The 103178-nt window shown below is 36.4% G+C and overlaps 2 protein-coding genes across 2 annotated transcripts; both read left to right on the forward strand.

The window, feature by feature from the left end:
- The first annotated feature begins 3358 nt into the window (after window positions 1-3358).
- Window positions 3359-5494, forward strand: LOC125241930 (DNA-directed RNA polymerase I subunit RPA12). Its single transcript, XM_048150646.1, has 4 exons — window positions 3359-3492; window positions 3606-3735; window positions 4149-4359; window positions 5094-5494. Exons 2-4 carry the CDS (start codon window positions 3609-3611, stop codon window positions 5116-5118), a joined length of 363 nt encoding a protein of 120 aa, XP_048006603.1. The 5' UTR covers window positions 3359-3492; window positions 3606-3608; the 3' UTR covers window positions 5119-5494.
- A 9493-nt stretch (window positions 5495-14987) lies between these two features.
- LOC125240794 (cuticlin-1) lies at window positions 14988-101239 on the forward strand. Its single transcript, XM_048148883.1, has 12 exons — window positions 14988-15117; window positions 37288-37475; window positions 56541-56616; window positions 81030-81177; window positions 83319-83417; window positions 88269-88445; window positions 89161-89283; window positions 97557-97665; window positions 98231-98455; window positions 98992-99199; window positions 99925-100200; window positions 101009-101239. The coding sequence occupies exons 2-12, from the start codon at window positions 37426-37428 to the stop codon at window positions 101237-101239; spliced, it is 1722 nt and encodes a 573-aa protein (XP_048004840.1). The 5' UTR covers window positions 14988-15117; window positions 37288-37425.
- The last annotated feature ends 1939 nt before the right edge of the window (window positions 101240-103178 follow it).

Raw genomic sequence — 103178 nt, forward strand, 5'->3', positions numbered from 1 at the left:
TAGTAAACCCTTATTCATTTTTAAATACCTATCCAACAATATATCGTTGGGGTTGAAATGTAACCGGCCAAAAAAAATCAGTAAACAACCCTACTTTACGTGTAGCAATAGAATGGGCACGTAAAAAATAACTAATAATACTAATTTAAATAAAAATATTACCCCCATCAAGATATAGCTCAATCGATTCCCCTACACGTAAAGCTCTCAGTCCCTACTTTACGTGTAGCCCCCACCCCTAACAAAACATTTTTTTTTTCACTTTTTATTTTACCACTTTGTCGGCGTGATTGATATACATATTGGTACCAAATTTCAGCTTTCTAGTGCTAACGGTCACTGAGATTATCCGTGGACGGACGGACGGACGGACGAACGGACGGACAGACAGACATGGCGAAACTATAAGGGTTCCTAGTTGACTACGGAACCCTAAAAAAGACGGCAATTTGAAAAATGTAGAGCTCACTCACAGCTTTCTTTGTCTTCATAAATTGTTCATAAAAAAGTGTTTATGTAAACCGCTTTGCATGTGGCAACTATTTTGACACTTCTTCCAGTAGAATTGTTCTACGTTTTGTGGTTTTAAGGCCGGCAACAGACAGTCTTAAATTTCATAATCTTATGAAACAGGTCGAGTGCTCGGATTTCCATACAATTTTGCAACTGTCCACACATTCTTATTTTTTAAGATTATGCATTTTTTCAGATTGATCTGACAGATTGCGAATAATCTGAATTTTAAGAATGTGTGTGGGTGTGGCAAGGTAGTCGATTCGTAGTGATTCAATGCTCTTTGGATCTAATTTTATAAAATTAGATCTAATTCTATAAATAATAATGATTTTTTAAGATTATGAAATTTGACTGTCTGTTGTGGGCCACTTTAACTTCTTCACTGAAACGTAAGTGTTGCTATGATGAAAAAAAGCAGTGCGTGAAGATTATTATGTTCCAGATTTGTAAGTTCACATTTTTGACACGTTTTGAAGTATGTTGCGATGTGGCTAAGACGTATTGTTTGCCAAATCTAACGATTAATTTCGAATTGGTTGAATCGATAAGGCAAGGCCCTATGTACAAGGAGGTGCTTTAACAAATAATATACGATTTCTGACGATTTCTATCAACTTAGTGAAATGTCATTTGAATCGAAATGACAGATTCTGCCATAGCACTAGATTAAAAATAAAAATGAATGATAAATGGCACAGAACTAAATCAAGATAGTAGGAAAATGCTCGGCGATTAACAGCGAAACCGAGCGTGTAACGTTTTGTGTCGAGCCTATGACGTCACGAGTGTACTTTAGTGATGGAAACGTTGTCGCCGCGTAACCCATTCGATCGATTGTGGAGGTTGCGCGCGGGATGCCCGCCGAAGTTAAAAATATCGGATGTTCATCTTCGTTGTGAAATGAAGTAAGTATATACCTGTATTCGTGTGATGACAAACAATTCACTAGTAGGTATATAATTTACCTAAGGCCAGGAACAAAGATTTTAGTAGGTAGGTATTAATACTAGTTAATATTTCGTAATATTTTTAAGAAAATCGACCATGTACTCACAGCATTATCCTCATGTTATTTGTTACAACTTTTAGTAATATCTAAATATAATTAACCATTAACACATTTTTAGAGTTATTTTTATTCATAATAAATATAGAGCGTATTATGTTTGTATTTGTTTTTCTGCCGACCACAAATTCAACGTTAATATCGTAAACTGTAACCTATTTTAAAGTTAAATTTACTTTTCACTCGTACTTTATATGTATAGTTTCATAACAATATAAAAACATAATTATTTTATAATTTCCACTGCTTCGCAAAATCGATTTAAATCGAATAAGGAAATCGCAGCGTACATGACGATATAGTTCCGTGGTGCACCACTATTCTTAAGTTCGACGTGAGTTCGACGGACAAAATAACAAATCTACCTTCACTTTGTCTCGACAGTTTGAATAGCCTATTTTTATATCGCTTGTTTTAAACGCACGCCAAGTCGGACTCGTCAAATTAAAGCCGCAATGGAAAACTAGTTTGACGGCCGTACGTCAGCTAATGTTTTGATGATAAAAATAGGAAAATCGTGTTTTTTATTTAATAAAAAATATTTTAGGACAAATGGTACTTACCGATGATAGGAAACACTTTGTTTAACACCCTTGCTTTTATTGGTGGTGTTTGAACAGTTAATTATCGAATACCGACCCATTTTGTATTTTTCACTGTATGTCACTCGCGGGCAGCGGTCGGGAGCAGACTGACTTGCGCGGCGAACAATGTTGCTCGCTATTTAACTTTTCCGCACGCGAAGTAGATACACTTTTTCCTTCTATCTTGATTTAGTTCTGTGATAAATGGCATAATAAGTAAATCCTGGGTGATAAATGAATATCGTAAAATACTCACTTACGAAGATCCGCTAAAATGTAACATGTGTTAGATTATGTTTAAAGTAAGCGAAATATTGTTTTTAAGTACTTGATTTTTTTTAAATATTATTACAGGATTTTATTTAAAATTTCATTAGGTTGCGCGAGTTTACGTATTGTGGACGCTGTCATGTGTCAAAAAGAGGTTCTTACAATACATTCGTGACGCCAGGCTTCATTCGCCTTCTGCATTTATTACGAAACTGCGTTCATTAGTGACGCGTCGATTCGAATTCACCGTTAATAGTAAATGTATGGAGGACTCGATTCGACGCGGGTCGATACCGCGTAAGTGGACGCCAGACTTTAAATAAAGCTAGGAACACACTACGCGGACGTCCGTCGTGAATCGACCGCGGACGGGAATCTGGACAATGACATTACACATAACCGTGCAAACTATCAGTCGACGGACGCGTACGTGGCCTGGAGCGCACGGACGTCCGATCGAAATCTGGCTCTCTGGATGTTTTGTTCCGTGCACACTGATAGGTCGCGGTCGCGGTCGTTTTACGACGGACGTCCGCGTAGTATGTTCCTAGCTTAAAGCTGCCAATTGATGGCCACTAAAGCTAGGAACACACTACGCGGACGTCCGTCGTGAATCGACCGCGGACGGGAATCTGGACAATGACATTACACATAACCGTGCAAACTATCGGTCGACGGACGCGGACGTGGCCTTGAGCGCACGGACGTCCGATCGAAATCTGGCTCTCTGGATGTTTTGTTCCGTGCACACTGATAGGTCGCGGTCGCGGTCGTTTTACGACGGACGTCCGCGTAGTATGTTCCTAGCTTCATTGTCAATGTCAATTGTCACTTCTGACATGCTTCAAAAATAAACTAATATCTCACTCAAGACGAGGCGGTATGGCCTATGGTCCTAGCCTGTCCAGAAGGACGAAGAAAAAAAAAAAAAAAAAAAAAAACTAATATCATAACCTATAAGTTCGTACGTTGTACTGTAATTCTAAACTAAATAAATAAAAAAAAGCATAAATAACTCCTATTCACTTAATAAAAACACTACGCTATACACTTTTGGTAAGTTAGTTAGGTAAAACTTATTTTAGTACTTACATCTAATAAAATATTTACAATATATGAAAGTTAGCGAAGAGCAAAATCTAATGTATTCTTATTTTTCTGTACCTCAGACGATGGCGAGTCGAGTTCCATTCCAAAGCACAACAGGTTTTTGCGCCAGGTGTGGCTCCATCCTTCCCTTGTTGCAGGAATTTGGTTCTGTAAAATGTTACGCTTGCAAAGCCGTGTATGGCGCTGAAAGTAAGTAAATCAAGATTCATATAGTTTACGATGTAGAATAAATAATTAAATATGTATTATTAAAATGTTAATTTCTTGGTATAAATCAGTGGTGGGCAAATTTTTTACATTGTGGGCTAAAATTTTAAGAAGTTTTAGAAGAGCATCAGGGGTACATCAAAAAATTGCATACAAATGCATTATTTTTATTACATTGCTGGACATATAACACACTATGTCAAAGGACTTGTGGAGAGCTAAATGAAATCCTTCCACAGGTTGTTTTTGATCCGCAGGCCGAACTTTTTCCACCACTGGTGTAAATCGTCAGCCATTGCTAGATAATATTAAGTGCAATAACCTACCATAGTGTGGCATTCATGTAACTGCAGTCAACTTTCTTTCATTCATACTCTTGCTCATTTTTTTTACAGAATTCAACAATATAAAATTTAAATACACAATTCACTTCAACACAGTATCAGTACTGCCCACTGAAAATATACTGAATATGGACAACCCGGAAGGCCCAGTTGTTGAAAGAAAATGTCCAAAGTGTGGCAACGACAGAATGTCATATGCAACGCTACAACTGAGATCTGCAGATGAAGGGCAGACTGTGTTCTACACATGTACAAGTTGCAAGTAAGTTGTATAGTTATACATCGTTGTCCAAGTACCCACAACACAAGCCATCTTGAGCTGAGCTGAGCAAGAACAATGAAATAAAGAATAAAGAATAAAGCTTACCGTGGGACTCAGTCAATCTGTGTAAGGGCATTTTCAGAATTTGGGTCCCCCAAAAGTTGTTATCAAAAATTATCTCACTGTCAGTGTGACGACAATTAAGCATAAAATCTGTCTAAAAATTTACTTTTTTCACATTCTGAATGTAGATTATCGCTTAAAGTTTATGTAATTAACACAAAAACAATAGTTTTATTGAAATTTTATGCTTAGTTATAGTCACAAAACTGACAGTGAGTTAATTTTTGTTAACAATTTACGCTAATTGGGGGGGTCCCAAATTCTGAAAATGCCTGTAAGATTGCCCTTTATTGTGTCAAAATGTGGTTGTGGTTATCATACAATCAAATTTATTTTATCGCAACTAATAATTGCATTATGCAACTAATATGGACCAACATTTTCCCGACCTTTAGTGCAGGTCATATAATACTAGCTCTATAGGTAGTTTCATCCATTACATGCAGATTTGTCAAATCTAACATTTAATAATGTGATATTACTAGTTATGGTGCTTTTTTGTGAATGATGCAACAAGTTTTTACAGTTATTTTTATGTTATATGTATGGAAAGTAATGTAATTCTATTATGTTTAATCATTGTTCAACACACACACTGTTTTTTTTTTCAGATACAAGGAAACAGAAAATTCGTAATGGGGACTGCAGAATCTTCAGATTGTTATGGGTTACTATTTAATTATAAGATATTTCAATATTATTATAGGATACTTTATATAATTTAAGTTTATTGTAATGTGGCACTGTCCCAATTTTTTCCTAACCTATCTCTTTTGGATCCACTTTAGCAACTGCAGTATCCATAAAAAATCCCTCAAATGCATTTTTCTAGTCATCAGAAACACACTTTAATGTGACATACCTTTTAAAATATTGAGTAAAGTTTAAAATTTTAAAAAAGCCACCCACACCATCTATTCTACAAATTTATTTATGTATAATCAAAAATCACACCTTTACCACCCTTTACAATTTACATTTAAATACAGTAATAAAGCTTAAATTCATAGTAGCTATGTATTCATATTGAGTATGGTTGTCGTGACTGATGTCTGAATCTAGCTAAAATGTCAGTTGATTATAAACGCCCGTCAGCTTAGGGTCTCCACTACATCTACATCTAGGGTCTCCTCCAACCAGACAACGTCCCCCTATTAACAACCTTTTGAATGATAGTTACAAAAGTTTAAGAAATATAGGTAGTCAATTAAAATTAAGTACTTAAACAGTTAGCACGATCAGTTAGGCCGTTTGTGAGTTACCACAGACCACAGCCTTCTTTTCTTAGAAAATAGAGGTTAAAATTTTTCATAACTATTCCGAATTTTAAATCGATAACACGAGTAGTTCTTGAGATATTTAGTAATGGGCCAGACAGACGGACAGAGTTGTACCATAAGGGTTCCTTTTGTACCTACCTTTTCAAAAAGACGTAGTAAGAATCGACGTACGAGACATCATCATCATTATGCCCTACACTGAGCATGTTTCAACATGGTTTTGAGCGCTTTCTGATAGTATAGTAAGTAGAGTCCAAGATAAGCCGGCAACAATTTTGACAGCCTCGTCGGTAACTTCGACGAATTTATAAAGTTTACTTAATTCTTGCCGAATATAATTATTAAATATTTCCCAACTTCTCTTCGCCTTACTGTAGAAACCTGGGCTAATTAGATACAATATGTTAAGCTTTTTATTTTCTATATAATATTATTATTTGAAAGTTGCGTGCCTGCTAGAAATAACTTTGGAGGTTTGATTCGGTGAGTGTGTGACGTTTTTTGGCAAATTCGCTGAATTCATGTGCATTCAAGCAAGGTTTGGATATCGCGCGTTCTTTCCCTTCCCCTCCCGCCAGCTTTACACGCGAATTCTTTCACACGCTATTGCTGTATCACGCGCGATAGAGCGTGTGTGTAACGGCCCAGCCACGACATTGGTCTAAGCGCGACAGCGGTGAGCGGCAGCCATACGTGCGAATGAAAAGTCCCATCGCTGTGTCTCGCTCCTATGTATGGCCGCCGCCAGTGTTGCCAGACGGAATCTGAAGTATACAGTAGAAAAATAAAAAAAAAACCAGTAGATCGGGAGAAAAAGCAGTAGACTACAAATATTGATACCAAGTGAAGAAGAATGAAAGAAAAAATATGCTGTTACACGAAAACGGTCCTGGAACTCTTTTAGACTTCTCGCGATTTCAAATTCCGCCACACTATTTTATTAATGTTTATACCCTCCTGTACGATTGACATGTTTAGCTAGGCTGTTAATGTTAATGTAAGGAATAAATAAATAATAAATTCATGAAGATTGGCGTTTATAGGTTTTGGAAAAAACATACAAAGGTCATTTTTGACAAACTTTTTTTCTTTCTTATCCATGACCAAATGGGCCACGCTCAGTCTAGGGTTCCGTAGTTTCCCGTATTTTTCTCAAAAATTTTTTTAAACATATGGTTCAAAAGTTAGAGGGGGGTGGACATTTTTTTCCTTTAGGAGCGATTATTTCCGAAACTATTAATATTATCGAAAAACAGTTTTAGTAAACCCCTATTCATTTTTAAATACCTATCTAACAACATATTACACGTTGGGGTTAGAATGAAAAAAAAAAACAGTCCCCACTTTACATGTAGAGAGGGGGGTACCCTAATAAAACATTATTTTCCTTTTTTTATTTTTGCACTTCGTCGGCGTGATTAATACAAATATTTGTAACAAATTTCAGCTTTCTAGTGCTAACGGTCACTGAGATTATCCGCGGACGGATCCCATACAATTTTTACGAAGATAAACTTATTCGACACTAGCGGCCGCCCCAGCTTCGCATGGGGATTAAAAATAGTTATACATAGTAAGTTATCCGTAAAAAAATAGACATATTATGCTTTTGTGGACTTTTATGTAAACCTATGAGAGATACACTATTTCGCCATACAGCTCATTGATATAGCTCAAACTGTTTGGGCAGCGTTTTCAGTTAAGGCTCAGCCAGTGGGATTTTGTCCGAGTTGTCCGACTTGTTTAGCAAATATCGTCATATTTCAAACAAAGTCTCAACAAATTATATGCTTAAACTTTCCCCAAGAATCACTTATTCATAGGTGAAAACCGCATGAAAATCCGTTCAGTAGTTTTTGAGTTTATCTCGAACACACATAGACATACGCGAAGTAAAGCACCCTCTATTTGTTTCTAAACGTCAAATGCTGACACTACACCACGACATTTAGTAATCAGAAAAAAAAAACATTAATAGTACTAAGTTAATGCACCTGAATGTCACCGTTTAATAAGAGTCAAAAAAAAATCAGAGTTAAAAAAAAATTTGGCGCGAAATTAGAAAAGTTTTCTTTTTGCCCAGTTTTATCAAAACTATCAAGAGATTTTTTTTTTTTCATTTCATTGCAAGTTTGAGAAAAGTACTATACATGCCTCGCCGTGAAATGGGCTTACAGGCTTCGTATCACTATCCCACTCAGATGGATATACCTGCACAGCATGTAAGCCCTTCTTTCCCGGCACCTGAAGTAATGTGATATGAACACATAATAAACCAGTTAGTATACAAACATCAAACTTCTTGCACCCACCTAAATCGCTATTGCTAATACAAAGCTACCACTACATTACGAACAATCACAGATATAAAGTCTGTCAAGCGATTTCTGTCACTAGAAAAAAGCAGCAACTTTAAAAAATTACGGGATGAAAGTTAGCCCATAGAGTTGTTGGAGTGCCTACAGTACAAACTTGAAGCCAATCCAATTGTTTATACCAAAAAATATCGATTTGGAAAAAAGCAGGTAGATTTCTTGAAAAATTACAAAAAAAGCAGTAGATCAGTAGATTTTATCAAAATCAGGTAGATCTACTGCTAAATCAGTAGATCTGGCAACACTGGCCGCCGCTCATCGCTGTCGCGCTTAGACCAATGTCGTGGCTGGGCCGTAAAGGCGGCTAATGTCGACATTCCCACAGCGGGACATATAAGGTCTGAGTGGACGTTCGGAGCGGAGCGTTCGGCGGGGCGGGCGAGCGCGCGTCCACCCTATGCAGCGTCGACTCAGGCAGGTCACCTGTATGAGCTTCAATTGTTTGACTTGCACGCCGCATGCCCGATATGATCGCGCACTCGGGCCTTGCACTAAGGGTGGGTGGCACCAAACCTTTTATCAGTGCTAAAGCGTTCGCCAACTTTTATTATACGGGAAGTTTCATAGTAAACCGCTCGTTAACGTTGATCATGATCAGTCTGTTAAATACATGGTGCAACTGGCATTAACTGATGTTATCCGACCTTTTCAAAGCTTCTACCATGAATTTTTGACGGTTTAGAATACTAAACCAAAATTATGTAACTTTTGGTTCTGGTAAGTAACCGTTGGGGGGCGCTGTTCACTTTCTCGCGGCTCATTTTGTACCTATTTGGAACGGAATCCCAAAAACGTACCTTGAAACTGTAATGATAAACCGGAGGTTTAATTTTTTCATCACACTCGCTCGTAAACGGTATTATTACATGCCTGCATAATCGAAATGTCAGCGTAGGCATTTCAATACATTTAGTTTAAAATTTGGTTATTACCACGGGCGGCTGAAGGATTACAAACTCAAATTATTAAATTCAAACAGCCTCTCGTTCTTAGTCCTTCACTTTCCGCCCTTAATACACAATGTACCTACTATTAAACCCTGTGTCGAGAGATGGTTGTAGTATGCGCTATGAGGCTATTATGACTACACATTTTATTTTGACAGTCATTCCCTATATTATGAACTCGATTCTCTTTGGCTTTGACAATAAAAATTCGCGAACACTAATGTTGACAAGGCGATTAAACTTCTTCTAGCGAGAAAATGATTAGATATTGGATATAATTTCAAAGCTAGTGCATTTATGTTGGAGGAATAGTAGTCGGTGTGGCTGACTGGCCATTTTTATATGCCGGGCGATGTCTATATATTATACATACCCAACTAGCAAAAGTCGCGCTTACAACGATCTCAAGACTACATTTTTTTGGTTTTATATTGATTCTATATCATCGTATAATCCTGGATTTGGGCACAATTATAAGCGTATTTATTTTAATATCGTTCTAATATCACTTTTCTTGCATACTGTTTGCTTTTACAGTAATCATGCCAAAACTAATTTAAGCCTCCTTAGGCTAATATCGCTTTCAGGTAAGTATTTTATAAGCCTGCATAGGCTTATTTTGGTCCAACGTTAGACTCTTATGAGCCTAAACAAGCTTATTTTGATTTTTGTACGACAACACGGTATTTGAAACATTCTAAGGCTATCCGCTTGGTCTGTAGCGTGATAATATAAAAATAATATTTGACAAAATAAACACGGAAGATACGAATTACCATTTAGTAATACTTATAAACTTATAATAGCGTGTTTATTATCCTTGGTGCTTCTTCATATTGCGCAATAAGTATTTGGAAAATATTATTTACTGTAAAATGGACCCTTATTTACACTTCAAATTTCATGCGCCCACTCAAATAATAGTATTTTGTATCCTCGTTAATTATTTTATTTCTATATTTGCAGTAAAAAGACGCCATTGTTATAGTTGCATTTTCTCAGTGCGCTATTAGACTATTATAAGATCATTTACTTAATATTAGCATTCTTGAATACCAATGACACGGCCATGTTTAATTAATTTAGGGTTCCTTGCTTTACCTATATAAAACCTCATTTTCTTTATCTTGACCTGATTTTATATCACTTGACCCTATAAAAACAAATATACTTATTGTTTTTACTTTTTATTCAAATGGCAATGTTGGTGATATGAAATGGTTGTATACTTAGAATTGTGTTCCCAAAATCTATATAAGGTCTAATCACTTTATATTGATCCCATCTATTGTTTATTTAAGTATGTTTATTCTATATTACGCTAATATCGAACTAAATTACTGCTATTGATCTCATAATAGCTTTAAATAAGGTCACAAAAAGATGCACTATTGTATTTTTATGTTATGCTGATATTAGTCTGAAGTTCTTACAAAAGCATTTATTAAGGCTATTATAACATCAAATGATCCAATATCGCTCTAATATCTTACTAAACTACTGCTATTGATCTTATAATAGTTTTGAATAAGATGAAAAAAGCATGTACTTATAGTGTTTTTAGGTTATGCAGATATTAGCCTGACATTCTTACAAGAGCATTTATTAGGACCATTATAAAATCAAATAAACTTAGAGAAGGGGACTATAAGAACATTTACTCTCAAGAGCAATTAATCTACGTAAATGTTATTGTAGGAGTAAGAGGCTTATAATAGTATTATAAAATGCGCTTATATACACATATGAGACTAAGTAATGAGACAGAGAGTTCTAGAGTGCGTACTAGCTTGTCTAAGGCTAATATAAGAGCGTAACATTTTATAAAACAAATATTAGAGTGCTATAAGCCCACTACACTTATAAAGTGCGCAATCCAAGACTATTTTGCTAGTTGGGTATATTCCGTCACTGCTGTAATTAGCTCAATTAGCCTAGCTTTATGGTTATACATGCGTCTTATTAGTATCCAACCATGACGAATGGGTGTCATTAAAACACAGTCCGCTTTAACTTTTATGACATTGAAATTATAACCCTCTTACATTAAAATCATTAGCGCGGGGTATAATGAATTGTCAAAATTAATGATACACTCATTGTAGTCTATTAAGATGCTAATGCAAGTCCTCGGCCCATTTCCTTATCAAACATCAACGGTGTTCTGACATCAAACGGTACCGCGACCACTCATTCACAACACAACACTATCGCGCGCACCAACTTAGCCACGTCATACCAAAGCTCTTACTTCATTGACAAACAGACCATAATTGTCGGATCTATGTTACAAATAACTTGGTAGGTGGTACAGGTGAAACCTTCGTTTCACATTCGGCACGCGCTACCGCCAAAGATTTCAAGCATTTTTTTATGACAACAGAAAGAGAAAGATACACGATTGTGAGAGTTTTACTACATGATAGAGAGGGAGGGCGGATAGTTTTTTCAACGAGCGTGGCTCGGCGTTGAGATGAGGCGGTAATTAATTTGATCAGTCGGTGTACGTTGTAACCGTGTGGCTAAGGAGGGATGCTGCTACGATTTCAGTTTGTCGATGAACAGAAAGTGTGTCAGCTGATCTTGTTTCCGATCGCAAATTGTAAGTATTTCTGAAATAAAAAAAATAAAATGTGGAATTTGTAAGATTGTATGCTTATTGAGGGAGTTAACAGTTAAATTTGGAGCTTAAAGAAAAAAGGACACAAAGCCAAGGAAAGGAGGGTCTTTTAACAGGATAGGACTTGTGTATGTACCTTGTAGTCTTTGTATTTGTATGTTTCATTATAAAACACATATATTAATATACATATTATACATCTTTAGCTCCTTACAAATACATTCTTACTTATACCTAATAATCTAGTGAAAAGTAACATATTCGTACACAAGTCATACCTACAGACTATTTCGTTTAGAATATATAATTTGAGTCTTCATCCATACTAATATTCAGAGGGCGGAATTGCTCATGGAAAAAATCAAACGTCAATAGAGTTGGAATGTTAAATTTTATCGACATTTTCAGCTATCGATAAATTCAGTCTCCTTTTACATTTCTGACTTTAACATTAACCTCTTTGATTAGCTATTCGACCATTTGATTTTGACCTCTTTGATTAAATTAAAAGTAAATTGTATGACATATAATTACCATTTCTGTCACTAGTCCTTTTGAAACTAATTCACGTTTGAAAAAAATGGTTAATCCAAAACGAAAAACAGTCAACAAATGGATAAAGAAGTATCCTTGTCGTACTTACGTCGAAAACAACTCAACAATATACCTAATATTATAAATGGGAAAGTGTGTGTGTCTATTTGTTTGTCCGTCTTTCACGGCAAAACGGAGCGACGAATTGACGTGATTTTTTATTAGGGATAGTTGAACGGATGGAGAGTCACATAGGCTACTTTTTGTCTCTTTCTAACCCCCCACTTCCCTGAAATGGGGGTTGGGAATTTGTATGCAGAATCCTTCAATTTTAGAATTTAACGCGAGCGAAGCCGCGGGGATAAGCTAGTTTAAGTATATTTTAAAACGTCATTGAACTTTTTAAGGCCTAAGTAATGGGTATGTATGTGCACAACACAATATATTGGGTTGGCACAAAAGTAATGACACACTCTACAAAACTCTACTCTATACATTTCCTTTCTTAAGTTAATTGTTTTCGATAATATTCTAGTATGTTGTAGAACATTCTAGGTACTTCTAATGTGAGTGTATATAAAGCCGCCCTCGTGATTGGTTTAGTTAGATTGAAATAAAATGGACGAGCGACAAGTTCGAACACTTTACTTATACGAGTACTTGTTATATTGATTTAAACTAACACGATCTTCACTCATATTATTAAATTAAAACGGGACTTAATCAATTTGTCGGCAACCAAGACGAAAGCCTGCGAAGAAGCATCCGAATGTTGCAAGACGACCGGCATTTATGCCCTATGTCAAGGGAGTGACAGACAAGGTTGGTACCATACTAAAGAAGTATTCGATACAGACTGTGTACATGCCGTTGTCGAAGGTGGCGGGGCAACTAAGGTCAGCAAAGGATGTTATTCCATATCAGACGCCAGGCGTTTATAAGATTGACTGTAGCTGTGGTAGTTCTTATATTGGAGAAACCAAACGCACCATAGCGGAAAGGGTCAAAGAACATATCGCGGCGGTCAAAAAACGACAAATAAATAAGTCTGCGGTTGCCGAGCATTTGGTAGAGTCAGGACCGAACCACTGGATTGAACTGCATAATCCCAAAGTCCTTTCAACTGAACGTCTTTACTATAGCAGGAAAGTACGTGAAGCGATTGAAATCAGGAAACATCGTAATTTCAATCAAAATGAAGGGCAAGGGATTTCATCTTCGTGGAATCCAGTGATTAGCAAGTGTAAACGTGAGAAAACTTCCCGTCTCATACCATCGGATGTCGTGAGTGTTGTATGTAGGCAGAGTGGCAACCCTAGCGTAAAAGTGACTGATGACAATCAAGTGCGGGTAGTTCGAAAAACTCGTACAGCTAGAAGATGTTGATACAACTCCCAGCCAGTCTACCCGTGACCACGGACGTAATGTCATGTCCGAAACGTCGGGTTAAATATAAAACGTAAGTTTTACGCGATTAAGTCCCGTTTTAATTTAATAATACGAGTACTTGTTAGGCCACAGTGCGCGGGCTGCGGCTGACAATATCAACACTGCATTGGGCGCTGGAAGTACAAGCCATGCCACGGTGTCCAGATGGTTTGACCGTTTTAAATCAGGAGACAGGAGCCTTGAAAGTCAGTCACGCTCAGGGCGACCACCTGCATTCAATGATGACGATTTACGCTGCGAACTACAGTCGAATCCTGATGCTACTACTCGTGTATTAGCGGAAGCACTTAACTGCAGTCACCACGCTGTGGAATACCATCTGCATGAGCTTGGGTATCGAAAAGTTTTGGCTCGATGGGTACCGCACATCCTTACCGACGCCAGTTGTGCAGTCCGTGTCGCCATCTGTCAATCACTTTTGCTGCGACCCCGACGTAAAGAGTTTTTGACTGATCTGGTTACGGGAGATGAATCATGGATTTATTATGAGAACGATACACGTCGTGCTTTTTGGCTGCCTCGAGAAGAAACGCCACCAACTCAACCGAAGCTGAGTCAAAAGAACCGCTTAAAAGTTTTGCTTTGTTGTTTCTGGGACTCGCAAGGCATGCTGTTTCATGAACTATTACACAATGAAACTGTAAACGCTAACAAATATTCAACACAGCTCACCGAACTATCTTCTGCTGTCAAGAAAAAACGACGAAGACGAGCCACTGTAATTTTACTACATGATAACGCTCGACCTCATGTCGCATCTACCGTTCGCCAACAGCTGCAAAACTTGGGCTGGGAGACGATACCCCACCCACCTTATTTGCCAGACCTCGCACCATCAGACTTTCATTTGTTTAGAGCCCTGAAACGACATTTGCGGGGTAAACAATTCAATGATTTCCATGATGTTCAGGTGGAGATGAACAACGTTTTCGAGGCACAGCCATCAGAGTTCTGGGCGAAAGGCATCCAAACTTTGCCGGATCGTTGGCAAGAAGTCATAGTTACATCATCGACTAAGCTTTTTGTATTGTAATAATAATAAAGAATATAAAACGTAAACCAATTGTCTCATTACTTTTGTGCCAACCCAATATCTTCTCTGGTATAGTCTGTCCTCTTTTCTAATAGCACGTCTGCTATAGTACCTAAATGTATGGCGAACTTGATCTCGGTAATCGGATCCATCAATCAGGATTTTGGCAATATATCGATATATCGACATGCACCTGTCCCTAGCCGCGGGGTCCGGGGCAGGTGCCTCGAGACGCGGCGGCGCGCCAGTCTCCCGCGCCCACCGCCGCGACCACACGTCGCGATCATCGACAATCGAGATAACACACGTGCGCGCAACCCTATTCGTTCTAATTTCGAAGTAACCAAAATAGAACAGTGCAGTGCTCGCGGATTTTAATCGACTATTTTGTTTCAAGGTAAGATATTTTTATGTGACAACTTGTTTGTGAAAGAATTTAGCGGTTATACACTAAAGTGTGCCAGTTGTGCGTTTTCTAAAAAATGCGTTTTGTTTGTTATCTGGTTGAGATATGTTTACGAGATAACTTTGATTGTACAATCAGATTCGTACCTTTTATATAAAAGCTCTTTACAAAAGACATCAACGCGCCGTGTGCTGAATTTTTGTGTCAGTGGTATCAAGTTTGGCTTTTAAAGTCTTTATTTGATTGGTGATCGGATAAAAGTAGACAGTTACTTTCTTTAATGAATGGCTTTCAATTAAGAGTTATGTCCTGTTATGTACCTATTTACTGCGAATTCTAAGAAACTGACCTGACTTGGAAATTAATTTTGATTTGCATTCGAATAGCATATTAAAAATAGTGACATTACATTAATGCAATGTAATTAACATATGAATGTATTAAATGTAGAATAACTCAAGTATAATATAAGACCTTAACATTATTTAGGGTAACGACTACGTAGTCATGACACATATACCAATTCGTTTCAAAATGTCACCACTCGGCTATAAACTGCGATTTTCAGCGAGTATCCATGACAGGTAAACTGTAACGTACCGTTAGCGTCATACCTGTTAAGGAACGAGAAAAACTAGCATTTATCTGCAAATGACACAGAAACCTGCCTTTCAGAGACCGAGTGTTTCCTGCTGGTTGTTTCAGCCATCTTCTAGGTACATATGTGGCCTGTTTCGCCAAGGTGACTTTGGTACTTAGCGCTGCCAATTTGGTGCCTATTTCTGGGTTTTTAGTAGTAATTTACATTACTACTTAGCTACTTACCTACTCTTAATTTTTACTTGTTGGACAGGCAATGTATGGTGAAGTGTCACTGTCGGGGGACAATTGAAAAAGGTTGTAGACAGGGTAGTTGCTCTAATAATGAATGCAACTCTACAAAGCTATGCATTTGATTGGTGCATTCCCCTCGCATTCCCATTTGTTCCCAAGGCGTGACAGCCGCCACACACGAGGCTGGGACAAATGTACAAGTATATACACATTTACAAATTTTCCCAGAAAAACGAAGCAGGGAACATGCAGTTTGGTGGTCTTATAATCCCACTAAAAGGAAAACAGTTGCCTATAGAAAATAACCATAAAATTACACGATGTAGTCGCTCCAACGCTGTTTATGGAAGTCAATCAGCCAAAACGAAACCTAACAGATCTGGTTCATAACTAGACGGATATAAGCATTTTCGTTATAACTGGTACTTGTAAACTTGAGTAGTTTTTGATATTATAACTATACGTGGCTCTACTATCGATTCTGTGATTGATAACTTGATCAAAATATACTTAAATACATTACCCGGTTCCACTATAGGTACATGTTAAATCAACCCCTTTAGTCATAGACGCGCTACAATCCTCATCTTGATAATACTCATTTATCTTAGGTACACCATTTTAACATTTGTATTTATTTGTGAGAAATAATAAACATAAATAAATTGGTTAGTAATTAACAAAGGCCTTGAGACTCAAAGCACATATTTAAGGGAGTTATGAAGTATCTGTTGGCCACTCCCGCTCCCCACTGAAAGTGCCGCCCACTCCCTCTCGGTTACCTCACAGTTACCCTTTGTCAAAAACGCGAACAGTTGATCTGCCATGTCTCACTCATACAAGCATGGTACGCGTTCACCTACACGAGCTTAGAGTGTGTGCTAGGAACGCGCCTCTTTCATATATTTGTTCACCAGTGTCCGAGGTGTGGTGTGCTGAATGCAGTCGATGATAAATTGTACTCTGTGTTGTCATATCTGTGAATTCTGTGATGCTATGACAAATACTACCGCTTCGAAACTATTGTTTACCTAATTTTGGCAAAAGATTCATCAATGAACTACCACAATGAATCAAGTAATAACCACAAAATTAAAATTAAAAAAAAAACCCCGACCGCGGCATATTGGACCGATTTTCATGAAACATGGCTAAGAATACTCCCGACTAACTCAGCTTTCTAACAAAAAAAAATCTAAATCGGTTCATCCGTTCGGGAGCTACGATGCCACAGAAAGACACACACAGACGGACAGACAGAGAGACACGTCAAACTTATAACACCCCGTCGTTTTTGCGTCGGGGGTTAAAACGTAAATCGGAGACAGTGTAGATTATTGTTTCTAAAATCTATAACTTTGTTGTAAAGCGGTTAGATTTATATGTTATGGTGTGTTATAAAGGCGATCGTCGTACATACTAATAGACTAACAGTAAAACCATAGTCAATTAAGGACGGTGTAGACAAAATTGTTAGCAAAGAATAAAAACACGTTGGCCTGAGGGTTTAATCGATAGTTTATACATAAAATCCAAAACCAGGTAGGCAAAGTACATGAAACTGCTCAAGTTTCAATGCCATTCTTGGCAGTTAAGGTGTTGAAAGAAGAACATATAGCGGTAGTTTATATCATGTCTTTACATCCAAAGGGATAAATCCTTAGTTGAAATAGCGTTAAGATTTTTGCCAATATCATATGGCCACACCTAGCTGATGCGTCACCACCGACTGAGTGGTGTTGTTCGTGAATTTTAATCACATTTTATGACCCTTAATTGCTTTCATAGATATTTACGAGTATAAGCAGCATTTTTTTTAAATGAAAGTTTGAACCTTAAATTCAAAATAGTTACTTCTCTCAAAGCAAAGGTATTTATGTGTAGATAAGATCATCATCATCATTTTAGCCATTAATCGCCCACTACTGAGTATAGGCCTCCCTTCGTTTACGCCACTTATCCCGGTCCTGGGATAATCTCATCCAGAAGTGCGCTGCAGTTTTTTGAATGTCGTCCACCCAATGAGCCAAAGGGGTTAGCAATTTGATTTGTTCTTTCCAGGCGATTAAATACTTCTGTAACTATCTAATCATTTTATGAACAAATACTCAAAAATAAAACACTGATTTGAACTTTCACGATTATTACACATAATTATTTTTAAAATCGGGACTTAATCGCGTATGACTACATATTAAACTGCGGCTACATAACCATTACATTAACCCGTGGTCTCGGAGAAGTCTCCGAGACCACGGGGACAACGCCGTCCCTGAAACGTTGGAGGTCAGTTTAATATGTAGTCATACGCGATAAATCCCGATTTTAAAAATAATTACTCAAAAATATATCAGGGGCTAGGTGGTAATTATTTGTTTTTTCATAAGTACTACTAAAGCATGCGTTCTTAGCTTAGGAAAACTTTGTGTTCAATATCATACCAAACTTATTCTATAAAGACAACAATATAAAAGTAAGTAACGCGCATCGCATCGTTAAGTTGACTGAATGACTAACACCGCGAGTCTCTCATTGGAAAATAGGTTCGCCGCTCATTTTCCTATTATAACACTCGCGTTATAAGTGCAATCGAAAGAAAGTGGCAACGACTGAAGCCTCCGAGTCAGTGCTCGCACAGAACTGGGTTACTCGTACGCGAAAATATAATTGGCTTTATTTCTCCGTGTATCGTTCACGCGGACTGAACATCTGTGGACGACGCACTTATATGTCGACCACACGCTAAAATAGACCTTGAAACGTGAAATATGATGTTCAAGATTGTGTTTAGTTAGTAGACTCGTTCATTATAAAAGATTAACGTAAGGAAATAGTGCTTGGATGTCGGATCTAATTACTGAGAGAGATTTGATGATCACCACGTTTTTATGATATAGGAGGTAAACTAGCAAACGAATCTTCTGATGATAAGAACATTCAAGACTATGATGATGGGTGACCAACATGCCACGGATGATGGTTTTATTAAAAGGTGTTGCGGCACCGGAACTGCCTGCTTTTCATTAAAGTTTAAAGGCCGCATTAGTTCGGTAGCACTCAAGTTTATTACTGAACAGCTTAATTAGCTCTAGTTTATGACCAATAGCCGTAGTCACTAGCTGTATAGTGGAAGCTCAAGATAGGCTTGCGGATAAGTGTTGTATACGTTGTAAAGTTTTACATTGAGATGTTTTCCTTTATTGGGCTTAATTGTTCCTTGTAAACCCTTTAAACGTCAGCAGCGCTAAACGCGTCCTCGTCGTCTGTTAAGCCTGCGGCGCCAGTGCCCACTAAAAGTGATATAGCGGACGTTGTTAAAGCGACTCTACAGTCAGTTATGTTTATACCTAGATATTTTTCTGGCACGAACGTCGTTGTAAGTGCTTGACAAAATAAAAACATCGACAATCCTTATATCGATAAATAGCCTTACATAAGGGTGTTAATTACCCCTAAAAATAAAATCTTGAATAATAATGTAAGAAATTATGTAAACTATTAAAATAAATGAACAATAATAATAAAACGAACCATTTTTATTATTATTGTCAATTTATTTTCAAACATCTGACATTTGTATAAAACATTAATGATATGACACATACATTCAAGCCTATATTCCCTAAACTGGGTAGACAGAGGACATGAAACTAATACGCAAGATTCAGTGCCACGTCAATAATTAATGACCTAATTTTAATAATTAATGACATATTATAATGTATGTTATCGATGAACTAAATATTGGAAAGCAGTCACTATCAGTGTCACTTCGTTCGTGCTAGAAAAATATCTAGGTATAGTTATGTCTTGTATTCGCTCTTCACCAGTCGACATTTTGCTGACACTTATTCGCGTTCAAAAGGTTTTTAAGCAATATTTTATTCTCGTGTTGGAATATTCTGAACATTGCAAAAAAGTCCAACTTACAAACAATGTTAAGTTTATAGATGTTACGGTTAAATATACTGTTTTCCTCAAGGTGCACAATCGGATATTCAAACGGACCTATCCTACATATATGAATATTTCCTGATACTTTATACACCATGGACCTAATACTGAGGACTCACATGCGATGCGTTAGTGTATCGGCCGGATATGCGGTAATCGTCCACAAACAGTTGCTACAGTGCAAACCAAAGATGCAAAGGCCTCTTCAGGTGGTAACACATCACACACATTGCGTTTACACCCGGAGATTGATAAAACCTGCGAATTTACCCTTCAACCGTAATGATTATTAAACAGGCCAAGAGCTCCGCCGTAGCCGCTACCCAGTTATATTATAATAAATAGTTACACCCGATTCTCGTTATTAACGATGTCGTTATACTTACATACATTCTTGTTTGTCACTCCCGTATTGGAATACACAGCCATGAAAAACCTTGTCCCCTCTCCCGACACTGCTTTTATAGTCTGTTTTATGTAGACTTGAAGGCCAATGATGATGATGATTTTTTTTGAAATTTTCCGTGTAACTAAAACGTTAACAGAAGTAGTAGCGTAGTAGCCAGAACCGTAATAAATACTTTCATTAAGTTTCACAATATTTCCCTTTTTTTTTTCGTCATAATCGCATAAGAAACTCATACAATGTAAATGGGAAATGGACATTAATTCAGGCTCGCTCTGCCTGACCCACTCACTAAGGCATGCGACTAGTCTCACACTCTTACATCAATAAATTAAACTTATCTAAATGAGTTATTATATCTCCTGGTTCCTTCTAATAAATCACTCGCTATTAAATTATGAAACGTGTCGAATTCGGGCTGCGAGCTAATGAGAAGATATGTAGTTATTTCAGTTAGAGGTTGTATTATAGTTAAATAAGCGATTTTTAAATAGGATATTTGTTAAAACTCCTCCTGTGAGCTATACAACCATTAATCATAATCATCATAAAAATTAATGATGATGGAAATGACTATATCTTACTAGTTACCACAATAAGTACCTACTTAGCCAAGTAAGTAACAAGTCATATCCAATATTCATGTGCCTCTAAGGGCCACATGCACCAACGAAAATGGAGGGTTAACCCACCATTTTATATGGAATTTGATTTGACAGATGACAGCCCACTAACCCTGAGTTAAGTGGTTGGTGCAAGTGAAGTTTGAAATTGGGAATAAAATTGAACGAAGTTCTTTACATTCGACTTTTCAGAGTTCAGAGTGAAATAGAAGTTGTAAATAGACCTTTAAAATATGTATAAGTAGGTGCCTAAGTTGTTTCGGTTTTCCTGATATTTATTGGCATTATTCTGTTTCTTTTCTGAGCGACATTGACCTCCAAAATCACAACTCAATCGTAAAACTTTGACCCGCCACAAGTTTCCTTTAAAACCCACATCCTTAAGCCCAACTCTCACTCTACCGCAAGATAGCGGAATTCCATAGAATCATTATTAATTTATTAATTTATACGCTCTCTCCGCACGGTCGGGTGCGCAGCATCCCCGCCGGATAACGCCACTACGTGATGGATTAACTACGGTTAGACGTGCTTATGATTCTGACGTACGTGATCGGGTGTTCGTTTTTTATTGATTCAGTCTGCTCAATTGTTGACCCTTGATTGTTTATTGTTCATTTGCCGTTTTCGTCCACAGTTGCGAAATATTCCTAATTAGGTACCGCGCTTACCGTTAGACGATCCGTCAGTTAATTTGCGTGCATTTCTTATATAAGATGTATGAAATTCGACCCCGGAAGGACCGAAGAACATTGTAAATTTCAGTGTCAAAATAGAGGTTGTAAATACTTTCGTGAACCAATTTGATCTTTACTAGATACAAATTTTTACTAGATAGCTGGGCAATTTCAACTGATTAATTTTATCCATGTTTTAAACTATTAACTTCCATATGTATCCACTGAACACGCGTGCCATATATCACCTATATTAAATAATGCAAAAATTGTAAAACATGGAAAAAATCGATTAGTTAAAATCACCTCTGTTCCTTAACACTTTACGAATCGTCAAGTAAGTGTGGTGTAAATTTAATGACCGATACGATTTGTTAGCGAGATCATCCACTTAGCGCTAATCGACAACAGAGAAAGGTAGTTACTCAATTCCCGTGACAAACAAGCGTGTCTACAAACCTACATCTGCGGTAATGAGCCCTCCTCAAGTCCTCATACATAATGAGTATTGTGTTAGATCTTTAATGGAATATACACACAAAGCTGACAAATGCATATATAATTATATGTATAAGTATTTACATTGTATGTGAGCTTTGTTAAATTACGACATACAAAATCTGAAGAATTGGATGATGCATCGTGAAATTTTTGAACATTATCATTTCCGTTGTAACTACTACACCTTTTTCAAAAAATATACATTTCTACATAATCGAACATTCGCAAGTATCTTTCACCAGAATCCCAAAAGCGGCGGTTATTATTTCTTCATTTTTAACCGTCGCCTCAAATCTCTCAAGAAGGACGGTTCTCAAGTCGTCTGTATGTTTTTTTTTTTTCTTATGTTTGTTCCTCGATATCTCCGTCGTTACTGGACCGATTTTGAAAATTTTTTTTTTATTGAATGTATATGCATACAGATTGGTCCCATTTTTCTCAGAACCCAGTTCTGATGATGGGATCCTGGAGAAATCGAGGGAACTCCTCGAATCTGAAAGGCATACATATGGTGATTTTTGTGTTTTTAAAGGAATGACATGCATTTAGGTACGGAACAGTGACATTTGGTGCAGTGGAACTGCTGATGATGGCCAGAACGGAACTCTTCAAATCTGAACGGCACGCTTATAGTGACTTTGGTATTTTTATAAGAACAGCATGCACTTACGTCCAGAACAGTGAAATTTGGTGCAGTGGAACTGCTGATGATAGTCAGAACCGAACTCCTCAAATCTGAACGGCACACTCATAATGACTTTGGTATTTTTGTAAGAAAAGCATGCATTGAAGTTCAGAACAGTGACATTTATTTAGTTATGTTTGTTAAGCATTGTACGGATGGCATTAGAGAAACAACAGCTTCGATGAATATATGATTTATTCTGACTGATATTAGGCAAGGTACACGATTATATAGGCAGTGCTTACGTACTACTGACATAGGTAAATACATACTACATCACTCTACATCAGCATATTGAGTTTTCAAGTCAAAGTTTGTCAAGCTTCGATTTCTTATAATCGGATTCATGAGGAATTGAGGAAACTCCCCAATCCTTAACGTTATACGTATATTCATTTGTGTTGCCATCTAATAATTAAAGCATTAAAAGCAGTTTTAAAAAATACCTACACATTTCTACATAATCCAACATTCGCAAGTAGCTTTCACCAGAACCCGAAAGGCGACTTTTTTTTTTTCTTAAAAATTATGTTTATTGTATTGCGGCCATGTTTACCTACTGCAAAGGTCCTTATCAATGATCAGTCATAGCCGTGATACCTACAATACTTTTTTTTATCCATTTCACATTCTACATTCAGTAGTAGGTACCCTTACCATCAGGATCTCTTAATTGATACTAAATCGATGTCTGTTTCCATAAATAATGTAAACGTAATAGACAATTAAAATAACCATGTTGCTATTAAGTTAATGCGTCAAAGTCTGTGTTTAACCTCGTTTAAATGTCACCAAAAATGTCAATTTTCCTAAGAATTCTTGCGGCAAATGAATTTCGTGCGGCAAAGTGCGATCTTGCGCACACGCAAACGCGATGTACCGTACGATGCGGTAACTTGGGAACGCGCAGACCCGGCACTAGGGCTTGCAATATCGGACGATTTTCAATTCCGGAACTGGTTTTCGAGATTGGCCTTCAATTCCGGAATTCCGGAACTAGTTCCGGAATTGAACAATTTTTTTTAATTTTGTTTTCTGGTGGATTTCTGATGAAATAATACTATTTTAAATTGAAATTTATTATTAATCGACGTTTAAGACAATAACTTCGTACCTGAAAGGCATATAACAACTGCAATTTTCATTTTTGTAATTTTACAGGAGAGTCCATTTTGTGTCAAAATCGGTCTTGCTAAGTATTTCGAACAACAGCAAACGATACAAACGAGGTTTTAGTGCCAGTTTTGTGATAGTAATTAACAATAAAGTAAATATATTTAGCATTATTATTTAATAGTACATATTTGACACATCATTCAGTATTAAAAACTACATATTTTAGACAAAAACTAAATAAAAGTACCCCAAATACAGTGTTTTCCTTCTGAACTTATTTCATATTTGAAGATTTACAGCAATATGGACGAGGACAACATTATTGTTTTATCAAATTAATCTAATAAAAACAAGGGTTTTAAATGCATATGCATCGATTGTCCACCGAAATAATGTAAAAGTAATAATTAACAACAATGGCAAAACGTCTTATTCACATAAATGTAATAAAATAAATATTGAATTACCTGTATCAGACTCGAGGCCCAAAAAGTCAGATTTCCTGATTTATACCTAGGTACATGTACAATTGTACATGTACACCTTGAATTTTTGTAAAAAATAAAGCAAACATTTTCCATACATTGCAGTAAAGTCCACCAGTTCAGTAAAACATAAATAAATAAATAAATATTGGGGACACCTTACACAGATCAACTTAGCCCCAAACTAAGCAAAGCTTGTACAATGGGTGCTAAGCGACGATATACATACTTAAATTGATAAATACATACATATATACATAGAAAACATCCATGACTGAGGAACAAAATAAATATCTGTGCTCATTACACAAATAAATGCTCTTACCGGGATTCGAACCCAGGACCGCGGCTTAGCAGGCAGGGTCATTACCAACTACGCCAGACTGGTCGTCAATATGCACACGTCTTTGTGAAAAGTGTATAAGTACCTAACTACGACGTTATGCTTGTGAATGAATGTAATTCCAAATACTACGATTTGCATCTGAATTTAAGTTCGCAAAACCAGAAAGTGACAATGGTTAATATTAGAGGGTTAAAATTTAAAATTACACTATCTCGCTCTAACTAGCCCCTTTGGCCATAAAATAGGGTACTACCTGAGTCCGAGCAGTGTCTAAATTATGAATTTACATATTTCTTATACATTCTGTGGTAATTTTGTAAAACAACCAGGCTGATATTACACGTTTTCATCTAAAAATATATATTTTTTCAATTCCGGAATTTTCGAGATTATGTGTTTCAATTCCGGAACTGTAATATCGGAAAAATTGTCCGAAATTCCGGAATTTCGAGATTCCGGAATTCCAGAATGCAAGCCCTACCCGGCACCGAGGCGGTTACGGCCGAATATAGAAGCTTGCTACGTCTTAATAGCGAGAACCGAGCTGTCGGGTTTGTGAGACGACTTTTTTCGAGTTGTTTGAACGGTTTCATCTCTGGCGGACGTATAGGGCGTATTTAGTTGACAATATTATAGTTATATGAGATAATTTAAAAGCAAATTATTGAAAAATACTCTTTAGAATGCTAATCTCCTCTCAATAAGCTCTTAATACGTACATAAGTAGTTAATACTTATATTCCATTCAAGCTAAACCTAGGATTAATTAAAATTGAAATTACCTACTTACATTAATACAATAGTTAGGCACACAAAACAATACAGCAAATAAAATCATATGACGTCATAAATAGAATTAATTTCCAGCCACAAAGCAGTTTCCAGTTTTGCAATAAATAATCATAATACCCACATTAAAATTGAAATTAATTATTTTAATTAATGATTGAATTACAGACCATGAACGTCATCGATAGAAAATTATTTAGTAGTCGGTACATAATTTACAAATTCATCTTACTTTTAACTTAAAGTCGTCATTTCGGGATGAAATATGAAATCTTAAAATTATAGTTGTTATAAATTCTTCAACAGAGCCTCTGCCTTGAGTTTTTGCCGTTTTTGAATATGTTACTCTGTCTTAATCATATATGGTTAAAGTGTAGGAGGATAAGAGGTGCCGTAGCCGAATGGCATATCTGCGACGCGAAACGAAAACGAAACGCCGCGAAAGGTAGTCTGGCTCTGTCGCGCCAATACGCAAGAGCGATAGCGATAGATAGCTACGAGCGTTTCGTTTCGTGAACGTTTATGCCATTCGGCTACGTACCCAGACCAGAGGTCCCCCAAACGTTTAGTTACTAGAACCAAAAGTGTTTGGTCGATAGATACTATATACTGAGTAACGTTTTCTAAAACTTATATTGACCGGGTTACAGACCGTGAATACGTACCTTTTTCATCTTTGTCGAACTTTCGATGTCTTGAAGCAGTTACATGCATCAGGATCACGCAAAGAGTGCTGCGACTGCGTCGAAATATCGGGAGCTCGACAATAATCAAAAAGGTAATCACGGTCTACAACCTAGTCAATATAAGTCTAATAAAACTAACCGTGATACCGTGAATCATAAAAAACTCGTATCATAATATGTTTCCTCACATGTAGATACACCTACTGTGTAGAGGTTTTGAGCAGTACCTAAGGCTTCTCACTGCCAATTCTGCGAGACTTTCGCGGCGACTCGCAGCGGACCGCGACATTTGAAATTAAAAATATAACGGACGCGCGATCTCTTATAAACAATTGTTCCGATTTTCCTCAGAAATTAATGCAACTTCGCTCTCATTATCAAGTAGAGGAGGCACGATAAGTGTTCGAACATAAACGACTCACAAGCACGTACGCTCTGAGCAGGTTGTATGCGTTACAATACACATAGTTGCACACAACTATAATATGTATTTGTTTTACCAGAAATGTGAGAATTATGGCGTATTTAGTATATCTTATTATTTACATATACAGACATACTGTGTACATATAAACACTGTAGAAGTACTATGTAAATTAATATGGAACCGTAAACTATATGGCAAAATGATTGGTCACTTGATACGACATGATACCTTCTTTAAAAATATCCTAGAAGGAAAGGTGAAAGGAAGAAGAGGGCGCGGAAGACCCAGGAGGAGTTTTGTTGACCAGCTCAAGGAGAAGGCCGGTGTCATGTCGTATCAAGAACTAATAAAAAGAAAAGCGGAGAATAGGGAAATATGGCGCATACTCCACCGACAAGAGCTACATTAGCTCTTAAATAAGAAGAAAAACTATATGGAATAGAGTTACCTATAAACACTTACATAATTAATTACATATCCAAAAAACCCAAATACTTAGTTATACTGCTCACACATAGGCATACAAGTAAATATATATGTCTTAAGACCAACACTCCCGTATGTATGTACTGAAATAGTTATTACAATATAATTAACTTAACCAAACAATTTGGATAACAAACAGATAATTGTATACTTACTATTGTAATATCCATACTAATATTACTAATATTATAAATGGGAAAGTGTGTGTGTCTGTTTGTTTGTCCGTCTTTCATTGGCCATGGCTAAACGGAGCAACGATTTGACGTGATTTTTTTAAGTGGAGATAGTTGAAGGGACGGAGACTGGAAAGTGACATAGGCTACTTTTTGTCCTCTTTCTAACCCCCCACTTACCTAAAACGGGGGGCGGAGGGGGGGGGGGGATGTTTGTATGGAGCACTGCGCAATTGCTGCTGTGTGGTAGTGGGATGTTTGTATCGAGCACTGCGCAATTTTTGCGAATTTAACGCCATGTCCTATAATATTTATTTATTTATTTATTTAATTTTTGCGAAGCCAGCGAAGCCGCGGGCAATAGCTAGTATATCATAATTCAATATTTATATTCATAATCATAATAAAAATTCCTTTCCGTTAGCAAGAGTAGTCAAATTTTCGTTCGGGACTTTGTAGATTTGTGAGTTTGAGTCAATTACTTGGCGAGAACGAGGTTAACGCGCAACGTATGGTTTGATGTGGTATGAAATTTCTTGAGAAGTTAAAACGTTGTAATGTTTGTATTGAATGTATAGTTGTTAGTTGTATTTGAATTCATAAATATTGCGATTTCATGGCGCTTACGTACGCTTATATTTAAGTTTAAACAAAGAAGTGATGGTATAGGCAAGTGAAGATGGTAACGGTATTTGAGATAGATATTATATAAATTAATAATAGCTATGTATTACTGTTGTATTGCATAATTCGTTAAGTAGATAAATAAATGAATGTTACTTACCATACTTACCTACCAGTATGGAAGAGAAAGACATGCTGCGCCGACCCCGCGTGTTTGGGATAAGGGCAAGGGAATGATGACTTACCTATACAAGTTATTCTACTATTTGGTGCACATACCTACTATAAAACATATCTAATTATATTGTGTGACACGGATATCAGATTATGATGACTCCGATAAAATTGAGAGCAATAGAAGAAAAGGCTAAGGCACTGTTGATAGTGTTGATGTTGTGATGATCAAACATTCTGAATGATGTGTCTGAAGAATCACCTATTTTTTTCTTAATATTAAATATATACATAAATATTTTATAACGAACATGTGACTTGTAATTTTATTATCAATTATAAATTAGAGAGCGGATTTCAGGTAGCGATTTAAATATTAATATAGATATGACTGGCATAATTTATTACTTTTTTTATACACAAAAATGTATCGGAACATTTTTTTAATTGTTTTATTACTTAAGTTCTTCTTCTTTAGTACCTATTTATTCTGCATTACGACTCAAAGAATAAAAAATGAAAATCAGTATAACTTTTATTACGACTCAAAGAATCCGCGGACGGACGGACGGACGGACGGACGGACGGACGGACAGACAGACAGACATGGCGAAACTATAAGGGTTCCTAGTTGACTACGGAACCCTAAAAATGAAAATAAGTCGCTTCCTGTATAGAAACTCCTATAAGTATACTTTTCTTTAAATAAATGTCGTTTGTTGCATAAATAACATTAATTTAATCTAATTATTCAGCGAAGTTTGCGGTGGGCGATGCAATAATAATAGATTGTAAGACCTTATTATAAACCACATGAAATGTATTTAAAAAATTGCACTAGTCACATCCATATTAATATTTAAATCGCTACCTGAAATCAGCTCTCTGATTATAATATGTTGTAAGTATTTACACACAATCTGCGGGTTTGATGGACAGTAACCAGAAATTCGCCATGCCCACTTGTCTTGCCCAGGATGTCGGAGCGAGATTTTCGAGAGCTGATGAATAATGCAACGAACGGGCTAACTGTAAATAAAGAATATGACAATGTTTTTGGTAACTGCCGTCCAAGTTCGTATAAGCACATACATATTACATATTTGTTCGCGTTAGCCCGTTTTCACATTATCCGATCCGATATTGGATGTCGGAAGGATTTCAATGGAAAAAACCGAAGATGGCGCCTGTAATGTATGGGATATCGGTCCGACATCCGATATCGGATCTGAAAATGTGAAAACGCACTTATTTGGACATGCACATTTAAAGTATTGATATTAATTTCAACATTATTTTGCCACGTAGGTATTGGCTACGTGCACGACAATTACGCCCACTACCATGTGAATTTGAAGTGGAAAATGTCAAAAAATGACATGTAAACAAACACTATATTTTAACGATTTTTCGTTAATTTTAAATAAATCGAATAACAAGAGCTACTATTTCAAGTGTAATTTAGGTAGATAGATTATAAAGACAAGGATATAATACAAAAAATCAGTTTCCAAAGCATTACTCACGGTATAAACTTCTAACCCCAGACTACAGAAAGAGTCAATAAATTGGTGCTGGCAGGGCATATAAGGAATCTTGAAGAACATAGGAGTAATGGTACAAGTTCTTCGAGCTAGTGATATGGTATTCGCTAAACCTCCGTCGCGTTAATGCCATATAAAACAAATCTAAACGTAAGTACGTAGTCATGTCCGCGGCCGCAGAAATATCCGACACGGGCCTATTCCCAGGCTAGGCCTGAATCTTTAAACATAATCTTTTACGGTAGGAAAAATACTAACAGCGTATTGAACAATATTAGGTAAAGAAAGCTTAAATATAATTTATTATCATGTTTTGTTTTGACATGTCACTTACGTTTTCTTTTCACCGTAGCTATCCATTTAGTTCTTTGATCCAATTTCCAGTGTGCTCTAAGAAACGCATAGAACGTGGAACGACTATTTATGTCATTATTTTTACAATTAACAACGAAACAACATTGAAACCCCATATCAAACATTACACCACATTGTATTATATTTTATGAGTTTTGATAGATGACAACCACAATCAGTGTCGATTTTGACCACCGCAAGCACTGCGATCGCTTTGCTTACCCCCTCCATGCACTTCGCACGAAGCCAATAAGTACCTACCTAGGTACCTAGACGCGCTAATTGTATTAAATATTGCACATTTCAATAGACATGGACATGATGAGGCTTACAATACATATAACAACTTATAAAATGTAGAAAGCACGAAAACAATGAGTTTTCGCGTTTAAATAGAACACCATATCGAGCATTTTTTTAATCAAACGTTTTACGCGTAGGTTGCAAGGTTAATCATTGAAAGATATTCGGCTAGATAAGAACATTTCAGCATTTTACGCACAATGAGATTACAATGAATAAAGTGCCTAGTGAATGATGACAATGATAAGACATTAAGAAAAAGAATTACACAAATGATCACTCATTAAACAACGCCTTACAGCTGTGCCACCCACTTCATTATAATAAATTGTTACAATGTTCCTCCATATATCTTACTGTTCTTTTAATTTAAATAGTAGGTATCAACGTTACAAAAGCATTCTTATACAGACGGCATAAGAAACAATATTATAACTCTAGTAAACGTTCTTATATGGCCACGGCTGACAGAAAGACAGTAAATTTAAAATCGTTATGGATTGTGGCAGCTTATCAAAAGTTTTACAAATTCTATTTGTCATTTATAATAGTAATGCCACCATCATTCTGAGTGCCGCGTGTCAACGTTCATCTTTGTGTCACGTATAAGGAGGCTGAAGCCATACAAATATCATTCATTCATCCAGGCCGTGCAACTAAATAGTTACAATGTAAAGTGCTTCTGTTATGACTACTGACTACCTTAGACAACCTGCAGGGTTAGCACATGATTGCCTCGAGAGTATGTCGCCGCGAGATAGACTACCCGTCCTTATGTCTTTAATACAGTCAGAAGAAGACGTGTGATCTATCTCGCGGCGACATACTCTCGCGGCCATCATGTGCTAGGCCTACTGCAGCATGTCCGGCTTTGAATAAAAACGTATTTGGATTTTGTGTTTTGTTTTTTTCCCCCTTCTCATGGGTTTGGACTTGAGAAAATAAATCGTCTTATATATTGCGTGATGTCACGGAATACTGAGAAAACATGATTCATTCTAGACAAATTTCTTATTGTTAAATCTTGCCTAACAGAAATTATAATTAAATAAAATCGTATTAGATTAAACCAAATGAACTCTATAGATGTCGTCGTTAAAATCTTATTAATAATTCATCCATTACAAACCATTAGCCTTTAAACAGACAAGCTCGCGGCTCAACTTTGAATATCAAGGATGCCCTAAGGTGTTCAAACAAAACATGCTGACCAGTTTAAACAGAACTCTCTTTTCCGACTAGAGTTCATAAGACAATGGGACTTTAGAAGAAGGGGCAGGGGTCACGAGAACTGGTAATAGCAGATGATTACACGTTCGGATAGTAATTTTGACTCCAACACACCCACGCACAGGAGCGGCATTTGATTAGAAAAAATAATGACCGTCAGTAAAAACGTCCAAGAAAGGATTCGTGAGATTTGCTATGCTCTGACTTGAATACGGCCGCGCCGTGGTGTCCCATTAAGTTGAGTGAATAAATTAGAGTACGACTTACGAGTATGCGTTAGTGGATATTCTGATTATATTCGTACTATCAATAATAATGTCTGTTGTCTGTTTTTTTCTTATCATATATGTTTAATAATAATTTTGATCATTTAAAAAAAAAACAATATTTGTATCCATTGTGTGTTGTTGGCGTAAGTGCCGCCATTTAACCTAGTGTAAGTCAGGTCCCCGCAGAAAACCAGCGCTGCGGATGTCCGCGCGGCATTATGCTGAGTGGGGGTCCTATTTTAGCGTCTAATGTTTTTTGTTTGCATGACTTCTGTTTTATTTGTACTTTGTGGCGTTAAATAAATGTTTTTTTCTATTCTATTCTATTCTATTCTATCGAGCAGTAACTTCAGAGACATAAACCACACTACGGCTGAGTCACGTTTGACCGGGCCGGAGCTTCCGGGGCTTCGTTTTCTCTGAAAAGCATCACTTGTCATAGAAAATAAAATGCCGGAAGCTCCGACCCTGTCCGGGGTTTTAGTCTTTAGAAAAATGTCTTGAAGAGCGCTACTGAAGAGCGTCCACACACAGACAGCCGTCCTTCATATAGGTGTATCGTATGACAAAGAAGAAGAAACCTGTAAATTAGAAATCTCACGCCATATCTTATACAGGTACAATAAAGTAGTGCCTAAAGTAACATACTTTAAGCACTGCTCGCTTTAAAAGACATAAATTTTCATTTCCATCATACAAAACAATACCCGACTTCATAGCTCTAAGGAGCACACTGAAGATTTTCTCACATCGTTAATGCAAATAAAAACAAAACGTCAATCGATAGTATCGAGTTAACGGCTCTAAAGTACCGGAAACGACGTCCAATTACGTACGAAAGATGCGAATTGAAGTCGAATCGAGCCGCCGGTCGTAGATTATTGATAGGCTCCGGAGATGTTTGATTCCAATATGTATCGAATCGACCTTATTATTCGCAACGGACCATAAATTATTTATAGTAAACTACTTGCGTGACTATTGAGACCAGCAAGGATAAAATTTAACATATTTTTAAGAATATTCTATACGCATTTTTTTATACTCTGAAATACCTACTCGGATAAGCTTTATGATTTACATATTTGCATAATTTAACCTGCATGTCAAAAACATCATAAATTTGATCTGGATATGATATAGATTGGATCTGCCAATATTGACAGTTTTTGGTTAAAGAAACGCTAATTTTAACACTGAATTTTCCATACCATATCCAGATTTTCTGTTAAACCTAGCTTTCGCTTCATAATATAAGTACAAAATTTTAACTGTCAAATATTAGTTATTAGTGTTATTACGCTGCGACTACAGTAATATTAGCTTAATTTAAAACGTGATCGGCTGGATAAGTCGCAAGTGGGGACCTTTGGCTGCAATATCGCATTATTCAATGCTAGGTTGCTAAGGCCAGCAACAGTGCCTGTCTTATTAACCCAAGAGGCCAAACTCGTCTGCCACTGCGTGCAGACAGACAGGGCTCTTGTATAACAGCAATTCCCGTCAACTTTGTACAAAAATTAAGGGAAAAGTTAAATTTGTTTTTATTAATTCCTATTTTGTTACCAAGATTTTATTGATGAATTGAGATTTTATTAAGTTTTATTTCGTCATTAAGGTTCTCTAGTATCTATATTTTCTTAATTATAACAATTATCCTGTATATATCTTACGAAAGTCGAATTATATTACTAAATGTTGGTAACAAAATAGGATCAATTAAAATTTGCTGACGTGGCATTGTACAAAGTTGACGGGAATTGCTGATAAATAAAGTCACATAAAGTAGGTATGTAACTACCTACTACTATATACAAGTTTAAAGTCTGACCAGAAATATATGATTATTGTCAAGAGGGCGCTGTTATTCTCAATGCACCTATGCAGTTCAGTATAAATAAAAAAAGTTCTACTGGAATTCTGCAACAGACGTCTCGTCATATACAGAGTGGAGCCTGTAACAAAGGCGAAGAATTGAACTGTAGGCTATTCTCCTTATACTGATCAACATTTGTTCAGTGACTTTTAAAAATTATGAAGTATTTAAATTTTTAATTTTTCATACAAAATAAATATTAGCTTCAATGTACGCCATTATTGTTGTCATTGACGTTGTCTGTCACACTTAAGACTTAACAGAATTCGCAATACATTACGGCTCACCTTTTAGAAAAAACTTTCAAGGGTGATAAAAATCAAAATACATGTTATTTTTAAAAGTCGCCGAACAAATGTTGATCAGTATAAGGAGAATAGCCTAGAGTTCAATTCTTCGCCTTTGTTACAGGCCCCACTCTGTATATCTGGTCAGGGTGCGTAGCCGAATGGCACAAACTCTCACGAAACGCTCACGAAACGAAACGCTCGTAGATATCTATCTCTATCGCTCGTGCATATTGGTGCGACAGAGCCAGACTATAGATGTAGTGCGAAAAGGGTTTCCTTCGGAAATGTTCGTATTTGTCATGCTAGTTCAGTCAATGTCAGTACATCTTGTACTGACACTGACTGAAATAGCATGACACGTTCGTACGTCTCTGTAACAATTCGAAGGCAAATCTTTTCGCACTACATCTGTACCTTTCGTGGCGTTTCGTTTCGCGTCGCAGAAATGACATTCGGCTACGGCACCAGGCTTTAATTTTAAATTTAAGATGCGTCAAATAATATCTCTTGATTCAAAATGATATCGATTTGATGTGTCCGTGTCAAAAATTTCGTTTTTTTTTAAATAGGCGCATTTTACACTGACCTATCCAATACATATCGTATCTAGAGCTAACTTAAGTAGCGTAAAAAGTTCGAATTGGTTTGTCAGTCATGATTGAAGCATTTTTTAGCTTGCTTATTTTTTATCACATATAAGTACTTAGAGTAGATTTACAACGACGTGATCTAGTAAAAATGTATAATTATGATCAGTATTACATTTCATACAGGTGTTCAGCATGATTATGGGTTTGCGAACTTATTTTAACGCTATCATAAATTATAGAGATGCTAATTTCGGCAATTAGGAGTAAAAATGTAGGTATGCATTATTTTTTAGAAAGATCATAACATACTTAACATGGCAAGCTTAGGTATGTTAAAATGTTAGACTGTTAGTTTTTAGGTTTTGCCTTTTACATATTTTATTATATCAAACTTCAAATATTAACCAGTTTATTCAAACATTCTGGGTATACTCGTACTTATATACTATTATGTTATTTCCATTATGTGCCATGTAACTGACACCTCAATAAAATCCCCACAGCTATGTCATTTCAAACAATGACTGGCAGACATTTTTAGCAGCCGATGAAAGTAGAAATTACCTTGTTTAGCGGCGATGTCGCTCGGAGTGGGTGTAAACTATACTGTATTGTTGCTTGCTAATTAATATGTCTTTCCACGCCTTTAGGGTTCTTAATTTTAGATAGAAGAAATAATTTTATCTATAATCTAGGTATATTTGTATAGGGGCCTAATGTGTCGCTTACAATTTTTTTACGAGTATTGTGTACTATTTTAATTACTTATTTTGAAATTTAAACACGTTCTCTCACTAAAAGCAGCATGTTGAACCTCGTGGTACAAATGTACCGTGAGTATTACACGACTTTAACAAATTTTACATCCCCAACTGTTTCTTAGTCCAGTCGAGAGGCGGCCTTAAACTGTAGTGAGTAAGGTTTACCACAGGTTATCGTTCGCGATATCAAGTTGTAAGGTGCGTACTCGATGGCTCGTAACACTTACCGTTATCGCGGTACCGTCCGTCTGACGGTCACTCGGTCTCTGCGTTTTCATTTCCACGTCGAACGGTATTCAATTTTCGAATTTCGCGCAGCAATCTTATCACTCTTCTTGGTCCTCTTTATTAATTTATTTACATAAAAAATAAGGAATAAAATAAATCAACAGCTCAGGACTTTTTCATAGTATGTACTTATATAAATACTAGCTTCTTCCCGCGGCTTCTCCCGCGTACGGCGTACCTACTAAACGTAATCTCTTTCGAAATTTGGAATAAAATATCCAAACTAATCTTGCTTTCCCATAAAAACTTTGGACCCCCATCACCCCCATAGGAGGTGAATTTTGAAAATCCTTTCTTAGTGCTCCTCTACATTTTATAAGGAACCTACGTGCCAAATTTGGAATCTCCAGTGTTAGCGGTTTCGGCAGTGCGTTGATACGGGCCCATTTAGACGGTACGAGAACTCGCATACGAGTTTTATTACATTGCGTTATTTGATGGCTGTGCAAAATTTTATGTAACCTCAACAGCCCGCAATGTAACTAAAATCGCATGCGAGTTCGGACGCCGTCTAAATCAGGCCTAAGTCAGTCAGTCAGTCAGTTACTTCTTTTATATACTCGTATTTAGATAAATGTTTGTCTAAATATCAGATCTATCTTTCTAATCTATATCTTTTCTTTCATAAGAACATGCGTGACAATAACAAACATAATAAAAAGTACCTAATTAGCGAAATTGGCCCGCGGTTCTCACGTGATGCCGTGACTAAGGGAAATAGGGATTGATTTTTATTATGCATTATACTGCATTTAATTACCGTATGAATTGTAAAGTTGTTCCGAATACCGTTTTTATTTGTGTTTATACCTATCAACGGGTTAGTACTTATCTACACCTTTTTTGCGCACCGATACCAATACCGTTGAAATGATCAAATGGAAAGATTATACATTTTTATCATTATTACCAATAATCAATATCAAATTAGCTTTTAAAATTTCAAATACGGCTCAAGTGCATTCAGTTGAGCCCGCGACCTAATCGTGATATTCGTGATATCAGAACAAAACATGACCTACAATTTGTAGTCGGTTTGTAGTCACAACAGAACATCAATGAATTGCGTTTATTTTTTGTTACAAATTAAGAGTGTAGCTACAAATTCCGTTACCCGAGGCGTGGCACACTTTACAAACATGTTCGGACAGAAAAAAACCCTCTGTCCGTGCTCGTGTCCGATAATTTCAGGACAAACGAGCCCTTTTGTATCGACTCGACTTTGCTTTGAATAAAACTTTGTATTTTACTATCGGTAGAAACATGACCATATTGTTTTGTATTCCTTTTATTACATATTATACGGCACTTTAGTAATTTTCATGTGTACCTACTTCCAGATTCCTATGATTATTATGCTGAGAAGTGTACCTACGGGCAGTAGTACACTTCTCAGCACATGGGATAGAAAATTACTACAGTCCAATTTAGTTCGTCCTCGATTTCGAGACGAAAAATCTCGAGATTTATGTCATAACAATCCAATTTGACAGATTTTGCTCTGACTGTCTAATATAAATTGCTGTCAATTTAGCTGTACTGTTAATGTGACTTGATTTTCCAAGGCCTGTTTTGAAATTTGTACATGATACTTTACCATGTGATTGAGGTATGGTACATCTGTTTAATAAATAAAACAAATAAATAATATGTGATGCCCATTGTTTCAGATAACAAATATAAAATCATTGGGACGAGCAAGTGCAGTGCGGTGACACAAAGGATTATGTTCAGTGCCAAAACTATTCTTGTGGCCAAAAACAGAAGGTGACAATCGTGCTGTTCATGTCAGTTTAGTGTTGTGAACAATGATAATTTGGCGAACGAAGAACCCTAGTCGTCGGAAAATAAGTGGCTGGTAAGTTTTGAGCCTTTTCAGTAACACTCATAGTAGTCATATTTAGTAGTCGTAGTATACTCATAGTAGTCACAAGGTAATAAATGTGGAAAACACAGAAGCCTTCTCACGCTTCGTGTAATGATCGTTTTTATAGGATATCTCTAGTGATTTCAAATCTAAAGTATATTATTGCACAAAACAAAGGGGTGGTGACGGGTTAAAAATTTCACCACCCGCCGTCTTCCCGTGGGTGTCAATGTCGTACAAGTCGACTGTGGGACATGGGTTGAATTGTGGCGTAGGCAAGAGGCTGGCAACCTGTCACTGCAATGTCGCAATTTCGTTTTCTTTCAATCCTTAATTGTCAAGAGTGGCACTGACACTTGAGTAGTTTCATGTGCTCCGTGGCACTTTGTAGGACACAGGCGTGAATCGTGATTGTATGTTTGTAAAACAAGGGTCTTTCAGTATGGAAAGCTTCTTTTATATAAATAAGATAATAAGGCTCAACGCAGATGACGCCGCAGTGCAAATTTGAATGAATATTTTGAGATAAAGAATGTTTCGAGATTAAATTAATCAATTATTGTCAATGGAACTTACATTGAATAGGGGTCCAGCAACTAGATTGTTCCATAAATTTTATTCTCTGTATTACGGGTAAAGAAGTGATTGCACTTTGGTTTTGTAATACCTATTATTTACTTAAGCGCAATCACATCTAAAAGGCAGAGGTACAATATTTTATGGAAGACTTCGATTACAGTAGAAGATATCTATAGGCAAAGTGAAAAACAGGCTTTTTAATAATAACCTTGTATCACGCTCTTACTATTAAGTTCAAAAATCACAATTTTTGTTGACTTTCAGTTCTTGAAATAACTGTCCTCTATTTGTATTTTAAATAAATACTTAGTACTTACTTAAGAAAATTGCACAGTTTATAGGTGCAAGCCACAAAAACCAATGTTGTTTTTTGCTAAAACTGTGTCCTATTCCTAAGTATGGTCCGCGGGGCATCGTCGCAGTTAACTATGTGCGCAGACGCAGTCCATGTATCTTCATCATGTGTTATTGCATAGTTGCAAACGTCCGTCGAGTAGAGAACTCGCAGGAGAATACCTCGTATATATTGATTTAGAATACCTCTGGTTAGAATTTGAAAGGGTTGTCAATTTGTACATGATTTGTGGCGCGAAGTAAAAAGCGTGATGTTATAAGACTAGCGTTGAGTATAACTTGCTTAGTATCGTGTACAAGCCAAATGCGTTACGTATGGACAAGATTTTACTATAAAGGAGAAACTATGCACAGATATTATTTAAAAATAATAAGTTAAATTCTCGAATGCCTAAGTCCCGTATCCGTCACAGACAATTTGGTCTTTATTTGAAAATCCTAACGTTATTAATTCCCAAGAAAATTTTGGTCATCGGCGTTCCAGGGGTAAAATGGGTCTTGTGCAGTTAATTCAAATTTTTATGCGTCGATTCATGTATTGTTTAACTTCTTGTTCACTACTTGCTTCTCCGTCGTTATTATCGACGGGAGGCCCGCTGGCTCGCTTATCTAGCTCGAAATAGCGGAGTAATTTCATAGGTCGTGTATCTACTTAACAACCAGGAATATACAGATATTATTATATATATCCACTTTAAGAAAAGTAAATGTAAAATATTCCAGCAAACAAATCCAACTTTCTTCTCCGTCGACTTCTTTGCAGTCGTTATCCACGGGAGGCCCGCTGGCTGGCTTATCTATCACGAAATAGCAGAGTAATTTAGCACTAGCACTACACTAGCACTACCCACTAGTCGCGTAGGTATCTAACAGGAATATGATCCCTACCTATATTGATTATTGTTATGGTGGCAGGACTCCCGCCAACTAGCCATAACAATATCAATATATTCCTACATAAGAAAATCAATAAAATTTAGTTATCTAAAATTTACATTCAGCTTTATTGGTAAATTATAATGAGTATAAGTACTAAGTACATGAACAAGTGATTCAACATACGATTGTTTTTTTTTAATTAAAAAATATTTTTTTAGCAAATAACTAAAAGTACTGATTTTTTATTTTATTTATATTATTCACGAACTTCACTCATAACTAGGTATTTGGTACAATTATTAAATTAATTATTCAAAACATTAGGTACCTTATTAATTATTAAGTTTGTGTATCGTAATAAACCCAAATTCACTCAACTTCTTTTACAAACGAGCAGACAGGTCGCCACCACAAACATCATTTTAAAAGTATTCGAAAGATTTACTTTTATTTATTAATTTATCTGGCTAAACATTAGATTTTAAATTAACTAAGTATTTAACGCACCTAGGTACGTAAACGCTGTCATTAAGTCACGTGAGGAAGTCACTACTAAGGAAACAATATAAATTCTAATAAATAAGAATTAAATTTCTTCTTAATAGATACAAGTAGGATGGAGGAGGCTCATTCATTAGGAAGCTAAGTAATTGTGGTGCAAATGACACTTAATTAGCTCTTTAATTAGTAATTAAGCTTTATGTTTGTCTAGGAAAGTTTTGTTTCTGTGTGCATCTTGCTTCACTACTAAAATGTAGGTAAACATGTGCATATATGTATATAATCTTATACTTTTAAACGAGCAATTCTTGTATATTTATTTATTTATACCGACGATCTCGGAAACCGCTCTAACGATTTCGCTGAAATTTGTTATGTGGGGGTTTTCGGGGGTGAAAAATCGATCTAGCCTTAGATTCCGGAAAACGCGAATTTTCGAGTTTTCATGAGTTTTTCTTTCGCGTTAGTAAACGTAAAATATGGTCGTTAATTTCGCCGCGCGCGAATCGATTCCGCTTAGCTCAGTCGTACGAGGTCGGTCTAATGTACGCAGATAGATCGTAGGTTGAGTCAGGGTTTCGAATCCCGGCCAGAAATTAAGTTTTTGTTTTTTGTCTTTTTTTTGTTTTTGTATTTTTTTTTGTTTTTGTATTTTTAAGAGTTTTTTTTTTATCTAAAGACGTGATATATTAAAATAGAACCGAGCGAAGCTCGGTCGCCCAGATATTATAGGTATTATATGACTTAGACATTAAGCTCATTAACATGAGATACACTGGGACAAATCTCGACTGGGGGGCAAATGTAAGTGGTCCATTTTTTCCATGTTTTACATTGTTTACATTATTAAATAAAGTTTCCACCGATTATATATGGTAGGCGTGTTCAGTTCAGTGGATACATGTAGAACTCAACATCATAGTGTAAAATGGAGTAGTTACAATTTGCCCCCCGAGTAGAGATTTGCCCCGCTGTACCTCACTCTTACAGTACAGGAATCAAAATTTCAGTAGGTAATTTATGTTGATGGGTTGCACTTCAGATATTAGTAATTACCTAACTTATTGCACTTAGCATTATTACCCCCTTTTTCACGTGAGATGTAAAACCTATAGTTGTGTAAATAATTTCTGTTTTCAACGAATAAATGATATTCTACGGCCCAGATTTTAGGGTTCCGTAGTCAACTAGGAACCCTTATAGTTTCGCCATGTCTACCTGTCCGTCCGTCCTCGCAGGTTAAGAAAGCTGAAGAGTACCACCTCTAGCTCGTGAATGCGAATGTACGCGCTGGTTGTCGCTGCCTCATGCAGATGTATACCAATTTTGGATCCTCAAGTCTTGATATTGATTGTCCGTCTTTAACTCTCTGCGACAATCCGAAAACTTTCTATAATCATCCTCCGATTTACCTTATGTAATGAATATTTTAATTTAATATTTAGAATAATTTCCGCCGTGTACCATTCCCATAATTAGATTTTACACTATTATTTATTTTGCGAGGAACACAACTATCCAACCCCTCTAAATATTGAACCATATGTTTAAAAAATATTAAAAAAATCACAAAAGTAGAACTTTATAAAGACTTTCTAGGAAAATTGTTTTGAACTTGATAGGTTCAGCAGTTTTTGAGAAAAACTACGGAAAACTACGGAACCCTACACTGAGCGTGGCCCGACACGCTCTTGGCCGGTTTTCATGTTTTCCCTTTCTTGCACTGACGATAGAGCAGTGTCATGTGTTCTGTCCGCTCTTTTTGGGAATACAGGCATGACATTAGGTATGCAGCTTTTATTTCTATAGGTCAAAGCTTTGTTTGTCCAGCTCGCTTGATTTATAGCGTCATAATGTGATTTCGGAACTCCAACTATGAATGATGCGTAGCCCCTATCCGTCTTATGCTTTATTTTTTCTACTATGATGCTTACTTCATTACCACAAATGGTTGAACATGAGATTTTATTTGCTCAGCAGTAGTTTCTGACATCAAACGCCAAACATGCAGGTGCCTTTTCTTTCCCATAGCTTTTATTTCCAAAGTAGTATTTTCACCTCTAATGACATTTGTTAGTTTCTGCCTACGGTTTTTATTATTAGGAACCTCCTTCCAGTCGTTATGAGGGCCTGATGAATCCCTTCCTGTTGGAGAAATATGAGAGTTGACCTCAGTTACAACAGGGTTTTTCGCTACAAGCGGTGAAGTCTCGGTTTTCGTGGCCCCAATTTTATCAGCTGTAGACGATGTATTCTTTGTTTCCTTAGCCGGTTTGCTAGCCTTTTCGGCATAGGTTTGAGCGTTTTCAGATCGCGGTAAGGTATGTAACTCCTGTTGCTGGCACGAATCATCATCGGATGCAGATATTTTAGGAGATGATTGGTATGCGAGTTTTTGCTCAAGTACCCTCATTTTATTATCTATTTCCCGTATCTCATTTCTGGTCTCACCGAACGAATTCAATAATTGTTGAAGTTGCACGGCCTGCGCGTCCAGTCGAGCCGTGACCTCGGTGTAACAGTTTCATCTCGTTGATAAGCTGATGAACACTATGTCGATCGGTATCATCGTCCTCAGAAGTGACGTTCGATCGGGGACGGCTGCCCCGTTGTGTGTTTACGAAATGAGTGTTTGTGGATGTGTACGTGTTATTCAGGTTGCTTCGAACTGGTGTAGAACTGTTATTAGATTTCGGCTTCATACACGCGCACTCAGGGCAAATCCAATTGTCTTTAAAGTCTTGGGAGAAATGTTCAAACTCCGTCGGTTGTAACGCGAGACACTTTAAATCGTAAGTCTTTTTACACTTATCATTTGAACATTCCATGTATTGAAGACTGAAAATATTTAACCCGCAGCCACTGCACGTAGATGCCATTTTAATAGTACTTTATAAATATGTAAATATGTAATTTTACTTTATTAAATTCGCACAAGATACAAAAACACGTCCGTTTTGTTGAACTTGACAGCTGTCATGCATGAAACTACTCAACTTTCAGTGCCACTCTTGGCAAATAAGGGGTTGAAAGAAAACGAAACTGACATTGCAGTGACAGGTTGCCATCAGCCTCTCACCTATACGCCACAATTTAAGCTATATCCTACAGTCGACTTCTACGACACTCACTGGAAGAAGAAGGGGGTGGTGAAATTCTTAACCCATCACCACACGGGGCGATTATGTGTATTAAAAATGTAACTACATACCTCCGTCATTACCGACAGCTGTGTTCAAAGCCTGCAAATCAGGCCCGGCGCCGGCGCATTGATTGATGAACGCGGCCCACATACCGCACGCCTTCCAGGAACAGTTAACAAGTGGCCCGTTTTGGTGCAATCATTAAGATACCCTTGTGAAGTCGGGTTATGAAATTCATCACCTCCCTTTCATTCCGTGGGCGCCGTAGAACATTGGGATATGGGTTCAATATGGTGTAGGCAATTGGCTTGCACTAGCAACCTATAACTGCATATTTAATTTCACAATTTAGTTTTCTTTCCCCTACATTGCTAAAAGTGGCACTAGGACAGCTGCATCCGCTCTGCCTACGCTTTTTGGAATATGTAATTAATATATACAAATAATAATATATTTTATGGTGTAATCTGTAACACGAGAAATAAATTATGTGCTCTCCAAACTGTCCAACATTTATTGAGCAATTTACTCAAATGCACTTAAATCTGTCAATTAGATTATTGTCAGCGGTATATGATTTGATAACGATAAGAAAGTCTATTTGTCTATAGGTTATGATACATTACAAAGAAATTATAATACATATCTACTATGTACCTAATAAAAAAAATTCTCAGATAAATAAAGTTTAACACGGAAACTAATAGATCGGTGTTTCGCATTCCGAAATTACTTATTTATACTTTTTATCAGTGGGGAAAAACACATTATGAGTCAAGTATGGACTGTAAACTATATAGAAGTTTAACTGTTAAGTGAAATTAATTTTATTATTTAGAATGAGTAGGATTTAAAGGTGCGCGCGGTGAATCAAAGACACTTTTCATATTGATAGGGCGGGCATTCTGTCCTCGTAATATTAAGAAACATGATGTGAAAGTATATTGTACTTACTGGTCCAAACATAGAGCAGTGTTTTGTTTTGCTATAAAATGATATGCATTATATCAGTCGGTTCACAGTTGTGAACTTGCGAAAAACATTTTTTTCTAAACTTACCTTAACTAAAGTATTTTCGTTGAAGTTTCTATGGTATTTACCTGTTTGTTTAAATTTATTTATATAAACTAAACGATTCAACATACTTACCTAAGTATTAGTCAAATTTGCGACATAACGATTTTAGCTCCCAGTGAACGTTTCTGGAAATTTCCGAGAAGTTTCCGTTAGATTTCTCTGTTCTCGGGAAAATTTCGGCAACGCCACATAGCTACTTCGGCCCCTTACCCCGCTGCTGGTAGTATCATGTTATGTTAGGTTTTTTATAATGTGTTAATTCGTTGTGTATGTATTTTGTTTGATAAATTTTATAATATATTTCTATTAAATTACGCATGTATAAAGACATTTATTTCACAACAAAATAGGCTTAAGTGTAGGAAAATAAATAGAAAAATCTAGACAGTAAAGATTAAATTACAGAATTGATCATGTATTGTCAGGGGCGGCTCACTCCACGATTCTATTCTACGATTCTATCGCGCGATTCTATTCAGTGGTGACACCTTCGCGCGGCGCAATAAAATTAAATGTCGGCTGCTCGCGTGCGGTCCGTTTGTTAATGTAGGTGACGAATTTAGAATGGCGCATTCTGTGAACATCTAATGAGTGAAACTATTATTATAAGTCATGAGTCGTGAGCAGGAGAACAGGCTCGCGTGCGGTAATGGGGCAACCGATTTTTTTTTCTTAACTATGACTTAATTGATAGTTAATCATCAATTATAATTAGAACGTAATTGATAATTAGCTATCAATTAAGTACTTATCAAATAAGTCATAGTTAAGAAAATAATCACAATTCAGTGTTGCCCCATTATGAGTTGAGCCTTACCCTGTTACTCCTGCTACTCATGAATCATTCTGTATATTCTGTGTTATTGTAGAAATCTAAACAGAACTAAAATACTTAACTAAATAATATTTATTAATAACAGTAATATACGTAGCTTATCTATAATAACCTACAAACCGTATATCTGTAAATTAAGCTTGCCAGGATACTCGTAATATTTATTCTTTCTAATATCATTATTAACGATAATGCAAAGCGATTACATGCAGTATGGAGTTACTTGACATGCATTACCTACTTACGTAATTTACGATCAATAAAATAATTAAGAGAGCTCTATTAGTAGCATGGTATGTGCATAAGCACTATTATTTATAATAAATATAGAATAGTCTTGACTGTTCTTAAAATAAAATATTTTATGCCATGCACGAAATAAGCAAGTTGTTCAAATTCGTTTTGACCGTTCTTAAACTTCTTAAAAATAACCTGATTTGATTAGGAGGCAAGTAGCCTATTGAGCCTATAGACGGATTGAGGACTTCACATACACATTTGAATTTCTTCGCAGATGTATGCAGGTTACGTAAGTTCCGAAAAACTCATTGGTACGAGCCAGGATTTGAACCCACGACTTCCGGATTGAAGACAGTCATGCTGAGTGTCTAAATATACGTTTTTGACGTTCTAGAATAATCGATAGCATAAATTTCAGGGAAAATGTATGCAATTTTGGTTGCGATAACCATTTGGCGGTAACCAAGAACGTTTTAATACTGCACTGACAAAGCCCATATAAAAAAGCGTACCCCTGAAATGTATGGGCCTTTTAGGCTTAAAACTAGATGGCGCTGTTTCGCAGCCTGAAAGTGGCCAAAATCATATTTTCCCCAAATATTTTTGCGTGTTTTTCATTTTTTATAAGAACAAATGACATATTTCTTTATTTTAAAATCATGATATCACGTCAATACACATTTTGAAAAAAATAATTTGTAGGCATCATTAGTGTAGTTATGATAGTATTTAATAGGTGGCACTAAAAATCGAGGTATGATTCTTATTACGAAGTATGTAAATCCTAAATAAATAATCCTTGGGGGTAACTACCTATCTTATTCATGCAATAAGATAAATGCCATTTTCCGTGACATTTAAAACTCATAAGACGTTAAATATCACCAATCAAGTTTAAATTGTGTGGTGTTAATTGCCTTCGAGTATCCATATAAATACTTTCAAATGTTGGATTAAGTTATCAATTCGTCTGTATATTTTTAATGTTTGTTATTCGATATCTCCGTCATTTCTGAACCAATTTTGAAATTTGGATGATTCTGAAGTACTTACAGATGAGAATGATTTTCAGAACGGAACTCTAACCAGGAGCGGCTCACTCTTCATCAGCAGTTCCACTGCACCAAATGTCACTGTTCTGGTCGTAAGTGCATGCTGTTCTTATAAAAATACCAAAGTCACTATAAGTGTGCCGTTCAGATTTGAGAAGTTCCGTTCTGACCATCATGAGCAGTTCCACTGCACCAAATGTCACTGTTCTGGACGTAAGTGCATGCTGTTCTTATAAAAATACCAAAGTCACTATAAGTGAGCCGTTCAGATTTGAGGAGTTCCATTCTGACCATCATCAGGAGTTCCACTGCACCAAATGTCACTGTTCCGTACGTAAATGTATGCTGTTCCTTTAAAAACACAAAAATCACCATATGTATGCAAAATGCATAATTTCTTATGTCTGTATTGTTGGCCGTTACTAGCGAACAAATGTTCGTTATCAGTTAGATACTTCTTTGTAATGCAAATATTTTATTGTTGTTTCAACTTGCATAAGCTTCTAAATTTAACTGAGTATTTTTATTACAACTGCGGATAACACATTTTTACTATTTAAAAAAAAACTACCTTGTTACTATTTATAGGTATACTACGTACAATGTACATACCTATTTAATGTAAACTAAAGATATCGAAAGAATTAAACTAAATATTGTAGGATATATTATACATACATAGAGTTTTCTTGATGACGGTTGTAGATAATTCTCTAATACTTCGGTCTTTATTATTTTAAATATAAAATAGTATAACTTACTTTTAAAAAGTGAAAAATAATATGATTATAAAATATTGTAAAGACAAAATTCTATAAAAAAATCTTAAAATATTTCCATTAACCTACAATGTAAGTTAAACCCAAGCTATGCAAATTAACAAACTAACCAGCTTTCTAACTAGGCTTTAATGGCCTAGGACTTGTGACACTAATAATACTCGAATGAAATGACGGTTCGCAGACACAGGGGCTATATTCGACACGCTTAAATGTCTGTTTATACGGGAAATGCTCGAGTGACAGATTAAGAATTTCACCACCCTTTTTCTTCTTGTCGGCGTCGTAGAAGTCGACCGTGGGATATGGATTCAATTGTGGTGTGGCTGGAAACACCTTAATTGGTAAGAGCGGCACTGAAACGTGAACAGTTTCACATGCTGTTCCTACCCCTTTTGACAATACAGTACCTAGGCCTAGCACATGGTTGGCTCGAGAGTATGTCGCCGGGAGATAGACTACTCGTCCTTATGTCATTAATACAGTTAGATTAGATTAGATATATTTATTTCACAACATGATTACACTACAAATTACATTTAAGTCAATTTATAAGAATCTATATTGTGATCGTCAAAAAAATTATAGAAAATAGTAGCAATATAATTAAAATAAGTTAAATTTACATAATATGAAATGATCACCAAAAAAGGATCGTCAAGTAATATCAATAAAAATAAACACAACAATGTAAGAATAACAATAGGATAGTGAGTATAATAAATTATGCAGTTATGTCAAAAAATTCACTTATTGAATACAGAAGAAGATACTATTCTTATTAGAAGAAGACGTGTGATCTATCTCGCGGCAATCACGTGCTAGGCCTAATACTGACGTGAGTTTGTATGTGTAACAATCGAGTATCATCATTTTAAAACCAATAGTGGATTTTGTTTCCATGTTGATTTTTAGGGTTCCGTAGCCAAAATGGCAAAAACGGAACCCTTATAGTTTCGTCATGTCCGTCTGTCCGTCTGTCCGTCTGTCCGTCTGTCCGTCTGTCACAGCCGATTTACTCGGAAACTATAAGTACTACAGTGATGAAATTTGATGGGAATATGTGTTGTATGAACCGCTACAAAATTATGACACTAAATAGTAAAAAAAAAGAATTGGGGGTGGGGCCCCCATACATGTAACTGAGGGATGAAAATTTTTTTTTTCGGTGTACATACCCGTGTGGGGTATCAATGGAAAGGTCTTTTAAAATGATATAAAGTTTTCTAAAAAACATTTTTCTTAAAGTGAACGGTTTTTGAGATATCAGCTCTCAAAGTCGTAAAAAGTATGTCCCCCCCCCTCTATTTTTATAACTACGGGGTATAAAATTCTAAAAAAAATAGAGGTGATGCATGCTAATTAACTCTTTCAACGATTTTTGGTTTGATCAAAGTATCTCTTATAGTTTTTGAGATAGGTTGATTTAACTGTAATTTTGGCAGGTGTATAAATTGACATAATAAGTTTATTATATTTGCTGCTACGGAACCCTTTGTGCGCGAGCCCGACTCGCACTTGGCCGGTTTTTCAAGTCTTGATTAGGTCTATGTACCTACAACCAAAATGTTCGAATACAATAAATTAATATTCTAAAAATTCACTTTGTTTTATAACTTCTATATAAAATTCTACATTATTCGACATTAAATTATTTTATTGAATATTTTTTTGATTTGTTCTATTTCAATTTATAAATTATTCGACAACTTGCGATTTTTATCTATGTCAACGGAGAATCAACAGTAATCAACATTATCCGACGCTGTCCAAATCGGTTGTTTCCGGATCGGATTGCTAAGAAATATTATTAGAGTTGGTACAAATTGAAGTCCCTTTGGGTGCGCTACCACAGATAAGATTTTTTTGAACTTTTGACAACCATAAATAGTCGAAAGGTAATTCGACCCTCAACTTCTGTCAAACTTCGGTATTGTAGGAAGTTTTCTTTCTGTACTTTGATACTAGTCGTCAGTTTTGGTATGTCGAATAAATACTCAAGCAAGTAATGTCTTCATAGCTGATTATGGGAGAATTCCGCGGCCGAGCGTGGAACGTCCGAAGAGCTGGATTCCTGACCGCCACTGCAACTGATTCGTAATAGGCTTTCTTTGTTAACATTGTACGTGCTAGTTCATTATCTTAACGGGAAACTTTTTATTCTGACTATTATAACAAAACACGGTAAATTTTCTAGTCTTGTTTAATAAATAAAAGAAGAAGCTGACTGACTGACTGACTGACTGACATATCAACGCACAGCCGAAACCGCTGGTCCTAGAGATTTCAAATTTGGCACGTAGGTTCCTTATATAGTGTAGAGGAGCACTAAGAAAGGATTTTCCAAAATTCACCTCCTAAGGGGGTCAAATGGGGGTTCAAAGTTTGTACGGGGAAACAAGATTAGTTTGACTATTTTATTCGAAACTTCACAGGAAGATTCCTTAAGACATATGACTGAATACGTGTTTCAGGTTTTTTGAAAATTTAACCCCTAAAAGGGTGAAAAGGGGGTGATAAAGTAAAAAAAATCAATATGGGTATCGTTTTTATGGTTTATCGGGTCGCTGATCACGATAAATAAAACGTTTAAAATCTAACGAGGCGGAAGTGAAATACCTTCTCCCCTGTTGTGGTACAATGGGGTTTAAATATCAAAAAAATATATAAAAGAAGATATTGATTGACTGACTGACATATCAACGCACAGCCGAAACCGCTGGTCCTAGAGATGTCAAATTTGGCGCGTAGGTTCCTCATATAGTGTAGAGGAGCACTAAAAAAATATTTTTCAAAATTCGCCTCCTAAGGGGGTCAAATGGGGGTTCAAAGTTTGTATGGAGTAACAATGTTAGTTTCACTGTTTTATTCGAAACTTCACAGGAGGGATCCTAAAAACATATGACTAAAGACGTGTTTCAGGTTTTTTGAAAATTTAACCCCTAAAAGGGTGAAAAGGGGGTGATAAAGTCAAAAAACTAATATGGGTATCGTTTTTACGGTTTATTGGGTCGCTGATCACGATAAACACAACGTTTTTAAAATCTAACGAGGCGGAAGTGAAATACCTTCTCCCCTGTTGTGGTACAATGGGGTTTAAATATCAAAAAAATATATAAAAGAAGATATTGACTGACTGACTGACATATCAACGCACAGCCGAAACCGCTGGTCCTAGAGATGTCAAATTTGGCACGTAGATTCCTCATATAGTGTAGAGGAGCACTAAAAAAATATTTTTCAAAATTCGCCTCCTAAGGGGGTCAAATGGGGGTTCAAAGTTTGTATAGGGTAACAATGTTAGTTTCACTGTTTTATTCGAAACTTCACAGGAGGGATCCTAAAAACATATGACTAAAGACGTGTTTCAGGTTTTTTGAAAATTTAACCCCTAAAAGGGTGAAAAGGGGGTGATAAAGTCAAAAAACTAATATGGGTATCGTTTTTACGGTTTATTGGGTCGCTGATCACGATAAACACAACGTTTTTAAAATCTAACGAGGCGGAAGTGAAATACCTTCTCCCCTGTTGTGGTGCAATGGGGTTTAAATATCAAAAAAATAATATATATAAAAGAAGAAACTGACTGACTGACTGACATATCAACGCACAGCCGAAACCGCTGGTCTTAGAGATTTAGCACTAAGAAAGGATTTTTCTAAATTCTCCTCTTAAAAGGGTGAAATGGGGTTCAAAGTTTGTATGGGGAAACAAGATTAGTTTGACTATTTTATTCGAAACTTCACAGGAGGAGTCCTAAAGACATATGACTAAATACATGTTTCAGGTTATTTGAAAATTTGACCCGGATAAAGGGGTGCAATGGGGGTAAAGTCAAAAACACAATATGGGTATCGTTTTTATGGTTTATCGGGTCGCTGATCACGATAAACACAACGATTTTAAAATCTAATGAGGTGGAAAAGAAATTTTCTCCCTGTTGTTGTGCAATGGGGTTAAAATATCCAAAATAGCCATAAGTATAGGTTTAGTTTTTATCTTTACTTCTGGTTCAAGAGATTTCAAATTGACACGGAAGTTCCTTAGAGGAGCACTGAGAATGGATTTTTCAAAGTTCACCTCCTAGCATGATAAGTTGACAGGGGCAAGGACAGGGACAGGTACAGGGACAGGGACAGGGACAGGAACGGGATAGGGTTAGGGATAGGGACAGGGACAGGGACAGGGACAGGGACATGGACAGGGACAGGGACAGGGACAGGGACAGGGACAGGGACAGGGACAGGGACAGGAACGGGATAGGGATAGGGACAGGGACAGGGACAGGGACAGGGACAGGGACAGGGACAGGGACAGGGACAGGGACAGGGACATGGACAATTGGACAGGGACAGGGACAGGGACAGGGATAGGGATAGGGATAGGGGAGGGACGGGGATAGGGATAGGGATAGGGATAGAATTAGGGGACGGGGATAGGGATAGGGGAGGGACGGGGACGGGGATAGGGATAGGGGAGGGACGGGGACGGGGACAGGGACGGGACGGGGACGGGGACGGGGACAAGGATAGAGATAGGGACGGGGATAAGAATATGGATTGGGGTCGGAATAATCGGGCGGCAATCGATATCTAGGCAGTGTAAAATGCAGGTGGCTCAGTGGGAAGGGATTAGTAAGTAGGCATCGGCGAGTATCCTGCATCCGTAATAACTATTAAATTCAATGTGCTGTAAGAAGATCGTTGTTTGCTTGCCTTTTATATGTTTACGTTTGCAATAAGTATAAGCAAAATGGAAAAAATTGTAAGCGATAATGCAAGGAAGTACTTTTTACCCTACCGACCATAGCGTCGAGATACTGGCTATGTGGTTTGTATGAAGTTTCCCCAGTATAAATGTTTATATAGGTAAAATACATACATATTCGTACCTACTACCTACGCTGTGGTCGCTGTGTAACAATTCTACAATCATTGCAAGAATTTCTTTTAAAACAATAGTAATATGTATAAGGTACAGTCAGCCAAAAAAGTGGTTTACCACTTTTCGATCAATAGAATCGAAAAGTGGTAAACCACTTTCTTGGCTGACCGTACAGCCAATAGATCAGTTACAATGCCCCAGTCGAGAATTGCCCCGCTTTACCTTAATCGAAATAATCGCGGACAGATGTACCTACAAAGAAACCTACGGATCCAAATGAAAATCTTATTTTTTGTAAACGTTTCTATAAGAATACTTTTATTACGCGGGCGAAGCCGCGGGTAAAAGCTAGTGTTTAATAATTAGTGATCGGTAACACGTAGTTTGTTTTATGGTAGTGTTTTTGAGCTCAAGACGTCTGTAAAGTAATGCAGCTGAAAATGAAATATTATTTAGGTATGTTCATAATATAAACGACCCGGATTGACCGTCTTCTTCAAAGTTGATATTTTCTATTTAAATTCGCTCCAAGTTCCACCACTTTAATCTTATTTATCTTTCAATTTATTGTGTCTGGCTGTTACGAGTAAATTCCTAACCACTAGGGTTCTAGCAGGTTTATCAATTCTTCGACCGAAAGGGTGGAGCTGTAACCCTTTTATTTTGACAGTATGGACACAGAAAACCCACCTACATTTCATTTACGTACAATTCTACAATTTGTACATATACTGTGCGTAGCAAACTGATAAAGGTGCCGTTTTCAAGTAAAAAATACCACATTGTCGCTTAAGTATAAGGTAGAGCTATCGTATAAAAATACGAGGTCTTAAATGGTAGGTGACAATGTGTTATAGGATGTCAAGCAATAGTCACTAATTACAAAAAATAGGTCAAAATGAAACTCGTTTCGATACCTTGGGGTTACAATGGCTCTGTACTTATGGTAGTACTTACTTCGTGATTTTTGCTTGTCACCCGACAGATAAAAATACCTAAGAAATAATTTTTAGAAAAAAAAACCGCCTTCCTTTGGGGTTCTGGTGATAAATACTTTCAAATGTTGGATTATGTTATCAATTCGTCTGTATATTTTTTAATGTTTGTTATTCGATATCTCCGTCATTTCTGAACCAATTTTGAAATCTGGATGATTCTGAAGTACTTACAGATGAGAATGATTATCAGAACGGAACTCTAATCAGGGGCGGCTCACTCTTCATCAGCAGTTCCACTGCACCAAATGTCACTGTTCTGGACGTAAGTGCATGCTGTTCTTATAAAAATACCAAAGTCACTATAAGTGTGCCGTTCAGATTTGAGGAGTTCCGTTCTGACCATCATCAGCAATTCCACTGCACCAAATATCACTGTTCTGGACGTAAGTGCATGCTGTTCTTATAAAAATACCAAAGTCACTATAAGTGTGCCGTTCAGATTTGAGGAGTTCATCATCAGGAGTTCCACTGCACCAAATGTCACTGTTCCGTACGTAAATGCATGCTGTTCCTTTAAAAACACAAAAATCACCATATGTATGCCTTTCAGATTTGAAGAGTTCCCTCGATTTCTCCAGGATCCCATCATCAGAACTGGGTTTTGAGAAAAATGGGACCAATCTGTATGCATATACATTTAATTAATAAAAAAAAATTTCAAAATCGGTCTAGTAACGACGGAGATATCGAGGAACAAACATTAAAAAAAAAAAAAACATACAGACGACTTGATAACCCCTTCCTTTGAGATTTGGAAGGCGGTTAAAAAATTGCTAAGACGACTCACATGTCCTGTTGCACACTTCTGTTACTTACTAACTGATGTCCCGTGTCCAGTAAATAATAGGCATTTTCTTAGTATTTCCGTGATATAAGTAAAGGCAATTACCGTAAGTATCAGGTGTCGCATGTCGTCGCACGCAACGCTTTACCGGTTCCAGACTAGGTCATAGAGTTTCACAAATATTTGTGACTACTATGCATATACACATATATCACATAACAGTCTATTTAATTAAATAAAAAATAGATTACTTAATAAAGGTATTTTAAGTTTTGATTAATTAGGTGTTAATTTTCCGGAAATTACTATTACCTACTCACACATACTTATTTATATTAGATTTTTATAGTGACACTCAACAAATTGTGTTTTTAATTTTCCACTAAAAAGTACCTACCTAAAAAGAAAGTTCATCTTTCATCTAATCAAAATTTTCACCGGACTATTATACTAGTTATAAATAAACTTTATTATTTGTTTTAGCGTTTGTTAATTGAAATAAAATAACCTAGCATTACATTATCATCTTGATAAGATACCAAATGCCTTTGCCGTTCAAGCGAAAAAAATGCATTGTTTTTACACGAAACGAAAGTACGCATTCGTGCGGCGACGCACGCGCCTGCGCGCTTCATTACACTGCTCTCTGTAAAGATTTCCACTTGTGAAATAATATAAGTTTTACCTATTTATTGCGATTAAAGGATGATTCACGCCAGCTCGGGCCAGGTGTGTCCCGGAGCTTCCATCTCTTAAGTCTCTATGACAGGATCCCGTGATATTTTCCATAGAAAACCATCTAACGTTCTATTGTAAATCATCTTTAAGCCGGACGGTGCTGCACAATGGTTTATGCTTGGTTGTCTGCGAGCAAAATCTACGTCGTGTCATAATAGTACATCACGATACAAGTGCGAAAAAGAGGAAGTTTGAAATGAGCGTCGATAAATTAAAACACGACCGAAGGGTGTGTTTTGAGTCGATACGAGTTACGAATTTACTTTTCATACGAGTAATCGTACGACTTTTTCATTAGGGTACATTGGGTTGGGGTTATTTCGAATCACAAAAATGCTCGGGTAATTTTGGAAGGGGAATCTTGATATGATGGAAATAATGGCGATTATTATGATTTCGAAATTAGAGGACTTTCGAAATTACCCCAATGCACCCTACAGATGGCCCTCCGTAGTTTCGACCTGACAAGAAATGGATCACTTCTCGCACTAGTGCGTAAAAAAACCATTTGTACTGAAAACATTTTTTGGGGTAATCGCTTATTAACAGAGATCGGACGGATTTGCGACATTCTTAGTGACTTACGTCATTTTAATGACTTTTAGTATGAAATGACGCACAAAAATTACCCTCAGCATTTTCCATGAAAAAAATCTGCACCACTTATGTGTTTTGCCTGCTCTATACTTGCACTTTTATAACTAGTATTAGGTTTGAAAGTTTGAATGATGCACAGCCAACGATTACTTATATGTTTATAATGTCTAAGCTTTACTGACTGGTTTCTTATAAAATAAGGAAGTCATATTCTGCAGCCCATGTCTCTAAACTGTGTCTTTTTACTACCTTGGCGCGTACAGTAGCTACATGTTTAATACCAGTATAAACTTAACAATATACTAATAGACATACGCATAGTTTCACGATTACTCTCTAAACGAGTAATAAAAGCCATTGTGTAAATTAAGTGATTTCCCACCGACTTGGGGAGATTTATGGTTCCACGGGGAACTTGATGATTGAGAATATTGAGATATTATGTTATGTATATTGGCTTTTCCTTATCGATGGTAAAAATAGATATGATTTTTGTTAACCCTTGACGCAAAAACGACGGGGTGTTATAAGTTTGACGTGTTTGTCTGTCTGTCTATCTGTCTGTCTGTCTGTATGTTTATCTGTTTGTGTGTCTGTGTGTGTCTGTCTGTGGCATCGTAGCTTCCGAACGGATGAACCGATTTAGATTTAGTTTTTTGTGTTTGAAAGCTGAATTAGTCGAGAGTGTTCTTAGCCATGTTTCATGAAATTCGGTCCACTATGTCGCGGTCGGGGTTTTTTTCAAAATTTTAATTTTGTGCTTAGGTTATTAATGCCATATTTAAGGGACCCACAGTTTTTTCATTCAACGGGTGATATTAGTTTTCACTTATTCGCACCTGTTACTTTTTACGATTTAAGTGAGAGGATGATAATTATGTTCTAACAAACTGGCAAGCTGTGGTGGTCTCTTTTCGTCATATGTGGTAGAAAAAATTAAGAATTTTACTGTAGAAAAAAATTGATAGTTGTATTTCTTTTTGAAAGTTCTTAGAATAGGCCACTTAGAAAAACAAATATAACTCTGTATAAAGTTACAATACTTTAAGGTTAAGCTAAGTGTTTCTGTCGAAACCTACCTATGTGTCGTATGTATGTACCTAAGTTTTTTTATCCAAGTACCTATACATATACTAGTAAGATGTAAGACTCCGATACAAAATATTGTAATCTGCGTGAAAGCGATATCGATATTGGCAGCGGCTCAAACAGGCTGCCTTTATATTTGTTTGCATTTATTCATAACATTTTCACTTATGTAAATCTGACAACTCTATAACTCTTTTGAACTCCTATACCTGGGAATAAATACGCTTAGTTAAACGCGTCAATTAAATATCGGTTTTATTATGTGAAACAATTAATAAATCAATGAATATAACCAGGGCTCGGATTATTTTTCGCATGGTAAGATGAAAGAAAACTATGGAGTCGATATTAAAACTAAACTTTAATTCATATTCATACTTATACTCACTAATTTGAGGCCTGAATATAACCTATATTTCGTAAGTTGCAATGCAATAGGTACTATAATATTCTAAATTACATATTTACTATTCCGTGATATCCGTGTATTTCATCAATTAAACTAATACTTGTTTTTTCTGTTTCAGGTCCAAAATGGCATCAGATGTTGCGTCTCATATACCGAGGACGACATTTGTTTGGTTAATATTCACATTGGTTAATGTAAGTATTTCTACTATTGTAATTCTTAGTTTTCTTAAAATAGTTCCATTTCGTAACCTTGATTATTTGAAGTTGCACGTCAGAGGATCATTTAATTAATTATTTATTGAAATTAGCGCTATGAGAAAACTGTCATTTTTAAACTTTTTACTTATCAAAACAGACATTGTAATATTAATCTTATTATCCATGAAATAAAGTCATCAAATTAAAATTTTAATTACATTTCACCGTAGGTATTCATTAATGATGAATTACACTATATTACATTTTTTCATACTTACTCGTATCTTTGCCGAGTGTGCCGTACAGTCAACTAATTGGAACCCTACCCTAGGCCACTGTAGAACTATGTCACAGTGACGTTAAATCAGATTGTAAGAACTTACTGCTTGTCATTTTGACATGATTGTAGAGTGGCCTAGGCCCTAGGGTTCCAATTTGGTTGACTGTACATGATGTATGCATAAGTATTGGCGCTAACGAGTCGCACGGTTAACTGAGATATCATATTGATATCATAATGTGTGTTCGAATGGGCCCCGAGTCCTTCTATCGGTTGTACTCCAGATCTTTGACTGCCGGATATCGTTTACCTACCTATTATTCGGATGAAATTGCATAAGAATCAGAAGAAGATAAAAATTTACGGTTTATAAATAATACATTTTTGACATTTATTTTTGCATAACTTGAGATGTGTAATATATATGTGTTGATTTTGAAGAACAGTGTTCGTCTTAGCGTAATTTTTTCCATGCTATCATTCGTTAATTAGTAAACATCTTAGTTAATGCATTAGTAAGCAACTTCAATGAACCCACATAAACGATGACTAAACATATATCCAAGCGGGTCACTACAAACCGGATCCTTGTTAGAAAACGTCAAATTCCTCCGTATTAATTCTGAATCTCAAAATTGCATTCCGCTAGGCTCCGTATCATACAAAAACCCGTCTTAGAATAGTGTAAGTGTGTTGAGTAAGCAGAAACGAATCTCCGTTCCGTCCTTGGGGAGGCCGGGTTGGCAGCCTAGCCGATTTGAAAAGCTGTTGGTTCAAAGCTAGTCACTTTGAATTGAGGGCTTGCTCGTTTGGTCGGTTAGCGTTCCATTTGAGCTCGTGGCTTCGAACGTCCGCTAACACACATAGCGTACATATCGCACCTGCAACTGGACCGCGAGGGAAAAAACAAACGGATGGATGCTGTACGGTTAGCACTGTTCACTTCTAGTTGTACCTGATTTTTAAACAGGAAGTGAAACTTGAAGTAGTGCCCATGGTTTTTTTATGTCTTATAATTATCAAACTAATAAAATATGATTATATTCGTTTTGGATGGTTTTTGTGGGTGTAAAAAATATTAATCAGGCTCCATAACACTTCGGCTTTTATTGGCGCTTTAGAGTATTTTGGTCAAATCTGTATAAAAATGAATCCTGTAAAAGTCACACGAAATCATAATGTTCTCTATAAATGATAGCAAACTTATAAACACACTACTAATTTTTGTCCTGCAAACTCAATTCTAGTTTATATCATTTACGACTTCTTTACTTGTAACTTTTCTTCATTGTCTTGCCAAATCGTCTCCAGTATTGCCAACTCAGAATTTGGAAAAAATGCTAGACTGAAGTCAGAAATATGCCAAAACTGTTTTGAGTATGTTAAAAAATATGCTAAATTCTCACCGACAAAAGTCATCGTCTCTGTCTCTGCTGTCGTTACGTAACGGATCCCGCCTGACTTTACAGTACAATTCAATGAATTATTGAAAAGTACTTGCTTAGTTTTAGCTCGTGCGCGAACTCATGTGGGACGAGTGTATTACTTAAGCTTGATGCTCATCTAGATATTTATTACACTAGGGTGACAATCCTGGTGTACGGAGACAATTGACATTATAATAATATCTCTCACCACACCAACTTGTGTGGCTCTCTTGGTAGGTACTTCAAAAACACATGACAAACTAATGACACGGTTTCATTTTATTACTTTTTAGTTTAATGGAAATACGGAAAAGTGTTAAAAGACAAATAACTGTGATACGCTGAACGTCACCGATTAGTACTTATATTGTCAACAAAGCGTGAGTACGTAGTAGCCAAATGCACAAACGCTTACAATAATATCGTTATCGTAGCTAACTATCTCTATCGCTCTTCCGGATTGGCGTGACATAGCCAGACTGTGTTTCGATCGGCGTCTAGCGTCAACGATTGTCATTTACCGATTTTGTTTCCTTAATTATTTCTCTATTGCCCTATCTTTTGCCAAATGTTTGCGTTCCTGCTAACAAGTACCTACGTAGTTGACACTACTCGCTAGTTTGTGATTTTGTTTACGAGCATGTTGACGGTTTCACAACTATCTGGGATAAATCAGTTTCTGCTTTGTGCTTCTATAATGTAATGAATAGTTAAGTGCCAGACGTCCAGTGAACTCTGAAACAACAACCCTGTCAAATGTCGCTAAAATTAAATACGTTCCTGCAGAGGTGTTACTGTAATAAAAATAACAACTTTTTGACGACCGGTCTGGCGCAGTTGGTAGAGGCCCTGCCTGCTAAGCCGTGATCCTGATTTCGAATCCCGGTAAGGGTTTTGATTTGTGTGAAGAACACAGATATTTGTTCCTGAGTCATGGATGTTTTCTATATATAGGTACTATACACGGTGTTTCCGGTATCACTCAAAACCTCAGACACCCCAACTGATTTTTATTTTTTTAAACTCATCTAGAGTATTCATCTTTTAATCTGATCGTTACTTTTTTTTTAATTGAATTTTTAATTTTCTGTACAGCTCTACTTGACTTGTAGCTCTACACTCAATAAAATAATTGCTAACTACCATCATAAACCATAAGACTATTTATTTGTGTACGTTACTGCAACGACATAAGGTTTACCAATAGACAGCTAAGATGTCACTGTAAAACACTTTAAAGCTTTGTCACAGTAAACTTCAAATTGGACAGGTAATCGCAGTAAGCAAATAAACTCAATATTCAAAATGACAAGGTTGTAATTAGGTACGAGTTCAATTTGTTATGACTTATGATAAACATTAAGATTAAACTGACAAACAACGTCAAACTAGTAGCGGAAAAAATAATCGTCCAAGTAACCGGCCAGTATTAATACCCCTAAATACTGAAAAAAGGTAAACAACCTCTAGCAATGCGATATACACAATGTTGTATTACGAGTACAATAGAATGGGCACGTAAAAAATAACTAATAATACTAATTTAAACAAAAATATTACCCCCATCAAGATATAGCTCAATCGATTCTACTCTCGATTCTGAACAATGTGTTTTCAGGTTTTTAGTGTTAAGTGAAACACGGTGTATATGTATGTATAAGTATGTATTTATCCATATAAGTATATCGTCGCCTAGCAACCCCATAATTTCTTATTTTTTTTTTTTTCAAATATCATACACCCAAAAGTCCACCTGGAAATATGCCCACACTCTTTAAATTCCTTGATCGAATTTTGTACATACCTATGGCTAAAACCCATCACCAATATCAAATCATAATGTAATCGTTATAGTTATACAAACATTTTTGAAGTCGGTTAGTCATTAATCAGAAACAGTAAATTAGTAACAGTAGAGCAATACTTATCTGTATTCTAAAGCTAGATTTCTCTAAACGTTAATGGACTAATTATTAGCATACATATAAGTATTTCTGTTAAATGTTCCTGTTTTTAATAGAAATTAGCGGTGTGAATTTAAGTATTATGATATTTTACGTGGCTACCGCCTCACGTGTCACATTAGGTATAGCTGCTCAGTTAAATTACTCATATCTCTTTCTAGTAATTACCAACTCACTCGTAGAATTCACGTGTTTTTATCAAAAATTTAGGTTAAAGACGTTTGTGGAAAACGTGGATGTGACTGCTAAAGATTCCGCGCGTGTTTGCTCGTCAGCCCTGCGGCTACTGTCATGCCGCTGTCGGACAATACACGTCCTGCCGCATGTAATGGCTGTGAAAGCCGTGTGAACCCAAATGCATGGGAGCCATTGTAGTTGTCACGTACGATCGACTCAATTACCTGTGGCTAATTACCCAACCTACATTAGATCTACTCGTGGTTTCCTTCAGCAAATTGTGGCAAATTGACGAGGTATGCTCAGTTAAGTAATGCACTGTTTGTATTGTGGTCATGGGAATTATGATTATTCCCAGCGAGGTGTTGAGAGCAATTGGTGTTCAATTTTATTTTAATTGGTACGGTGATATAAATGACGTATTCAAATCTTTTCCACGGTTCCCTTTTCAAATGCGCTAATTACGTTGGCGCGGTGTTGGGTCTACATTTGTATCGGTCTAATACAATATCATATCAGACCCATTTTAGATGGTGGTCTTGACTTGATTCCGATGTAGCAAAATGAAAACAAACGATCGAACCACGTATACCAATTTACAATAATATAGACCGGCTTAAAGAAATGTCAACCTGCCTGCACGAATTACCATTTCTGAGGATTGAAATATGAATCGCCAAGTTGAGTTGTCTGTTACTAAATATCTATTATATTTCTGCAACTTTGCAAAATGTTTCCGCTAGTGTCGGCAAATAATTTGCAACGCTAAACTCTCGGAGAAGTTTGCGTTATTCCTTTGAAAACTCCGATTAGCATGTGACACGCGATCAGTGAGTGAGCTTTCTCTGAGCGCTCCTTACATCTTTACAATTATTTAGATTGTTAGTACATTCCTCTCAGAGGTCACTAGTTTATAGGTTGCAAATGCAACAGGACTCGGTAATTTGCGGTGCAGTTCCCATGAATAATGTATAAGAAGTTGTTCTAGGCAACAATCAGTATCTCAACAAGCACTATCTGGTGCCTCTTTACGTGAGGAGAGTGAGGGATCAGTAACGGTGACCATATCGCGTATCCACGGATACTGTTGAATATGCACGGATGACGCCTCGTCGTGGAATGTTAACGGTAGTTACTTTTACAATGAAATCTCTCGATATATCGGTTCGGTTTCAGCCAACGAAAGTGATAGCGATCCGGTTTTTATAGATTATTGCATTAGATCACATAATTAGTGACTCAAATGTCTTATTAATCTTATTATGCTTCAAATCGTGATATGCTAACATTTTTATGATATAAAAGCAAGATGCTGCGCAGAACTTCTAAATAAGTTGTAATTTACTTATTTTTAATTTAAGAGCATTCTTTAGCAAGCACTTTCCTTATCGTCTTTGACTTATTAATTGCAACTCTTTACGAGTAAGCGGTTGTGTCCTTCTCTCCCATCCATGTTCCAGTTAACTGTTTATTCTATACCATGCAAAGTAAACCCAAGTATTATATCATAATGTGCGTTAATGTTTATTTGGAAAACCAACTTTGGTACATTAAGTGAAAAAACTGTCATGTGCGTTGTAAGGTTCCCCTTGTTTTGGCATAATTTTAATATCAAGAATTCTTTTTGGCATAATTTATATTGGCATAATTCACCTTTTGCATAATCTGTTATGGCATAGTATAGTTACGCATAATATGTCTAGGCATATTTTTGTTTGTCCGAATATATTTCGTGCATAAAGGTTATTCGCCGAATGGTTTTTATGCATAAATTATTTCTGCATAACATGGTTCAGTCGAAATTTACCATGCAGAATTTTTATCATAGATAATACTACTATATTAATGTTGCAGTTCTAACCTAACCTAACCGAAATTCTTGACCAAATGTTGTATTTGTTAAGGTTGCAGTTCGAACCTAACCAAACCGACTCTCTACACAGCATTTAGTATGGGTGGATATTCTGATTTTAGGAAATATGCCAAATACATATATGCAACATAATTTTATTCATAAAAACAATCGGCGTAAACAAAATTATGCGAACTTATTTTCGGACAAAGTAATATTCATATTATTTTAGATTATAACAAATAAGTTTTCTGCCAAATTAACATTCGGCGAAAATCAATTATGCGAAGTCTGTTATGCGAAAATCGTTTCGGACAATTAAATTTATGCCAAATAGAGGGAACCCGCGTTGTAAACATGTGTTTAATATGTAATATGTATGTTCGAATACTTGTATGCTGTATGTGTAAATATATTTTTGTAACACTTTTTCTATAAAGTAAATATCTAGAGAGTAAAATGATGCCGTCCACTTTCTTCAATAGACGCTGCTGCTCGGTATCATAGTTAGTAAACCACACAGATACTATAGCAATTTAATTATTCTCTCTCTTGTTTATGTTCACTTCGACGGCGATGTTATCAATCGTCGGTTGCACCTTGTGCTTAGTTTAAATAACAATGTTGTATTCAATATAGATAACAACTTTGTAAGATCATATCGAATTATTTAACTAACTCAGTCTTTACGTTTCTTGGATTAACTTTATACTTATACTTACTCTTTTTTGGAATAGCAACAATTAACGTTACCTCCTCGATTACATAAACCTAAAAAAAACCTTATCTGTAGTAGCATAAACCGGTCTAAATAAATTATCCATAGCTCCTAAAAGGTAGGCCTTGGCATGATACATATAAATTCTATTTTTGTCCGACTAGCGGATCAAGTAATCATTTATCTCAAAAGAAAGTCTATTAACTGACATTTTATCTTGTGGTCACACGAGTTAAATTCACTATACATGTTGGATAACACCAGTTTCCGTATTCACTGTTGAAATAACTTACAAATTGCATTTTCGATGGCTTTGATACTTCTATTAACTAATCTGTTTGCCAAGCCGAACTAGCCGAAGTGACAATCGTTGAAACTATGTGGCGATCGAAAGTTCAAAACGCAGTCTGGTTGTCACGCCACTACAGAAGAGCGAATGAGGAGGGTATGGTGTAGGGTAGCTACTTAATATTGAAATAAATAAAGCCTTTTATATACAACCTGTTTTTATTGAATTCCGTTAACTTTAAGGGATGGTTATTTAGATCAAATACAATTAATTTATCTAAGAAACGAAAAGCGTCTTAACTTTTACGGTTATCGAGTTATTAAAAAAATTAAGAGAATTACTGAACACGTGTATGACAGCCTTTACCAATTCCTAGTGTTATTTGTTGTGACATGTGCCGTCAATCACTTGACACTAACTTGAATGTTATCCTTAAGGGTCTCTCACACTGATTAATAAAATTCATTTATTATGTATGAAAACGATGAAAAATTTTTTTAGCGAAATTAACTTAAAGTGATATACATGATGGTTCCTGATAATCAATCTAAAAATGTGACGAATTTAACGGAAAACAAAAAAAGGCTTTTGACTCCGTCGAGATCTGGTCTGCCAGGTTGACTATCGATATATCGAAGTGCTGAGATCTCTATATAATGCCGCCACTATGTCCGTCGTAATCCAGAATGGACAGACTGAGCCAATCCTTCTGCGCCGTGGGGTGAGACAAGGGGATGTTCTATCCCCAAAGTTGTTCTCTGCCGCGTTGGAGGATATGTTCAGAATGCTGGACTGGGCGAGACGTGGCATAAATGTGAATGGCGAGTACATCTCACATTTGCGATTTGCTGATGATATCGTCATCCTGGCTAAAACCCGGCAAGATTTACAGGAAATGGTGCAAAGTCTAGCTGGGTCTTCGCAGCGTATCGGTCTTAGGATGAACTTAGATAAAACCAAGGTTATGTTTAACGAGTACGCTGATCCGGGACCGATCGCAGTTGATGGAATCTCGCTCGAGGTTGTTCTAGAGTATGTCTACCTAGGGCAAACTCTCCAACTAGGTAAGAACAGCTTCGAGAGAGAAGCCAACAGAAGAATTCGGCTGGGCAGTGGACGGCTGTATACATATGTTCTGCGTCAAGCTGACATTATAAATATTTTCATTGATATAACAAAATGTAAGGTTACAAATAATGTATTTGAAATAATGTTTCTTCTAAAATTCTTAAATTTGAACTAGCCAGCTGATGACGGTCATTTATCGGTTATACGTACGCAGGCATACAATATTATGTCCCAGCTCCAGATACACTTAATAAACTGCGAGCCAGTACGAGCTCCTTCGTTGTATGATAATTAGTTACAATATAGGACTCTGTAATAAACGAGGCAGCAAAACGCCGCAGGCACTTTCGCTCTGAGCAATGCGTAGTGCATGTATCAAACGCCTACTCTACTGTATGAACATACACTGTGCCAGAAGCAGATTTACATTTATTTATTTAATTTTCTTGCTGTAATTTATATGTGGTATCTTAACGTGTATAATTAGTTTTAATAGTTTATTGTGGGCCATGCCTACTGTTCTTATTCTTTTGAATGATACGTTTTTTGTAAGACTTTCTGCTGTAATGTTTTAATTGAAGATTTTGATTAATTGTTACTTTGACCGAAGTAGGGCGAGGCGGTCAAGAAATTGGCATGAAAACGTAGGTAAGTACATAACATACTTACCTATATGTACCTGCGTGTCCATAGACTTGTCCTGTAGTCTATTATCATTAAAAAAAAACAAAACAATATACTTGAGATGTCTAAATAATTTACGGTATTTATACGTACCTCCATTGCGTAACTACATACATATAAACTCACGCCAGTATTCCCAAAAGGATAGCACATGAAAATGCTGAAGTTTCGGTGCCACTCTTGGCAATGAAGGGGTTAAAGGAAAACGAAATTATGATATCGCAGTGACAGGCTGTAGTTTATCACCCACATCAGAATTGATCCCATATCCCAAAGTCGTATCTATTGCTTATTTATCAACATTAAAAGAGCACAATCAAAGCTGTACCAAACTGATTCGTCCGACGATCAATACAAAAAACAGCAACGTACTCCATAACATTAACTTAGGGACCTATGTGATTATCAAACCAATACAACGATAAACAGCTGTTCAGACCACGCTAACATGTAATTTGCCTGCGAGACTGTGTCAGCCGCATAAATAGGAGAAATAGAATGATAATCACCAAATTACATGCTAAGGGTATTTCGATGCTGCGATCACTATAAATTGAACGTTGAGTAGGAGTTTAAAGTGTGGAATGGTCTGTAGATATCAATAAAGGCATTGTAAGGACAAGGACTATTCTTGGTTCTTGGGTATCTTAGTTAGATGTCTGTGCGAAGGGAGAACAGTCCTGATACGCATGGGTGCCAAATGCTAATACATTCTATGATTTTTTTTCGCACTGAGTTATACTGTATCTATCCCCTTTGAAGCCGGTTCGTAAATATTTGACCAGTTTTGTTTGTTTTGACGGGGTTTCGTGGTTTTGATGACGATGTTAAAGTTGTTAAGTAGGTAGGAAAACCATTTTTAACCAGTTCAACCTAATTGTTAACTTTTTCATTTTATTAAACGCTTTTACTTATAAAATACATGTCAGTTATTTAGCTTTTGCTTTGTTTTTAAGGTAAAAATTGGGCTTATCTGAAAAAGAAAAATGTAACGTGTGTACGACAAAATTAAGTAAATACAATATAATACAATACAAATTCTTTATTGCACACCTTGATAAAATACAACAATACAAACAAGGAAGCAACACGAACAAAGGTAAACAACAGGCGGTCTTATCGCTAAAGAGCGATTTCTTCCACACATCCTTAAGGTAGCGGAATACATACCAACTTATGATTGTAAAACCTCTTACTTATTCTTATTAAAAACAACACCATTCCAAAAAATCGCAAGCACTTTTAACGTTATGGTCCTACAATTATAATATTTACGACGTACCTCGTAATTGTAATAACGGTTTACAATGATCCAATCATTTTATCTCCTTTGAAATTGAAGAGTCAGTGACATCACTTACAAAATTTGACAATAGATAATTTAGAAATAACTTTAAATGTCAATCAAGTAGTTTTTCTGCTATGAAGTTAATCAATAGTCTATTGGCAAATCAGCAGTTCTCGAAAAGTTTGTACAAAAATTAAGGGAAAAGTTAAATTCGTTTTTTTTATTCCTTTTTTGCTACCAAGATGTCCAAGATTTATTTCATGAATGGAGATTTTAGTAAGTTTTATTTGTGGAAACGGAAAGTTAAATTCTTATAAGAAATATTAACGAACCATGACCACAAATAATTTTAATAAAGCCAGTTATACAATATTCAAAAAATTTTACCATTACTCTGTTAAAAAATAATTAACCAATTAATCTTTTGCAAATGTTAACAAGATTTATCGTTAGTGAATTGTCGGGATGTATTTTAAATTTTATACGCGTAAGACAATATTTTTATTTGGTCATTCAGGTTCTCTAGTATCCATATTTTCTTTATTATAACAATTATCCTGTATATATATTATATCTTACGAAAGTCGACTTATGTTGCATATATCACTAAATGTTGGTAACAAAATAGGATCAATTAAAATTTGCTGACGTGATGTACAAACTTTTTGAGAACTGCTGAACTAAGAATTGAAGAAGATGCCATGCCATTCAATCCCAGTTTCCCAGTGATAAAATATGTATATACATATACCTACCTACCTATCTACAGCGTCATACACTGAAGAATTAAACTTAAGGTAGGTCCAAACAAGCAACCCTGTCTGTCTGTAAGTGTAATCGCTGCCTTTCTTGCCTATCAAAACTTATTAACAGATTTCAAAGAAGAACTGATTGATTTGAAGATTGCTTTGCATTAATGATGATAAAGTATCGATTTGATTTTGCATATATTTTTTAAAGATTTACACAGTTTTGTTACCATTTTTTTATAATTCTTACTCGTTTAACAGTAAAATATCTATCGTGTATTCAATTAACGCGGTGAGAAAATGACATGTCTATCGGGTGAGGCCGTCGGCGTCTCTAAGCTATCATTACCATTATGATCGGAGCGCGGATATGTATGTTCTAGATGAGACTCTTCTACTGTAAGGTGCTACGGAAGGCAATATACATACTGTATTTGTTTTAAAGTAAAACCAGTGAAATGAACTAATTCTTTTTTAACCCCCGACGCAAAAACGACGGGGTGTTATAAGTTTGACGTGTCTGTCTGTGTGTGTGTCTGTCTGTCTGTCTGTGTGTGTGTCTGTCTGTGGCATCGTAGCTCCCGAACGGATGAACCGATTTGGATTTAGTTTTTTTTTCGTCTGAAAGCTGAGTAAGTCGGGAGTGAAAGCCATGTTTCATGAAAATCGGTCTACTATGTTTTTCAAAATTTTAATTTTGTGGTTAGGTTATATTTAAATTCAATCATCGCATCCCCCGGGATCACTCGTAAAGTTTCTAAGAGCGAAGTGTAATAAATCTAAAACTACATGCAATATCTATAAACCTTCAAAAACAAATGATATACAAATTCATAATGAAATATGTTGTAAAAATGTTTGGCAATCTTTTTATAAAACTTTTCACTTAATTCTTAATTTTGAAACTTTTTATAAAAACCTCACACTGTGTAGGTAATTATTACAATCCATAGTGAATAAATAATTATAAATATAAATGTGGGTAAAGCAGATGTGTAATATTTTCAAAAATAAACCATTAAAGAAACATCCATGCAAAGTTACGTAGAACACGTTCAATATTGCGAGTAACTGATTACTGAACTAAACCAAAACTACGCTCAAAAGCCACAACTCACTCACGCCAGTCACCCCACTTCCATCTTTGCTAATTTCGCGATTCACACCACCTGGCGAGGTGGCGTTGACCTCCCTACACAAGTCGGTTAGTACGACGACACTATGCCAAAAAACTTGAAGTATGTAAATACCTACAAATGCTACCGACGGGAGGGGCGTGGTCGGTAATGGTGGGAGGTTAACTTACAGGATTACGTCATAGTGCTAATGAAAATTTGGTACGTGGTATTAGGTACGACGTTTCATGTTTGTCATAATCATCAGTAGAATCTCAATCATGTTATACAGCATGTAAAAAAGTACTTGCTTAATCGTAGTTCTTGAAATATGGTGGAATATTTTTTGTATTAATTATAAATTGATACGAGATAAACCCATATTACACTTAATGTATTGTGTTACAATACAAATGTTTTGATTGTGTATCATTCACTTTATGTACTAGGGTAATAAATACGAGTAGGTGCTCAGTTTTATAATACCAAAGCCTTATTTAGTGATTCACATTTTCTTAGTTTACTACTAAGAAACATTGCTCATCATTATTGTCATCCTATCCACCTACGCAAATTTAAACAATATTATAAATTTTAATGACCGTTTAAATTAGTAAGATAGTCGTATTTTTAATCTTATCTATAACATGAATCTTTTGTAATTATGTTTGAACTTCGAAGATGTTATAATGTGAAAAACTTGTTGTCGAGAAAAGAAATAGATGATATTTATTGCCAAACCATACAACTTCTATTGGTTATTAAGTATTGAAATATTTCATTAGGTCTCTCTCAGACTTGGTAGTGGATTCAGTTAGCTTGTTTTCTGAAATTTAACTAAGTTTATCAAGGAAAAACGCGTAATCAATAAAAACGTGCCTCCTGGAAAAAAAATATATTATTCTATTTATGTATAAATGAATATGTTAAAATTGTATCATGAGTACCCGATTTACGTTTACCCAAAAATAAATTCTTTTGGTCTTGATGTAGGAAAACTTTCGTCTCCGCACCTGCGACATTCTTGTATAATGCGTAACCGTCGTAAATTTAAACCTTGCTTGTTCAGCACGTGACGAAGCCTATAACACTTTCTATCTGAACCGCTACCTAATATCCTCATTCCAGAGGACAAATCGCCTATTACTGTTTATTTGTCTTGATAATTGACTGAAATTTTCACACATCAACACTTGGCGCCTGCCCTTCGTGTCCTTAAATCAACGATGCTTCATCTACCACATTGCGTGGGGGCCCATTTTCATGAGCTTAATATAACATTGCTGAATGTATCTTTTCACCACACCAACTGATAAAGGGTTACTTTGCTATTAAAACAGATAGCAAAAGCGTTTTATCCACAAGAGTGCAAAGTAATTTTATACAAATTTTAACTTGATATATTGAGCTGGCTGGTAGAAATTACCTATAAATGATGATTTTGAATTATAAATATTGAACAAATTGATAGATTTGATTCAGTTTGATGTTTTATAGTCAGTATGTTGTTCGTGTTGGTGTGGTGAAATAGTTATTTGTTATACAAGGGGGCAAAATTGTATTTTAACGCCGAGTGTGGAATTGAAAAACGAGCAAGTGAAAGGATTCTATAGTTGAACCACGAGTGAAGCGAGTGGTTCAAGAATAGAATCCTGAACTTGCGAGTTTTTTAACACACGAGAAGTAAAATACATTTGCACCCGAGTGTAACACAAAACTTTTCCCCTCACTATAGCGAGGAAACTACAACGCAAAAAATGCGTTTATCACTGCTTCCAGTAGTTCCACAGGTGGTAAATCATCTTTATTACTAGATTCACCTACTCTTATCCATTTTAAAGCAGTAAATTTGCCTCTATTCAAGGTCAAATTACTTTACCCACTAGTGGATAAAATGCGTTTTTACCCGCTGGTATTGAAGGACAAAACACGTGTTTCCGAGCTAGTGAGGGGAAAAATATTGTGTTTCACTCAGCGGCAAAGTTTGTTTAACCTTCGTGCCTTGAAACCCTCGCAACGCTCAAGATTCCACTTTTTGAACCACTCGCTACGCTCGCGGTTCAATATTGGAATCTTTCGCTTGCTCGGTCTTCAATATTGGCACGTGCGGTTAAACAGCAACTTTGCCCCCTTGTAAAACAAATAACTATTCTCAGTTCCATCTCTTTGTGTAAAAGTCCAATAAAATTCTTACTCATAAAACGCCAAGCTGCAAATTCAAATACGATTAACGTTTGTTCTGAAATACGCGTGTGATCTTCCGTTTATAATTTTATAACATCATCATATTTCCAAATACTTTCCCATCCTTATAAAGCTTGCGTATGAGTAATGCCTATGAACAAATCTAACTAATGGGTGAAAGTGTTTATTTTTACGAGCTCAGCGGTTAGTCACTACGTTAAAATATACGTTGTTTTTACGAGAACGTCAAGAACTGCCCGATACGTAGTACAATGTATGTGGGAAGACTGAAATATATCGTTGAGATATTTCATGCATAAACGATCACTAAACGATGCTTTTATTTCTACTCCGCAGTTCGCATATGAAAGATTCAAATAAATCACTTTACTTGATATATTATCTCGTTCATTCACTTGTTTATAGCTCGAGTCCACTGAGTTCTTTACTTCAGCATTTCAGTTAAACTGTCTATTCGTTTACTTGCTCTTTCTTCGTGTTATCTTCTTGTAGGTATAGCGCTCAGGGCCAATATCAATGTTGAGATCAAACGTTACATCCCCTTCGAGGCATTTTCTGGCTGGTTGAGGCGCTTTCTTGTCTTGTCTTCTTGTCATCATTATTCGTTAGGGCTTATCCCAGTCATTTGGGATCGGCGCAGCATGTCTTCCTCTTCCAAACCTCAGCCCGACATCTCGTTTTATCTTGTCTTCTTGTATAGCGTTTAGTGCTAAAATCGAAAGAAAAGATGTATTCCTCATCGAGGCATTTAACTGGCTGATTGAGATGTCTTCTTCTCTTATATTCTTGTCATCATCATATTTTAGTAATTTATGGTCGGAACAGTATGTTTTTCTCTTCCAATATCTCTCTATTGCCCGTGGATAGATAAATAGATAGATAAAAACTTTATTGCACAAAAATATCATGACAAAAAAATTTGGAACTAAAATATAACTTAGGTCTACAGAACTAATTACTAGCTTACTATTTGACAATTTTTTTTTATCACGATACAATTGCGAAAAGGCGCAGACTCAGCATGTGCTGCTGCATTACTGTCGCAAGTACCACAGCGCTGGTATTCTGTCCGGACCTAGCAGTGCCCGCGCAGATGTTTGGATCTACCACCAGTTACAAAACATACAAAAACAAGAGACCGTCTTCTCATCATCTTGTCTTGTCTTGTCTTCCTGTATATCTTTAGTGCTAATATCGAAAGCAAACGTAGTATTCCCATCGACAAATTTCTCCGCTCCAGTTTCATCATTAATCATGCGCAGCTAACGCGAGTTCTATCCACTTAATTCGTAATCAGCTTGTAAGCTCTCGTAATTATTTTCCTTAAACTTGTTCAGGGAGATGAATCGTTATAACAGATCGAGATAACTGGTATTAGTTATTTATTTTGTGTAAGCGGAAGGAATTTTAATTTAATAGGTGTTTAGTTTTGGGTGGTAAGTAACTTATCTCTCTCATAGCCGTTATACCTAAGCAGTTCATACCTATAGCGCTCATAACAAGTTAATGATGTACTTTGCGCTCATAATAAAGTAAATCATTTTAACGAATTTCCTCGTCAGAACCTACGATCCAGTGCTACGTTTTAGATCTCAAACTACCACATTATAATTTGTGTGACATTATAAGCTGGAGTACCTATGCTAATAGGCGAGACGACTAAAAAAACTAATTAGTCCGTCAGTTAGAGTGTCAAAGAATTTTAGACACGTATTTTTAAATTTTTCTCGTACACGAAAAATGACGACGGTACAGTGCGTTGAAGTTTCGCGTGACGTCACGCCTAGGTACAATTTTTACTTAGAAGTGACGTCACAAACCCGTACTCCGGAACCTTGATGCTCTATATCTTTGTATTTTTTCATTAATTAGAAAAAGCGAAAAATATGTGTTCAGTATTTTTGGACGGTCTAACTGACGGACTAAACAGATGCCATTTTTTTATGTGTCGTCATCCCTATTGTAACTTTTAATTACTTAGGTAACTTATATGATTCATACAGCAAAGTGAATACATAACTATATCCTACTGTTTTTTTGTAATTATAAAACTGAAGTAGAAAGGCAGATGTCGCGCAATTGCTTTACGTCTCAACTTTATTAGAACAGTGTCACATAAGTCTACAGGTTCTATGTTCTTATGTTGTTACTTGTTCAATGGTGTAGTATTTTCTATAGCCAGTCATGACAGTAATGACGAACACCAGATTCTTATTCCAATTGCTCATCACACACTAAGCAAGGACACAGCAAACCACTGTAATGTGATCTCGGGATGACTAAAATAGCAATGGAATTATACGCTTGGTCTGATTGAGTGGTAGGCTCGCAGGCGCTTGATAAGTGAATAGAATAACAATCCAGTAAGCACCGAGTCGTTAGTGCTAATGCTACTAAATAACTGATTCATCAGTAATGTTATTGCAGCAGAAAATCGTCAATTTCTCCAGCCTTAGTGACCTAGGTTGTCGATTGCAGACTCGTAACAGGTGCTATCTACCGATTTATTGTCTTAGTACTAGCATTATAAATATCAGTAAAATTCTGACTTCTTTAGTAGGTATACTTAGCTCGTATCATTCACGTAGACAAGTGCTCTGTTTCCTAATTAATCTATTGAAGGTTACATAGTTTGACAAATCTGCGCGTCATCGTGATGATACCAACTTAGATTTTTTAAATTGACTAATCAAATGTGTGAAATGGTACTGGGAACTTTACAGAGAACGATATTATTTACTTATTTTATCTGCTAAGATCTTAATGTAAGTAAGATTGGTACAGAAATAGGTGTAACAATAATTAATCGCATTCATAGGGGTGAGAACACCAAGAGTAAACCCATTTATAATAGATAATAATAAAAAAGAGAAAACTTTGATTCGTAAGTAAGGGGCTACTTACGACTCTTAGGGCCACTTGCACCCAGGGGTTAACCCACCATTTTATATGGAACTAGCTTTTGCCCGCAGCTTCGCTCGCGTTAGAAAGAGACAAAAAGTAGCCTATGTCACTCTCCATCCCTTCAACTATCTCCACTTAAAAAATCAAGTTAATACGTCGCTCCGTTTTACCGTAAAAGACGGACAAACAAAAAGACACACACACTTTCCCATTTATAATCAGACATCGGATTTCGTGGGGCGAAACTTCTTGACAGCTAGGGACTTCCTATATCGATAAACTCATTTATCGATACTAGTTCTATATACTAGTGACCGCCCCCAACATCGGTAGTCGGTGGCAACCAAGCATACGGTCCGGTGCGGTGGAAAGCGGTTACCGTAACCTATGGACGCCTGCAACTCAAACAGTGTCACATGCCCATAATATTTTAATAAAAAAATATTTTATAAGCAAACCTTTGTGTGATCACTAGTATTTAGAACTAGTATCGATAAATGAGTTTATCGATATAGGAAGTCCCTAGCTGTCAAGAAGTTTCGCCCCACGGAATCCGATGTCTTTTTATAATATTAAGTATGGATTTGACAGATGACAGCCCACTAACCCCTAGTTAAATGTTTGGTGCAAGTGGGCCTTACGAGAGTTACTTACGAGTAAACACATCAAGTGCGTTAATATTCTTAGAGAGTAGCAAAATTACTTGCGATTAGTCGATCGGTCTCTATAATTCTAGCGCTTGCACAGAAATATACTGCGGTTAGTCCGTAATAACATAATGATATTATTAAAACTTGTGTACTCGATATTTATCACGTACTTGATACGTGAGCCTATTATTTTGAATAGTTACGGTGAATCTTCAAATAATGTGGCAGGGAAGTTTCGTAGTTCGGATACACTACCTAGTATATATAGGTTATTATTTTTAAAATTACATTATTGATTTATTACACCTAGATAGGTTTTATGATCGCGCCTTCGAAATTACAATACGTCTTTACCCTGCTCAATTTTGTAGGGTGAACAATGAACATAATATCATTCATTTCAAAATCAACGTTATCAAACATTATAAGGCCATTACGATAGTACTCTTTATTATACCGTGATAAGGCGCTGTATATCACTTACCCCAGATAGCTCACAACAGTAAAACAAAGGCGTATTAATTTTATATTCGATTTTTTCACAAAGAATATACATATTCAACCATCAATAACGTAAATGGCTCATTCGTGATGAATAATTATTCATATTCATAGTTTTAAAAACGGTATCGATTTCATTCCGTTGCCGTTCTAGCTTTCCCCAGTTCTGTTTAGCTGAAAACGCTTACAGTGCTACGCCTGTCTACGTATTGTCACTCAAAACACATAAATACACTGAGAGAAAATACAACCAGTTTTCATGTTCGTTCAACAAGTTTTTTGGTTAAAATAGCGCCTACGTGCTCTTTGGTTCAAACAACAAGCTACTTGTCATTTGAATCGGCAATATATTTGAATCAACAAGTCGATTTTATAAAAACAACCTGACACATATTGTTTTAAACATACGTTTGGCTGATTCAAACGGATAAACCGCAACAAGTCGAACTTGTTAAATTCACAATGCAAATTTCTCTCAGTGTAGGTATATGTATTTTCGCTGACAGTGGTTCACTTGCCGACGTACTATCAGAACACATTTCATGTCATTTTACAATGGTTACAATCCAACACTGCCTTTCTAAAACCCTATTTGTATCTTTTATCACAATGCGCCTTATTTTAATATGCCGTTACGCCGTTAGGTTACTCGTATCTAATCCTGTGATTTCATATGTTGTATTGCGCTTGACCTCAACTTTGGCGATAACACTACCGCTACCGCGAGACTGTCACATCAGGTGCTGTAGTACGTACCCAGGCCCGTATACGAATGGCACAAACGCTCACGAAACGAAACGCTCGTAGATATCTATCTCTATAGCTCTTGCATATTGACGCGACAGAGCCAGACTACCTTTCGCGGCGTTTCGTTTTCGTTTCGCGTCGCAGAAATGCCATTTGGCTACAGCACCTAATCATTATCAATAATCATCAAAGACCTCACTAACGAATATAATGATTTCCTATTGTTTTATTTATGATATTGCCTGTTACAAACTGCTTTGCCGATCGTTATGACGATAGGGACTGATCATTATCTCTACTTTTGAATCAAATAAAGTTGTAACGAAGCGTCCCGTGGTTTTAGATTAAATAATTTTGTGAAGCTTGCCATATTTAATGTTTCTAAAAAGTTAACTATTACATATATCATCACTACTTTAAAAAAAACTTGTATCTTCGTCTGTCAATGAAAAGAAAATTGTAGTAAATATGTATGGAATGCATATAGACTTACTGCGTTTTAACTTTGAGGAGCAGCGTGAGATATACGAGATTTTTTCAAAGTTGTGACGATATGTAAAGTTTTTCGTAACGTAACATAAATATGTAGACCTCAAACGTGCCAAAACCACTGGAAAATTCAGGTGCCTTAGTGACATATTTACAAATATGTCATATTTTTTTTTAAATGAATAGTAGATATTGGATTCTATGAATTTTTCCCCTCACTAGCTCGGAAACACGTGTTTTGTCCTTTAATACCAGCGGGTAAAAGCGCATTTTATCCACTAGTGGGTAAAGTAATTTGACCTTGAATAAAGTCAAATTAACTGCTTTAAAATTGATAAAAGTTGGTGAATCTAGTAATAAAGATGATTTACCACCTGTGGAACTACTGGAAGCAGTGATAAACGAATTTTTTGCGTTGTAGGTTCCTCACTATAGTGAGGGGAAAAGTTTTGTGTTACACTCGGGTGCAAATGTATTTTACTTCTCGTGTGTTAAAAAACTCGCAAGTTCAGGATTCTATTCTCGAACCACTCGCTTCGCTCGTGGTTCAACTATAGACTCCTTTCACTTGCTCGTTTTTCAATTCCACACTCGGCGTTAAAATACAACTTTGCCCCCTTGTATAACAAATAACTATTTTATTGAATCAAGTGTGAGTACAGGACAACCAGCGGTGTTTGTAGCAAGTCATAATTTTTCCCATATCTACGAAAGAGCAACACTATTTGTTTATTTCTTAATTTGACATCATCACCATCCAGTGATATTTTATGCGTTATTGTACCGTGGTTAGTATCGTCTTAACCGTTGTGTTTCACAGCCTGAATTTGTACATTACGATACAAGTGCGTAAAAGAGGAATAATCAAAGAAGAATCCAAAGAAAGCACCTGTATCGTACGATGTTTTTCAGTATAGATGGCCCTCCAAAGTTTCTACCTGACAAGAAATTAACCCCTTCTCGCACTAATGCGTAAAAAATATCAACTGTACTGAAAAAATTCGAACATCCTTTTTCCGCACTTGTATCGTCATGTACTACTTATTATATTCGTAATATATGTACTTACTGCATAAAGTCAACAAAAACTTAGATGGAGCATATAAGTACCTAAGTAAAAGAAAGCAAATAATGAACATAACGCTAAAGAGACGAGCACGAATGGCGGTAACTACTAAGAATCTGCCTATACTGGATGTTTAAATCGAACTTTCTCCTCAAGTATGCTCCGGGAATCTGGACAGACTGCTTCACACAGGAAATAATAGGGATCCAACTCATGCAACAGCATACCTACTTAATAATGCTATGATTATATCCTTGGGCATAATAGATATAGAGCGTTTAGTTTTTAATTTAGAAGAAAGGGGACGGCTGCTCCACCATAAAAATCTTGTTTCCATTTTCCTCTCTTGATATTGCTGCTGTGGAAAATGATTGTTTATGTAACATAAAATAACGATTGTTTGAATATTGATTGTCAGATTTATCAAAATGCTCTTAACTCATTTTATAATATGTTTATAAGTAATTAGGAATTTAAAAAAAAAAACATGTTTTTATACCCGAACATTGTGGCGAAATGTTTTATATTAACATCTAGAGAGGGAAATCAGGACTATGTATGAATAGATTTTGTGCGAGCGCTCTACCTTCGTCAAGCTAAATATTGCATCTTGAATGCTTCACTTAGTGGATTAATGTCAATAAAAATCAACCGGTCGAAATATTTACCAGCACAACTTAACATTTTGTCAAATGCAATTTCATTGATACACAAATTATGGTTATAAATTATTGAATAATTGACTCTTTGGTAATTTCCACATATTAGTAAACATTAATTACAGGCAACGTGCAGGTGGGTGAATCAACTTTTTCTTGCTTTTTGCAAGAATTACCCTTACTTATTATTAGGTCTACTTTTGTGATTTTTAACCTTACCATCGTGAATAAATATCCTTATTTCACGTATACCAATTAGGGAAAAATTTAAAAACGATTCATTTTTAATTAAAACAATATGTGACCCAGTGGAAGAGACACTTTTTTCATACAAAAGTGAGGGACAGCTATGTCCACTGGGTCACTGCTCGAAACAAAGTTATAAAATAGGAAATCCTATAATTACATGTTGTATTGCGTAGCTACTTAGTATATTTGTCTTTAATATAATAAGTATACATTAATTAGACTAAATCCCAATTAAATTTTCTGACCACATGTAGTCGAAGTATGCGAAATTTTGCTGGCAAAGAAAAGTTGATTCACCCAGGTACATATGTAATTGTCTATTTCTTAAGGCGATTCTGAAATTATTTATCTTTAAATTCTAGTTTTTTAAACATAAACAAAATTATTAGAGATTGTATGTTGATGATATTATCGCAATCACTCTAGTTATATTAAATAATATTTATAAGTTATATTAACTGTAACAACTTCATTAAAATATCTATATAGGTCTAAAACCATTTGTCTTAAGTTTCATCTCACAAACCATCTATCTCAATTCCATTTTTTTTAATAATTGATTACCCAAATAAGAGACTCAGTGCTGTGCTCAAGTCGGTTGACCCAAATAAGCTTAAACGTTCAATAATATTTCACTGCCATACGAAATACTCTGATCCATACTCATAAGTGCTACCCGTGCCTTGTGATTAATGTTTTAAATGCCTACCTTAAAAGAAACACAGATATTTAAATACCTATCTACTTACATAGATAAGAGTTTCATTACCACATGGGTTGATTTTTTTGCACGCACTATAAATTATTTACGTACTAAGTTTTAATATTGTTAAAATCTTTCCATGATTTTTAATAAAACACCATTATATCAATTCCTGTAGATTTATAAATGACTAGCTATGCGCCCCAGCGCACAATTATACACAAACCTTCCTCATGAATCTCTCACTTATTCTATTGATTGGTGAAGACTGCCTGAAATTCCGTTTAGTAGTTATTGAGTTTATCATGAACATACAGACAGACGCCGCAAGCAACATTGTTATATAAATGTTGATAACTAATACGAATACCTCGCATACCTACTTAACCTAAGTGGCAAACCTGTTACGCAGTTTTTGGTGCATCCCTGTACAAAAATGCACGGTACACACACAGATACACACATACATCGCCACAAATTCCTCGTGGGAACTGTTCAAGCGACGTTCCAGGAACGTGCCTCGGCGCTTCGTCAAATCACTCGCAAAGATCAAACTTAAGCAGATGTAGATTCTGTGGAACGGATCGGAAATAGTGGATTCTTATACTTACTAATTGGTAGGTTAGAACTGCGTGTTTCTTGGAGTACAGCTGATAGATTATATGCTCTTATTATTTATTAGCCTAATAATATCAACGAGACAACTTTATACATGATTCTCTTTAGAGATTATTAAATACTTGAATTTAGACTTATAATTCTAGCAACATATTGTTTGAAGGTTTATGTAAATGCGCCATACGAATAAATAAATAATACTTAGTTAAAAAAGCCTAGCTTTTACATAGGTACCTACAATTGTTGGAACATCTATGCTTAATTATGTAACCCTGAGTAAAGAGACTTTACTTTGGATTTCAGTAATTTTATTTGTAGCCAAACAATGGATTGGAGATGATACGTTTTCTGTGAATGATAACTTGACAATATCTGCAAAAAACACCCTCGTAGCTTACCGGACTAGCTTGGGTACCTAATATAAATCTTAGTCTGTCCGTACCCTGTAGAGCAATTCGGACCGATTTCAATTTTATTTACGAGATTAGGGCCTCTTTTGACGGTACGAGAACTCGCATACGAGTTTTATTACATTGCGGTATTACAGGCTATGCTAAAATGTATATAATCTCAACAGCACGCAATGTAACTAAAATAGCATGCGAGTTTGCACGCCGTCTAAATCAGGCCTTAGAAATATTATAATCCTCGTGATGCTATTTAGTATTTTTTTAAATACTAATTCAAATAAGCTGACATCTTTAATGCCAACAATCGATATATTTGGTAGCACGTCTGCTTCTGTATTTAAATTATTCTTTGCCAAACAAAACCGCTCATCGTTTAACCAATCATCCAATTTTAATGAAAAAGGTTATTTCAGAAATTATGCGGTCCTTGTTTAGTTTACACTGTTCGGGAACCGGTTGTGTGCCGCGGGAAGTAACCGTGTAAAGTAAATTGCTATTTGTATGTGGCTAGTGCCTGTTAAACAAGCCAATAGATGAATAATTTAAGACGGAAGAGGACGACCGCAAACGTACTTCTTATTTTCAATCGTGGATATTGATATTATGGAAATATTTTGAGACAAATTTTGCTTATTTTAATCGTAGATGTGCCCCTATTTTTTTTGCTATTGTAATAATTTTGAGCGGTTAATGAATAGGTACTTATCTTACAATTTTTAAAATCTTCTAACTGTTATTGTTTTTATTACTGTGGTTGTTAATGCACAAAATGGAATAAGGACTAACTTTGTAATGCTAATCAATGGTTCCCTGACTTCCTTCATAATTTTGTAGTACAATCAGGCTCAAAATTGCAAGGCTAATAATGAATTAATTTATTCGCAGAATGTCCATGCAACTTTGCTGCTCCATGAGCATTTTCATGTAATTGCATTGCACTTTCTATAGGTACCAATTGAACGTCGCCGGCACCTTATTCATTGCGTATATAAAACTACGGCATTAAACGTGGATATCTTCCACAAATTAGATATCACAAGTAATAATTTCACATTTGTATCCTGCTTACTCTCGTCGTACAATTTTCATTTGAGGTTGCGTTTTCCAACAGGTTGTTAAAGTTGTCGTTTATGTATTCCTTTTAGTAAGGAAATTAACTTAAGCTCGATTTGCTGAGCCTATTTTAAATTTTACTTAATTGCATTATTTTGGAACAGTGTAGGCGTTATTAAAAGAAATCGGTAGTAACTCTTATATGGTAATGTTTTTTGTTAATACTTGACTCGTGTGAATGGAAAATTAGCGCAAATTAGCCTAAATGCAAACGTATTAAAATTACTATTTAAAAAAAAAACAATATATCTACTGTATTTAAAAAAAATGTATTATTTTGACAGCCTTTGTCTTATGATTATGACCATTTACAACTCCAAAAAGAGATATAATTATGTAGGTACATATTATACCCAATCTATTTAGGTGTGTTATTATGATATTACTTTTTGTTGTTTGTTGTCTGTGATTGAATTTCTTTAGTCTTCACTTGACATAATAATAACGTAGTAAGTATTAATGTGTTGTTTTGTTGTTGACAGACACGGGTACGGGCGGGCGAGCTATGGCCCGTCGACAGGCCAGACGGCATGCCAGTCATACAGTCGCTAGAAGTAATGTGCGGGAAGGATCATATGGATGTACACCTCACGTTCTCACATCCTTTTGAAGGAATCGTTTCGTCTAAAGGTGAGTTGAACTTAGGGTGTTGTCGTACTAGGATTCGTCGAAGTTCGCCTCGCTTTCAGTTCAGGTTCACTTGTAACGCCGTGTCTTGCGTGGGCGACGGTCGCGCGACCGTCGCCGTCGCGTCTCATACTTCCATATCGATAAGGTTTGATTTCGTATGCGTCGCATCGCCGTCGCGCGACCGTCGCCCACGCAAGCCACGGCGTAACTCGCTTAGTGTGTTAGCAGCGCTCCTACGAGTACCTACAATATTTGTAAGCAGTTGAAGGTAGCTAAAAACCAATTAGGTATATGTATAAATCCTCATAGACTTACATACATGCCTCCTACGCAACGAGGTAGTGACCCTACTTAGGATGCAAGAGGTCGTGGGTTCAAATCGTGGTATGGAAATTTATATCATAGCCAGCCCATCAAATCCAGAAAATATTGCCGGCTATAAAAAACATATGCTGCATATAAAGTCAAGGTATATAAATAAAAATATAAAAACGGACAAATTGCAAAAAATTGCATACAATGTATATTATGTACACATGACATGATATACCTGTGTAAAAAATAATTACCATAATCATCAAATTCATTGCTCCTGTAGACTACAGTCATATCAGTAGGCCTAGCACATGATGGCCGCGAGAGTATGTCGCCGCGAGATAGATCACACGTCTTCTTCTAACTGTATTAATGACACAAGGACGGGTAGTCTATCTCGCGGCGACATACTCTCGCGGCAATCTTGTGCTAACCCTGCAGTTTATTTTTAATTAAAGTTACCTATTCCCATTCTCTGCGCATCATATATAAGTTGCAGCACCTTTCAACTACACAGTAGTTAAGCATCACCATACCCCACCGTATGTAGACCGCCTCTAATTGTTATTTGTAATTGCCCAGTTTCACTTACAATTATGACGGATACATGCTGAATTATTAATACATGCCCCAGTTACAGGCTTTGGTGAACAAATGTGTCAGATACCGGGATATAGCCCTTGTAAATGTTACTTGAAAGCAGATTACACGCGCTTTGCTTAGAGTGAATGCTGAAATGTAGATTTACAGCTAATAATTATAGGTCCTCTCTTAATTATTTATACCGCAATAAGGGTAAGGTGTTTAAAATTCTCATACGCTTTTACCCGTGCTATATCGATCGTGTACGATAAAGTGCCAATTTTAGCGTGAATGACAGGATGTTTGTGTAATGGTATCTTTAAACCATTGTGAACAGGCTGGTGAGCAATAATGTTGAAGCAAAAATAAAATTTGATGAATGCCCTTCAAATTGTATTTCGTAGACTATTGTGTTACATCGGTAGCGTAGGTAATTGCATAGGTGTATAATTAAAGAAAGCCATCAATTGAAAGTGTCTTTAACTCTTTATGGCATATTACGGCACCATATCTTCTTCTATGATGTAAATTCTTGTCTGCCACACAGCAGCCGCCGACATTACTCCCGTGAAGCCACTTTGTCACGCGATTGCAAGGTCTGTCGAAATCGTAACCGCGGAGAAATGAAACATTCCCCTATAAATATTAATGAACGAAAGTATTTTATCGAAAACGTAAGAACGGGCCTTGAAATTTCTATTTGTATCACTGAATGGTAAAGCAAAACCGGTTAGATTAAAATATTTTAAAATATCTACGTAATCTGTAGGTGCTATACTGCCTATGGTATGTATGAATGTGTAAATAAGATGAAGACTTCTACTCTATGATTTATCAGATCATTATCACTTTTATCAGCATCTTAGTGTGATCGATATTGACACCTTTTAAGAAGTATGGATATAAATAGTTTGGATTTGTTTTTTTATTTATTTATGTATGTATGTACTTATATGTATGACTTTCCAATAGGATACATTACTCGTAATCACTTACCCTTTTTTAGGGTTTTTTGATAAATACTAACTACTTACCTACTATTGCCTCTAGTACCAGAGTAAGATATTTTTTACGTGCTGTCTTTCCTTACATTTTATTTTGATAAGCGTATTCGCTTGTAACTTTAGATATAAACGGCTATACGCGATCACAGGTGTGTAAGCTCACGCACATACCAAATACAACGCTGGTTCTAAGACTTCTAAGTGCTTTAGCAGTGACATTAATCCTATATTTTCCAACAGGTCAGCACGGTGATCCTCGCTGTGTGTACGTGCCGCCATCTACAGGACAAACATACTTCTCTTTTAGAATCGCATACGCTAAGTGCGGAACAAAACCAGGTAAGTCCATTCAGTCCATAATTAGTGAATGTGTGAACTGCTGTGAAATTTCCGGGAAAATTGCTCAATGGGCGAAATTCCTGTAGAATTTCCCTTACTTTTTTCCGGGAACGGCAAATCACGATCCATAATCCATGAATACTCTATAATCGAGGTTCGTAAGTAAGTAGTACTTGCTGCCTGAGGATTCGGACCCGAGATAAAAAAAAATCAAGCCAAAATTGTTTTGGTTATTTTTGTTACGTGTTGGAACATTTTGTTGCAACAAGAATGTTAATGTTGTGTATACGTGTACTTGACACAAATATTTCGGTAAAAATGACAGAATTTTACAACTGCACCGTTATTATGATGTTTATAAACATGTCCGTTAACACTTTGCTCGTAATTTTCACAGATTTATTGCGGCTTTTCATTATTTTTTTTATTTAATAATTCAATTAGCTAGCTGTTAAACGATGTCTTAACGAGTAGAAAATTCTACCATACAGGTAACTCTTAATGTTCCTCCTAACGATTGTATGTTTGGAATTTAAAAGTAGTTAATGATAAAAAATGATTATGACGAGTTTTATACTCAGTAAAATAATTAACAGGTAATTTTAGGACCCATTTACAGTGCGAGACTCGCATGCGAGTTTCAATACATAGCATGCACAAACGCTCACCATATCTCTTTTGTAGCTATCGAAACGCCGCAGAAAGGTAGTCTGGCTCTGTCGCGCCAATACGAAAGAGCGATAGAGATGTTATCGTGAATATCGTGAGCGTTTCGTGAGCGTTTGTGCATTTGGCTACGCACACGGCCGCAATGTAACTAAAATGAAAAATCACACGCCGTGTAATAGATTAGATTAGATTAGATTAGATTTCTTTATTTCATGATAAAAATTACACTATAAATTTGTTACATGCCAAAGTTATGTTTATCTTCTCATCATGATCGTCGAAAATTACATTATAAATTGAAAATAATAAAATGAATATTTTCTCCCAATAAGGATCGTCATTTACAAATAGAAATACACAAAACACAATAAAATTAAGAAATGAAATAAAATCCGAAGTCAGTGTAATCAAATGCATGCTATCACAAATTCAATTCCATGTACTCATTTACAGACCCTTACTTAATAAATTTTATGATAAAACGTCAATTAAGTATAGGCTTTATGAAATTGTTTTATAACTTACCATATAATTGAAATTTTTATGAATGCTCATAGACATAAAAAAAAACATTTCTGCAGGATACGGCACCCTCCGATAAAATGTCCCCAAACATAGATGTTGTACGAGAACTAGTGGTCCCGCACGCTACCCCGCTCGGAATGGTCGGTTTTTTCATTCGTGCGCCGATGTGGAAAGTGGACACTGTCAACATAGATACAGAACAGTTATAATGGCATCCCAGCGTACTGTCGATGTCGTCGTGCCTTATAATTTTTAACTAATGTAACATTGGAACTGGAAGTAAATTCTTCTTTGTCCATAGATTGCATTTGTAAAAAAATCTAAATAAGGTCAGTGTCGGGAAGACCGTCTACCCAGAAAGACCGTCTACTGAATCTAACTTTTGTATTTATATATCTATCACTTCTTACACCTCCGAAGTTATACCAGTTTTTCATCCTTAATTCATTGGTCTTCAATAGATATCCCTAGGACGAATACTAGTTAACAAAAAACTTGATTCGTGTTTCGAACTCGACCATCGAGTTCAACAAAATTACGCAAAAAATTAAAATAAAATAGAAGCAGTTGGAATATTTGTGCATTATGTATGCAACGTGTTAATTTAATAATCGTTCTTCCTGTCTAGTACAATTAATGCTCTTAATACGCGTTCAATTTATTGTTTTATGTCCTGAAATATGTAACTTCGAAATTGTGCGTAGTCGGAAAGACCGGCATATAAGAGTAAGGCACCTTTTTTAGGCTTTATGTGAAATAAGTCGAGTTTAAACGGGTGTAGGTAGCAGGTAGGTTAGTTTTAAATATAAGTTTCGGCTTTGCTTTTGTCTGGACCTGAAAAAAGAAGGTTATCAACCTCATTTACGGGACATTTGACGGTCTTGCCTTATAAATAGAAAAATGCTGATATGTTGAAAATATCAACGTTATTTGTTTTAATATCTATCACATTACTCCCTGTTATTACAGAATATAACAATGAACATGATTTTGATACTTATTTTCATATGAAATTACGCGACAACGAGCACTAGACGGTCTTTCCGTTCTCAGCGCGTGGGGACGGTCAACCGGCCGAGCCTTAAAAAAAGTGATTTTTATCACATAAGTTTACTTTAATTCACCAAAGTATTATAAAAGCTTTGTAGAATATAAAATTTGCTAGCCCATAGGACCATGCGGATCACTCCAGACTAATTAATAGTCTAGTTTTATCCACTCAAACTTTATTTCAAATAAAGTATGCCGGTCTTGGCCGCACTGACCTTAAAACGAAAATATTTAAGGCTGTACGTTGTCCCAGGCTGTAAAGGCTCATTAGATTCTAAAAAAAATCTTTGTAAAATAATCCAACTGGCACATAGTTTTATTTGCGTGATACGTGATGTTATAACTGTCCCAACATACTCTACTCGTAAGCGTTGGCTGGGCTGGAGCCTTCTATTGTATAATGGGCTATCCCGTACAAACTTCTCTAAAGACTAAGAGTCACCTATAACCAAGGATTATTTATATAGGATTTACAATCTTCATACTAAGAATCGTACCTCCATTTTTTAGCGCCACCTATTAAATACTATCATAACTACATTGACAATGTGCAATGCTCACAAATTTTTTTTTTCAAAATGAGTATTGACATGATATCATGATATTAAAATAAAGAAATATGTCATTTGTTCTTACAAAAAATAAAAACACGCAAAAATATTTGAGGAAAATATGATTTTGGCCACTTCCAGACTGCGAAACACCGCCATCTAGTTTTAAGCCCATACATTTCAGGGGTAGGTACGTACGGTACGCTGTATGGGCTTTGTCAGTCCGTATTATATCGTTATTGCTGTAACTTTTTCACACAAACCAAGTAGATTAACTAAACAAGTTTTACTTTTAAAACTGAATTTATCCGGCTTTCACTATTTTAAATACTTAAGTACATACCTCCTCATCGCACTTGTATACTGCTATTAATTTTCTGAAATATAAGAGCTGGATGTAAAGTTCGGTTATATATAAATAGTTACGATTAACGTATACGTTTACCTATATGTATGTATTCTAAGACGAAGAATCGCCTCAGGTCCAACGCGAATACGTCTTTCAGTCGTTTCGCGGGTAATTTATGTGACAAATGAATAGAAATAGCAACCAGCAAAGCGGCGGTTTCTGAGGACCGTTTCCGTCCATAGAGCTACGCTATGCGGTTGTTGCGGCAAATTTTAAGTGTTTGTGCTTTTGCACATTCAGGATGTTTTCGTTATTAAAATCAAAGGGACATATTTCTGTTTTAACACATTTTTTGCCAGTTTAAGCATAATATATAGGTAAACATAGCATAACTATTTATAATCATTTACATAATATGTTACAATTTAAATAGACCTAAAGCTTATATACATATTTATATTCACGGATGTTCTCACATATCCAACACAACTTCGCAATTGGCGACATGTTTCGAGTCATATAGAGACGATAAGAGATTGAAAATTATGTAAAAGCAGTTTACAGGAAGTACTTTTAATAAAATGATTTCCATCTTGCAACTCAGAATTAGAATTCTATTTTACAAGTAGAATCCTTCACATCTCCCAGGATTCAACTACGCCTACGCCGTAATATACCTATATACCTTTATTTCTGTGAATTCGGTGTTTCTCTGTAGCACTTAGATCAACCATAATCATAAAACTACTTTCCATGAATATAATTTGATCCGCTTTATTTCTTAGATCTTTATTCTAAAGACAATCGCTGCAGGGTTGAGAAAAGGTAGATAGTTACCTAACCTACTTACCAATATTTTGAGGCATTAACCACACTAACAATTTGCTTACATATGAATCACCTATTCAAAAACGCAGTGTAAAAGAAATACTCCAATGATAAAATGATTGATAATTATGAATGAAGCTTAAATGCATATCCGCTGAATGAACTTCTTGGTAACTGCGGTAATTCGTAACAATTTCGCAATAAATCGCCGCAGGCCAAGTTTTACGGCATGTCGGTCTCATTTCAACAAAGTAAGAGAGTTTTTCTCGTTCCGATTCCTAGTTGTGTCCACTATGGCTACTGCAGAGTATAACGGACGACGCATGCGTCCCGCTCCTTCTGCGAATGTTGTGCGCGCATTGTTTCTCAGAATCGCTACCCACCGGGCCACATAGCGAGCACGTAAGGACCATTCTCCTTTGATACGATGCCGTTCCTCAAAGCAATACTTGTTCTGCGCACTAGCGTATTTCCTTCCATTCGCGTCAAACTATTTGCGACTTTAAGAGCAAACCAGCAAACGAGCAATCCGATAAAGAAAACTCGATTTTAAAGCTTATAAAATAAAGACTAAACGTATAAGTTCGATTGAAGTCGGTGGATTAGTATCCTAATAGCCGATGGTTCTGAAAGGGAGTTGAGCTGGGATTTTCAAAGCTCAGTTTCGCTTGCGCGTTGCGATCAAGAGGCCACTGGTTCGATCCGCGTTCTTCGGGCGACTTCAACTTTTTGCGCGAGTTTATCCGCATGTAGCCCTTGCAGTCGGGCTTTAAAAATTAAATATTTTGATTTATAAATTGTGTCACTACGACTTTATTTCTTACTTCCGGGTATTTTTCACATAGCTAAATGATTGATTTCTAAAATATTATATTTCAGATCTCCACGGCCAGTTCTACGAGAACACAGTAGTAGTGCAATACGACAAGGATCTCCTGGAGGTGTGGGACGAAGCCAAAAGGTTACGTTGCGAGTGGTTCAACGACTACGAGAAGACCGCCTCCAAACCGCCCATGGTCATCGCCGATTTGGATGTTGTGCAGCTTGACTTTAGAGGTAACTTTACTTTTACAGGATGTCACCTATCTGTCTTTCAAATCTCCATACCTATTCTAGCGCTTGCTTTTGTGGTTTAGGATCATGATTTTGGTAAGAATTGTATAATAATTGAAGCAGAATAGAAATCTAGACATTTGATTGCAATTAAGGTTTGTTTGCATTATTCACAAATTCTATTGATGATGACACGAATGTTTTTATTGAACTTTTAACTAGATTTCAACTCTGGCAACCTTATTTACTGACAGGCACACAGTACTTTGTGCAGGATCTAGTGTACAATCAAGTTCATATGTGTACATTTCTTCATTCTTCAAATCTTCACCTAAACTCGTTGCAATAATGTGGCACCATAGGGTAGTCTATAGTGTTTAAGTTTGACAAAGCCTGTTGCGGATTACTTCATTTGTATGTATGTAATAGGTGACAAAGCCTGTAGCCTGTAGCTGATTTGTTTTATGTCCACTTGACGAAGCCTGCGCTGCTGATCACGAACTATTTTTGTTGGTATGGTTTTTGGGTTTGGTTATGACTTTGACTTTTTTTTAATTGTATTTTTTTAACCCTGAATAAATGATTTAAATGTGTGTGGGGATAAGGTGAACAAATGTACACATATTTATGAACTCGACTGTACTCAAATTCTGCTGAACAAGGTTATTGATGTGGACATTTTTTTGTCACTGGCTTGAATTACTTACAATAATTGCAGGAGACAACGTGGATTGCTGGATGGAGATCCAAGCCGGAAAAGGCCCGTGGGCACCGCCGGTCTCCGGCATCGTACCTCTGGGGTCCACGCTGACGCTTGTGGTCGCCATCAACGACTACCGAGGTAAATCTTTTGGATATATTTAAAAATATGTTTAAAGTACGGCTGGTTTTAATGTTACGCGGACCGACCGCGTGGAGCGATCCGCACCGGACTATTGCGTGTAACGTACCGTTTATCGCATAAAACAACCGCGCGCTTATTATAAATAAAGTTCAGGGAGCGTTTTAGAGTGGTACGGGTGGACAAATTTAGTCTCGTGGATCGATCCGCGTTACATTAAACCAGCCTAAAAGTAAAGTCTCCGACATCGTGCCTCTGGGGTCTACTTTGACCCTTGTAGTCGTCATTAACGACTACTGAAGTTAATCTTATAGCTGCTATCAACGTGTTGTTAAAACATGTTGATAGTAAAAGTTTAGTCTCCGGCATTGTGCCTCTTTGGTCCACTCTGACGCTCGCGGTCGATATCAACAACTACAGATGTAATTATTTTGGCAACTTTTAAAACATGTTGATAAGCCATGCAAGTTCCCGGCATCGTGCCTCAGACACTGTAACCAGCAAATGACGAGTATCGAGGCAAATCTTTTTGTATTTATGGTGCGTTTTAAGATAGTAAAACTACTTACACTACATGTTCTATCAAGTTTAGTTCTATAGCAACACAGTCTAATTAACCTACTTAGCAGTTCTTTTTCTATTATAAATATGTAACTACATATTTGTTTTAGTTTTCGTAAAAATAACTAAAAATGTAGTAGTTATGGAAAATAGTCCTATAACAACTATTCATTATTACTTAATTGTTGAATTCATAATTGAGGAGTGTCTTTTCAAAAGGACTTATTTCTATAAGACAACAGAGGTTATTTTTATCTATATCTTGCTAGAGAAATAAACTTTGTTGACTTATAGAAATAAGTCCTTTTGAAAAGACACTCCTCAATTATAACATCCCAAAGGTCATGCGAAAATGTTCAATCAATCAATAATCAATTAACAATGGCTACATTGATTGAGAGTAATTTACATAGAGCCTTTATTTCTCAATCAACTTGGTTCCGCTGTTCTTACAATTATATTTTTCAATTCTTGTCGATTTACAATACATTTTTCTAAACCGGATTCCACTATAAAACGTTCGTTTAGCTTTATAACCCATTCATAAACGAAGCCTTTCAAAAAAATATTGTTCCGTTCGATTGGTGTCTGTCATTATGTGAATTGACGACCGGTCTGGCGCAGTCGGTAGTGACCCTGCCTGCTACGCCGCGGTCCCGGGTTCGAATCCCGGTAAGGGCATTTATTTGTGTGATGAGCACAGATATTTGTTCCTGAGTCATGGATGTTTTCTATGTATATAAGTATTTATATATTATATATATCGTTGTCTGAGTACCTGCAACACAAGCCTTCTTGAGCTTACCGTGGGACTCAGTCAATCTGTGTAAGAATGTCCTATAATATTTATTTATTTATTTATTTATTTATTTAATTATAATGTATTGTTGAAAGACCCGTTAGGTGGCAATAAACAAAATATAAAATTCTATCAGGAAAATAGCAGTTATCGTTATTGCGTTATTTCTATTATCACTTTATTGTAATTATTGTCCTCGAAATTTTACTTTAAATTGCACGAAGAATTTAGTTTACCTAGTAGTGTCCGCGCAAATCCATAACTTACCTATTTTACCTAATCGACTTTCTTACTTACTTATTGCCCGAGTTGTACGTGCAATTTTTTGTTCAATAGTATGTAAAAGTCTTCCTCATATACGTATATGTATGTAGGTAGACTTAACGTTGTATCAGTTTTGTCCTAATAAAGGAACAGTGGGCCGCCTTCGCAACTCATCTCTTCTTAGAATTGGCACAGGCAGGTATTTGTTTTACTTACTGAGAAGTGATTGGTAAATTTAATATCTAATAATATTTCATATTTCCTTAAATGTCGTTATTCTACCAAAACTTAGTAAAACAACTGTCTTTTGAATTACCTAACCATTAACAGTTAAAATGTCCGACAAATATGTATGTAAATACAGACTAAATTGACCGTTTCGCCTTTGCAGGATACGGCATACCTTGTCGGTTCGTAATCTAAATGGTCCAAAATTAACACAGCGGTATCTTAAAAGCCCCAAGGGCCAATTCTTCACCAATGTTAACGATTTAAAAATGTTTCTTACCTTGTAAAATGCGCTACGGGCCGCCAAAAAGAAAATAATCGTTAATCAGGTCCGTTTACTGCAATGATGAATCACCAGGCACGGCGGCAGATCGAGCCGTTTGATACTCGGTCGAATCTTGCCGATTGAAAAGCACGACCTAATGCTTATTGTCAGTTGTTTACTCTTTTACGTACAGTCAGCATATAAATTGGCTGTTCATACTACGAGGCAAATGTAACAGACGTGTCTCTTTATCTGTATTTACCTACTTCTGAAACAAAAATCGAGGTTGGTATCTGGATTTTGAAAAAGTGTTTCAGGTGCTCATAGCGTGTTGTTATTTGCCACTGTTTGATGCTGACTGTACCAACTGTACTTACATCGATGCTCTCTGAAATTATAGTTGAACTATAAAATATGCCACTTGATAACTATCAAACAGTAAAGTGTGTTATTTTATGACTAGATACACATCAGATAGTGCTGGTGTAATCGCTTCGTGTCTTAAAAGTGTCCATTAGGTATATGGTGGCCGCGTTAAAAGTGTTAAAACTGACAATTATGATACGCCTTGGACACTATAGAAGAACATGTGAAAGTAATTAGAAAATTCAGACTTGAATCGTTTTATTTCTACGTTATTTTAAATTGAAATCATAAATAAGAATGTTTTTAAATGCTGATTTTTGGTATCTATCTACTAGCAAACCCAATGATTTATTTCACAGTCTATGTAAACAAGTAAATCGAATTGATATTTTTAATGTGCGCAAGAAATGGCTATTAACGCCTACGCGTGTCAGTGACATATCCATTGACATGAGGGTCTGACAACCGAGGTGTGATGTCAACTCAAGATATGAGCAAACAGTTATGAATGTAATGTTGTTTGATGTCCGGCGTTGATGGTGCAGTGAACACTCATTATAGCGAGTTCGAAATAATTATACTTATAGCTTACAAGTGGCACTTTGCCTTGTCATTATTGTATTGGCACAGACATTTTTCGGATAAATACTTAATCGATAAATATCAGCAGCAAATTAGGTGGTTTAATTAGATAAATCATTAAAAAAAAACAAGCTTGAAGAAAGACTCCTTGGGAATGTTTGAACCCCAACATATCAATGAGTTTCACAGTTTCCAGTTAAGCGTGGAAACCGGAATATTCCCAATAAGGCCTAGGCAGCCTTCGGGTTGGAAGGTCAGATGGTAAATACTCGATTGTATAAAATAACGTAAACTATCAAGCCAATAAAATGATAGCGATCAAAATAACTATCAGTACTGTTTTCCATTTATTTGTACCCTACAGCACACATACTTATAGCAGGCTTCGATGTAGCAAGTCTTAAAGGTTACGAGTCCGAATCTCGCTATCGGCGGTAGATAGTCACTGTTATCTTTTTAAAATAATTATTTTGTGGTAATTTCAAGTGCCATGTTTAGAGTTCCGTACTCAAAACGGGACCCTATGACTAAGAATCCGCTATACGGCCGTCCGTCCGTCATCAGGCTACAGCCTTCTGATGAATCGTCATAGTTAGGCATTTTAATACTAAAAGCAGAATAAAATAATTATTAAAGTGGGGCACACATACACCATGACATTATTTTTTTTCCCTTTTTATAGACATTGGTACGAAACCCTTCGTGCGCGAGTCCAACTCGCACTTTAAAGTTTATTTTTTATTTTTATTAAGTTTTACCTACGGAAGCTATTTCAACTCATATTAACCTATGAATAGCAAGCAAAAGGAGCTCGAAGACAGCTCGTAATCACATAAGGCGAGTCTAACAGGGCAATAATGACGAGCAAATATCGCCGTTAACGGTATAGTATAGTAAAAAGTAAACTAGACAAATACGCTCGAATACGTTTGTTTAACGGCATGCTGGTCTCGTTACCGGTGGGTTATGGTTATGGTAATGGGCTTAGTCATAAACTAATAAAAAAGATTAGGAAATAAGTATGTGTCGTTAATTAATTATATCACCTAAACTTTGTACGAGTACTAATTAAGAAAAAAAGAATAGTTAGTTGCACATTTACTCACTGTACATATTAACCGATGATCCTTAAAAAAGAACAAAAACAAATTTTATTAAAATCATAATATAGGTACCTAAGCGAAGCGTCTCCTATTTAGATGCAGCTAAATAGCTTGTGCAATCGGTTTTCACGAAGTTTTGTGAGTAGGTACGAGTAAATACCTACGATCAAAAATGAGCAAATTAGGTACCGCGACCAACAAAAACTATATAAAGTAAGTTACTTATTTAAGTACATTAAACTAAAAACGTAAAAACGCAGTTCTTCAAAAAAATAAACAATCACGTACGTTATTCAAGTAAAACAAGAAAATATCGGTGTGAGAACATTCGCATCTGATATAAAGATGTGAACACGATGTTTGATAAAGAAGATTATTATCTTAATTAAGATAAATTATGGTTTGATTTAATTGATGGCAAGTACGATGTTCAATCGTGCGTCCACCGCCTCATTATATTCATGCCCTCTGATTGTTAATCTGATGTTTTTTATTGCAAAGCTGTGCAGATTAAAACTTTAACACTTTGTATTAAAAGTGTGTAGCAAATAGAATATAAAATGAGAATCGTTTGGTGTTGCGGTCGATCAAAAAAATTGTTGGATCATGTTAAATTGTTTAGGTACTTACCTACTGTACATTTATTTTGTACTGTACAGTATATTTTTTTGTATAGGTAGCATAGTAGGTATATATTTAAAAGTGAACTGAACATTTTTATATCACACGAGATATGACAAGTCACTAACGTCCATATTATGCTCTTATACGTATTTGCTTAGTTTTTTATTTGGACCATAGTTCAAAGTTCTGTTATAACATTTAGAAGTGTCACGCTGACGACGTATTAGTTAGTGACCTTTTTATATGACCTCACATTCTTTTTAACAATAAAATTGTACTATAAGGCACCACCCCCGTGTTTTATGTATTTATTTTTAATCAGATACTTATGTTATGAGTCGTAGGTAGGTACCTAATGTAAATACTCGTACCTATATCTATGATAAAACGTGCGGTGTCTTTGGAAATAAGAAATTACTGGTCGTATTGCGTAATTTTGCAATAGTCTTTCTTCAGTTCTTTGAACAGATACTTATATTTTTTCATAACTCCTTTTAAGAAAGAATATTTGCATAAGTAATTTAGCCGTTTTTTACATGTAAACACGATTTTATTCATTAATACTTACGAGTTGATACATTTTGGCCAAATAATACACATAGGTAGTGATGAGCAGTGGTGTAGATCAATAATTAAATTATTGTGCCACTCCCTAAATAGTTACTTATATCAAAGAAATATGTAACTCCGTATAGACGGATAAAGTCTAAGAAAAAAACGTACCTCAAAGCCATAGAGAAAAAGGTACGGTGGCCTAGATAGCGTTACACCTTTGGGGAACGCTCGGATAGATGGCACTAATATTAATATTTGATATTTTAATACATATGAAGCTAAGAATATGGGCCAAATTGTCAAAACTGAGGTTCAAAAGTTCTAAGCTTGTGTCGAGAGATGGCAGTCTATGCACTGTGCACATTACACATTTTACTTTGACAGTAACTCTCTATAATACTCGATCCGGCTTATTTATGTATTACCTTGAGGGGCATGAAACATGGTTTAAGGGTGATAATTTGATAAACGTAAAATATATAAAAATACTGCAAAATGGATTGAAAATAAATTAATTATTATTTGCCAAAAAAAATAGGTACAGATCCAGAATAACACGAAAAAAAAGGATTCTAAAAACACTAAAAATACTGGTGTGTGTATGTACAATAATCGTTTTAGCGGCTCACACGTACGACTCAGGTAGTTCGTCTAGACTTAATGTACATAACGTTCAAAACGGCATGAATTTTGAAGTCTTGACCGTACTACATATATATATACGCCATCTCATCAGTCACCGCCGTCGTGTCAACTTTGTATTGCGACAGCTTTCTTCGTGTTTACTTTGTTTAATGGTATATTTGTTTACGTGTTTCCGCCTGTGAATGTTTGGCCATACTTTAGCCTTTTGTGGTTTCGGTAAACAGTTTAATCACTTTTCACTTAACTCGGATGAATGGGTTAGTTAAGAAGCACTCTTGTTGAAACCGCTAAGTGTGAATGGTGTAGCTAGTTTTAGAAGTAGGTATTAAGATAACAATGTACCTACTCGATCCTATTGGTAACGTGAGCAGAGGAGTGGCGTTGATTGTCACAAATAGGACGTAATCATGGACACTGTCAGTCTGCCAAATATTCATGCTAGCGGCGGCCGTACGAACTAGACAGACAATTTAGCATAGATTCAATTCTTAGCATACAAGTCGAGGGCAGCATTTCGTGCACGTAGCGAATAGGCACCAAACTTTTGTAAGTTACTAAACGATAAAGCAAAAGTCGCGGGTCAAACAACGCTTCAATCGTAACTACTTACCATTTTGTAACCGTTAAACAAAAGATGTGTGTCTATACATGGATATAATAATTTGACTTTGACATTTTTGACCGCGAGCTGTATAAATATTTAGAAAAGTTATACATATAGGATGTCAGATACTTTTGGTATTTCATCCGCTACTTTTGAATACATAGATATAATAATTTGACTTTGACATTTTTGACCGCGAGCTGTATTCATATTTCTAAATATTTAGAAAAGTTATATAGGATGTCAGATACTTTTGGTACGTTATTTCATCCGCTACTTTTGATGCGGACTGTACCTATGTACCTACAATTTTACGACTATATTGTCTGTAAACGATTCAAAACTAATTGACCATAAAAGATCTCGATAAACTTCACTATTAAATAAGGAGATTAATAACACCTTCACAGTAATTATAAAGTCATAGAATACATCAAGTTGTTGCTGAAGTTGAAGGTTTCAGCCGATTATTATGCAGAATTACATTTTAACATTCATTTTAACTTGAATGATGATATTTTTCGTCCATTGATGATGAAGATGATGACTCATAGAAAAAGTATTGTATACAATAGTGATATAATTAAGCTTTTTTTTTTTTAGTTTATTCAAGGTTTACCAACAATTATTTACACCAATGCTTTACATAAACTCACATGCGCAATATTCTAGAAAAGTGTAATAATCACTTACAGGCAAACTCCACATGCAAATACCTCATGTAATTTTGAAAGTAATAACGAGGGTAGGTTTACATAATACTGCTGAAAGTCATATAGAACATACTTCAACTTTAGGGCAAAATCTTAAATATACAGGAGAAGAAAAAATAGAATAAAATGTTATATCTAGAGTGCATTGCTAACAACTGTAGTTACTTGAAAACGGTCAGTTTTTTAATTGACCTGCGTAATTTACTAGGTGGGTCAGAGTGTATATCAAAAACATCACTGAGTTCATTGGCAATTTGACAAAATCTGCTCATTGGCGAATTCCTACCCAGCACAGAACTCCTGGCTGGTGGGCACAGTGGTGTTATAGGATTGCGTGGGATTCTAGATGGGGCTCGAAATCGAAGGAGACCTAATAACTGAGGGCAATCTATCTTGTGTTGTAGAATTTTATATAGAAATAATGCGTCTAGAATTCGTCTACGAGTCTGAAGAGAATCCATTCCAAAATACCGCAATTTCCGTATGTACGATGTTCTTCTGCTGGCAACTCCCGCGACGCGCTCATGGAATGCCAAATGTCGAACAAAGCGTTTTTGCACTCGTTCTAGTCTCAGAGAGTGAGATGCATAGTGAGGTCGCCAGACAACACTGCAATATTCCAATATACTCCGCACCAGGCTGTTATATAACAAAAGTTTAGTTTTACTACACTTAAAAGGTTTACAAGTTCTTAAAATAAAACCTAACATTTTTGATGCTCTTTTAACGGTATTCTCTAGATGCGGTAGAAAAGTAATTTTTTTGTCGAACAATACTTCTAATGGTACATTTAATTTGTAGGTACGTAAAGAGAAGAAGTAATGTATCTACGTAATGTTGGTACTAACTGGTTTCCTTATTGTTTGACTCTGCTTTTAGATTTTAAAAAAGTATTTCATGTTTTTTTCTCTTTTAATAGTAGGCACCTATAAAAAAAATTAAAAAACATAACTATTATTTTCAGGTGAATTTGATATGCGAGTGAAGTCATGTGCGGCGTCTGATGGTTCCGGGCACATTATACAGCTTTCAGATGAATACGGCTGCGTTCTGCGTCCGAAGATGATATCCAGGTAGGTACCTATTTACAGTGCTTGGTACACCAATCAATTGTTGCCTATTGATGAACCCAGTCATGGTCTGAGGGCTTAATGTGGTAAAAGATTACAAATTACGAGAATCTCTCTTTGTCACTCTCACTTTCCCTGTCATAATAGGTATGTACCTACTCGTAAGTGTCCGCATTTTGCTAGTGTTGATATTCGCGAGAAGGACCTCTGATTTTATTGGTGATAGCCGATAGTGATTTTCGTGTCTCAACGAGTGCTATAGCGCGACTCACGTACAAATGTACAGCTGATTACAAGTTTACAAGTGTGTCGATTAACTTCAAACTTAGGTAAATCCATTCTGCTATAAGTTTGATTATCTTTCAGATTATATTACATTTTTTATACATTCAACCTTAAAGCAGAATGGATTTACCCATTTGAAGTTAAGCGTCACACGTATGAAATCATATAGGTTTTAAGTCCTTTTAGGGTCGGTACACGTTACTACGCTGCTCGATAGACCCTAATTACTACTATATGACCGTTTACCCCGTATAATCTAATTCACATTTTATTATAATTTCAGATTTTTAAAAGCAAAAGCAGCAGATGAGCGAGCGACGGTGATCACATACGCCTTCTTCCACGCCTTCAAGTTCCCAGACGCCCTGAGCGTGCATATTCGGTGCAAAGTGGAGATCTGCAGGCACGGTTGCTTGGACCATTGTCAGCTCGCCGGCGTGGCTCCGCAGAGACACGGGGCTTTGGACAGAAAGGATGATCGGACTCATCGAGACCACAATGAAATCAAGTAAGTTGACTAACTTTTTCTAAAACACACGTGGAACTGATTTGGCAGTAAAGTAAGGGTCTATTTATTCTATTCAACACTGGGTCAAAAAAAACATTATTAATTTATTTTTGACAGAAACTATTTGATATAACTACTAACTTAAAATATTACTTCGTTATCGCGGCGATCCCCAAATTCCCAAAATAAGCCTAGGTCTCCAATGACAGAGCATGCCACTTAGTAGCTTGATCCATGTGGTTATCACGACAGCTTCACGATGAGTTTTAAACTTAAAAGGAGGATTCGGCCCCTACGCATGTCTACTTTGCTGAAAAATAAATAATTTTGAATTTTGAATTTTGATTTTTTTTTTGATGATGCCTTAACTCTACTCGTCCAACGATATTTAGGATGACCCTTAGGAAGGGGTCCAGTTAGTCGACCCATGTAAGCCATCTTGAAAATAGTGGGATTGTTTTGCAGTATCCGAATTGAAAGTAGGTATCTCTGATGAAAGAAAGTAAAAATCTAATAAAAAAAAACACTTTTTTCAGCGATTCATCAGCCGAAGAAGTAGCAGAATCCAGCATCATCGAAGAAACCCGTCTACCACTGGAGGAAGCGTTCGGTGACGAGGTGTCAGGCGACGCGGTGCCAGCGCCCGCGCCGCTGCCGCAGCGCGCACCCGCGCCTGTAGTCGAGGAGTCGGACCACATGTCGGCTGTTGAAGAGCTGGTGGAGGCTCTGGCTAGACCATTCACTGTAAGTAACAGGATAGAAGAAACCCTTCTACCAGTGGAGGAAGAGTTCGGTGATGAAGTCTCAGGCGATGCGGTACCAGCACCGGCGCCGCTGCCTCAGCGCGCGCCCGCGCCTGTCGTCGAGGAGTCGCTGTTGAGGAGCTGGTGGAAGTTCTGGCTAGACCATTAACTGTCAGTAACAGGATAGAAAACCTGTCACGTGGTGCCAGCGACGGCGCCGCTGCCTCAGCGCGCGCCCGAGCCTGTCGTTGAGGAGTTGGACCACAGGACGGCTGTTGAAGAGCTGGTGGAGGCTCTGGCTAGACCATTCACTGTGAGTAGCTGTAACAACCCCGGACTGAGATCATGTGTACTACGTCCAGACCCAAGCATGTCCTTAAACTACGTCCATAATAGAGGTATGGGAATATTGAATGTCTTTTCCAGATTTCAAGGAAAATCTGGAGTGTTAGGGTCGGTAATGCGCATGTTGAGTTGAGAGCAAGTCCATAGCCTACATAGACTAGTTACTATCAGGCGGGCCGTATGTTTTTTTGTCACTGACTTAGAAAAAAAGCAGTGGACGGTCGGTAAAATTCTGAATCTCACTTGAACTCGAAATTGACAGTCCACCTTCCGGGTCAAGATCCTTTTGTCGGTGTAATATTGAACGACGCTCTTATTTCACTTACCTACATGTGTTTTTATGTATAACTGTTGCTAAAACCCACATCCCTCACATTCCAGGACCGTCCCAGCGACCTCGACGAGCGCGAGCGTTTCCCGCACGGCCCGCGTACCTTCGGGTCCGACAAGCCGGTCTCGGACGCCGTGGTCCCGGCCAAGCCGCCCGGGCCCGCCGTGGCCGGCCCGCGCTCTCTCCGCAAGCGGAGAACAGTTCGAGAGGGAAGGTCGGCAGATGTTGGCGTTTCGGGCATCTATGAGGTCGTCTCGGAGGCGGATTTGGCGTTTGGTCCGACGAGAGAACCGGTCACCGTGTTTAGCGGCAGGATTAGAGAAGAAGTAAGTAGTGTCATGATTCACATTTGCGACGTCATTTAAAAGACGTCTGTGAAATAAGGGATTGTTTGTTTTATGCAGTGACAGCTTTAAATGCTTTTAGCCGTTTAAAAATCAATTTTACCATCGTATAAATATGGTTCAAAAGTGGTTCAAAATCAGAAAACTACATGTTCGGAAATTACACATCCTTCTCTAAAAAATCATGCCTAATCGTTCTTACATTTAAATTTGAATTTGAATAGTGTCACGGTAGCTTTTTATCGACAAAGTAGCTGTGGAACGTATTACACTCTAAAAAAAATTTGGTTGCTCCTATCAATATTTTGATAGTCATAGTCAAGCATCTTGATTCCATACGAGCCTGATAAGATCTTAGACAAATCGAATAAGGTAATTTTGATTGCTCTTACTTTTGCAACGTAACTGAATCGATTAAGATCTTGTTCAATAATTCCATGAAAAATAATTATGTTAACTAAATTACCTTAGTAAGTTCAACTAAGGATTGAATCAACCTATGTTACATAGTTATGCCTAACAAGTTCATAATTGATTCAAGGTGTACAATGGTTAGGAATAACAAAACACCTAAGTTATTAGTTCAATCATACATTCCCTTGTTGTTTTTATTAATCAGCTTTATTTGAATTATATAAGATCGTAATTGTAGTAATTAACTTAACGTCAACTAAGAGAAAACTGCTCTTTGTTGGTCTTCATTTTTAGAGTGTACAGAAAACTTAACATACTTAAGAGAAACACAATACGGTTACAATTACGGTTATTTTATAGAGCACATTTTGTTCAGGTGGTGTACGGCGTCTGCATGGGCGCAGTGAGCTTCGGCGCGCTGTTCGCGTCGGCGGCGGGCGCGGCGGCGGGCGCGGCGCTGGCGGCGGCCGTGCTGCTGCAGCGCCTGCGCGCGCGCACCGCCGCCGCCCCGCCGCCGCACCCCGCGCCCGCTTCCCACTCCCTCGCCGCCTGGATGGCGCTGCGGCTGCTCGGGGAACAACACCCGCATCGCTCGCGTGACGGCTGATCGTGGTCGACTACCCTATTTTATATTCTGTGACCTTTGATGCCGGACGATGAATTTGATAGACGTGCCCGATCGACGAGAGTCGGCGCGCCGAATCGTCCGACACGGTGTCACAAACTACATAGTGATCGGAGTTGCGAGGTCTACATGGCTGATTAATGCTCAGTCCGATAATGTTGTTGCGCAGTTGGCGAATGTTAAAGTTTGCATAGATGGCGCCATCGTAGCTTGTTCAAGTTTTGTTCTATGATCAAAAATTACGGAAAAAGACATTTCTAGAGATAAGTCGAGTTCTGATGGTCATCTATTATAAATACTTCGACCGGCCAGCCCTATTCTAATCGGTGCTACTCGAAGTTTAAACCTTCCGAAGGCGATGTATATCGATTCGATTAGCCAAACGACGACTATTACTACTGTCGATTCGGTGCCAAATGGTGATGTTATTATTCCACCACGACCCTTGGTTGACGCGGCACGTCTATAAGTTGTATCGAAATGGAGTCGTCCAAAGCAAAATGCGAAACTATAAAATCGCCAGTGGTATTATTTTAATAATGCATTTTATAAAGTACATTTTGGGTTCCTTTAAAAGATTGTTTCACCTGTGCTGAGTAATCCTACCCCAGGAAAAACAGTACAAAACAGTAATACTTAAGTCATTTATTTATGTTCTTAACTAATATAGTCAATAATACTTACAAAGTTTACTTAATTCCTAATCGTCTTACCTGAAAAGCAGAATGACTCTGGTTTACATACATTTTGCTTTGGATGACTAAAATAGTACTATCAATCCTTTGCTTAGTGTTATTCTTATGCACATAACAAGACTTAACAATAAGTGATGGATGAAATAGTAATTTATTTTTATTTACAAATCATGGTGCATTTATAACTATTTATTTTTGTTGCATAATTGTATTATATTGTAGATATAGTAATCTTGACTGCATTGATACTTTTGCTTCAATGTTATAGATACGAGTAGCTCAAATGATAATAATCAGATTAATATAACTTATTCTGTTAAATCATTAGTAAGTACGTACCTACATCCATTTCAAAAAGTAGTAGGTAATTGTATTTTCCCCTCACTAGCTCGGAAACACGTGTTTTGTCCTTTAATACCAGCGGGTAAAAACGCATTTTATCCACTAGTGGGTAAAGCAATTTGACCTTGAATAAAGTCAAATTAACTGCTTTAAAATTGATAAAAGTATGTGAATCTAGTAATACAGATGATTTACCACCTGTAGAACTACTGGAACCACTGATAAACGCATTTTTTGCGTTGTAGTTTCCTCGCTATAGTGAGGCGAAAAGTTTTGTGTTACACTCGGGTGCAAATGTATTTTACTTCTCGTGTATTAAAAAACTCGCAAGTTCAGGATTCTATTCTCGAACCACTCGCTTCGCTCGTGGTTCTACTATAGAATCCTTTCACTTGCTCGTTTTTCAATTCCACACTCGGCGTTAAAATACAACTTTGCCCCCTTGTATAACAAATAACTATTATTTTTATATCCATTGTGTTTCTACATATTTTATTATAAGGTCTAAATATATTTGTTATTTTTACAAGTTACAAGTATATTAAAATAATATGGTTAAAACCCGCGTGCTGAATGGTGCTAAGGCGTGCTACGGACGCCGTCCTATGAAACCTGATTGTATTCATTTTCACTGTTGTGAATATTTTACGTTTTATACCAGTAAGTTTTGTACAGAGTTTGCCCCTTATTTATAATCATTACGAATTAAGTGTAAGGATATTTCCAGTCATGCCAATAGGTTAAGTTTAGTGTTTTAGATAAGTATTTATATGAAAATCTTTTAGATACTTAAATGAGCGAAATGCTGGTAAATGCTGAAATATTTATTTCTGGACTAATTAAAGAAAACTTAATACATTACAAATAACAACACTAATACTTAC

This window comes from Leguminivora glycinivorella, chromosome 2, assembly GCF_023078275.1.
Source record: "Leguminivora glycinivorella isolate SPB_JAAS2020 chromosome 2, LegGlyc_1.1, whole genome shotgun sequence".
In the NCBI taxonomy this organism is placed as follows: domain Eukaryota; kingdom Metazoa; phylum Arthropoda; class Insecta; order Lepidoptera; family Tortricidae; genus Leguminivora; species Leguminivora glycinivorella.

Coding starts and splice junctions, on each gene's coding strand:
- LOC125241930 (XM_048150646.1), top strand. CDS start 3,609: ATGGCGAGTCGAGTTCCATTCCAAAGCACAACAGGTTTTTGCGCCAGG. Junction 3,736..4,148: donor AGCCGTGTATGGCGCTGAAA/GTAAGTAAATCA, acceptor TTTTTTTTACAG/AATTCAACAATATAAAATTT. Junction 4,360..5,093: donor TACACATGTACAAGTTGCAA/GTAAGTTGTATA, acceptor TTTTTTTTTCAG/ATACAAGGAAACAGAAAATT.
- LOC125240794 (XM_048148883.1), top strand. CDS start 37,426: ATGATAATTTGGCGAACGAAGAACCCTAGTCGTCGGAAAATAAGTGGC. Junction 98,456..98,991: donor CGAGACCACAATGAAATCAA/GTAAGTTGACTA, acceptor CACTTTTTTCAG/CGATTCATCAGCCGAAGAAG. Junction 99,200..99,924: donor CTCTGGCTAGACCATTCACT/GTAAGTAACAGG, acceptor CTCACATTCCAG/GACCGTCCCAGCGACCTCGA.